The sequence below is a fragment of the Pituophis catenifer genome, unplaced genomic scaffold, assembly GCF_029215685.1.
Source record: "Pituophis catenifer annectens isolate HBS135680 unplaced genomic scaffold, rPitCat1.0.hap2 SCAF_2, whole genome shotgun sequence".
Lineage (NCBI taxonomy): Eukaryota > Metazoa > Chordata > Lepidosauria > Squamata > Colubridae > Pituophis > Pituophis catenifer.
Window position 1 is genome coordinate 121,970,464 of NW_027256882.1, and position 125,059 is coordinate 122,095,522.

Here is a 125,059-nt window from a genome sequence, read left to right on the forward strand (position 1 = left end):
GTATTTTAACTATATCGAGAATTGTAAAGCATGTTTTAATTTATATTAAAGTATTGGGATTTAGCTTTTTCTAAGCCATCCTTAAGCCCCCTAGATAAAATTCTAACTACTGTTTTCTTCTACTATCTTTGCCTCTTCTTTCAAAGTTCTTACCTTTATCCAAGTCCACTGATAATTTCCATGAAATAACTCCAATATGTCTCTTGTATTTCAATTTAAAAAGGTAGTCCACATCATTATTTTGATACATTGTTTGTCCTTTTGTATTTTTAAATGGTCACCCAATTCCATTAGTAAATTCAGTATTTCTATCACTTTCTTGTCAGTTGTAGTTTCTAAGTCCACCTTAAAGTCCATTTGGGTTATCTTCAAAGGAGTTTGTTCACCCTTAGTAACAACTTTTGGTTCCAGTAGAGTTAAAAAGCTCAAGCACTTCACAAACTCCGGATCAACTGTTTTTTTTTTAAGTAGCAATCATATGCTTTGGTAATCATCCTGTTTTGCATCTGAAATGTAAACAAGACAGATTTTTCCCACAAAAGATGGTATTTCTAATTAATTTTCAAAGTCTTTCTTCAAAGTGATATCAATTTCACTTTTAGCATTTTGCCTGAAACAAATCTAAAGCCATTCCTTTGCTGCATATGGCAAAAAAGTGGCAAAAAAATAAAGATCGCACAAAGCTGAAAAGATGTAATTTTTGAAATGGATTGAAGGGAAACTCTCCCAGAGACTGGTAGGTTTGTGGTTCGAAAGGTTTTTCAATCTTAAATAGGCAATTTTTGAAAAAATAAAACAAAGTCATTAAAAAGAGGTTTGGTCAAGCCTTGCGACCATGAAAGGCTGCATTCATAACTGAGAGTATGATGGAACCCACAACTCCCAGCTTATTGCAAGCAGCTACAAAAACTTTTGATTTCTTCTGTCAGCTTACAAAAATCAGCTGTTCAGACTACATACAGTAGATTTAAAAAGTCTACATATACATGTTAAAATGCCAATGTTCTGAGGTGTTAGAAAAAAAATCAGACCAAGATAAATCACTTCAGATTCCCTCCCCCCTTTAATATAACATATATGCTACACAATTCAATTGAAAAACGAACTGAAATCTTTTGGGGGGAAAATAACAATAAAAAACATACAACGTGGTTACATAAGTGTGCCCACCCTTAAATTAATACTTTGTTGAAGCACCTTTTGATGTTTATGACAACATTCAGTCTTTTGGGGTAGGAGCCTATCAGTATGGCATATCCTGCCTTGGGAATCTTTGCCCTGTCTTCCCTGAAAAAGCGCTCCAAATCTGTCAGATTGCATCTCCTACCCACAGCCCACTTCAGGTCACCCCCACTGATTTTCAATTGGATTCAGGTCCAAGATCTGGCTGGGCCATTTCAAAACTTTGAGCTACCTTTGGTGAAGACATTACTTTGTTTATTTGGATGTATCCTTTGGGTTATTTTTGTGTTGAAAAGTGAAAATCTTCTTCATCTTCAGCATTTTACTAGAGGCCTGAAGATTTTGTGCCAAAACTGACTGATATTTGGAACCGTTCACAATTCCCCTTCCATCTTGACTAAAGCTCCAGTTCCATCTGAAGGAAAAGAGATCCAATGCATGCCACCATCCTGCTTCTCTGTGGACATGGTGTACTTTTGGTGGTGCACAAAGTTGGAATTATGGCCAAAAAATTCATCCTTGGTCTCATTGGATCATAACACATTTTCTCATATGCTTTTGTCAGACTCGATGTACGTTTCTACGAAATGTAGCCAGGCTTGGATGTTTTTCTTTGTAAGAAAAGGCTTTCATCTTGCCACCCTATCCCACAGCCCAGATAAATGAAGAATGTGGGAGATTGTTATCACATGTAGTTCAAAACCAGAACTTGCCAGGAATTCCTGCAGCTTCTTTAATATTGCCTGGGCCTCTTGGCAGGCTCTCCAACCAGTTTTCTTCTTGTTTTTCATCAATTTGAAATATCCAGTTCTTGCTAATGTCACTGGCATGCCATATTTTCCCACTTGATGGCTGTCTTCACTGTGTTCCATGGCAGCGGTCACCAACTGGTGGTCCACGGACCACTGGTGGTCCGTGAGAAAATTTTGGTGGTCCGCAGAAAAATTATTTGCATATTTTATATTGCACTAAATCAGGGGTCCTCAAACTGCAGCCCCTGGGACAGATACGTGCAATGAATGTTTGTGTTGCTGCAGAATCTCCCTCTTTGGGGTCTTTTCAGAGGGTGAATTCCGACTTGGGATCTGCTTCAGCCTCCTGGTGTGTGACTTTGGACGAAGGCCGGAGGGAAGTGCTGCTGGTGGCAAAGAACCAGAGGGCCTCATTCCAGTGGGACTGCATCATGGCCTGGAACTGGCTGACCATCTCAGCCCGCTGAGCCTCTAGGCGCCAGTACCTGGTCTTGCACTCCCGCAGGTCTTCCCTCTGCTTGGAAAACCTATGCTCATAGTCCTCAGTGAGGTGCTTCTGCTGAGCTTCCCTCTCGGTCAGATCTAATTTGAACTGAACTGTTTTGCCAACTCTTTCTAGTAGTGGCTGCTTACCTCCAACAACGGCTTCCTGTTCGGGCCCTAAGGAGCAGCTGAGGAGTGGCTGGCAGGAGAGGGGTGAGTAGAGGCTGGTGAGGCACCCCTCGATGCGACTGACATCGAGTTGGCCACACCGAGTCACATGTCTACCTACCCAGCTGGTCATTAGGCAGATCATATTAGTGGTCCGCGGGATTTAAAATTATGAATTTAGTGGTCCCTGAGGTCCGAAAGGTTGGGGACCCCTGTTCCATCGTATACCCAATACCTTGGAAAATTCTTTGCACCCTTCTCCTGACTGATATCTTCCAACAATGCCCTTTTGATGGTTTGCAAGCTCTTTGCAGATTGAGGCTTTTGCTGTTACAGGAAACTGAGGAAATGTCAGAAAAATCCTACCAGAACAACTGAACTTTAGATGGACTTGATCAGAGTTATTTTAATTAATGGTAGTTGTGTAGTGACTGCTACATATCATTATGAATGTGATTGGTTAATTCTGAACACAGCCACATCCCTATTTAAAAGGTGTGCACATTTATTTTATATGTTTTCTATTGTTTCCCCCCTAAAAGATTTCAGTTTATTTTTCAATTGAATTGCACAGCTTATATGTTATATTAAATATGGGGAAAATTCCAAGATGTGGCCTTATTTTTTCTTACATCTCAAAACCTGGCATTTTAGCAGGAATGTGTAATTTTTTAAAATATATCCACTGTATGGGCAGTGTCCAGATCTTTGTTCTACAGAGAATTTCAGCAATCTGGATTTGACATCCAGCTGCTTTTTTGGCTGTAATACCCCTGCATCTGTGGAACAGAGAAAAATGTGGGCATTGGTTTGTCTTGACTCACTGGAAGCTCTTAAAGTATTAGGATTTAGATCTGAAGAAGCTGTATTTCACCCAGGTTAGCATACTCTTCATTTCTGACTTTTGTGTAAGAGCATGATTCAGTCTTACAGCAACAGTCTTTGAGTGAAAATATTATCTGCTCTTGCAGTTGTAACAAGGATAAAATATATATGTTTATATTCTATAAATAAATTGGATCAGAGTGAATTGATCCAGTTATTGATAGTATTCTATCATGTAGTTCCATAGCACAAAGCATTCTGAAAATTCTTACTTTAAAAAAAAACCTCTTATAAATCAACTTGTAGGATGAGCAGCTTGAAAAGGCACAAGAGGCAGTGACCCTTCCGACTGAGCACAACATAAAGAGGAACTGGGTTTATGGTGACTTGTTGGATGAAGTCGGGAGACTTAGAGCCGATCTCCAAACTAGAGGATTAGATATAGACTGGTGGTCCTATGCGAAAATTCAAACTAGATTTGCTAGGGATAAACAGGAACATGGTATTTCTCTTCATCTACAAACTTTTGACAAGCTTCTCCTAGGTGGCCGAAGGAAATTTATTTCTAACGTTTACAATCTTCTTCTGTCCAATTTTATGGTGGAGGAGATTGTAAAGGACACGATGATTGCCTGGGGGAGAAATATTGGAACAACAATTCAGCTTGATGCATGGCAAAATGTATGGAACAAAACCCTTTCTTCCCCGTTCAAAGAAAACTTTTATAAAATGATCTACCGTTGGTATCTCCCCCCTGCCAGAATCGCTAAGATGTTCCCAGGATCCTCTGATAGATGTTGGAAATGTGGGTCGGCCAAGGGTTCTTTCTTCCATCAGTGGTGGATTTGTCCGTCAGCTAGACGCTATTGGGGGAAAATACAGCAGTGGCTGCTGGAAATAACAGGTGTGAGCTTTCCCCTTCACCCAGACCTTTACTTACTCGGAATAAGATCGGACCACATTGACAACAAAGATTGGTATATATTTGTCCATGTCTTAACAGCGGCGAGAATGGCATTTGCCCAAGTGTGGAAAGATGCAGATACGCCCCCTGACCATCTGATAATAAATAAGATTCTTCGATGTGCTGAGATGGACAGACTAACGTATATCTTAAAAGACAAGAAGGATTCAATATATAATAGAAGTTGGGACAGATGCTTTGCCTGGCTTAAAAGAAGGTTAAATCTAGGAGAAGGGTGATAAGATCGTTTAATTAGATCAACCAAATATTTACTAGGCTAGTCTTCATAATTCTGATTAAAACAGGCCAATTGTTTTGTAGATAGTTAAAAGAACTTGATTGTATTGAAATGTTTGGCTAGGATGATACTAGTTAATATTAATTGGAGAGTGAGCTTAACTCTCGGTTAGTCATGTTTGTTGTTTCGTTTTAGTCTTGTGTTTATGTGTTTTTTACATCTCACTTCTTATAACGTTTTTCCAATCAATATTGTGTGTTAATTTTACTGTAAATATTTAATAAAGATATTAAAAAAAAAAAAAGAAAAGGCACAAGAGAACTTAGGTACTAGTCAAAGTGAACTATTTCATCCTTTGATGTTTATCCATGGCACTAAACTTGTGCTGATATGCACAGAACAAGAACTAGCAATCAGTATAATACTTGTCAGGTCACAGAGGGCTTTGAAGTTCTGTATTTCTTCCTCAAAGAGTTATAGGTGGTTGGTTTCTAACTTGTTTTCTTCCCCTCCTTCTGCCAAACTGACTTTGACAAGACTTCTGGCTTCTCATCCAGCAGGACATGCCAAAAAAATATGTAAGAAGGAATATCCAGCTTTTTGTCTATATAGTACTGCTCTATTTGAGTTTAACCAAGAGCTCAAATGACAACGGAAAATTGTGGTTTGAGTTCTTGGTGCTGTGCCCTTTTTTTCTGAAATGCAGAAATTGTATACAATATCAATAAACCTAGAAATAAATAATCTCATATTCTATATTTCTAGAACATCTAGAATTCAGGCATGGGCCTGAAATAGCAGATTGTTCTGGTTGATTATATCAGGACTTGCCTGGAGCCAGTGTGCTCCTCCTAGTCTTTTAGACTGTTTTTTGGCCTTCAGCATCATCAGCCATGGCATCCCCATCAACCATCTTCAAGGGCTAGAGGGGCAACACCAGGGGTGAAATGCTCCAGGTTCAGACCGGATTGCCCGATCTGGTAGCGATGGAGGCAGGTGGTTTGGAGAACCAGTTGCAAAAATTCCTGTCCCCCCACCCCCCATGCCCAGCTGAGCTGCACAATCATCAGAGGCTTTTTTTTTTACTTTTAAAAGCATTTTTTCTGCCGAAGAGGTTGTAGAAAAACTGCTTTTAAAAGTAAAAAAAAAGCCTCTGATGATCGCGCGGCTCAGCTGGGATCGTCAAAGGCTTTTAAAAGAAAAAAACCCTTTTTTTCTTTTAAATGCCTCTGATGATACAAGCTGAGTTGCCTGATCGGCAGAGGCTTTTTAAAAAACTCAGCTTGGATCGTCAGAGGCATTTAAAAGAAAAAAAAACCCTTTTTTTCTTTTAAATGCCTCTGACGATCCAAGCTGAGTTGCCTGATCGGCAGAGGCTCTGCCGATCAGGCAACTCAGCTGGGATCATCAGAGCCTTTTGAAAGCATTTTTTTACAATCTCTTCGCTGAAGAGGTTGTAGAAAAATGGTTTTAAAAGTAAAAAAAAAAATTGACCACGTCCACCCAGTCACATTACCCCACCACCACCAAGCCACGCCCACAGAACCGGTAGTAACAAATTTTAGATTTCACCACTGGGCAACACCATCTCCCACCCAAGTATAGGTAGACCTCAACTTACAACAGTTCATTTAGTGACTGTTCAAAGTTACATCGGCACTGAAAAAGGTGACTTATGATGGTTTTTCACACTTACGACCATTGCAGCATTCCATGGCCACATGATTTACATTCGGATGCTTGACAACTGACTCACATTTATGACGGGTGCAGTGTCCTGTGGTCACGCCGTCCCTTTTTGCAACCTTCTGACCAGCAAAGTCAATGGGGGAAACCAGATTCACTTGACCATGTTACTAATTTAACAACTGCAGCTATTCACTTAACAAATGCGGCACGAAAAGTTGTAAAATGGGGCAAAACTCACCTAACAAATTTCTCACTTAGCAACATAAATTTTGGGCTCCATTGTGGTCATAACTTGAGAACTACCTGTAGATAATATCAATCAGCATACAAGAACAAAAGGTAACCCCCCTGGATCCTTCAGTCTGAGATGCCACAGTGCTTGTCTTTCTCCCCAATACTTTTTAGCTTCTATCTAGAACTTCTGGGAGAGATTATCTGCTAGATTGGGGTGAGGTATCATCAGTACCCTAACGATATTGAATAATATATTGTCACCTTAGGCTGGGCTGGAAGTGCTATGAAGACCCTGACTCAGCTTTGGAAGGCTACACAGAACCAGGTGAGACTAAACCACTCAGATTAAATATCTGCAAGACTGTGTAGCTGTTTGATCAATTTGGCTTGATTCCAATGACCAGTTTGGCTTTGGGCTTCCCTAAAAAAGCAGGTTGATGATTTGGGGTTCTCTTGGTCCAGGGGTATCAAACTCGCATTGTCACGTCGTCACATGATGTATTGTGACTTTCCCCCCTTCACTAAATCGTGGGTGGGGGTGGCCAGTGCGTGATGCATCTGGCCCGTGGGCCGCGAGTTTGATACCCCTGTCCTGGTCTCATGACTACTGCTCAAGCAGTAGATAGAAGGCATAATCATGGGGGCCTTGTCCAATTTTGGATGATAAGTGAAACGCCTTCAGAGAAAAACCAGAAAGTTCATTTGCCTCTTGAAAAAGCACCTTTAGGACAACGATGTCCTGGATGACTGACAATCTCCAAAGACATTTGGATGGTGTGCCAGTTGTGGGTCTTTGGAGATCAGGACTCTTTTGCAGCAGTGACATATGTCGTCATCACCTCATGGCTAGACTACTGCAACATTCTGAACATTGAACTGCCCTTGAAGGCAACTCAGAAGCTATTGGTTAAAAATGCAGCCCCCAAATTTCATACAAGGAGAATTAACATTTGCTGATGTCACTTCATTGGTTCCTAAAGGCCACTTAGACCCAATTGAAGGTGCTGGTTTTGATCTTAAAAGCCCTACAGAGTTTGCTTGTTCATCTGTTCGTTCATTCATGCACTCATTACACACCCATCTCACCTAATTGATTCTTGGGCATCTTGGACCTGAGCTTGGCATTCATATACTTGTAGGATCATTTCTCCCAAGCACAATCAGCCTAATTTGTGTGTTCATTTCAAGAGGTCTGTCCAGGTCTTCACCCCTTGTAAAAGTGGGCTGGAATTCAGTGACACACTCTCACTGGCAGCTCACACAACACGCAATCTGGAAAGATTTCCTCCATGTGTATGGGAAGGCCTCATCTTCCTTGCAATCTTGCTATGAAACCCAATCTCTTCCAATGGTATAGCTCTTGGTGTGGGCAACAGACCCCCGGCCTGCATTTTAATTTTTCCTCTGTGAATTAAGTTTTATTTTTCTTTATACACATTATTCTGGAGTAGTGGGAAGTATGGTAGTGCTATTAAATTCCTGCAAAAAGTGGAAATTGGGGGGGGGGGGAGGGGAACCCCCAGGTTTAGGGAAGAATCCTGTTCCTCACCACTTTAAATGTGACTGCGATTCCAGAAATGTGGCGCAGTGCCATGAATCCGAATCTTCTCAGCATCAGAAAAGTTGACTAAAGTCGAGAGCCAGAAATAACAGTGCAGTTACGGAATTGCAGCGTTGGAAGGGGCCTTAGAGGTCACCTAGCCCAACCTCCTGCTCAAGCAGGAGGCCCTTCCCCCCCAAAAAAAAATTCCTTCAAACCTCTGTCGAAGGTTTTTGTTAGTGGCGGGTTCACAAAGCGGCCTTCCTTCCTTGGCGATACAAAGACCCGAATCTGGATTTCGAGCGTTAAAAGTCAGATGTCGGGAGTCCTCGCACCTCTGCTGAGGCAAAACCACACCACACCCCAAGATACGTCAGACTTCGAAAGGGCGAGGAGAAAGGATCTGGGCCGTTGCCAACAAACGCTCCCACTCTCGGCCACCGGCCCTCCTTTCTTTGGGCGGATCTGACTAAGAGGGGCCGCCCCGCCTCTCCCATCCACCCCCATGAACTTCTGACTGGGGCGCCACTGGCTTTGGAGCTCTGAGCACCTGAGTCTTCGCCCGTTTTAGCAGCATGGCTAAGCTCACCCCCTGGCAGCTTCTGGCTACGGGTAAGTAAGTGCCTCCCTCTGTGCTACTACTTGGCGCTTCTTCCCATCTCAGCTGGGATCCACGCCGCTTGGGGATTTGTAAATTTCCCGAAAGCCCCTCTTGCTTTTTCCACGAGAAGTTGGCGGTTAGGCGCAAAATCTCAATAGCTAAAGCGGAGGTTCCGGGGTGCCTTCCCGTCTTCGGCATGGGAAAACGTTGGGTTCAAATCAGACTTGATTATTATTATTATTATTTTTCCAATGCTAAACCCTGCGTTGGAGTGGACGGTGGGGAGCTACTGTTCATTAGTAAGAGAAACCAAGTGCTCCCTGCCCGATCACGCTAGATCGACATTCTCCGAAATGGATTTTAAAACTTTTCCTTCGCGCTTTTTCTTTCTTTCTTTCTTTTTTTCAATCCATCGGGACAGACAGAAGGCATTGCCTGTTCTGTTCCAGGCCGTTTAACTCTTTCTCTACCGGCCCTTTGTTTTCTCCAAAAAAAACCACTCTCGCCACGCCCCAAAGTTAGGGAGAAACGGCGGAGAAGCGTGAATGGAAATCGTTTTTCATACCTCTTTAAAAGTTGATACAATATCCCGGGAGAAAAGTAAGGAAGCTGTGGAAATAGCTAGGAATACGCCGGGCAATATTTATTCATCTGGAGCATTCTCCTCTAGGGACTAACGCTGGTGTACATCGTAATTCTCCCCACTTTACCCTCATAGCAACCTTATAAAACGGATTGTTGTAAACTGAGAGAGGGTAAACTGGTCGAAATCGTTCGTAAAATGTTAGGGCTGAATGCTCAAGGGACCTGAATCTGTCTGGTCTTTAATTAACTGGTATTATTATTCAGAGTCACAAAATTCCAGGTTTAAAGTTCTTCTCCAAGCAAGGTGATAAATGCCACCACCAAAAGAGAAGAAAAACATATTACTTAGCTGTGAGTTTTGAGAAGGGCAAATGGTTAATTACTTCCTTAAGAGTATCAAGCACTACTTGCCCTTTGGAAAAAAAAAAAGAAGAAGAAGGAAGGAAGAGAAGGAAGGAGACACAAATTCTGTAGCAACAACAAACTGTAGCACCAGCTCATCCTGGAAAGTGTGCCCATATGTGCAATCTATCCGAATCGGAAAAATCTGAGACCACAGACTTAACGCTGAAGTAGCCGAGTGAAAGAACAAGGGAAGGAAATCTATGAGAAATAAAATCACACCTTAAATTGAGGATTTACTAGATCAAAAGAAAGAGAATGGTACATAAATGTAATAAATATGGATGGAATATGTCATTTTTAGCAGGTATCTATACATCTGGCTGTCGTTGGAAATAGGAGTTGAAGACATTGCGTGTCCAAGAACTGTCCAGGTTTTGAGAAGATGTGAGAAAAAGGAAACTAAAAGCAGATTGGAAAAACTTTTAAAAGGGAGGAGAAACTTGTGCAGTCTTTAGGAGGGTTGCAGATGTTCAGTTTCTCATAAAAAGTTGGGTGGGGGTGTTGAAAAGAATTGGTTTATGGACCAAGTAATAATAGTACCATGCATTTCTGTCCTGTCTACTACAGTAGCTTAGTTGTGACAAAAACTGGCTTAGCTTCTGAAGAGAGAATGGAAAGAAAGTTGAGAAACAGCTATGACAGAATGGGGTGGGATAGGAGGCTGTTTAGTGGGGCAGCAAACGTGATACTTCCTTTTGAAATAGGATGGGAGGAATGCTTTTTAAACCATTTTACGAACAAATTTAGTGAATTAAAACAATAAAACCAAGTTTTCCCTTCAGGGTGAAGGCTGCTTTTCCTTCTCCCGGGCTAAGGGGAGTGGAAACAATGAGATTTTTCAGCTTGCAGTTTGGCAAGTTTCTGTGAAAAGCTCTTTCATGATTATTTATGTTATTTATATCCTGCCTTTTCTTACAGGAGCTCAAGGCAACATAAAAAACACAAAAACAGTGTTTATCCAAAACGCTGAACCACAGCCAACCATACTTCAGTCTAACATATTGTGTGAACTTTAGTATGTGATGTGAACACAGAAAAATTGGGTCAATAGAGAAAGGCACGGTTTATTTAACTGATTTATTTAACCGTGGATATGCGTGTCATGTGAACGTAGCCTGTGAAAGAGAGGACTCTTGATGTCATGCCAAAGACTTCTTTCAGGGAAAAAAAAATGGAAAATGAGCGGCTCTTCTTTCTTTCTCAAATCGTATCAATCACATGAGGTTACAATCCTAAACATACTTGATAGTGGGATTTACTTTGTAGGGGCTTTATATAGGAATATACTATTATTCCTGGCATAGCTCAGGACTTACTTGTGTGTGTGTTATTCTTACAAAATATTCTCCCACCTTCTTCCAATCTGTTTGGAGGTGCTGCTTTGTGCATTCTCTTTAGAGCTGCAAAAACACACTGTCAGGATTTCTGGAGCTGGTTCACAGACATTTGACCAGCTGGCTTCTCAGTCTTGTCTTGATGTCATAAGGTCAAGCTATGGGCCTTTTGTGTTTTAACCTACGGTGGCTGAGTCAGTGCTAACTTTGGCTCCCTCTTTTTTAACATTTATATTTTTAGACTGGATATTGTCTAAAATATTGTGCCTTTAAATCATACAGGCTTCTGTGGGCAAAAGCACAGATAGTCCTCGACTTGTAACCATTCGTTTAGTGACCATTCAAACAACACTAAAGAAAGTGACATGACTGTTTTTCATACTTATTACAACTGTTGCAGCATCCCAGGGATGGGTTCTACTTACCTTTATTACCGGTTCACAGTGGGGCTGCGCGCTCTTCTGTGCAGAAGCATTTTGGTGACGTCGGGGTCGGGCGGGGCCTCCCGCCGGTTTTACTACCGGTTCTATAGAACCGGTGCGTACTGGGGGCAACCCACCACTGCAGCATCCTCATTGTCATGTGATCAAAATTCAAATGCTTGGCAACTGATTCATTATTATGGTTGCAGTGTCCTCAGAGTCATGTGATCACCTTTTGCAACCTTCTGACAAGTAAAGTCAAAGGGAAGCCAGTTTTACTTAACAACTGTTACTGATTTAACAACTGCAGTGATTCACTTAACAACTGTGGCAAAAAAAGGTCGTAAAACGGGACAAAACTCACTTAACTGTTTGCTTAGCAACAGAAAATTTGGTGGTGGTGGTAAGTTGAGGACTACCTGTATAGAACTTGGTCAGTTATAAATACCATATGTTTTAGGGGAGTAGGTAGTACTGTTTTTGATTGAATTTATTTAGTTACATTTAAGATGATGGGGAGCCAGTTTGGTGTAGTGGTTAAGACACCAGGCTAAAAACTGCAGACCAGTTTCTTAGACACAAAGCCAGCTAGATGAGTTTGGGCCAGTCATGCTCTCCAGCCCTAGAAAGAATGCAATGGCAAACTCTGAAATCTTAGCAAGAAAACTGTGGGGACTTGTTGAGGCAATTGCCAGGAGTCAACACAGGGAGGGAGGGAGGGAGGGAGGAAGGAAGGAAAAAACATATAATCTTGACTAGCATTGAAAGAATTTTTATGCGAGTTTGTATATACAATTAACGACTAGTCAATAACAATTAGGTTCCAAGGAGAATTCAGAATGAATTCAGAGTGCTCAGTGGGACCCAGATCGCCGATTGGAAGACTCTTGTATGAACAAATCTCTTCCTAAACAATCCTGAGCAAAGACATGTTTAGTTTAATGTGTCTGAAGAGGTGCTGTCTGTGTACAGTAAGGATCACATTTTGTTCAGATTCTTGTTCAGCCGTAATAACAACAGCAGTAATAAAAAGAGTAAAGTTTCCATAGCACTTCATTTTTAACTTTTTATCAGTTAAAACTTTTTAACTGATGACTGTTTTACACATCACCATGTATAAAGCAGGATTTTTCCATATAGTAATGTTTGCGCCAAACTCTAGATTTAGTTTTGGACTCAGATACCGTGTATAATCCATATATAATCCAATCTGGAGCTAAGTTTGATTTAATTCAAGACAGTTAATACTAAAATACTGTTTGCCAGGTTAAGATTTACAATTCAGAGAAAACTTTTCAAATGACTTTGGGGGCCATATATGTGGGTTTATAGTGAAAGGACATCAAAGGCTACAAATAATATGCCACTCAGGTACATTAGGACACCCGGGATCTTAGCAAAAAAATTAAGTAATGGCCTTATCTATAGTCCACACTAAGAGACATGGTGGCTCAGAGGCTAAGATGCTGAGCTTGTCGATCGAAAGGTAGGCAGTTCAGCAGTTCAAATCCCTAGTGCCATGTAACAGGGTGAGCTCCCGTTACTTGTCCCAGCTTCTGCCAACCTAGCAGTTCGAAAGCACGTAAAAAATGCAAGTAGAAAAATAGGGACCACTTTGGTGGGAAGGTAACGGCGTTCCATGCGCCTTTGACATTTAGTTATGCCGGCCACATGACCACAGAGATGTCTTTGGACTGTGCTGGCTCTTTGGCTTTGAAACGGAGATGAGCACTGCCCCCTAGAGTCAGAAACGACTAACACATATGTGCGAGGGGAACCTTTACCTTTACCTATAGTCCACACTAATCCTTTACTTTGTTCTCATTGGTTCCATCATAGTTTTCTGGTTACTACTCTTCTTTGAGAAGAACTTGTAGTCTTGGAAACAGTTGAAGGAGCCACGATATAAGGCAGAAAGATTATATTTTTAACTTTAAGACATATTTTAATATTTGTCATGTTGACAACTTCCTGGAATTATACATTCTTTGACCCTAGTTCCACTTCTTAAGGGACTTTTCAAGGGAGGTAGGGATGACATCAGTGTAATTTAGCAATATACTGTTTTTCAGTTGCAAAACACATAGATGGCAAATTCTAAATCTTAAGTGCTTATAGAGACTGAATGTCTAGGCCTGTTGCTTAGTTGAAGCTCTTTTGCTCTCGATAGAGTAAGCATCCATCCATCTTCATGCGTCTTGCTAGAAAAATTCACGAAAGGAGATTAAATCAAATTGGTGTTAAGTTTATTTATTTACCATTCCCTTAAAATATCTATGGGTTATTTTTTTGAAAAAAAGTTAAACTTTTTTTTCATATGCAGCTTTTCCCAATAAGCACATGTGACCAAGACTTCCCCTAATACACTGTAAAGGTAGTCCTTGACCTACAACAGTTCATTTAATGACCATTCAAAGTTACAATGGCACTGAGAAAAGTCATTTATGACAATTTTTCACACTTATGACCATTGCAGCATCCCCATGGTCACATGATTTACATTTGGATGCTTGAAAACTGGTTGATAATTTATGATGGTTGTCCTGGTGCCATAGGATCATCTTTTGTGACCTTCTGTCAAGCGAAGTGAATGGGGAAGCCAGACTCACTTAACAACTGTCTTACTAATTTAAAAACTGCTGTGATTCTCTTAACAAATGTAGCAGGAAAAGTCGTAAAACAGGGCAAAACTGACTTAACAAATTTCTCACTTAGCGACATAAATTCTGGGCTCAATGATGGTAATAAGTTGAGGACTATCTGTATATAACGTATTAAATGTTCTACAATATATGTACATGTGAGATTTGAAGAGATGGACTGATCCTCATATGTCAAACTTTCCTTAACTTGTAATGATGGGGTAGCTGAGTTAGACAAATATAGCCTGATTTAATAAACTGAGAGGTGACTAAACCTTTTGTCCATGCATATAGATTTCTTGCATCAGTTTCTAATGCAGAGAAATGAAAAAGTTATCTTCAGTTAATCAAAGTTTCTCATATCCTCTGAACAGTAAAATAGTGCTTGTTATTTCTTAGGAAAAAACTAAGATTTACAATTGACTTAATGTTTTGATTTGGTTTTTTTTTTAAAAAAAAAAAAAAGATTAGATATTGCTTTTTAGCTTAATTACAGTTATTGCAAAAGGACCAGTTATATGGGAGATGAGTTTTTAACACATTTTTTTCAATGAGATATAATAATCCAATTTAATCCTTGTGCTCACTGATCTGATAAGAATTGCCTTTTCTTATGAAAATAATGGACTGGTGAAATGGTGAAATCCCATTGGTATTGACTGTAAAAGCTCCCCACCCCCACTCTGGGGAATAAATAAATGACATTATCCTGCCAAGATCTCCTTTTCCTATCTGAGGAAAACAATATTTATTTTAAAAACCAATATTTACTTTATAACCTTTTCTTTCAAACAAGAAAATTTTGAAATTGCAATTTTTAAAAATGTGGATAGTATGTGGGAGTTTAAGGATGGTGCAGTCAAAATAGAATTTAGAAGATTCAAATATACAAAGCCGAGGCCAGAGAGAAGTACAGAAGTAAGAGCAATTGATATTTATATATGTTTGCTTAGTCAGTACCGAGGAAGAGAGCAAGATTGATTAGAAACCTATTCTGATTTCTTTTCAGGACTCTCTGTGGAATTGTCTATCAAATTTCTCCCCCAAAGCCAAATGATTTTCTTTTGTTGTCATAGTTACCTAGGCTTATATTTGCTAAATGACTGGATTTGAACAGACCTCTGATTGAGCCAGTTCACTTCTGACAGATATTGTAGTTTGTTTCCATGTCAATTTCTTCCCTGCTCTGATGACAGCCACACCAGAGGTTCATCTGCCTCATCCCCTCTAATTTCTAACCTTGTAAACTCTGATGAAACTTTATCAGCTTTCCTAGCCATGGCTTCCCTTGTGCCATTGGATATACAGTAGACTTCCGCACACTTTCTTTCCCTCAGGACTTTTTTTTTTCAGCTTCTGCCCCTAGTTGAATACATAAGTGAACTTGTATTAAATATATTCCTCAAGCTAATATATTCTGCCTTAGCCCAGTCTCTTTCATATGGTTGACATATATATATCAAAGTTTCTATCAAAATTCAGGCAGCACTGCCTTTCACAGAATGTGAAAAAATCTATACTATAGTATGCATCTTAATTCTATACTGTAATAGCAACCAATTAAAATTTTCACATTGGTCTCTCCCTTCATTCTGAAACATTGTACTATACAGTATTGTTTTCCTTTGATTATTTTTCCTTCGTTTCTGAATTGGTGCTAAAGTGTTAGATCGAAGAGGTACAATGCGAATTAAAAACCAAGGAGATTGAGAATATTTCAGATCCAGTATTACCCCATTAGGAACTTATTCCTAGACAACGTTGTCCAGGGTTTCAGATGACCTATAAATAGAAAGCAGAATAGATTTTGTTACTTATCCTAGAAAGAAAAAGAGTGGGAAACTATTTCATATTATGTCAGGATGCTGCCATTTGATTCAAATGAAACCTTTTATAAAACATGTTTTATTCTTGTACCACAATACAAACCAGATGATATCCAAGTTAGTTTGAGTCAAATCAGGCTGGTTTCTGAATCACCAATTTAGGGAGAGAACTGCACCTTGTATTTAATATATATCTGAGCCACAGTTGTTCTTTAGTTGCATATCTTGCAGATATGCAAGATATGTAAAATGTGAAGAATCTAGACTAATTCTTCCTTCTATTTATAAGACCAGGGAACTCCCACTCAAGGCCAGCGTAGGGGAGCCCTCCAGAAAGCTATATCCAGTGCCAAAAATGATGACTTATTGCTAAACCTGCTCGTATGGAATGTGTAGGTCCTGGAATAGCAACTTCTAAAGAACATCCATGCAGCCAAGAATGGAAGAGTGATCTTGACTTCACAAAACAGAGTCTTTGTCTTGTAGTCATTCAGAGAGGAGAGACAAAAACTGCTGGGTATTTCCAGGGCATCATAGTAAAAAACAAATTGTTTTGTTCTGATTGTATTACACTCTCTTAATGAGCTTTCCCATCTGAGTTTAGGTGTCGATGTATTCATAGTGTTACTTCAAATAATTTTCTGGTCATTCATAATAGAATGGCTACAAGGAGCCAGAAAACAGGATATTATGGAAATTTCCATCAATTCAGAATATTGATACTGAACGTTAATTTAGATTTCTATAAAGTGCAAAGGTCTAGACCAGCGGTGGGCAAATGTGGCTCTTTTACAACCTGTGGACTTTAACTCCCAGAATTCCTGAGCCAGCTTGGCTGTCTCAGGTTGTAAAAGAGCCACATTTGCCCACCCCTGGTCTAGGGGACAGGTTATCTTAGATGCTGATGTAGATAGTTATTTTTTGTATATTGACTCTCCTGGAAGAAGTACTCCATGTAAGAGAGGGGAAAGGAGGTTAGCGGTGATAGATCCTTAGCTGATATGAACTGGAGTAAAGACTCATAGGAAGGAACATTATAATCCACTTCTGATATCTCATATATTTTTCATATAACCTATGCAATGCTTTGTTGTGTCTTACTCAGATTTGACCTTCCATTGTCATGTATGAATATAAAGCAGTTTAATGGAAATCTTTAGAAATTCTGTGTTGTGGTCCTGTGATCATATGATACTTAGTTTGCCCTGGTGGCAACATTTGTTTATGCTTTGTGGATGTGGAAAAAGACCTTGGTGATTTCTTCACATTTTATTCAGGAAACAAAGCGCCTTTCTAACTTGTTTTCACATAGTAATTCTGCAACTACCACAACTTCCTTTACTGTTCCCTCTATTTGTTGTTCCTTAGATAGAAAGGGTAATTTCGAAATGGTATGAAGTCTGTACTTTTCTGCAATCAAGCAACGAGACAGATGGAGATTCAGCCGTTCACATTAAGGTTTAATGTAATTTATGAAGCCAGTCCTAGAAAAAAAAATTCTTGGTATGGAGATAAGTCATGAAAACAAGTTTCATCTGCTACAGTTCAGCCTGCTATTAAAATTAAAACAGATTGCCCCCTTTATTTGTTTTATCTCTGCTGCTAAGGATGTGATGAATCCTTTTTAAAGGAATAATTTAGTAGGCAATTATTAGTAAAGAAAACTTTCCCTGGAAAAATCCATGCCATCCATGCCAGTTGTGTGGGTCCTCTTGTGAGAAGCCCATTCCATACCTGTTATTTTGGTCTTAAGACACTAGCAAATACTGATCCCCCAATTATTGGACTTCCCTAAGAGTTTGGCCTTAGCATTAGCATGTGAGGGAATTGCCTCTGGCAATTTTGTATGTCCCAAAAAGGGCATAAATGGTTATTTATTCAATATAGTATTGCATTTCAGTTACAGAAAGAAGAACGACTGGCATTTTCTGTAACTTGGCCAATCATGGGTGCTATTTAATGATTGACTTCACATACCAAAATAATCTCCCAGCCATATTTCAGAATAGCAGACTTGAGGTCACAATACTGAATTTTGCTTTCCTGATTTGGCTTACTTGGATCTCATTGTGTCACACAAGTGTTGAAGGCACCAGAGCTTTGTGAAAACTCTCAGCCACTCCAAACTAAGCATAATTGGTGAGGTTTACAGTAATAAAATAGGCTCATGTTTCCGTAGAGATGAATAGAGACAACTCAAAAATAGCTTAAGGCTGATCAGTGTGGCTAGACTGCTATGTTTTCTAGTAGTCTGGATGAGTTCAGTATATCTATTGTATATTTGTCTGACTATGTACACCGTCCTACGTGTACCTACTTGTCATCTCATTGCACTATAATGCTGATTGCAGTGTGTTACATCAGTATCAATATGTAGTATGTGTTGTAATTGTGTATCAAGAATTCTCACTCTACGTAGTCATGGGCTTTCTGCTTGTCCTGATTAGTATATACCGGTAGTATTACTTAGTGTCTTGCTGTACTCTGTCTAGTTTGCTCAACTTAGTTGCCATTTTGGATTTTCTACTACTTTTTACATGCCCCACATACATAGGTATATTCAGTATTGGGTTCAGACAGCATATTAAATCATGATGCATCTTATTTGGTTTGGGCTTAAAGTGTCTTGTGAATGTAACCAATATGCTTGGTATGCTATGTTCTACATAGTTTAGTTTACAATTAAGTTTATTCATTTTTAACTATGGCTTAATTAGCAAGGTCCACATGACTATAACTTCAGTTTTCAGAATTTCCCGGATGGAAAGATAACTTATGTATGTGATAGAGACATACCTAGAAGATGCAGAGAATTGATAGGATTGTTTTGTTCTAAAATTTAAACTCTACATTAACTCCAAAAGTGACATGTCTTTCTAACCGAAATGCCAGAGTTCAAGGCTGAAACCTGTAGGCAGAACTGAACCACATCATCTTATCACTTCCTGCTTAAATTTTCCTATCTTCTCAGCACACAGAGAGTTTAATGCCCTCAGTGATGTTACTGGTAACTGCTATTATCTAGGTCAAATCGATAGCCTTTCACTATGGTGGAGAGACCCTTCTCTCCCACTTTGTCCTGCCTGCGTTATCTGTACCTAGCCAATATCAGGAATAGTCTTCAAGAAAATTAAGAAGAAGGAGCTAGGGGAAAAAATGCATGTTTTCAAAATCCATAAATCTCAATAAATCCATAAACCCCTATCAGTGAAGTAAATCATACACTTTTATTTTAAGTGCCAAATGGCCAAGATATCACAACTGGCCCAAACTAGCAAATGAAAGACATCTATTATAGTAGGAAGGAATCTGGAGAGGAGCAGATGAAGAAAGGAAGAATCAGAATGAGTTTATGCTCCCTGCTGATCTTGGCTTAACTGACAAGGTTTCCTGCTAACTGCACCATTTTGAGAGTAGCCTGTATATTTCTGCCCTGCCAGAAACCAACTAACTAACCCCAAACCCATTGGTACATAGTGCCTGAACAATTATATGAACCCTGGTGGCGCTGTGGTTAGAATGCAGTATTGCAGGCTAACTCTGCCCACTGCCAGAAGTTCGATCCTGACCGAACTCCTTCCAAATTTATTTATTTATTTATTTATTAAATTTCTATACCGCCCTTCTCCAAATAGGACTCAGGCCGGTGCACAGCCAAGGTAAAAACAGAGCATACAAAATTTAAAAACAGTATTAAAATAATTAAATATTTGGCCGTAAATTAAAACAACCCAATTTAAAATCGATTTAAAATTTAACTCAAGCCAGCCCAGCTAGTTGAAATAAATAGGTTTTCAGGGCCCGACGAAAAATCCAGAGGTCTGTTATTGTACATAACTCTGGGGGAAGGTTGTTCCAGAGGGTGGGCGCCGTCACAGAGAAGGCTCTCCCCCTGGGGGTCACCAGCCGACATTGTCTGGCGGATGGCACCCTGAGGAGGCCCACTCTGTGCGAGCGTACTGGCCGGTGGGAGGCTATTGGTGGCAGAAGGCGGTCTCGTAAGTAAATGAGGATGAGGATCCAAATACCTGGGGGCAATATGCTGACATTTGTAAACCGCTCAGAGAATGCTGTAAAGCACTATGGAGTGATATATAAGTGCTATTGCTATTTCAAATTTCAAATTCCAAACATTACTCTCTAATGGAATTGGTGACTATGAAAGATGGAGTCACTCATACTTCCTCTTCCTTCATTTCTTGCTCTCATCACTGCTTACCATATAGAAGTAACTTTTTTCACCTTTTCTGTGGAAGGTGTGTAGCAATCCAAAGAACCTTAACTACACTGTCAGTGTTGTCATAAAAAGAGCTTGCCAAGAAAGCATCCTATTTCTTGCTCATTTAAAATGGCCAAAATAAATTACTGAGGAAAATGGCAGTGATCTATTGCCTAGGTTTACTTCTGTTTGAGAAATTTCAACAGACAACATGCACCAAAAGGTCAAGCAGTATTACTCAAGCACTTACTAAGAAAGGAACAAGTGAGGTGCCAGCAATATGCTGATTTTTTTACTCAGCCTTATTGGGCATTTATAGTTTAAGCTCAGCTTCATTGTCTATCAAGCCAAGAATTACCCTCAGCCATTTTCTTGTAAAAGCCATGGATATCCAAGAACAAGTTGGATTCCAAGGCAGGCCAAAGCATTGGGATTGTTGTGCACTGTCTCAAAGTGCCAATTTAGTATTGGTAAGTTTGGGTGAAACGAGGGTGGAGCGTAGGCTGAGATGCCTTCAGCAGAGAAAAGGAAACTGGGAGCAGAGACTAGAATGTGGAATAAAATAGTCCATTTCAGTAGCTGGAGTCAAGTCCCAGCTTCTCCCTAGCAAGCACATGTCCTCCCACCCTTTGGTCCTTTATCAAGGAGAAGAAAAATGACATCTGCTGGTTCTTGTTTGGATATTATAAAATACAATATTTTTGTGCTACCCCTTCAAGATAGAAGAAATTGAGCAGTGTAATCTGCTATATTTTAAGTTATCAACATTCAGCTCTAGCCAAATTCAGCAGTATAGAATAGAATAACATGAGTTGGAAGGGACCTTGGAGGTCTCCTAGTCCAAACCCCTGTCCAGGCAGGAAATCCTATACCCGTGATGGCGAACTTATGGCACACGTGCCACAGGTGGCACGCGGAGCCATATCTGTGGGCATGCGAGCGTTGCCCTAGCTCAGCTCCAGCGTGCATGCATATGCCAGCCAGCTGATTTTCGGGCCTTTCAGGCCCACCTGAAATCAGGAAATGGGCCATTTCTGGCTCCGGGGGGGTTGGGGAAGGCTGTTTTTTGCCCTCCCCAGGCTCCTAGAAAGGAGCTCTGGAGCCTGGGGAGGGCAAAAAAACAGGCCTACCGGGCCCACTGGGCCAAAAGCGGCGGGAGCGCAGGGGGTCGTGCCTGCATGCATGGGCGGCAGGGCACATGGAATTATGGATGTGGGCATGCACATGCTCAACCCTCCGCACTCCCCCCCCACCGCTTTTGGCACACGATGGCAAAAAGGTTAGCCATCACTGCCCTATACCATTTCCAACAAATGGTTATCCAATCTCTTCTTAAAAACTTCCAGTGTTAGAGCATTCACAACTTATGTAGGCAAGTTGTTCCATTGGTTAATTGTTCTAACTGTGAGGAAATTTCTCCTTAGTTCTAGGTTGCTTCTCTCCTTGATTAGTTTCCATCCATTACTTTTTGCCCTGCCCTCAGGTGCTTTGGAGAATAGCTTGACTCCTTCTTCTTTGTGGCAAGTAGTTCCTTGTGTCAATCAACCAGCACCCCAAGCAACAGGCATGCTTCAAAGCATGCGAGGAAGCAATTTGTATAGCTCCTGCCACTGGAAGAATAACCAGAGAATAAAGATAATACTTCCTCATTCTCAGACCATTAAAATCCACCAACTGTCCAACTTCCATCTATATGCCCATTTAGCAAAACATTAAAAAAAGAAAGATGGTGAGGCCCGATATACAAATGTATTGTTGTTTGTAAATTCTTTCTTTGGAGTCTTTAGGGTTCAGGTTTTATAATGTAATGTGGTGATCCCAGTATGTTCTCTGCATGTGTGAATGTTTTATTTTCAGGTGGACAATCAAATAGGCTATGGTGATTTGTTTGCTGAGTTAAGCAGGCAGACTGCCAAATGAAAAAGAGTGCAGTGTGCGAATATATTAGAGACTCAAGCCAATAGCCAGACTAATGTGCTTTTGTGTTATTATATTGTTAAAGGGCTGATTGAAGTGAATTTATTGCTAATACTGGCTTTTTTTGTTGGATTAGTTCTGAGACTATTTGCAAACCAGGCTACAAAAAATGCATTTAACTGTTGCTTTTATCATTTAGCATAAGATTTTTTAAATGTTTATTTATTTTTAAATTAGTCCCATGGCTGATTTTATATAATGCTCAGAGGTATATGTGAAAAACAAAAGAGGAAGGTGCATTATACCTTAAAGTAGAATGCTGAATTTTACTCTGCTGGAACTTTCAATTTTGTGTTTTGTTCCAGTGGAATTTGAAAAAATTGAGTCTTATTGACATAATGCTTGAAAGCGGTAATTTATTTCAAGCTTGGAACTAAATATTTTTCTGCTTCATGCAGATCAGTGGTGCTATTATCAATTTTATAAGATTCAGCAAATTTGGTTCTTTTATTAGGAGACAGGGATTATTATACTGTTAGAAGTCAAGTCAGGAGCCTTTAAACTCCCAGAACAATGAAAGTGGGAATTCTCATAAGGAGGTCTTTAGATATTGACAAACAGGACTGACTAAGCTGCTACACGCAAGAAGAAAATAGTCTGACAGCTCATAGAAATGCTCAAGGAAGAAGAGCGGCTAACTGAAACATTGTACCTCTGAAGGAGATGTTAAAAAAAAAATCTTGTTTTGTAAAAAAAAAAAACGTGGTAAATGTGTCTTTATTGTTTCAGATATTATTTGGAGGAAACTCTCAGCTGTTGCAACTTTTGTGTAAACAACCACCTAACATATTTAAGAACTCTGTTCCCAAATCACTGAATTTCTCAGAACAATGAGAGAGACAGAGACAGAGAACTGTTCTCCATAGTGTAGAAATGGGAGGTGCCAGTCTGGGTATTCCTTGCTCTAGCTCTATGTCCTGAGCTGAAAACTTCTGAAGATCCGCCTCCCTGGTGACGTCTCTTCAGTTTTTTTCAGCTCAGCACAGCTCTGGCTGCAATTTTTAGCTCCTGAGCTTTGAGCTAGTTTAAATTGTGATATTATTTCCCTGGATTTTCTTTGTTTTTTTTTCTTTAATTTGGAATTGGTTTCTGTTTTCTTCTCAGCTTCTCTTTTACTGGATTTGCAGGTATTGGTAAAAGGGGCGCTCTCCGGTTCTGGATCGAGCGTGGGGGGGGTGGCTGTTGTTCTCCCCCAACCTCCCCTATCTTGTGGGCGGCTGTGAGGGGCTAGCCGGCTGGCTTTCGCCCCGGTCCCTCCAAGTCCTCTTCGGAAGCCTCTCAGGCTTCCCAAACAGCCGCGGGAGCCGCGCGCGCCATTTTGGTTGCCGCGGCGTCCCTTTTGATCACCGCTCATCAGCTGTGAAGCGGAGTGGCGTTTTTCTTGCTTTCTTTGCCTGCTGAAGCTTGCTGCAGCTCTGCAAGCCGGAATTTGAGACTGGGTGCTGGCGACTTGAAAGCAGTTTCAATGGAAGTGGCGATGGCTGAAGGGTCTGTGCATGGCACTAGGGCCACGCTGCGCCTTTGTTAGTAATGGCGGCTTGTAAGTCGCGGCGGCCTTCGTCCCCGCGCATTTTTGGCGCTACTTAGTCCAGGCGGCTTCCTCCCCTGGCAACTTTGAGCACAGCGCTGCTGCCTCTCCCTTGTGAAGCAGAGAAGAGCGTGGATCCCTAACCAGAGTATTTTATATCTGCGGGTTTGCTGGCCGGCCTGACCTGATACTGATTCTAATTTTCAGAGAGGGCCTTTATTTAAACTGTGGCAGTTGAAGAGCGGCCATTTTGAGACCTGGGAGCCATTTTGTTTTCCATTCAAAGCCTGTATAATTATATTTCTATCTATCTATCTATCTATCTATATATATATATGTATATATATATATATATATATATATATTTTCTTTCTCTTTTGTTGTCTATTACAGAGTCTTTGGATTTGGTTTCCCTGTGATTGACAACTGACTTAATATCATGGGGGATGCTGTCAGGCAATCTTCCTTCTCTGCTGAGGGCTCCTGCTCTACCTGATAGGGGCAGGGCTTCTAGGCCTCGAACTGCCAGCATTGCTGCAGCTAATAAGATTAAGGCCAAGGCTAGAGCTCGCCCCGGGCGTTCCAAGGCTGAGGAAAAGACAGCTCAAGTTAGACAGCGTGCCTTGGACAGAGAATTTGCAAGGGCTGCTGCCATTAATATGGCTGCTGACACCCCTCAAGATACTGTGCCTGCGCTTCAGACTTCAGTTCAGACTGCGGAAGATCCTGTCCCTCAGACTGTCCATTCTCCTACTTTGGCTGGGCCTTCCAGGGCATGGTCTCCAGAGATGCAGGACGAGCCCCTACAGCGTCCTGGGCCTTCTGGGGCCATTAATCGCCCTGAAGCCACATTTACCCCCACGGCGGCTGGTCTTCGTCAGGAAGGGGGGGGGAACTGGATGCCCAGAATTCCATGAAGTCCTGGATGGAGCAGGCAATTAGGCAGGGTATCGCAGAAGGGATGCAGCTTCAGTCACAGATGTTTGCACAAATGTATGCCCTTAGACCCGAGGTGGAGTCCCAGGGCTTCATTGCCCCTTCTGAGGATTTCCATGGGCAGGTTTCCCCTTCTTCCTCTGAATTAGTTGACTATGCAGAAGACTGTTTGGAAGAGGGAGAGATTTCGGATGGGGATCAGGTGCAACCACCCAGGCCAGCCTTCAAGGGCTTATTTAACCCCGCCCTTTTGAAGCCACTTCTGACTAAAGCCAGGGCCACTGCTCGGTTGGGCCCTGACCCAGCACTCTCTGGTACCTCGGGTACTGGAGAGCAGGATGATTATCTTTTCACAGAGCAGGCGGTGGAGGCAGATACCATTCCCATTCCGGGAATGTTTCTGGACATGATCCGTAGACAGTGGGCGGCCCCAGCTCTACCCTCCCGGGCCTCAGGGCTGGACATCCAGTTGTTTACGGTAGATGCAGACATGCTTGCCTTGTTGGAGGTTCCAAAGGTGGATGCTCCGGTTGCGGCTCTCACCTCTTCTTCTGTTTTACCACCTGATGCAGAGGACGCCTTAAAGGCAGAAGATAGGCGAGAGGAGACGGCACTTCGCCGCGCGCACCAGGCGGATGCCTGGGCTGTAAGAGCCTCTTCGGCAGCATCCTTCCTCACCAGAGCGTCGGTCAGATGGCTCCGCCAGCTACAAGGCCATTTGGCACCAGATGATGTTCGGGCACACCAGGACCTTTCTAAGATTTTAGCTGCAGCGGAATACACGGCGGATGCTACTTTGGCCGCTGCCAGGTTCTCCGCCAGAGCCATGGCTTCGTCTGTCACCGCTAGACGTATGCTTTGGCTGCGTCATTGGCGAATGGACGGGAAGAATAAGTGGAAGTTAGCTTCAGCTCCCTTTGAGGGGGGGTTTCTCTTTGGCCGAGCCTTAGATCCTCTACTCATAGAAACGAGGGATAAGAGGAAGGTCCTCCCGTCCCAGAGCAGGCGATCGGATTTCCGTTCCTCCCCTTACTATAGGCGGCCCTCCTTCCGTCAGGGGGGAGCCGGGCCAAGCTTTCCCCGTCAGCAACGGCCCTTTCACTTCTCTAGACCTACTTACCAGGCAGATAGATCAGCCTTCCCCCGGGGTCGCCAACAGGCGTCCAACAAGCCCTTCAGGGGCTCTGGGGGCAGAGGGGCCAGGAGATCTAAGTGACTGTCCGTCTTTGGACCCTCTTGGAGGCAGGCTCAGTCTGTTTGCAGACCGCTGGGACGACCTAACAACAGACAATTGGGTGAGGGAGACAGTAAGAGCAGGGCTCTCCCTCGAATTCCTTTCACCTCCTCCGAGGCGTTTCCTCTCCTGCCCCGTTTCTGGAGACCCGTTCAGGCGGGGACTCATGGAATCGGCTATCCAGCATTTGCTGGATATTCGGGCCATTCAGCCAGTTCCACTGGGGCAGAGGGGGTGCGGGTTCTATTCCATCCTATTTGTCATCCCAAAGGCCTCGGGGGGGTGGAGGGCAATTCTAAATTTAAGAGGTTTGAACGAGTTCCTCATTTACCGGAGGTTCAAAATGCACTCCCTGCATTCCATCTTGGCGGGAATCAGGGAGGGAGACTTTCTAGCCTCCATCGATTTGACCGAAGCATACCTCCACATACCAATTCGGCCGGAGCATCGTCAATACCTGAGGTTTTGCTATTCAGGCCGTCACTACCAATATCTTGCCCTGCCGTTCGGGCTGGCTTCCGCCCCCCCGGACGTTTACCAAGGTTCTTTCTGTCTTGGCGGCGTATCTCAGGTCTCTTCCCATCAGAATTCAATGCTACCTCGACGATCTGCTCCTACAAGCGTCCTCCCAGCAGCGAGCGGAACAGGATTTGGCCACTACCATACAGGTATTGAGGGACCACGGGTTCTCGGTGAATCTGGCAAAGTGTCATCTGATACCTTCCACAAGGTTAGTGCACCTAGGAGCCCTTATAGACACGCAAGCGGGGCAGGTTTTCCTGTCCCCGGACAGACAGGACAGTATAAGGGCACTAATTCTATCACTTCAGGGGTCCCAGACAGTTCGAGTAGACCAACTATCCCACCTGCTGGGGAAAATGATATCTTGTCTGAACATTGTTCCCTGGGCCAGGTTCCATGCAAGACCACTACAGTGGTTCTTGCTTCCCTTTCAGAAGGCAGGGACGAGCTCATCCAAGATCAGAGTTCAGGTTCCGTTACGGGTTCTGCGTTCCCTGACCTGGTGGACGTCAGAGGCCATCCAGAAGGGGTGTTACTTCAGGGAGCCTCACAGGGTGGTAGTAACATCAGATGCCAGTCTTTTGGGCTGGGGGGGTCATTGCGGAGCCCAGGTGGCCCAGGGCCGCTGGTCACGCCTCGAGATGTCTCACCAGATCAATTGGCTGGAACTCCGAGCTGCCCGTCCGTCTCTCCAGACCTTTCTACCGCAGGTGAGGGGGCAGCATGTGCTCCTTCTCACGGACAATACAACAACGAAAGCCCATATCAACAGGCAAGGGGGAACTCGTTCCCAGACTCTCATGCGAGAGGCGGAGGCCCTTTGCCTTTGGGCAGAGACTCACCTTTTGTCTCTGTCAGCGGACCACATCGCCGGGACGGACAATGTCGAGGCCGACTGGCTGAGCCGAGCTACTGTGGACCCCTCGGAATGGAGGCTCCATCCCGACCTCTTTGCGGAGATAGTCGACCGGTTCAGTCGCCCGGTAGTGGACCTCTTCGCCTCTCCAGCGAACTCACAACTTCCTCTTTTCTTCTCCCGCTTTCCAGCCCTGGGAGCGGCGGGGGTGGACGCTCTGCGGACCCCGTGGCCCAGGGGCCTCCTATATGCCTTTCCTCCCCTACCCTTGATCCCAGCCGTCATTCGGAAGTTGTTGTTGGAGGGGGCAGAGATGGTGTTAGTGGCCCCGCACTGGCCCAGGCGGCCTTGGTTCGCCGACCTCGTCGATCTGTCGGTCGCCAGGCCCTGGCGGATTCCCCCGGACAGAGTCATCCTCAGCCAAGGTCCGGTGCAGCACCCGGACCCACAGAGACTACAGTTAGCCGTGTGGAGGTTGAGCGGGGGCTCTTGAGGAGGGAGAACTTTCCGGCCAGGGTCATCAGGACGATGCAGGCGGCCAGGCGGCCCTCCACCACGCGCATTTACGAGGCCACATGGAACAGGTTTGCGGTGTGGTGTGCCTCTAGACATTTGAGTCCAACTTCAGCATCCGTGGTGGAGGTGATCGAGTTCCTTCAGGACGGGTTGGACATGGGACTTTCCACTAACACTCTACGGCGACAGGTGGCTGCGCTAGGCACTGTCTTGACACTTGGGAAGTGGGGTTCCCTCGCTAACCATCCAAGGGTGAAGTTTTTTCTGCGTGGGGCGGCTAATTTAAAACCACCGCCTATTCACCGTTTTCCCACTTGGGACCTCGCTAAGGTCCTTCAGGCGTTAACAAAGGCACCTTTCGAACCGTTGAGGGAGGCTAGTCTCCGTCTCCTATCGTGTAAAGTAGCTTTCCTTGTGGCCGTCACGTCTGCCCGACGGATCTCGGAGTTGGCGGCTTTATCGGTGCGGAAAGACCTGTGTATTTTTCACTCCAACAGGGTGGTTCTGCGGCTGGACCCTGCCTTTCTTCCTAAGGTCAACTCCTTGTTTCACCGAGCACAGGAGTTGGTCCTGCCAGACTTCTGTCCTCGGCCTAGGCACGCCTTGGAGCAGACCTGGCACACCTTGGATGTGAGGAGGGCCCTCCGTATTTACATTTTTAGGACCTCTTCTTTCCGAAAGACGGAGGCTCTTTTTGTATCTTTTCAGCCGTCGACTCTTGGCCACAGGGTGACCTCTTCCACGGTGTGGCGCTGGCTTAGGACGTGCATCTCATCAGCCTATGAGCTTCAGGCTCTCCCGGTGCCTCAGGGGATAACGGCCCACTCCACCCGCAGTGCTGCCACAACTGCGGCCTGGTCTACTCAGGCGTCAGTGGAGGACATATGTAGAGCGGCCACGTGGACTTCTCCCACTCCCTTCATCCGTCACTATAGACTTGACTCCTTCGCTTCGGCGGAAGCAGCTTTTGGGAGAAGAGTACTGCAGCGGGTTCATGAAGATCCGGGGTCGTCGGCCCAGGACAGCTCCCACCCTTAGGGCTGGCCAGTCTTTGGTATATCCCAGACTGGCACCTCCCATTTCTACACTATGGAGAAGGGACGTTGGTCTTACCGTGATACGTTCCTTCTCGTAGTGTGAAATGGGAGGTGCCAGCCCCACCCTGTCTGGCTGCCTGGCCCGGCTCCCCTGGTGGAGCATGTTGTTTCTATCTTTCAGACTGCGTACCATTCGCTTTGGCTTCGCTGGCAAAAACTGAAGAGACGTCACCAGGGAGGCGGATCTTCAGAAGTTTTCAGCTCAGGACATAGAGCTAGAGCAAGGAATACCCAGACTGGCACCTCCCATTTCACACTACGAGAAGGAACGTATCACGGTAAGACCAACGTCCCTTTCGTAGAGACGAAGGGTAGAGCATTCTGGACCAAATTTACCTTTCTTACATGCATGTGACAGATTACTGTGTAAATAGGCATCAGACTGTACATCTGAAGCATTGTAATTTGGTTCCTGACTCTCCTTTTCCTTAGACGTTTCTGTAGAAAAAATTACTGCAGTTGCCACTACAACTTCCTCTGGTTATACTTTCACAATAAGTCCCCTGAGGCAGCAGCCCCCATCTTTTTGGGACCAGAGACTGGTTTCGTGGTGAGAGGTTTTTCTGAGGAACACAGGGGATGTGGTTTCACATGCTTCCTCTACATCCCATGGATGGGGCTTTTCTTGGTTGCACGGTCCGGTTTCTGGCATGCCGTGGCCTGATGCCGATACGCAGACCAGGGGTTGGGGACCCCTGCCCTGAGGGAGGCCATGAGGTTAGTGGTAAAATAGTTGAGATATTATTTCAGAGCCAAAAGACAAAGGCAAAAACCCAGGTTTCTACATGTCCAGAAAATGCCCAGTTAAATAAATTGCAAAAGAACAGCACATTATTATTATTATTATTTATTAAATTTGTATACCGCCCTACTCCCGAAGGACTCAGGGTGGTGAACAGCCAAATAAAATACATATATTACAAATGTTAAAAAACTATTAAAATACAATTAAATAATTGGGCCGAAAAAAAAATAAATTTAAAACACCCCAAAAACAAAGACAAATTTAAAATTTAAAAATTTTAAAATTATAAAACAGTTTAAAAGAGAGGTTAGGCCAGGCCAACCTGCTGGAAGAGAAATGTTTTGATGGCACAGCGGAAAGCGCGCAAGTCCGGGATCCTCCGTATCTCCGGGGGGAGCTCGTTCCAGATGGCGGGTGTCCCCACAGAGAAGGCTCTCCCCCTGGGGGCCACCAGTCGACATTGTTTGGCCGACGGCACCCTGAGGAGCCCCTCTCTATGGGAGGGTACTGGTCGGTGAGAGGCCACTGGTGGCAGAAGGTGGTCTCGTAGATACCCCGGTCCTAAGCCATGGAGCGCTCTAAAGGTGGTAACCAAAACCTTGAAGCGCACCCAGAAGACAACCGGGAGCCAATGCAGCTCGCGCAGGAGGGGGGTCACATGGGAGCGCCCCGTCGCTCCCATAACCACCCGCATGGCTGCATTCTGGACCAGCTGGAGCCTCCGGGTGGTCCTCAAGGGGAGCCCCATGTAGAGAGCATTGCAGTAGTCCAGGCGGGAAGTGACGAAGGCATGAGTGACCGTATTTAACGAGTCACATTGAGAGATAGCATCTCTCTCTCTCACACACATGCTATTAATCTTGTGATTTTGTGCCTTGGGGCTTGCAACCGCAGGCATTTTTGCCGTATCCCATTACTGGTGCTTCAGAAATGGCAATGTGTTTAAAATAAAGTAGTCTTGTGTTGGAAGGATAGTTCTGGCTTCCCACTGAAAGGAATTTGAGCTTTGCCAGCTTCCCAGCTTCTGGGAACACAGACAGAGTGAGCTGGCATGATCAGGGTAAAATAGACTTGTCATCCTATCAATGTTGGGCATTTTGAAAATAACAGAAGCCTGTCACCATGGCAAACACAAAAACAGAGGGAAATGATTTTGATTTTGGTCAAAAGAGGAAACAGTGGCTCTCTGCAAACTCAAGGCACACAAATGTATAAGAAACATCTACATTCATGTTTTCCATTCAGTCAAATCTGAAAATAGAGCAGCCTGGGTCAATCTCCACTGCATTTTTAAAAACTTCAGAGGGCTTTGCAGGCAAATGGGTGAATCATATAAAAGTGCCCTGAGATACTGAGGCTATTTCATATGAGCCTGAATCATGTTAGCCCTGCTTTTAAAACTCCATATTTTTCAGGGAAGTATTTCAGATGTTGTTGAAGGGCAGTCAGGTAGATTTGGGAAAGCTTAACTTTATCATCTGTTCAGCATATAATATTTGGAACGTTGTAAATGTGTTTTGATATGGCTGGTGTGGGCCACTCACAAAAAAAATCCAGTTGACAGAAGGAAAGCTAGTGAAGCAAAGAACTCTCCCTGATTTTGGGGAAGAGGAACTCTAAATAGAATCTAAGTAGCTAAGAAAATTTCATAGTTGCTGAAAACAGGGTAGCATATTGTCCATTTGAATCAAGACACAGGGAGGATGACTATGAAGATTGCCTGTCCAATCGGAGTAACTTTGGTTAATGATTCTTGAACATTTCTTGGTTCATAATTGGCTTAGAGTCCTGAACCCCATCTCTCACTATTGAGTATAACAAGTCAGAAGCATTGTAAGCAGGGTGTGATCTGAGAATGCCTAGCCAAATACCGTAAGCAAATTCCAAACCAGAGAGGCAGAGAGGCAAATGCTGAGGTTTTGAGCCAGAAAAGGACCCATTGGCGGATAACTGTCGAGTACTGGACTGCTCTATACTATTAATCTGCGATATAATACTTCATAGCATGCAGTATTTATTCCCACCAAGAACAGCTTATGTGAGTGGGGGCTAACAGCCATCCTTCCTGCCATGATGGAGAAAAAATTAGAGTACAATATTGCTTTGGTTTTCACATCCCCTGTGGCTACCATGGCTGTGAAAAGGAGGTAGAAAAGGTGGAGTGACTAAACACAGTTTTTGTTTTTTATTTTAATTTAAAATGGTCTTTTGAAAATTGTCAGAAGAAAAAAATACAGGAAATTATCCCTTTGGGGTAGCTGGGAGGGGATCATATTAGGCAATTTATAACTGTCTTAGTTATTCCAAATTGTGTGCTGCTAGTTCATAGATATAAGTGAGTTGACTGAGGAAGAAGATGGTCTGGTATTTTGGATTAAGAACAGCAATAACATAATTAAAGTACATTTTTTATTTTGATTGTTTTATTCTTGGGTCAGTGTTTACCACCCAGAGTCTTTCTTCATTAGGGAAATTTACAAATATTGCAAATAGAGCCATATGTACTCAGCTTTGAGAGGGTGCTCAAACCTTTTGCACACTTAAAAACTGAGTAACCGAACTTGGGAAATATTAAAGAAGAAAGTATCTCTGAGAATATGCAGGAAGCATTTTGCAAGCCTTGGTGTGCTCTAAATCATTGTACACCCAAGTGAAAAAAATGTGCCTTGCTGGCTGAGATGAGAAAATGCTTCTTAGAAACAGAACAATCTGGATACACATGAATTAAAGAAATTATGTATATAGGTGCTTGGTTGACTGAATTATTGAAGAAATGTATGATAGATACAGGGAAATGAAAACATCTTAGTAAACCCTTTATAAACATTAAAGTCCAAATGGTAAATACAAGAAGAAACAGATTGCCACCAACCCAAATAAAATCATAGCTTCCTTTTAATATTTTTGCTTATTCTTTGTTAATGTACACAAATATAACTTACTTTTTCTTCATCTGCTGCTTTCCAGTTGTGCTGGACTGCAATTCCCAGTATTCCAAGCCAGTTGTATTCCATCATGAGGGCAACATATTGCCGATGGCAGGAATGTAGTAATGAGGTTTCCTAACACAAAGGCTTGGAAGATGGACAGTCCTGATGCAGAGCACACCTGTGCAAATACAAAATATTATCCTTAATAGATTTTCTCTCTAAAAAGAAATGTGGTATTAAAAATGATGGGAAATGGTAGAAAGATTATATAGGGAGAAGGAAGTTGCCTGGACATCCAAGTAAGGCAATTGCCCATATAATAGAACATCATCAGAATTGGAAGGGACCTTGGAGGTCTTCTTGTCCAACACACAGCTCTGGGAAGATACTCTATACCGTTTCAGACAAATGACTGCCCTCCTCTTAAAAAACCCCCAGTGATGAAGCACTCACAACTTCTGAAGCTGTTCTACTGGTTGATTGTTCTCAATGTCAGGAAATTTCTCCTTATTTCCAGGCTGCTTCTCTCCTTTATTAGCTTCCATCCATTCTTTCTTGTCTTGCCTTCTGGTGCTTTAAAGAACAGGTTGACCCCCTTGTCTTTCTAGCAGCCCCTCAAATATTGGAAGACTGCTATCATGTCATCCCTAGTCCTTCTTTTCACTAGACTAGACATACCCAATTCCTGCAACCGTTCTTCATATTATTTCTTCATACCCAGATAAAGCTGTGCCCTAAACCTTCCACAAAGACTATACAGATAGTCCTTGACTTACAACCACAATTGAGCCCAACATTTCTGTTGTTAAGTGAGATATTTGTTAAGTGAGTTTTGCCCTATTTTATGACATTTCTTGCCACAGTTGTTAAATGAATCACTGTAGTTGATAAGTTAGTACCATGGTTAAGTGAATCTGGCTTCCCCGTTGATTTTGCTTATCAAAAGGTTGCCAAAGGTGATCATGTGACCTTGGGACATTGCAACAGTCATAAGTATGAACCAGTTGCCAAGCATCTAAATTTTGATCACATGATCATGGGGCTGCTACAAAGGTCGTAAGTGTGAAAAATGTCATAAGTCACGTTTTTCAGTGCTGTTGTAAATTTGGACAGTTACTACCGTGTTACCCCGAAAATAAGACCCTGTCTTATATTTTTTTGAACCCTGAAATAAGCGCTTGGCCTTATTGCCATGTGTCAAAAGCCTGATTGGGCTTATTATCAAGGGGTGTCTTTTTGGGGGGGAAACAGGGTAAATGAACCATTGTAAGTTGAGGACTACCTGTAGTAACTTTTCCAATACTTGAACATTGTGCCAGGAGGAACTAACACACACCAGCCCCCAATGTTGTTTTACCTACCTCAAAAATATTTGGGTTTCAAGTAGCAGAATATTTGAGCTCCTTCCTAATATAAGGCAACCCTGCCCACCCACCTACCCCTGTTAAAATTGAGAGGATTCTTTTAGGGGGGAAAAAACGCTACTACAATACATAAGGCCCATACGAGTAACTTTTTGGATCCCACATTATTCATAACCTCCTAATGTGGATAAATGCTCTGATATCTGTGAAATCCCCATTTCTGTCATCTGTTTGGTATTGAAGACAAAGAGCTGATATTTCCCAGCAACAATAAACTTGTGGCAATTGGCCAATTTCCAACAAAGTGATGTGAGAGCTTCTAGGTGGAACTTAATAGCTTTCCTAGAGCCCTGGAAGTGAAGAACTTCAGTCAGGATGTAAGAGCTAGGGCACCGTGGATAAAGACTGTTGATGCCTTTGGAGGAAAGATTAGTGTGCAGTCTAGTGCCTCTCCATCTTTACTTTTGCAAATTGGAGATGAAGGATGAAGTAGTCTAACATATCTGAAGGGGGCCAAATTGGGAACGGTCAGTTCGTGGAATAAGATATTCCCTGACTCTATATTCTCTCTCTTTCTTTTCAGGCCTCCTCGTTTTTCTTTTCCAGTCAGTTCTGCTCCAAAATCAAGGTAAGCTTCTCTCGGGTCAAGAAATTGTTGGAAACGTTAGAATGCTCATTTAAATCCACTGTCATTAAACAAATTTGATTTCTCTTGAGTAGGTATATCAAAACGGGACTGCAAAAGTATTGATTACTAAATAACATCAGGGTGGAGAAGACTCTTAATTCTTTAGGTCCAAATATTGGTAGACCTACTCTTGAGTAGTGTAAACTATGCTGAAATTCCAAAAGCAAGAGCTATTCAGTCACATTCAGGGAAAAAAAATCATCTTATTCAGACCAAGAGATGCTGAAAGCAAAAAACAGTAAGAACATGTCTTATAAAAGCATGGTTTTTCAAATGAATTCATGTAATTATACACCGTTGGAATTTAGTTTTAGTTTTAGACATTTAAAATGGATATCTGTCATTCTTAAGTATCACAATGAGCCTAAGCATGACACATCTTCAAGAGAGAAAACCATGGACTTCTGCAGGCAGTTGGGATGGAACTGGTTATCTCCATTTAGAGCGACAGGAAAGGAGAAGATGGGGAACCAGGGTGGAAACTGACTAGTGATATGTCAGGTAAAGTTGATAACTCAGAACCAGAGATGAAGCCTTGTGCAGAAGCGGCAACACAAATAATAAATTCAGAGGTTATCAAGACTTCTTGGTTAAATTGTTTGTAAAAAGCTATATAGGACTATCAGTAAAAACAGATGGGACTGTAAATCTGTCTACTCTGCTTTTGCAATACATTCAAAATTGCAACTTCTTGGCTCAAAAGTTTTAATTCTGAAGCAAGAAATGTTGTCTTGCCAACATTTAGTTTGCTATTCACATAGTTAAAGAAATCCAGACATCCTGTTTATGCACAGGTAACTAATTGCAGTACCCCGCTGTATTCTATGTATATCCTACATCTTATAAATTAACAATACCTTGTGCAAGTAAGTTTGGAACATGCCTAAAATCACTTAAAGATGGGAAGGTAGCATAAATCAATATAAAATAATAAGAGCTAAATACAATTACAATGTTGTGTTTAAATCTTAACAGTTAATGCAGAAATTGCAACAAAATTGTTGATAGTGAGGGCAGATATATGCTAGGCTATTTGGAAATATACTTTTGAAACCAATTTGCTTTTAAGGGAAGACTTAGATAAACGGATCTCTTTACTCTAGAACTATGAACCATGTCCTTTCAAATGACTAAGGGATTTTTTTTACACACTATAAATTCTACTTCTGTTGCCCCAAAACACATTTTCGAGATCTGCCAGACATTTTAGGCATTTGTGAAGCATTGAATGCCAAGACAGTCCATTTATTTCACATGGCATAGGGCCTAGCTATCTTCGAGACCGCCTGCTGCTACCGACGACCTCCCATCGACCCGTGCGCTCCCACAGAGAGGGCCTCCTCAGGGTGCCATCAGCCAAACAATGTAGGCTGGTGGCCCCCAGGGGGAGGGCCTTCTCTGTGGGGGCTCCCACCCTCTGGAATCAGTTGCCCCCGGAGATAAGAAGAATCCATGACCTCAATGCCTTCCGTCGTTCCCTGAAAACCTATCTTTTTCAGCAAGCCGGGTTGGCTTAGAACAAATTTTTAAATTCTTTTAATTAGTTTGTGATTCTTAACCTCGGGCCAAAATTTATATATATTTTAAATGTTTTTAATATTTGTATTCTATGTTTTTTATCTTGGCTGTACACCGCCCTGAGTCCTCAGGGAGAAGGGCGGTATATAAATTGGAAATTAAAATTAAATTAAATTATATCACTCAAGAAAATTGGGGTTATCAGAAAATCCTAAACAACAGAAATAAATTTACAGAATTGTGGCTCCTGTCATAATGTCTTCTGTCCAAGACGACTGAGATGAAAGGCAACAGCATGTTCTCATGGGTTGAAATATAATTGAAATCTATTTATGCCAAATAATAATATAAGGTACTTGGAATGGAATAAACAGGATACTATCTACCTTGATGTGTGTGGGGGGGGAGGGGTTTGGATCCAGTTTGGAGGATGTACACTACAGCACAGCCAATAGCAAGGACTTCTTGCTAATGGTGCTCTTATCTCTGTATTTATTTATTTATTTATTTATTTATTTATTTATTTATTTATTTATTTATTTTGTATACCGCCCTTCTCCAACAGGACTCAGGGCGGTGAACAGCCACGGTAAAACATAACATATAAAATTTAAAAGCAGTTTAAAAGACATCAAATAATTTTGGCCATCAGTTTAAAACAAAACAATTTGTATATTTTAAACAAATTGCAACTATTAGAGCAAATATGATGTAGGCATTGATGACTATGACTCAGGATATCAGGTTTGGCTGGGCAGTGATGGGAAAACATTGCAGGCATGGGACATCTTACTATCTATAAGATTTCTTCAACTAACCAGGGAGGTTGGGTACGGTGAGTATGGAAAAAAATATCATTAGAGAGAGCAGCAGCAGCAAAAAATGAAAATAAATAAAATAAATAAAAAGGTTGACCTATTAGAATAAGGCAATGGTACCTTAGGTTTAATTTCTAAGATTCCTTTTGTCAGCTGAAAATAGCTGACAAACCTTAAAATGCAATACACAATTGTGCCCAAAATTTCCATTGCTATGTGAGGCAGTTGTTAAGTGAATTTTTCCCCATTTTATGACTTTTCTTGCCACATTTGTTAAGTGAATCACTGCAGTTGTTCAGTTAGTGACACGGTTGTTAAATGAATCTGGCTTCCCCATTGACTTGGCTAGTCAGAAGGTCACAAAAAGTAATCACATGACCCAGGGACACTACAACTGTCATAAATATGAACCAGTTGCCAAGCGTCTGAATTTTGATCATGTGTCCATGGGGATGCTGCAACAGTCATAAGTGTGAAAATCACACTGCAATGGTCATAAGTCACTTTTTTCAGTACCATTGTAACTTTGAACAAGGACTACCTGAAATCAGTCTTTTTATTTCGACGTTTGGAAAAGCACTGTATGACAAGAAAAACAGGATAATATTTCCCCATCCCAGCTATCCTACAGGCCACCATGGTTGCATCCTGAATTGATCAGCAGCTACGTACATGGAGTGATGGGAAAATTTTCATCCAAATTTCTTCTTGGTTTGACTCTGCAGACTACATGATTTCAGTATCAAGGCACACTTTTTCCCCCTTTACTTCTCCTCTCTACAGATTGGCCATTGGGAAAAAAAACTTTGAAAATAATCTGATTCCCCGTCACCAATGTTTTTCTGTTCTTCTTATAGTTGACAATAAATGTCGAAATATGGAATGTGGAGAGAATGCTTTGTGTATGAATGTCTCTGGGAATTTCAGCTGCTCTTGCAAAATAGGATATTGGAAAAAATCAAATCAAAAGAAAACTTTCCTGAATTCCAGTGAAAATGACTGCGAGCGTGAGTGCCTTTCTTTCTTTAAACATGGCAAATAAGCTTCCTTTATATGCTGACAGCACATAAACAAAAAGAGTTACTATATGTATTAAACCAATTAAGTCTCTGAAAGCCTGTTTGTTAATGTTTATTTCTGACTATTAGTGACTCCTTGAGGCCTTGCAATGGATATATCCATTTTAGGAAACAATTTGCCCACTGGGCTTTTGCTTTGCTGAGGTTTGCACTCCAAAGGGTAGATAAAGCTAGAAGAAAATCTAAATTTGATTTAATTGCAATTGATTAGAAGTAAATTAATTGGCGTATACTGATGTAATGTCCTATGTATCTACTGATTAATCTGTATTCCCTTTTAAAAATTACAATTGGATGGAATACAGTTCGGGAATCTGCCAGAAATATTAGTTATTACTAAAGAAAGAATCTAGTTTGGAGGAAGTGTGATATAGCATGGCCTAGAGCATGTATGTGTTCTAACGAATGCCTTTCTTCCCTCTGTATATTCTAAAAAGTTTGTGACATATACGAAACAGAAACCAGAAGCTGTAAGAAAGGATATAAGACGTGCAGTGGTGATCCTGACAGTTGTTGTGGTAATTGAACATCTTGCTTTCCATAAGGGAGTAGCTAAAGTTGGGGGGAGGGGAGCAATGGCAAACTGTTGCCAGCTCATGGGTTACAATCGGCAAATTGTTTATCACCCCGTCCACCTAGCTTGTAGTTTTTTGAGACTCTGAGCTTAAGATGTTCCCTGCACAGGGATTAGAATTAGAAATGGCATTGTTTTTCCTATTGTCTCTCATCAGCTTTCCGCGGGTTTTGATCAGGGGTGAAATGCTCCCAGTTCGGACCGGATCGCCTGATCCGGTAGTGATGGAAGCGGGTGGTTCGGAGAACCGGTAGCAAAAATCCCTGCCCCCCATGCCCAGCTGAGCCACGCGATCATCCGAGGCTTTTTTTTTTAACTTTTAAAAGCATTTTTTCTTCAGTCAAAAAATGCTTTTAAAAGTAAAAAAAAAAGCCTCTGATGATCGCGCGGCTCAGCCGAAGAGGTTGTAGAAAAAATGGTCTTAAAAGGATCTGATGATCCCAACTGAGTTGCCTGATCATCAAAGGCTTTTAAAAGCATTTTTTTTACAATCTCTTTGGCCGAAGAGGTTGTAAAAAAATGCTTTTAAAAGCCTCTGACAATCAGGCAACTCAGCTGGGATCCTCAGAGCCTTTTAAAAGCATTTTTTAAAGAAAAAATGTAGAAAAAAATGCTTTTAAAAGGAAAAAAAAGTTGGCCATGCCCATTCAGTCACATTATCCCCCCCCCCCACCAAGCCACGCCCACAGAACCGGTAATAACAAATTTTACATTTCACCACTGGTTTTGATAGGATAGGATGGAGGCAAAAACAGTTCTTTAGAATATGGAGATGGTACCTTAACCTTGGTCTCTAACACTCAACCTTAAAATAGGAACTGGCCAATGTTAGTTCTGCTTCTACATAATCCAAACATTTCACAATTTCATAACACTGTATAATAAAGATTTTGCTTCCTGAACACTTTTGGTGCATCTTATAGAATTTTGGCTGCTAATCATGAAAATAATCTGTAATTTGACGTATCGTGTACTGTTTTATAGAATTAATCCATTTTTATACAGTGGCAATGTACACCCTTCAGTACCTGTTTGCCATGTTACACGCATGAAAGAAACATACGAAAACATACGGATTTGTTGCTGAAGCACATCCAGTATACTGTATAATTGGAATAGCTGTGGGGATGTAAAAGTAGTGGCTCTGCTGCTTGGAATGCACCCCTGATATACCAAATACAGGTAATCCTCCAGTTATGACAATTCACTTAGCGACTGTTTGAAGTTGCAACATAGCCTATCCCAAGTACTTACAACACAGTCCCGAGGTTACGAATGTTGCAGCACCATGGCAGTTGTTCACTCTTACAAACAACAGCAGGTGCACTGCAACATTCACCATGCCTACCGGGTTGCAAAGATCTAGCGAGCTGTCTCCTCTCTGTCGTGGTTTCTTTCCCTGCTTTGTTCAGTGGTGGGTTTCAAATTTTTTTACTACCGGTTCTGTGGGTGTGGCTCGGTGGGCGTGGCATGGCTTGGTGGGCATGGCAGGGGAAGGATACTGTAAAATCTCCATTCCCTCCCCACTCCAGGGGAAGGTTACTGCAAAATCCCCATTTCCTCCCAATCAGTTGGGACTCAGGAGGCAGAGAATAGATGGGGGCGGGGCCAGTCAGAATTTTTACTACCGGTTCTCAGAACTACTCAAAATTTCCGCTACCGGTTCTCCATAACTGGTCAGAACCTGCTGAAACCCACCTCTGGCTTTGTTGCTTCAAGTCTTCGGTACATTCGCAGAGAACAGAGGCCTAAAGTACCGAGAGATCATACAACATCATTAGTGTGAGATCTTGTGCTACTGATCTCATATGGTCTTGCACTGCTTTAGGACTCTGTTCTCTGTGAATTGATCTGCAGCAAAAGATCTGCAGCAAAAGGCTTTGAAACTGAGGGAAGGCTTTGGTGCTTCAGGCCTTCTGTCTGTTTGCTGTTTCCTTGTCAAAGCCTGCAAGGAGATTGCGTCCCTGTAGGCTCCAATTGTCTTTGCAAAAAGCCTTTGCCAGCAAGAATGGAGCCTGGGAGGGGCTGGTTTATTCTTGCTGGCAAAGGCTTTTTGCAAAAGCTTGCCAAAGTGTTTGCAAGCCAATGGGACACTTTGAGGCAGCACGATTTTGCTGCCCCAAAGCCTCCCGTCGACGTGCAAATGTTTTGCGCACTGAGACTGGAAGCTTCTGGGGGCCAAGATCCTGTGCAGCAGAGAGGCTGGAGAGGAGACAGCTCACTAGGTATTCTCAAGATAAGTGACCCAGCATGGCAGGATGGGAAGGGAAGCAATTTTGGGGAGCATGAGGTATCTCAGTGAGTTGGGAGAGGCCTTGAGTGGTCGTAGTTAGATGGCCTGTTCCATCACTAGGCCCCCTACTGCCTTCCCCATCCTGAGATACCTCATGTGTACTTAACAACCTGCTAATTTGATTAGCGAATGCATGGGCAAAAGCAGGGAGTTTTCACTTTCATTTTACATGATTCACTCCAATGAATCCTCGGATTACGAATGTAATTGGCAGGCTCCATTACGTTCGTAACTCAAGGACTACCTGTGCTGTTGTTACATATCCATATGGAACATAATGCAAGAAAGTTGCATTATATTAGAAAGAAATGGCCACTTTGAAAGAATTTGGTTCTAGGACAGAAAAATGTGGGAAATGAACCACTTGGTGAAAGTTTTTGTTATTTGAGACAGATATTTCCAAGAATAATTGATGCTAAGATTAAAGAAGGCATTCTTTTTAGTCCACAGTTCAGACACATCATCAATGACAGGTGATTTGAAGATCTGTTAGTGGAGCCATAGAAAATTGCCTGGAAGGCCTTCAAGGATGTTGTTGAGAATTTTCTTGGCAACTATAGAGCACTAAATTAAATCCAGCTCATTGCCAAACTTCTTCCAGCATACAAGACCATGAAGATTCATTTTTTGCATTCACACTTGGACTTCTTTTCCAAAAGTCTAGGTGACATCAGGGTGAATGATTACAATGGAAAATACATTATTACAATGGAAAAACAGTATTTAGGGCAACTGGAATTGATCAGTGCTGGCTGACTATTGTTGGAAACTATAGCGAGATACATTGGACACTGAGTACAAGTGAAGTTGAGCTCATGCAGCATGTCAGAAACATTATACGATTAAACACATTATAGTCATTAAAAGATAATTTCATATTTCTCAAGATTCCTAGGGTATGTGATATCATTCTGAAATTATATTTGTGTCCAATTTGAAGTGATCTGTATGTGTTACCTATTATAATCACCAAAAGGTTTTCAGGAAGCAAACCCTTTAGAAAAAATATATTGCCTGGGCAACAGGCAAACGGCTCATAATGCAAGAACAACTTTCATATGGCAAAGATCAAACTCTTTTATTTCCAATTTGGAAAAGATGTAATATAAAAACAAAAATGAGATTTCCCCACCCCCCCATTCCGGCAATGTAGATGCACCCTGTATTAATGGGAAGGTCTCCGTCAAATTTTTTCTCAGTCTGATTCTACAAATAGATTAGATTCCCTTCCTTTCCTGGCTCTTGAGATAGGTCTCTATTTATTTAAACCCAGTAAAGAAATATATTTCTGATGTCAAATTATTTCTTTTCCTGAATGGTCTTCTTCTAGTTGATTCCTGTCAACATGAAAAGTGTGGAAAATATGCTTTGTGTATAAAAGACTGTGGGGACGTCCTTTGCGAATGCAAACCAGGATTTCACTTACCTAATGGAGGAAGGGAGTTCAAAAGTATAAATGAAAATAATTGTGAAGGTAAGTGCTTTCTGGAGCTCTTGTTTATGCATGGCACACGTGCTTATTCCAGGCAATGCACTGATAGCACATGAGCAGAAAGTTAATGCAGAGGCAGAAGTCTGTAATGTTACACTGTTATGGAACTGGAAATGGCTATGGCACTCTCAATAAATTTGTCCTTTCACCCAAGACTGAAAGGAAAGAGTTTCTTGCATCTATAGCTAAAGATAATTCAGTTCACTTGCTGTCCTGCCATCTGTATTTTTTCAACACTTTTTTTTTTTTGCATTGCTTTAAACATTTGGGGTTAGCATGTTTTTGTACCCATGTAACCAAACTTGTCAATGTCTGTTTCTGACCATCAGTGACTGCTTGTGATCTGGTAATGGGCCCAACCAATTGTCCACTAAGCTTTTAGTCTGCTGTGGATTGCACTCCCAAAAGTACACAAAGACAAAATCTAAATCTGATTTAATTGATCTTCAACTAATTAAAATAAGTGTTACAAATTAACACAATACCTTACAAATTAACACAATACTTTGCATGCAATGTGTTTCCCCGAAAATAAGACCCAACCATAAAATAAGCCCTAGCATAATTTTTAACCTGTGCCTAATATAAGCCTTACTCCTCAAATAAGCTCCAATTAAGATCGTCAGCCGTGAGGGTGGGCATGGCCAGCATGGGGGCTTAATTTAATGCTTTTAATTTACAAATGGAAAACCTGGTTCCTCCTCCTCCTCCTCCTCCTCCTCCTCCTCCTCCTCCTCCTCCTCCTCCTCCTCCTCCTCCTCCTCCTCCTCCTCCTCCTCCTCCTCCTCCTCCTCCTCCTCCTCTTCTTCTTCTTCTTCTTCTTCTTCTTCTTCTTCTTCTTCTTCTTCTTCTTCTTCTTCTTCTTCTTCTTCTTCTTCTTCTTCTTTTTTCTTGGCCTCCCTTTTTTCCTTCTTATTTTCCTTGTCATCTTTCCTCTCCTCCTTCCTCTCTTTCTCCTACCTCTTCTTCTTGGCATCTCTGTTGGCAATCTTGTTGTGCAGCATTACCACTGAATGGATCACACGAGGCTGGGGGCGGGGTGGGGATGGCACCACATTGTGACCCCTGCACACTCTGCCTCTGCAGTCCAATGTCACCCTCCAGTGCCCCTGTAGCTTTGGCCATCCATGCTTGTTCGCTTTACTCCTGCAGCAGGAAAGAGACAAGAAACCCACTCGAGGCTCCAAGGCTCTGTCCATTGCTGTGTCAATACGCCAACTTGAAGAGAGCGGATTGATTTGTCTGCAGACAGTTTCAGGAGGGTGTGCTGAATGCACTCAGGGCAGTGAATTGCTGCAGTGTTACCACCAAACAGATCAGGTGAGACATGGGGTGGGGCAGGGATGGCACCACACCGTGGCCCTGCGTGCTTGGCCCCCACATCAGCACTGGAGGACAATGTTGGACGGTGGGGACTGAGCACACAGGGGCCATGGTGTGGTGCCACCCCCACCCTGCCTCATGCTTTGTCTGATCCATTCGGTGGTAGCGCTGCAGCAATTTATCGCCCTGAGTGGATTCAGCACACCTTCCTGAAACTATCTGCAAAAAAATCAATCCGCTCTCTTCAAATTGCCATTTTGACGCAGCAATAGACAGAGCCTTGGAGCCTCGAGTGAGTTTCTTGCCTCTTTCCTGCTGCAGGAGCAAAGCGAACAAGTGTGAATGTGCAAAGCTACAGGGGCACTGGAGGATGACATTGGACTGCAGAGGCAGAGTGCGCAGGGGCTGCGATGTAGCACCATCCCCACCCTGCCCCCTGCCTCGCCTGATCCATTCACTGGTAGCCCTGCACAACAAGATTGCCAACAGAGATGCCGAGAAGGAAGGGAAGAAGAAGAAGAGGAAATATGACAAGAAAAAGGAGAAGGAAAAAATGAGGCAAAGAAAGAAGAAAAGTAGTATTAGTAACCAGGTTTTCCATTTGTAAATTAAAAGCATTAAATTAAGCCCCCCCCCCCCGCTTGCTTGAAGCCCCACATTCTGAGCACACCCACCCCCTCCACCAGGGCTGACAGGATGAGGTGGCTGTTGTACAGCAGCAGCAGTGACAGGAAGAATACCAGCCCCTGCCACAGCAACTGGCGGAGAAATGGGAGCAGTGGCAGGAGGTGCCCCACTGGATGCCGCCATCAGCATCAGGGCTCTGCAGGCACCACCACCCCAAGTATCCTTGGCCACCTGGGGCTCATGCAGAAGGGCTACGACTAAAGGAAGAATGAAAAGGATCCCACGGGAGGCAGCTGTCTCCTTCCTGGTGGGGGAGGCCATGCAAGGCTGGGTGGCGCTCCACAGGGCAAGCTGCCTGTATGCCCCACTCTACACTCCACCCCAGAAGCAGGATCAAAACTTTGGGTTCTCTCTGGAAGGGTGAAGTGACCCAGCGGGCAGAAGCATGTGAATTTTTGCCTGCCTCTTTCTGCCTTTCTGTTTCTTTTTCCTGGACAGACCTTTTCCCACACCCATCCAATTTTTCTTTCCCTTTGTCTTACTTTTTCACATAGGAGGGGGCGAGCACAGGGGAGGGGCGTAGTATGGTGCCAATCTCTGCCCTGCCTCGCCTCGCCTCATCTCACCTCGTGGCGTTGGCACTGGCCTGCTGGGCGTGAAAAAATAAGACATCACCCGAAAATAAGCCCTAATGGGTCTTTTGTAACAAAAATTAATATAAGACCCAGTCTTATTTTCAGGGAAACAGAGGTACTGACTCATTTCCTCTTTTAGTTTTGTTAAAAATTATAATTTGATGGCAGTTTATAAAACAGCCAAAAAAAAATTGTGAGCTGTGTCACCCCTTAGGGCCTACGGTTTATGTGCCCTTATTTTGGAGGTACTCTCCAAACTCAGCTATCTTTTCCTAGCATTTCCCACTGACTTCCTATATGTAGAAGTGTGGATGTCTTGACCTCCAAGAGTTACTTCTTGGAATCGACCAAACAGAGCCAAGCGATCCATGAAAATGGACCATTCTAGGAATATATTAAGAAAGGAACTCTTTAATACGTTAAATGTAATTGGAGTAAACACAGTGCCAATATTGAGCTACTATGCTACTTTTTTATTTTAATGCTACTAAACTGCACATTTGGAGAAAACGTCAGAATATTATTTTTATGATTGACTCCCAGCAGTTGAATATGTTTTTTTTTTCCCTGCAGCTGAACATGTTGTATATTTTAAACTTAAAACGAATATTTGCTTGTTCCTTTGCCTTTCCATTTGGGGAGGGAATAGTTTTAAGTTTGTTGAGAATACTCTAAATTAGGCTTACATATTTTTTTCTTCTCTTTTGTGAGGGCGTGGTTTTAAATTCAGGAACTTTTTCTTTTTAGGAAAAGAATGTGTATCTTGCTATCACAGATAGGATCATTATCTGTTTCACTCTGCTAGAACATTATTCCTGCAAAATGAAAAAGAGAACTCAATTTCTCCAAAGGGACCTGTTCTCCTTTCACTTTTCTGCTGTCTTAGTATCCATGGCATCTTTGACTCTAATTAAATAATTGGGACTGAGGATTTACTAAGAATCTCACTGGTTATTCATGGCAAAATGACCAGAATGTCATTCCAATGCTTAGCATTTGCAGTCATCTGTTTTGTTTGGGCTTGCAGTGAATGGCATAAAAAGTAGTAGTTATTGTACAGGAAAGGGAAATATAGTCACGGGCTCATTGGGCATTATCTCCATCCTTTTACTTTCATTTTATATACCATGCCTGATGATGAGGGAATGGTTTCAGCTTTGCCTATTCTTCATTTCCTTCTTATCTGTTGCTGCCATGACTGGAAATGAGCTTCTGTTTACTTGGAAAATTGGACTTGCTCGTTTATTTGGGCAATCTCTATTTCACTCTTTTAAACAGGAGATTTCTCAGTTACTTAAAATAGTGACATTCAAAATAAATTTATTTGACAACCTTCAGATCTAGTCCTCTTTGTCATCTAATTGCAAAACAAAAAACAAAGTGGTCAGTTCCCTTCACCAGTGCCTGAGTGTAAGGACAAACTGGATACAAATGAACAAGCTGAAAATAAGCTCAGACAAGACAGAAGTGCTATCGTTTGATAGGAAACCAGACTTTGGGGTTAGTGTTCATGTATACTAGACAAATCTGTATTTGTCTAGAATACATGAACATTCTTTAAGCCCTCTAAAGAGAAATCCCCTTTTCAGAGCCCATCGGTTAATCAAGGGAGAAGAGGGTATTGGGTTTCTCCCACCCTACTCTGAAGCTTGGGAATGTACTCACTTAAGAGTACTTTTCAAGAGTTGAAAATTGTCTTCTTCAACCAGGCCTCTTGGGTTGTAATAAAAAACAAAAACTTTAGATTGTCCCATGGATAAAACGGTAGGCTTTAAATCAAATGAATAAAGTAGGAGGCTATTTTCTCTGTTCATAATATGGTACCCCAGCCACAATGCCCATGCAGTTCACCACTTCAGAGTTTTTGTCCCAAGCACATACGTTACAGCATGTTGCTTTGCAGAGTTTGCATGGGAAATGGCTTGGCCTTTTGCAGTTATAAACAGTTTCTTCTTTGCTACAACACAGCTTTTCCAATCTGGGCCTTCTCCAGTTTATGTGGACTCAGCTCCTATAATTCTAAGTGGCCATGCTGATGGGGAATTCCGAGAGCCGAAGTCCATTCTCCTCTGGGGAATACCTGGTTTGGAAGATGCTGGCATAATCGGTTGTGGCGTTCTGCCATGTTTCATTTAGCCCTACTTTCTTCTTGCAGACATTGATGAGTGCAAGAGGAATGTTTCCATCTGTGGTCCCAAAGGGAGCTGCATTAACACTCAAGGGGATTACCACTGTAAATGCAAGCAAGGATATGGGAAGAGCTTTAAAGATGATAGAAAGCTATGCAGAGGTACTGTCATGTGTAAATGCCTCATTCTTAAATGAAGGAAATATATATTCAGGAATGTCAAGAGTTAACTCATTCTCCTCTTTCTAATGTATTCCTATATAACCACTCCTCACTTCTAACCCCGCCTCCTTGGTATAAAAGATGATGCACACTCATTCCTCTTGCTTCTTTCTACAATCACTCTGTGAATAAAGAATGCCTTTTGTAAATAAACTATTTTCTGTTTGAATACAAGAAGTCTGAACTAATTATTGAGTCTGATCCTCGAATTACGGTAACAATCTGGTAGCAGAGGATGGTTGGACTGACTCAATAAGAAACAGAAATGCCAGAGAAAGAAAACTCCAGAAACAAAAGAAAAAGACCCAATACCAGGGCACACCCCAAAGGCAGCCGATCAAACTACAAAGAAAAAGCAAACTGCACGATCTAAAAACGAAGACACAGAAACAGACACACAAGCGTCCCAGCCTCAAATAAGATCCACTCCGATTCGACCAACAAGAACTTTAACGCCTGAACCCAGGGGGTCTTGCAAGTACTCGCCCACACCGCAGACATTTCCGGGAGCCAGAAACCTCAGTGGAGATGACCACGACAAAAAGAAACAAACCCCGATCCACACCTGGACACCAAAAGTCGAACCAGAGAGCGATTCTTCGGAGGAGGAGTTCTGCGAGGGAGCCGCAGCGCCGAGACCCTTCCCCGACAGCTTCAGAAACGAAATGATCAACGCCCATGCGCAAATACGTCCAGACAAACTTAGAGACAATAAAAGACAGAGAGAACCATTCAGACTAGTCGCGAGTATCCCTACACCATTCTGCAATTATCAGCATATACAGGACCATGGACAGCCACCAGCTGTAAGTAATGCAACAAATAACATTGAAAATTTGCCTAGTGATTTTCCAAAATTGAGAATAGACGGTGTTAACTTACAGGAATGGAGTCAGCAACTCCAGGTTGTTTTCTTAAAAGAAAATTTATTGTTTTTCATAACTAACCCTCCTAAAAAGCCATGGACACTAAAATTGGACTGCCTACATCACAGAGCATTTTATTTACTAATCTCTAGTATATCACCTGCTATTTATCATAGTATTAAGCATAACTTAACTGTTTCAGAAATAATTCATTATATGTTTAAACTGTTTCATAGTGAAAGTGTGACAACCACAACTAGAATGTCTAAAAACTTTTTCTCAGCCAGGATAAAACCTGGGACTACCATAAGTGAACATCTACTATTACTAAATACAACCAGAGCAGAACTACATTTAAGGGGAGAAATAATATCAGACCAGACAATGAAAAGCGTTATTATTAATTCATTAGACTCATCATGGGACAACTTCATCAACTACATCTAGATACAATTAACTTAGGCTATCTATCTATAGAGAGTTTATCAAACAGATTAATTGCTGAAGACAATTTAAGAAAAAGTCACTACAATGTACATAAAGAGCATAGACAGATCAAAAGGGTGGTATTCCAAGACAGGCATCAGGACACAATAGAGTGTTATAACTGTGGATCAAAAGAACATTATAGGAGAGACTGTCCAAAACCTCCTAGAGAGAGACAAAGATATGACACAAGAAACAGATATCATGATAGACAATCATCCATTGATAGATATAGACACAGAAGTTCACCAAACTTTAGAGAACATAAAGGGGGCAGAGACAGCTCAAGGGACAGGGAGTCCAGATCATTGTACGGAATAGATAAACACACAAAAATCAAAAATCAAGACTCAAAAGACAGTGCTTGGCTCATTGATTCCGGGGCAACAAATCATACAACACATGATAAGAAAATATTATCTTCCTTCATCGAAGATAAGTTTTTAATTAAAGTAGCAAATCAAGAGGAAGTCCAAGTTGTTGGGAGAGGAAATGTAGAATTACCAGGCCTAGGGAAAATAGAGGGGGTACTATTAATACCCAAGATACCTCATAACATTCTCAGTGCTATAAAGTTAAGCAGGGACTCTAACATAAATATAATATTCTCAAAGGGAAAAGTAACACTAGAGAAAAACAAAAGAAACATAGATAATATAATTATCAAAGGAGATCTACCATATTTAATTACAGAAGAAAAATGGTTACACAACATAAATACAAACATAGAATCTAACACTAACACAGAGACAGAAAATGATATAGATAGTGACAATGAAGAACATGAAACAGAACATGATGATGAAACTACAACTGGGAACAATACGCACACAAACAGAAAACCCATAATTGGAAAACCAATTCATGATGAATGTGCACACATATTACATAGAAAATTAGGACACGCCAGTTTTCCTGTAATACAAAAAATGAGTGAACATGCTGAAGGTGTTAAAATAAAAGACTGTAAAAATTACCTGGAATGTTCAGTATGTAAATCTTCAAAACTGAAAACTAAGCCTAGACCCAAAAAGGCAACAAGATCATCAAATCATATTTTTAATCTAGTGCATATGGATCTAGTTGGTCCATTAACCCCATCAATTACATACAAAAAGCGGTATTTTCTCACTATTGTAGACGACTTCAGTCGTTATGGCTTTGTCTACACCTTAAGACATAAGGATGAAGCATTCCAAAAGTTTAAAGAGTTTTATAAACGTGTAGAGACACAACACCATATACAAATCAAAAAAATCATGACAGACAGAGGGTCTGAATTCATGTCAAGAGAATTCTCTCATTGGCTAAAATCAAAGGGAATGTTACATTTCACCTCTAGCCCTTTCTCTGCTTTTCAAAATGGAGTGGTAGAACGACGAAACTCGACACTACAAACCATGATTAGATGTACATTAGAGGATGCAGAATTAGGCAAACATTTCTGGTCAGAGGCCCTGTTATATTCCAACTATACACTCAACCGACTTTGGTCTAGCATCATAAACAAAACGCCATATGAATTGATGTATAATAAAAAACCTCAGATAGCACACATGCATGTATTTGGAGTTACAGCAGATGTACATATACCGAAACAATTGAGGCATAAGGGGGACAAAGTGTCCAGAAGGCTTAGATTCATGGGTTATGAAACAGGTACAAAAGGATATCGATTTATTGACAGTAACAACAAATTCATAATCTCTAGGACCGCTGTATTTCACGAACAGACCAATTGGTCCAAAATACATCTCAATGAAATACTTCCAATAACAGGGCCCAATACTAAAACACAAAGTAAAACAAAACAAGAAAATCAAACTTGTAACACACAAAAGGACAATACCAAAATGTGGGTAGGAAATTGTCCCAAAATCAAAATAGACTCATTAACACAAAAGGGGGCAAGATACTTACATGATAATAATAATAGGCCAGAAAGAACAATTAAATGTAACAGAAATCAAGTACCTGAACGATTTAAAGACTATATAATGCACATACATAATGAAACATCAACACCTAACACTTATGAAGATGTATTAAAACTCCCTTTAGAAAGAAACAAATGGGAATTAGCCATGGCCAAAGAAATGGACAGCTTACGAGAACTTAACATATTCACTCCAGCACCAGTCCCAAAGGATAAAACAGTTATAGGCACTAGGTGGATATTTAAGATTAAAAATTTAGAAGAAAGTAACACACTATATAAAGCACGATTAGTAGCACAGGGCTTTGCTCAGAAATACCCTGAGGATTATACCGACACATATTCTCCCACGGTGAGAACAGAAAGTGTTAAAACAGCTTTAGTGATAGCCTCAGCTCTTAATCTTGAAGTCTTTCAATATGATATACAAACTGCATATCTACATGCCAAACTTGATAAAGAAATTTATGTAAGAGCTCCACACAGCAAAAACACAAATAGAAATGACACATGGTTGCTGAACAAAAGTTTGTATGGGTTAAAACAATCCGGCAAACGTTGGTATGAATGCTTAGTCAATGTACTCAAGATCATGAACTTCAATGCCACAACAGCAGATAATTGTTTTTTCATTAGGAGAGAAGGTGAATCGTTAGAATTTGTATTAATTTATGTGGATGACATTTTGTATATTGGCAAACATAAAGACAAGAGAGATACTTTTGTAACAAAACTAGGAGAACATTTCTCATTAAAATCATTAGGGAAAGTGAATAAGTACCTTGGGGTACAAATTAACAAGACCAAAAGAGGATTTAGCTTATCACAAAAGGATAAAATAATTGAGCTCTTGAACAAATGTAATATGAATAATGCAAAACCTTGTGACACCCCAATGCAGACTGATTTCATAAGAAACATGAATGAATCATCTCCTGAATTCAAAGACAATACGCTTTATAGATCAATTATTGGTTCCCTTTTGTATATTGCTAATTGGACCAGACCTGATATTGCTCTACCCCTTAATTTGTTGTCTAGATATGTCAGTAAACCTCTAATTTACCATTGGGAAGCAGTTAAGAGAATATTAAGATATTTGAAACACAGTTTAGATTTCTGTTTATTATTAGAACCAAACAATATTAAAGAGCCTATTCTCACTTGTTATACTGGCGCTGACTGGGCAGGTGACACTAAGAGTAGGAAGAGTACTTCCGGCTATGTATTCTTCCTCAACAACTGCCCAGTCTACTGGTGTATTGGAAAACAGAATTTGGTAGCCACTTCAACTACTGAAGCAGAGTATATTTGTCTGTCAAAAGCAGCTAATAATCTCATCTGGTTCAATGATTTATTGACTAATGTTTGGAAGAGCCCATCACAACCCATTATAATATATGAAGATAATAAAGCCGCAATAGAGATATCAAGAGCAGACGCTATTGGGCAAAGATCTAGACATATAGATATCAAATACAAACATGTAAGACAATTATCTGAAAATGGGTTCATCAAAGCTATTCATTGTGACACTACAGAACAAGTAGCTGATATATTGACTAAACCTTTACAATCTAAACAACATAAATATCTGACCTCAAAATTATGCGTTCAATATTATCCTAATTCAGAATGTAATTATTGTTGTGTGTCAAATCGGCATTTAGAGGGGGATTTGTCATGTGTAAATGCCTCATTCTTAAATGAAGGAAATATATATTCAGGAATGTCAAGAGTTAACTCATTCTCCTCTTTCTAATGTATTCCTATATAACCACTCCTCACTTCTAACCCCGCCTCCTTGGTATAAAAGATGATGCACACTCATTCCCCTTGCTTCTTTCTACAATCACTCTGTGAATAAAGAATGCCTTCTGTAAATAAACTATCTTCTGTTTGAATACAAGAAGTCTGAACTAATTATTGAGTCTGATCCTCGAATTACGGTAACAGGTACAGCTGAGTGAGAACACAATTTACATGTTATGCAACCAAAATAATACATTGGAGGGTTGCAAGTCACTACTGTAGTTAACTATTTTTGCTGACTGATTTTGAAGTGATGATAGAATCAGATGGCCAAAATGCACAAGAAAGTTACCAATAAAGGAGAATGTTTGTAGCTAAGGATGGATATGAGGTGCCCTTGGTGCTCTCTGAGCTTGTTTGTTTTCTTGCAGACATTTCATTATCCAAAAATTAGGTAACATCAGCAGTGCTCACTGATGATGCAGTGCACTGATGATTTTATCTAGCTTGGGTGATGAAACACCCAAGCTAGAAGTTGCCAGACAAAACAGACTGTATGAAAAAACTATTTACCTTTAAAATAACCATGGTTGTGGGCAATTATTTGAAACATTTTTAGAAACTGGTATGTTTGGGGCATGAATTACTATGGCGAATCAGTTCCTTTCAATCATATATGTTTGGGGGTTTTATGTGTTATTTACTTCAGAACATGTTCGTGCTAGTTGAAGTCACCAGTGTTTCTCTTTCTAGTGAGATCTTGGCAGTGCTTGGTTTTCTTATATAACCTTTGCCAGCTGGCATCCTCCAGATGTGCTGTGTCTAGAACTCCTAGAATGCCATAGAGTGGCTGGGATTCGAATTACAGAAGTTACATAGTCACAAGTCTGGAGATTAAATCAGGGGAACATATATCTGATAGCGTCATTTGTCTCCATTCATAGGGTTAAAATGGAAGAAAATCAATTTCTGTTGTTTAGTCAGTAAAAGTTACATTAAACAGCTGAAAATTGTCAAAAGTCATTTGCTCTTTTATTTTTTAATGGATCAAAAAGACGTTGGGAAAGGTCTTTCATGGTGGAAACAGGTATATGACAATCATCCATGACACACTTTCTGATATACATTGTCCATGCGCTGTGCTCTTGGGATCCAAGCAACTGTGCCTAAGGGATGGAGAAGTGAATAGTTCCTCAATAGTGCTGAGGAATTAGGAGAGTTGTTTATGATCTCAGGCTGAGTGACTTGCCAGCTAATTTCCTCAGCATCAGTGGAGGACAACTGTTCCATCTGCAATGCTGAAATAAGATGCAATTGCCAATTAAGTTAGTTTGGAATATCCAGAATCAAGTGTGGTGAGAAGACGTCATTGTTTTAACTTGGGCAGCAAAGTATCTTGGTTTAGTCCTGGGCATTTATTAATCCCATGTTTGGCTCTGGGACTAATTACCCTGGTTTAGAGGAGATGAATCGAGGCTTATCCTTGTTTGCAATATTCCGAAAAGAAACGCGAGGAAGGTTTCTAATAAAACTCATTTATTTGTTATAAAGAAAATAAAACACCTCACTAACTAAGAAAAGTTAATTGTTACATTTTGGAAGTAATTTGGGCCAGCTGCCTTTCAGCAACCGGCACCCGTGGCAAGAGAACAAAGGAAAAAGTGTGAAGGAATGGAATGTGGGTGGATGGACATGCGTAGTAGCTTCTGATAACAATTCTTGGCGAGGTACGGAAAGTCAGATAGTCCAGAAAATAATGAGCTCAGCTGGTAAATAAAATAACGCAGTGACATTCCCCTTCTTTTGCCAGTTGAGCGAATATCAGTACATCATCAAATAAGGCACATCTTCTCACGCAGATACTCGTGTTGAGCTGCTGGAAGTGGTTTGTTGAGCATATCAGCAATTTGATCATGTGTAGATACATATTGCATTTTGACAAAACCTTTTTTCACTAAATGCTTTATATTTTGATAACGAATGTCAATGTGTCTGGACCTAGAACTTGTAAAATGTGATTCAGAAATATAAACCACCGATTCATTGTCTTCCATCACGGTGATCGGTCGGATCGGGTGTGTCCAGATATCTGTGACTAAGGCATCAAACCAAGTTAGAGAATTACATGCATCTGAAACACAAGCATATTCAGCTTCAGTAGATGAACAAGAAACAAAATTCTGTTTACGTACTTGCCAATAAACAGGAAATCCATTTAAGAACATCATATAACCTGAAGTACTTTTACGTGATTTCTTATCACTTGCCCAATCAGAATCTGCATAACAACATAATTCTGCATAATCAGTATGTGTTGGTTCTAACAATAATTTCATGTGTTTAGTGTATTTTAGGTATCTCAGTAATTTCTTAATACATGTCCAATGAAACTGTTTAGCCTTACCTACGTGTCGAGATAAGAGATTAACACTAAGTGCAATGTCGGGTCTGGTCCAACTACTAATGTACAATAGTGACCCTTTGACTGAACGATAAAATGTTTGATCCTCGAACTCAGGACTTTCTTCTTGTGTCAAGTTGTGAAAATCTGTTTGCATGGGTGTCTTTGTTGTGTTAGCATCTTTCATGTTGCAATGATGCAAAATTTGTTCAATTTTATCTTCTTGTGAAAGACTAAACCCCTTCTGTGTTTTTTCAATCTGAACACCTAAATAAGTGCTAATGTGACCTAATGATTTCAATGTGAAGTATCTCTGCAAAGCTTTGGCAAAAATTTCACTCATTTGCTTATTTGGACCAATATAAACAATATCATCAACATAAACAAGAACTATCTCATATGCATTGTTAGATCTTTTTGTGAACACGCACTCATCAGTTTCGGACTTAATAAAGCCCACTGAATTTAGTTTGTCAGTAAGACATAAATACCACATTAAACCAGATTGTTTCAGACCATAAAGACTTTTGTTTAGGAACCAGGTATCCCCTTCTTGCTGTCGGAATCCTGGAGGACTTCTCACGTAGATCTCTTTGTCTAGGTCTGCATGTAGATAAGCCGTGTCAACATCAAACTGGAAAACTTCTAAACCAAGGATAGTTGCAGTTGCTAAAGCAATTTTTACACTCTCAGTTCTGACTGTCGGTGAGTAAGTATTTGTGTAGTCCTCAGGATAACGTTGAGCGAAACCCTGAGCTACAAGTCTGGCCTTGTACAGTGACTCACCATTTGGTTTCTTTTTGATTCTGTAGACCCATCGAGTGCCAATGACCTTTTTGTTTGCTGGAGGTTTTGCAGGTGTAAATACTTTAAGTTTCTTTAGACTGTCCATTTCAACCTGCATTGCTTCATACCATTTGTCTTGCTCTGAATCAGAGAGCTGCTTGATTTGTGTGAAATTATCAGGTGGAAGTGTAACATTGCAAATCAAAGGCAAGGGTGCTTTTGTCAGTTGCCAAGAATATCGTTGTGGAGGGATCCCTTTTGTGACCCTCTTGGAACGTCTCGGGACAACTGTCCAGTCTTCTTCTTCGTCCTCGTCCTCACTTTCGTCGCTAGCGTCAGCATCCGCGGCTTGTGAAGACGGAACATCGGGTTGAGAAGAATCAGTGGAATCTTGATCATCAATCTGCGTAGCATCAGCGGTATCATCTCTAGGAAAATAAACTCCAGGATCATTGGAATGAATCCTGGACCAGTCAATATCTTCCTCAAAATTAGCAGATTGGGAAATCACAATTGCATGTTTAGAGTCAATAAATCTGCTCCATTTTGAGTTATCATCAATACCCATAAATCTCAGTCTCTTTGTTGCTGGACTTCCTTTTCTTCTTTGAGCTAAGGGAATGTTCACCATAGCATATGAACCAAAAATATGAATGTTTTTAAGATCGGGCTTGTAACCATACAACATGAAGAAAGGAGTCTGACTTGTTACACTGCTCCAAGTACGATTTACAATGTAATTTGCGTACTTGATAGCTTCACCCCAGTATATCTTACCAAGGTTGGCGTCTTCTAGGAGACAACGCATCATGGTTTGCAGTACCCCTTGTCTTCGTTCTGCGACTCCATTATGAGCCGGTGTGTAAGGGGCCGAAGTCTGATGAATAATTCCATTCTTACGCATCCAGTCCTGGAAACGCTGAGACATGAACTCGGCACCACGATCACTCTGGATTCTGGTGATGCGAACTTGGTGTTGGGTAGAAACAAGGGTTGCAAAGTCTTTAAAGATCTGAAAAGTCTCTGATTTTTCTTTCATAGGATATACATATCCATATCTAGAGTAATTATCAACAATTGTTAGAAAATATTTTCTACCACCAAATGATGGCGGGAAAGGACCAACTATGTCAATGTGAACCAAATCAAAAATGCGTGTTGACAGGCGTGTAGCGCGTTTGGGAATGACTGCTGCTTTGGATTTGGCCTTTTTGCAGACAGCACAATCCAAAAACACCTTACACCCTTTTAGATCCAAACCTTTTGCGAACTCCGGCATCTTCCTAAGAACATGGAAACTGGCATGCCCCAATCTTCTATGCCATTTGTGGATACACCTGGAATGCAAAGGTTTACCAGTTAGTGAATTCTCAACATTAACATTTTTATGTGGAACCTCAGGCTTGCTCTGAGCAACCTGTTTACCAATTCTCTTTTTGTTGGCTTTAGGAGCCTTAGGGGTAGCAACAGGATCTCTCTCTGGAGCATCTCTATCTGGGCCTGTGCCTTCCCTTTTTGGAGTTTGCATACTTGCCTGTGTTTGTGTTTTAGGCTTTGGCTTTAAGTAATAAACACCACCAATTAATATGGTTTCAGCAACAATATCGCCATCTTTAACTATGTAACTTGCTTTTTCAAGGTGGTGAACTTGGAACTTTAACATTCTAGTCAAGTGACACTGACTAAGCAAATTACAGGTTGCTGTTGGTATGTAATAAACATCAGGAATGAATGCATCGAGCTCTTCAACATAAACAGTTCCTTTTCCTTTGACCTGACAAGGATGATTTGAAAAAGAATAAAGTTCACGTAGTTCTGGTTCAGGCTCGTGCATTTCTGTGAAAAGTTCTTTTCTATAGGTAACATGCAATGCTGCACCACTGTCCAAAGTCCACAGGAGTCGTCTGTCGTACTCTGGTTGAGGTTGTGGATCATTGGTTAAAGCCAATGTGGCGAGTGGAGTTTGTGGATCACGCCGGGGACCACGATGACCTTGTCTACCGCCTCTGCCTCTGCCTCTGGAATCTGTTCCTCTGGGCTGGTGCGTGACGGGAGCTGGAACTCGTTGGGGACAATCCCGGGTGGCATGTCCCACATGATTGCAGGTGTTGCATCTTGGCATACTTGGAGCGTAGGTCCTTCCTCGGAAGGGGTGCTTAGCTGGAGCTTTTGATGCGGGTGGTCCTCTCAGGTGTGGCGTGGCCAACATGAATGCCTCTTCTTCAATTAAAAGTCTACAAACATTGTCCACTGTGCGTTGAGCAATTGGGACTTGGTTAATTTTTGTAACAGCATCTTTCCATTCATAATTCAAAGAGTTAATAATGATGCTGATCATTTGAATATCTTCAATGTTATGGCCTCTTTCTCTCAATTCTGTTCTCAGACATTTCAGTTTGGTCAAATGTCCTCCAATTTGTTCACCAGGTTTCAATCTCGAACCGTGGAGTTCAGACATGAGTAAACATGAAGATTCAATTGAGATAGGCCTGTAGCAATTTTCCAATTCAGCCCAAATTTGACGGGCTGTTGTATTTGGTGGAAAAGTGACCTGCAGTTCAGTATCCATGGACATCAATAATGTTGTGCGAGCCCTTATCTCTAAATCTCTTATTGCATAAGTCCAAGGTGGAGCAGGTGGGTTAAATACCATACAGTGCGTGCCTTCTCTAAGAAGCAATAGTGTAATCTCACTGACCCAGGCTTTGTAATTGTGTCCTGACATTTTTAATTTTGACTCACCAGTTAGTGGAGAGACAGAAAATGCCTGGTAAGGAGCCTGCACTTGGTATGCTGGCTGTGCTGGCAGAAATGCCTGTGGTATTTGCTGTGCCTGTTGTGGACCTAAAAATGGTCTTGGTTGTGCCATTGGAGGCAGGCCAGGAGGTGGCCCTATTTGCACTTGTGGCTGGGGCACATATGCAGGCATTTGTAGCTGCTGTGGCTGATGCACTGGAATCTGCTGTATTCCAGTTGCCATTTGTGCTTGATCTGCAATATTGGCATGACCTGCTGGAGATGCAGTCATTTGCCTTTGCTGTGTTCCATCTAAAAGGACACCAACACCGCCAGGGGGTGTTTGAGTTTGGGCCTGTGGAAACACTTGTGGCATTTCAGCTTCCTGTAGTAAATTACTTTTGCCAGCAGATGGTGCTGCACCTTTGGGCAGCTTTGCATACGGGGCATTGTATGCTTTAGAGTAGAAGTGGTTATGTAAGACATGTGTAACTTGATCAGGGAGACTTTCATGTGACGTATGCAGTGCTCTTTGCCTTAATTGGCCTGACACAGGATCCACCAGGGGGAGTGTCTTTGGCTCTGAGCAAGAAGACAATATGGCGCTTTTTGAAAAATTTAAGTTATCTCCCTTATCTTGCTCAAGCATAGATATAGCCATTTTTGCCTGGAATAGCTGCTGTTCATAGAGTTTTATACGGTCATGAAAGGCTTTCATAGCCTGCTCATCCAGGGTGAGCTTAGAGCTTCGAGGAGAATAATGAATTGTTTCTCTCTCTGCGTGGGAGGAATTTTGCTCCGCAGTGTGCTTTAGCCTTGCATCGAGCATTACAAATTCAGAAGGTTCTGGGAAGACTTTTTCAGAGCTTGGAAGATCAGAAGAAAATGTTACTGACCTCAGTCGTAAATCATCATCTTCAAAAACAGCTTCTGTCTTATCTCCCTCCATTTCTGTTCCCACGGCTTCTTCTTGTTCCAGGCGTGTGGCTGTAGTAAGGGGCTGGAAATCTGGAAACCTCCTTTCTGCCACCTTCTCAGCAAAATACATTTTGTATTTGTTTTACTTCTGTTTCGGCATCTCAGCAATATAATTAGCGTACCTCAGTAGCTAAAAACTAATTGCCTATGCGCTCTTATCAGAAGTAACAAAAACAAGGAAAAAAAGCCATAAATCAAACCGTCCTCGTGCTATCAGATGTCAGGGCATTTATTAATCCCATGTTTGGCTCTGGGACTAATTACCCTGGTTTAGAGGAGATGAATCGAGGCTTATCCTTGTTTGCAATATTCCGAAAAGAAACGCGAGGAAGGTTTCTAATAAAACTCATTTATTTGTTATAAAGAAAATAAAACACCTCACTAACTAAGAAAAGTTAATTGTTACATTTTGGAAGTAATTTGGGCCAGCTGCCTTTCAGCAACCGGCACCCGTGGCAAGAGAATAAAGGAAAAAGTGTGAAGGAATGGAATGTGGGTGGATGGACATGCGTAGTAGCTTCTGATAACAATTCTTGGCGAGGTACGGAAAGTCAGATAGTCCAGAAAATAATGAGCTCAGCTGGTAAATAAAATAACGCAGTCACATGGTTGCCATCTGGTCACAGTCTGGCTGGAAACCACATTCTGTTATTCCACTGATAAAGAGATGACTATATTTGAGGGGCTTGTGTATCATAAAAGAGAAGAGGCTGAGAAAAATCAAATTATTTAAAAATTATTTGGTAATTGTACAGATGAGACTTCAAGCTGAGGTATTCCTTGACGCAGTGGAGCAAAGTAACATTTCAGCCACTTTGACTTTCAACACCAATAGTAGCAGATGACCCTTAGCAACCCTTGGACAATGAAGGCCATGATGCTTAAAAATCCTGAGGGCATGGAACTGTAGAATTCGTTATCTCATTTGCATTGTCTTATAATTCTCATGATCTTTACCAATGATTATTGAATATGTTCCATGTGTGTGTGTGCATTCTCAAAAAAGTACAAATTAAAGGATAAACATAAAAAAAGATTTGAAAAAAGCAAAAATTCTGAGAAAAAAAATTGAAGGTGCAAGAAAGAAAATGAAAGGAAAAGAAGGAAAAAAAGACAATGATTTCTAATTTTCTTTAGTATAGATATGAGTAAAAAAATATATCAAACTTTTATTCTAAGCCTTACATTTCTATACCTTATTTCCATAATCCAATTCTAATCATCAGATGCCAAAATCAACTTTTAATTTCTTTTAGTTTCTTATAAAAAGTCCCAAAGTTGTTTCCAAGTAGAAATAAAATTTGTCAAAGTATTTTCTTTCAGCAAAGCTATCAATTTTACTATCTCCACCAATTCTATCAGCTTCATCATCCATTTTTTCATTGTAGGTATTTATAAATCCTTCCCCTTTATATATATATACACAAGTTTCACTGCTGGATATCATGTATAAGAACAAAGTTCCATAAGACGTTTCCATTTGTTTGTCCATTAAACCCAAAAGAACACCTCTGGTTTCAGTTGTACGTTCATTTTTGAAATCCTCTGCATCAAAATAAATACTTGATCCCCAATATTTTCTAGCTTTGTTACCTGCCCTCCAAAGATGGAAAAAAATGGCATCTAAATCCTTCCAATTACAATTTTTGTTGTTTTTAAGTTAAACTCTCCTTTGGAAAAAATCAGCAGGTCAGCATAAGTTAACAATTTTGGTTTAACTCTCATTTCCTGTCTAAAAATGGCTTCTCAGGGTGACAGCCATAAATTTTAGGAGACAATTTTGCTATATACCTAGACCAAATTTTCAATGTGGCATGTCAAATTATTTTTGAACTCTACATTCACCTTAACTTTGGCATCACCTTGGCATCCAAATCTTAAATCCTTTTCTTTCCAATTCCAGGAACCTCCTGTTTCTTAAAGTTACTCGGTCTTTTATCTAAACTGAACAAGAAGCTGCAAAATACAATTTCAAATTTGGTAATCCTAACACACACACACACACACACACACACACACACACACACACACACACTTACTTCAGCATTCTACATGAATTTGTATTTGATATTCATTTTTCTGCCCTGCCAAAAAAATTTAGAAATATCTTCTTGCCATTACTTAAATGGTACATAAATCATCAGGATGGGCATTGTCTGGGATAGAAATAACGTTCTAGGTAAAACATTCCCTTTAATCATCGAAACTCTTCCCGAAAATGACACTTTTAATTTTCCCATGCCAGTAGACCTTTTCTAACTTCATTAGTTATTTTGAAACAACATACAATTCATATTAGTCAAGATAACTCTGAAATATTTAACCTTTTTCTCAATTTTAAAATCAGATTTTTTTTTTAATCAGATTGTCTTGATTTTGTCTAGTTATACTTTTTACCAACCTATTCGTTTACCAATCCTAAAATCTGCTAATCTACTAAAATCTTTCAATTTTTTTTCCATCAAAAACTCAGTCCTTTTCAGGGGGTCTTCTGAAATCAAAACCAAATCACCTGCAAAACCTCTCATTGCTCAATGAATAGGTTCTGGATATGTGAGTATGGTTAGTCTTTGACTCACGATCACAATGGAGCCCAAAATTTTCATTGCTAAGCAAAGCATTTGTTACATGAGTTTTGTCCCTTTTTACGACCTTTTGTGCTACAGTTGTTAAGTGAATCACTGAAGTTGTTAAATTAGTAACACGGTTGTTAAGTGAATCTGGCTTCCCCATTGACTGGTTGTCAGAAGGTCACAAAAGGGGAATCACATGAACCCAGGACACTGCAATTGTCATAAATATGAGTCAGCGGTCAAGCATCTGAATTTTGATCATGTGACCATGGGGATGTTACAACGGTTGTAAGAATGTGAAAAATGGTCATAAGTCGCTTTCTTCAGTGCTGTTGTAACTTTGAATGGTCACTAAACGAACTGTTGTAAGTTGAGGACTACCTGTAAATCTTTAATGGCACATTTTAAAATACCTCTACAAAATTGTCAAAACTAAGTGTCCTGTGATTCTAATCTATACATCAATATTTGCACATACTGAGGCTTACAGTTTCACTTCTATAACTAGGAAAATATTTGGGACACATGACGGACATTGCTATATGATCATTGAGCAATTTCCCATTCCTTTTCAGAGGCTTGTCCTAGAGAGAAGTTATCTCTAGGACAAGATAGAGATCTTGTCTATCTTGTTAAGATAGACCAATTTAAATTTAAACTGAGCTAGCTGCTCCAATTTTTATATATATATATATATATATATATATATATATATATATATATATATATATATATATATATATATATATAAACATAAACATATAGGTTTTTGGTTATTCGGGTTTTCTCCCATGTAAAATTGGAAGTGTCTTGGCAATTTTATGCGGGAGAAAACCCAAATAACCAAAGACCTACATACAAACACCCGCGAAAACCTCAGAAAACAAACATAAACATAAACATAAACATATACATATACATATACATATACATATACATATACATATACATATACATATACATATACATATACATACATACATACATACATACATACATACATACATACATACATACATATATATATATATATATATATATATATATATATATATATATATATGTTTAGTCTCCCAATGGGCAGCAGGGTGCTTACTGGCTGCCTGAAAAAAAGCCTAGAAACTAGTGGATTGTGATTTCACTGAACTAGGGCTGCATAAAAATCTTGTAGGAAGAACCTGGCTAAAGAGAAATACATACATATATACATACATACATACATACATACATACATACTGTACATACACATACAGATACACATACACACTGGTCTATTGCAATCCATGTGAAGGTGTTATGTAGGTTTACAGAAGCATGATTAGTCACAGGGGGAATACTTGTAACAAATCTGAACTTTTTTGGGGGGGGGTGTTCCTTTTTGCATTATGTAGTCTTACATTGGTTTTAGATTCATCCCTCTTTTGTTTTTAAAAGATATTGATGAGTGTAATGGAAGTTATTGTGATGCAACTGCCCACTGCTACAACTCTGAAGGAAATTATTCGTGTTACTGCCCGGAAGGATATTTCCAATATTCCAATGCTGTCCAGGAGGATAAAACAAAGATAAAATGCAAAGGTAAGGAGAAGATGGAGAAAAGAAATTAAGGGCAGAAGCAGCCTTTTTAGAGAGAACAGCCCCACAATGACTCAGACCACACAGGAGCTTGTTGTCGGGCAACAAGCTAGAGACAGGTCTGGAACCACTTAGGTAAGTTCCCTTACATAAAAACGGTCCAAGAACTGAGTAGAAATAAGATTTATTGAAGGAACTTGGAAGCTATTATCAAAAGTATTTCAGCAATTAAAGTAAAACAAAAAGTAGCTTTTTTTAAATAAAGGCAAGGTTCAAATCTTCTTTGGCTTAGTTTTTCATCCGACCTTATCTAATAAAGTAGTTGGCCTCCTATTTTGTTAAATCTCTTCTTCTGTTTTGCAATGACCAGTTTTGTTCTTTCCTTGGTTTTTTTTTAACAGACAGTATGAGAAGTGACTTTCATGTTAACTTGTATTTCAAGATCATTATTGTCTTAAATTTCAAAAATTGCATACTTATTGTGTTTGCTTTAAAATAGCATTACAATTTGGTTTGCATTTATTATAATAAAATTAAATTCACGCAAGAGAAAAATCATTTAACAAGATACCTTGATTGTCTCAATAAACGAAAGTCCTTTCCTTGCTCAGCTTGTTTTACTGGCTCCCTGCATATAAAAACAATTTGATTCTAGACCTGTTAAGAGTGATCGTTTTCTGTTCAGGCCACATCTAAGTAGGCTACCTGGGCGCATTATTTTCTTACAGCTTTCACTGATGGCTCATCTCTGCGGGGGTGACAAGTTTCCACTCCCCTGGAACTCTGGTTTGACAGCTTTATCTTCCAGCCTAAGTGATTGGCAACAATTAGCCCCCCTCTGCTCTTCAGTTCTGGCTCATTAAGGCTGTTCTGGGGTTAGGAGCATTGCTCGCCAGAACCCAGCAGTTCAGATGGGAAAATCTATGGGGCCAATATGATTTGGACGAACAGGCTTCATGCAGTTAGAATATCTTAAAATATATTCCAGCATAGTCCTGGTTAGATATGGATTACCAGATTTAGCAACTCAGCAAGTCGTCATCAGAGAAAAATTTCTCAAATTGCGCAGTTCCCAGTCTCATGTTTAAAAATATTTTATGCTGCTCCTAGTATTCAGGCTTTTACATTTTTGGACCAAGAGCCAAAGGTAGGGTCACATTCAGAAAACAAAGCATGCACAAATGTGTCGCTGTACCACTCTAGAAAGCTAAATAAAGGTGCCTTTTCTATCCTTTCCAACCTTGGGCCTTCTCTACACAGAACAACCATCTTCTTATTCCTTTTTCGCTTCCATCGTGCAGTTTCTGTGCCATGCTGGTTCTTTGGATTAAATGTTGCTGGACAGCTTTTGCCCTTAATTGGCATGGTAACTTTTGGCAAATCTTGTTCAGCTTCTTTTTCTTTCTTTCTTTCTTTTTTTTTGATAGACTAATAGCGATCTGCCTTGTGGCACCGTTAAGAGCAATAAAAAGCATTTAATATGGGAAAAGTACCAAGCATAGTTTCTCTTCAATTGAATTATTAGGCCAAAGCAAGATCTTTTTTCACTGCACCCTGAGGCTTGGCCCTGTTAGTGTCCATAAACAGATAGATAGAGGTAAAGTGATCTGGTCAATACAAAGTATAATTTCACATGCTTAGGAAAAGAAGTAAAATGAAGAGATTTTTAGACATGAAAAACAATATTTTTCCATAAATTGTTTGTTCTGTCCTCAGAATTCAACTATCCCATGCCTTCATGGAACGACTGTTCAGATGAACAGGTGAGTCCTAAATGCTTATTTTTATTTTTATTTTTTATTTTATTGAATTTCTATACCGCCCTACTCCCGAAGGACTCAGGGCGGTGAACAGCCACGAAATAAAACACATACATATAAAAATTTAAAATCGAATAAAATGAATTAAATAAATTTGGCTGAATTAATACCCATAATTTAAAATACCCATATTTTAAAACACATTAAAATTTAAAATTTGCACTTAAAAGGGAGAAGATATAGGCGAGGCCAGCTTGATGAAATAAAAGAGTCTTCAGCTCGCGGCGGAAGGTGCGCAGATCCGGAATCCTCCGTATCTCTGGGGGGAGCTCGTTCCAGCTCATCGGTGCCCCCACAGAGAAGGCTGTCCCCCTAGGGGCCGACAGCCGACATTGTTTGGCCGATGGCACCTGGAGGAGCCCCTCTCTGTGGGAGCATACTGGTCGGTGGGAGGCTATTGATGGTAGTAGGCGGTCCCGTAAGTAACCAGGTCCTAAGCCATGGAGCGCTTTAAAGGTGGTAACCAGAACCTTGAAGCGCACCCGGAAGACCACCGGGAGCCAGTGCAGCTCGCGCAGGAGAGGTGTTACATGGGAGCTCCATGCCGCTCCCATAACCACCCGCGCGGCCGCACTCTGCGCCAGTTGGAGCCTCCAAATGCACCTCAAGGGGAGCCCCATGTAGCTTAGACTTGAAGTCAGGATTAAATTTACGGTATGCGTAGGATAATCCTAAATTTCCTTTGGGGTGGGATGACAGTAAGATATTGTGTAAGTGCTGCTCCACTGACAAAGAGGAGGTTGTCATTGTATCCTGGAGGCTCTCAACATTATGAGAATATCCCTGCTCCACCTGTGGAGTTCCTGCTTGTGGAGGGAGGCACATAAATGCAGCATGATTAACAAGATTAACAGTAACAGAGTTGGAAGGGACCTTGGAGGTCATCTAGTCCATCCCCTGCTCATGCAGGAGACCTGTACTAGGGATTTGAACCTCTGAACTGCCGACCTTTCTGATCGACAAGCTCAGTGTCTTAGCCACTGAGCCACCTAGTCAGGGCTGCATATGTAGACTTGCAGGCCACATACTGTATCCCTTTCATTCCCTTTGGCCTGACACACTCATTAGCTGGATCTAAAAGGCATTCTCACTGGAGATAGCTTGAATTCCTTCTCATTGTAATTCATGTGAAGAGGCACAGCAGAAAAGAGGCATCTGTTTCACCTCTCTTTGGCCCCAGTGGGTCACCACATCTCTGGATGTGACGGTATTTCCACCATGGATCTCTAGACTTAGTTTGCTTTCTAACTTGGCAAACCATTGCCTCCTGAGCAACAGTCTAATGGCTTTTGAAATAAACAGCAACAATACCTAACATTACAATACAATTTAATGATATAATTTGCCTCAGTTAAGCAAATTGTGAAAAGTTGCACGTAGGTAGTTATCTCATTGAACTGCCTCAACCTAGTAATTACTAAGAGTTTGCCTGTGTTTTACCTTGTAATCTTAAGGATCAGAAGATTTTGGTTTTTTTAAGTAAACACAGTAGGATTTTTCAGGATACAGAATTAAATGGCATACAGTATATGGTTTCTACATTTATGTTGTGCAGGGATAAAATATATTAGATCTCTGCAGGATTGGACTCAAGAATGTGATATTGGGAAAAGATGCTGTTGTTTTAAGGCATCATACTATGGTCATGCTCCCATGTTCTCTCAAGATTATTTGGAGCTTGAATCCAAACCGCTGAGAGCCTTACGTATACCTATTGCTGATTTATTTGTTCACTAAGAGAGACAAGGGCAGATAATAGCACTTGTGAAAATTATTCTCCTGGAATTTTATTCTTGAAATGTATTTATTGGTTAATAGGGCTTTCTATCCAGTGTACTCCTGTGTGCGTGTGCATGTGTGCATGTGCATGCGTGCACGCACACACACCTATACATACCGTGTTTCCCCGAAAATAAGACCTCCCCCAAAAATAAGACCTCCCTGAAAATATTTAAGCGCATGTGCAAGCAGTCCCCACCATTTCCTCCAGTTAGGGTTAGGGAAACAGAACTGGAAATCAGGTAAGATGGCAAGAGGAGCCCCGTCTTGCTCCATGCGCCCCAAAATAATAAGACCTTCCCGAAAATAAGGCCGCACGTTTATTTCGGGGTTCAAAACAATATAAGACAGGGTCTTATTTTCAGGGAAACACGGTACATATATTTTTTTGGGGGGAGGACTTATTTTCAGGGGGGGCTTATTTTAGTGCATGCGCTCAAAAACCCGATTGGGCTTATTATAGGGAATGTCTTATTTTAGGGGAAACAGGGTGTGTTTCACACATATACATATACATATATATGCAGTGAATTAAAGGCTCTTTTTTGATTTCATATTTCTTCATCATGGTTCTCCCCCTCTTCCTTGTCCCCTAATGATGTTTGCCGGGTGTTGCTTTGCAGAGTTTCCTTTGCAACATTACTACTCAGCTGGGAAACCTCTTCGGTTCACTGCCAAATGTGAGCAGCCAAATGGATTCGAAGAAGCATTTGAGGGTATGTTTTCAGTTTGGTTCTTGGCTTAAAGGAAAAGGCAACTTGGGAAAATATTTAAGAAGACAAGCTGACAGGAGATGCCTTGAAGGCAGCTCCCTGCCCTGCTTACCCTGCATCCATCACGTATTAAGACCTAAAGCAGTTCATATCTTTGGCATTTTTCACATTGCACATGATTGCACAACGTCCGAATCTAAAAGGGTAGCCAGTTATCACACGCTAGTCAAATAACAATGGTTCTTTTATGAACATGTGTATGTATTTCTTTCCACTCTCCAATAAATCCAGGCATATCTGGCGATCCAGATATGATGTAAAAGAAGCAGCAATCGGGTTCACATCTTTTATGCACTCTGCAAGCCTTTAATTTCTCCCAATGCCGAGAGACTTCTGCTTCCTACTGGTCCATTGCTGCAGAGCCTGCCTTAGCCTTCTTCATTTGCATCCCTGCCTCCCAACCTCTCTTCTCTCTGAAGGCTCCCTGAGCCATCCATCCCTTCCCCATCACTTAACACAAACAAGGATTGCTCAATGCTGGCAGATCAGCTTAGTTTAGAGGCTGTTTAAGACTAAACCCAGCTGTGAGCTTCATGTGGAAGATGGACAGGGAGTGGGAGCGACAGAGAAAGAAAAGTATAGATGGGGTGGTAGACAAAACTTTTATTCTGGAACTACGAAGGCTCCATGCAAATCTAGTGGTAAGTAAGAAGTTAACAAATAGGTAACTTCTTACTTACCATGTCACCAGCAATTAACTCTGAGAAAGATATTGTAATATCTTGAAAGATATTGTAATATATTGTAATAATGTAAAATAACACTCTTACATGAATTTCTTTAAAAAGTAAACAACAACTAAAACTATGTCTATTCCAGTCACATGTACTATTTTATATGACTTCTAAAAAGTAAGGGGAAAACATTTGAGTTGGAGTAAAAATAACAGGCATAAAACAATTCAAGTGAGTATCTGCAGTATATAGAAACAGGTACTGTATAACAGTATTACCATCTTTTTTATTGACAGACTCTTGGATGGGCTGTGCTTATAGATCCTTTACTTGTGAATTTCTAAATAGATCCCAGCCAGCTCATTTACGAGGAAGGAAAAGTTTTCATATCACCAAAATGCCTGTTTCGTAAAGAATGCAGGAGGATGAAGCTCACTGTGCTGTTCTTATGGTGATTATTTATGTAGTGCAAGAGGACAAATCAGTATCCTCAGTCAAATGATCAAAATTTGGGCACTTGACAAATGGCATGTATGGATGACAATTTCACTGTCCTGGGATCATGTGATCACCATTTTTAATCTTCCTAGCCATTTTCTGGCAAGTATAAACTGATATATTTAATTTGTCTCAAATAATAAAGGTGGATATAATATATATGCATATACCTACACACACACACACACACACACACACACACACATATATATATATATCTCAAAAGTAAAATAAATCAATGGACTTCCTCTTGAGCAGTTGTGCTTTGAATAAGGAATTCATGTGCAGACTATCTCCCTTCACTCAATATCAATTAATCAAGAGTTGTTTTCTAAGAAATTTGGAAAAGCTGAATAATTTTACTGAAAAAATGGGGAGATTATAGTCGATTTGGAGGACACATCAATCTTGTTTCAGTTTTTTGTTTGTTTGTTGTTTCTTTTCTTTTTTCTTTGGCTATGTCACTCAAGTACTTTCTAGGTGTGTAGGAGGAGGAAAGCTGATGATGTAACACATTAGCTCATACTCTCATCCAGGAATCATCAACCACATGGGGTCAAAATGTGGCATTTTGAACATGTGCCGTAGGCTCCAATTGAGGCATTGGCCACTCATAGTTCCTACAGACCAGGAAAGACTCTTTTTCCATCTCAGCATTTGTTCTTTGGGGGAGTAGAAGGGCACCCCTCCAATAAAGCACTTTTGTACTTTTGTCTGAAAAATGTACATTCTAGGTAGGACCCAGAGGCATTCATGCACACAAACTCAGTGCTCGATACCAGTGCTCTGCTTTATAGCATCCTAGGTTTTAATTAAAAGAATATTTTTTAAAAAATTTGATTTATATGCCGCCCTTCTCTGGAGACTCAGGGTGGCTTACAATGCGTTAAGCAATAGCCTTCATACTTTTGTATATTGATACAAAGTCAGTTTATTGCCCCCATAATCTGGGTCCTCATTTTACCTACCTTAGAAAGGATGGAAGGCTGAGTCAACCTTGAGCCTGGTGAGATTTGAACTTGCAGTAATTGCAGGCAGCAAATCTAAGTGGATGTTAATAACAGTGCTTTAGTCTGCTGAGCCACCATTTTAATGCAATAACAATGGAGACATCACCAGGCATATTCGGTTGTCTGCTGGTAAAGAGGCAGATTATTTCTTAGATCTTATATGCTCAAAAATCCCACTGAAATTATCCATTCCTGTGCCTATCTATGCATGGTGGACTTAACAATGAGCCGGAGTGTGTCCCTGAGGGCCAGTTTTTTCCCATAAACACAAATTTCATCATGTTTTAGGAAACACTGGACACACTGGATAATCTGTTGAACTTGATGGAGGCTGAGAATAAGGAGCAGAGTCACCAGATGGCCTCTAAGGTAATGCAAGTGATGGAGGCCTGGCTCAGGATGTTTGCGTTTGCTCTACCCAATGGAACCACCACCATCAAGTCCAAAGCAGGCACAGGTTAGTATACAGAGTTGGGGTGATTTGAGATTTCTCTCGTGGCCGACCTTGCCCAGGAATTCTCTCCTTCCTCCATTGCAATGGCACCTCCTTTGTGTGTTAGCTACCCCTAATGACCTTCCACCTTCCAGATGAATTAGACTGTGGCTGATTGGGAATATTGGGAGTTATTCTACAGCAGGGGTGGGGAACCATGGCCCTTTTATGACTTGTGGACCTCAACTCCCAGAATTTCTGAGGCATCTGGCTCAGAAATTCTGGGAGTTGAAGTCCACAAGTCATAAAACGACCATGGTCCCCCACCCCTGTCCTACAGCATATTTAAGGAGGATATGGAGGATAATTTTGAAATATGAAATCAGCTCTCCTTCCCCAGTTTCATTCTGCTTTATGGTAGATCCCCCTCCCTTGCTGGGTAAATATGTTGCTTGAATAATTGGAATATTTGGAGGAAAGTGATGTTTACTTCAGAGACCCTGCCGCTTGCCCTTTTCTGTTCCCTGCTAACCTTGTCAATTTCCTTCCCTTTCGTAATAGAGCTGGCAATGGAAATCAGAACAGCAGACAACACAAGCCAAGACCTGGCGAAACTGTGGCTGAACGAAACAGAGATGGAAGTAAGCTGGGAAGCAGCAAGCAAGAAGGAAGAAGGTAAAAAACTGCATCATCATAACAAAGTATGTGGGTGATGCTGTGAATATGAACAGAATATGCCTGTAAAAGCCTGGAAAAGCTGAAGGGAAGGCAGCAGAAGGGAAAAGCTCTTCTTGGGGGTCAAAGCTTCTGGGCCACACTTTGGGCATGAGAGAGAGGTTCTCTTCTCTTTGGAGAGCCACATTGTCTTGGGAGTAATTAGCTGAGAAACATGTGTCAGTGGAGGGTGGAACTTGCTCTCTTTCAGCAGGCTGATGCAGAAGAGTTCTTGCCAGATATATAAGTCACTGAAGAGGGTTTCCTTTCTTACTGTCTCAGGCCTTCCTTCTTCTTGCCTTCTTTTTCATTTTCATTTTATTTGATTTATATACAGCCCTACTCCCGAAGGACTCAGGGCGGTGAACAGGCACAAGATAAAACACATAGAATACAAAAATTTAAGAGCAGAAGTAAAATCTAATAAACCAATTTAGCCCAAGACAAATTTAAAACCCCAGGTTAAGAACAAATTAAAATTTACATTAAAAAGAGAATAGAGAGGTGAGGCCAGAACAGCCTGGTGAAATAAAAAGGTCTTGAGAGCACGGCGGAAGGTGCGTAGATCCGGGATCCTCCGTATCTCCAGGGGGAGCTCGTTCCAGATAGTAGGTGCCTCCACAGAGAAGGTTCTCCCCCTGGGGACTGCCAGCCGACATTGTTTGGCCGACGGCAAGTCCCTCTCTGTGAGAGCGTACCAGCTGGTGGGAGGCCATTTGCGGCAGCAGGCGGTCCGGTAAATAACCAGGCCCTAAGCCATGGAGCGCTCTAAAGGTGGTAACCAAAACCTTGAAGCGCACCCGGAAGACCACCGGGAGCCAATGCAGCTCGCGCAGGAGAGGTGTTACGTGGGAGCGCCACGTCGCTCCCATAACCACCGCACGGCCGCACTCTGCACCAGTTGGAGCCTCCGGGTGCTCCTCAAGGGGAGCCCCATGTAGAGAGTGTTACAGTAGTCCAGGCGGGAAGTGACGAGGACATGAGTGACCGTGTTTAAGGACCATGTTTTTCTTTATAGACCAGTGAATCTGTCCCTCTTCTGCTCCACCAAGCATCACTTAGGCAGACAAATAGATTTATTTGAGCCATAGGTTGCCTCACCAAGGGAATGGGCAGAGAAATAGAATTAAAGAAGCAGCGTGGGCCAGGAGAGGGGAAAACGTGGTAGTGTTTCCTTCGTAGCCCTTCTGAACATTTATTAAGAGAAATGAAGTACTGGAAAACAACTGATTGTGAAGACATGTTAATGTTTTATTTAAAAAATAATAAGAAAGGTTGTTAGTTTTTTTCTTACTTTATTAGATGAGAGGGTTGCTCAAAGGAGTTTAATTAGGAAAATATTCAGGACACAATGTTGGATTTAATGTATGAAATTCCTTACCACTATTAGTGAAGACCTTGTGTAGGTTTTAAAAATTATTTGACAGAATGAAGAATAGAGCATTCAATTTCTGAAGTATTTCTAAATAATGTTTTGGGTTAGAGAATTTAAGGGAAAGATTGTCTCTGCATGTTTTTCCCAGAATCATCTGTGTATTCATTTTTATCGATAGAATACTAAATTGGATGGGGTTTCAGTCTGATGAAAGACAATTCTTATATTTTGAAGAAATGACAGGCAGTTTTTTGTGTTGATAAGTTTCTTAAAACTAAATGATACATGACCACAATAAATTTTTAATATACATTTTTATTGAAACGGGGAAAATATATACACAGAAGGAAAAGGCACAAAAGAGGCAAAGGAATAGAGTCAGGTGAATAAACAAGGAATATATTGTTTAATATTGTTTGTATTATATAAATTATAATTTGCTATTATTCCAATAAGCAATTGAATATGCTATATTCTTTAAATTCCTAAAAATGATAGTTAAATTCTATATAGAATACAAATATCTGGAACACTAGAATAAATTATTAACACCAAAAAAATGGTTACCTGGGAATTGTACAATGAGACTATGGAGAGAGAGGAGTATTAACATATTTTATATGAATCTCTTTCAAATATTATCCAAGAGAAAATTCCCTGCTGTGCTAGTTCTCTTCTTGCAAAGATTATTTTCCTACATAGACCTGAATTTGCACATACTATTTCTCTCCATTGCTAGTTTAAAGAGAGAGAATCCACTCACTCCATTCTCCTGCTTATGTAGATCAGCATTGGATTGTCTCATCCCAGTAACTTCTGCATCCTCACATTTGAATTGCTCTTCCCGTTTCAGGCCCCAGTGTTGTTGGCCTCCTCTCTTACCAGAATCTAGGGTGCATCCTGACGAATGCAGATATTGAAGGAAGTGACTGGGAACAAATAGGAAAATCCAAACAATTGATGGAAGAGCCCGGCAAGCCCAACTATAAAGTGTTGTCCAAGGTGGCCTCAGCTTTTGTAGGCCATAATGAGACTGCTGCCCTGAGCAGTAACGTCACAGTCACCTTTAACCATCCAAAACCAGTGAGTATCCATGTCTTCTTTGTCTTCTCTTGGTCTACAGAATGGCAATAATATATCCTTCCATTACTCTCATAATAGCCAATTACCCAAGGAAAACGACCTTTCCTGAAGAGAAGGTTCTGTATAATGTACTTGTCTTCTACTTAGCCAGACACAAAGCTAGATCAGATTTTGACACTGGTTCACATGAAAGATCAGGAAGCCCAGCTTGTCTACTTTCCATGCTTTCTGCTTGCGTAGTGGCATGTGGGAAAGATCTTGGTAGACATGTGAAGAGATGCTGCCTTTGGCATGATTAGATAAGGGGGGAAATAAATCCCCAACTTACAAACCCGACTTAGGCCAGGCTTTCAGTCACTAAGAGATGCAGTCATTAAGTGAGTCGTCTCATGGCACACCCAATTTTATGGCCGTTTTTACCATGGTCATTAAGCAAATCATGAGGTTGTTAAGTGAAACATATAGTCATTAAGCAAATACAGCTTCCTCAATTGACTTCGCTTGTCAGAAGCTGGTTGGGAAGGTTGCCAATCAAGATCCCAAACACTGTAGCAATAGCAATAGCACTTTGACTTATATACTGCTTATTAGGAAATGGCTATTGTCTAACTAGTTGGTCAGGCAATATATAACTATCAATACATGTTTGTCAAAAGGTATTATATTGCTTTAAGACTGTATTGCATCATCCTGTATCCTGATTGGCTAAGCTCTGTAGCCAATGTACTTAAGGGGAAGCCTGAATCATGGCTTGTGGACACTACACCATTTTATCTGCTTATTTGCTGTTATTCTCTACCTGTTCTCTCTGCATGATCACTGTTTGATCATTGCTACTTGTTGTTTTCTACTATTTATTGAATGTTTTAATATTGAACTTGTTCCTGTTTGAAACTCAAGAAGAACTGTTTTATTGTGTAATGACAACAACTGGTAAGAAGACTTTGTACTTGGAATATCCCTGAATTGATATTTTAACTATCGCCTTATCTGTGTATGACTTGGATTGTTATTGGGCTTTGCTTTACTTTTTTTCTAAAAAGTAAAAGACTACCACAACTCAGTGTGTCAGTATATTAACTGTGGTTATTCACTCTCAGCCGCTTTCATGTGCATACTCAAGGGGTACTCTGCTCAATAACCCATAACATCGGTTATGAACCAAGAATATCCTTAACACTGCTTGACAGTGCTTTACAGCCCACTCTAAGCAGTTTACAGAGTCAGCATAAATGCAAGCCAAGCACCTGAACTGCAATCATGTGAGCATTGGGGTTGGTGCAACAGTCATAACTTCGAGCAGAGGGTGTAAGTCACTTTTTCCAAGGCCTGTTGTATCTTTGAATCATTTTTTTAAATGAGTTGTCATTAAGTCAAGCGAGTGTACTTGTAGCGAGTGGAGCAGAAGGCTCAAAAAAAAAAAAAACCCCTTCCTAATATCTCAGGCTGCAAAGAAGTCCGCAGGAGATTTTTACTTATATAGACTTGCAAGATTCTGTTAAATACAGCCTTACAGTAAAGTAGGATTAGCTCATCTGGTCATGTTTCCCGTCTGGTCTCTCTGGAAAGGCCGACAATATATGCAGATTTCAAATGTGTGTATTTGACAATGTTGGCTCATTTCATCCTGTCCCCATATTCCTATATTTTCATTCTAGGAATTAAAGCCTGACTTGAAGGTGATTTGTGCTTTCTGGAAGCCCACCAACAGAGGCGGACATTGGTCTCAAGAAGGCTGTGTACGTCTGGACTCCAGTACTGCCAACAGGACATATTGCCGCTGCAAACACATGACCAGCTTTGCAGTCCTCATGGCCTTCTATGATATAGAGGCAAGTCCCAACAAGAAAGTAGACCAGTTAGGGATGGGTTTAAGACAGGGAAGAGAAGTAAAAGAAATGGGTGTAGGATTGATTTGTTACTCATAATTGGAGTTCCTTGTATAACAGAGAAGAAATATGCATTTCTAATACAAGTATTAATACTCAGTGGTGGGTTCCTGCTGGTTTAACAACCGGTTCGGTGATTGTGAGCTTTGCACGTGTGCTGGTGCTTTGCACGCATGCTGGCACTTTGCGTGTGTGTGCGTCTGACGCACAGTTTTATGAAAACTTACCTTCCGCGTTACTGCTGGGGAGTAACACAGCTGAGGTGCGGCAATCCACTCTGCCACACGAATCAATTGAGAAGATACAAGTGCAGGGGCAGGTGGGTGGGTCCACCAGATCATCAGAGTGAACCGGTTTGCTCCCAGCTGATTGTCAGAGCTACCAGTTCACCCGAATTGGTCCAAATCAATATAATCCCACCCCTGTTAATACTCGTATCTTTTATCTATGAAATTGCAACATTTCTTTTAAGATGCTGTGTTAGACATGGAAAAATTATATATTAGGTATCCAAGTTGTTTGAACTAATTATAAAATTGCTTATTAAAAACTAACAAGAGAGGAAGGCAACTTAAGGCAATGGCAGAGGGTTTTTTTTAACAGGAGAGAGCAGGCGTCTCAGGCTATTCAGTTTCTGTGGTGTCCAATTCACTATGGCCTACTTACCATCCTGGTTTTTATATTGTGAACCATTCAGAGTCAACCTGGAGTTGGGTGGCATCAAAGTCGCAATAAATACATTTTTGCACTTCCACCCATTGCTCCACTCTCACCATCATCTTGTCTCTCCTTGGCTGACCAGTTTGCTCACTCATTTGGAGCACCTCCACTAGAAGAACAATCAAACACCTGAGACTCAGACAAAATATGTCCTGAGATAAGGTCGAAGCAAGCCCGAGATGACAAGAAAAAGGAGACTTTTTTTTTTGCAGATGGCCAACTCAGTTGGTTGGCTGGTGAAAGACTGGCCTGTTCTCCCTTCAGCGGAATATTGGGGAAATGGTGCCTGCAGGTCATTCACTGCCCAGGGAACAACAAAAATAGTAGCAAGATCATGGGAGTAATGAAGAGGATGGCCTCCTAAAGTAAAAGCATTGAGACAAAATTAGAACCGAGATCTTGATCAGATTATTGGAATTAACTGCTTTAAGGAGAATTAGGTTCCTGGTATTTAAGGAGGCATGAAGGAGGCTGTCCAGAAAGCAAAAAAACCCAAAACACTTCAGCCAGAGATCTGGGCTGGTCAACTACTTTTCAGTCTGATTTTTGAGCCCTTCTTCTTATTGTCTTCTCCTGAAGCATTAAAGAATTGTCACTAGATATTGGTAATTTAAGTTTAAGTCGTTAGCTTCTGTGAGGTTCTTTCAAGTAGAGTTGACAAGACCTGACTTCTACTGCATTGCCTTAATTAATTAATTGCCTATACTGGTTTTTACTCCAGGATTGGACCTTGTCTGTCATCACAAAGGTTGGGCTGGTTGTATCTCTGATCTGCCTATTCTTCTCCATCCTCACCTTCCTGTTCTGCCGTGCCATCCAAGGTATCCGCACCACCATCCACTTCCACCTTTGCCTGTCCCTCTTTGCTGCCCATGTCATCTTCTTGTGCACTGGGATATCTAGCAATACTGTAAGTAACTGGTAAGGATTTTGATTACATACTTGGGGGAGGCATTCTGAGCAAAACAGCTGAGAGAAATAAGTGGAAAATCCTCCACTTAATGGAAAAGGCTGGGTGTGGCCAATCTCTTATAATGTGCATTTAAAAAATGAGCCCATACCTTACACTTTTAAAATATCATCGAAAATGCATCTCCCCCTCCTTTAATAGAGAACTTGGGAGAGATTGGAATTCTAGCCCAGGAATTGACAGTGAGATGCTAACTCTTCTCCTTCCCACTATCTAAGTTAAATGCCATTGACTTGCACAGGGGAAAGTTGCCTAAACATGGTTTGCCAGCTCCTTCTATAGTCAATAAGTCCAGTCCAGTTCCTAACCTTTTGAAGGTCTGTGCTTGTTCCTTCAAGATCGAAGTATCTAATAGACCAAACAGTGAAGATGCCAAGAGGCACAAGTATTAAGGGGTGCTGTTAGACCTTAAAGGAGTAGGAACAAAGAGTGCATCACATTTCTGCTTGAAGAGAATTTTCCTGAATATGAATGATGTCCTCCTCTGGGAAGAAGGATATTTGAAGACTGGACTGGATTTTGAAACTGCTGCCAGAACAGCTTAGTCTAATTTTTGTTTCCCTTTTTAGACGGCATGTGTTGTAATTGCTGGATTGCTCCATTATTCCTTTCTCTGCGTCTTCTGTTGGATGCTACTGGAGGGTGTGCAGCTCTACGTGATGGTAGTTCAGGTCTTCAACACACATAGCCTTAAACACTGGCATATCTTCCTTGTGGGATATGGGTTCCCAGCTGTCTTGGTGGGCATCTCCGCTGCCATCAACAGCAAAGGATACAGCAGCAGAAAGTGAGTCCTGAATTTGTGTTCCCATCCACCCCACCCCACCCCCCACCCAGCCAAGGGCTAAAAGAGTTCCTGTGCATTGTGCACTGAAGGTCAGGTGACAGGATCTTGAATATGAATGTGTCCCTGGGTCCTCTGGTGCAGGAGTCTCCAACCTTGGCAACTTTAAGGGACTTAAACTCCCAGAGATTTGTTGGCTGAGGAACTCTGGGAGTTGAAGTCCACAAGTCTTAAAGTTGCCAAGGTTGGAGACCCCTGCTCTGGTGCATGTCATCCTGGAATTGCTTGTGAAGTAAAAGGGCTGAGCAGGCAAGTAGAGGAACCTACTCTGGACAGCCTTAAGCCCCTGTGACATAGACTTCCCTCCCTTCTACACATTCCTGCATGACTTGTAGTGAGCTTTCTTAGGAAAGTGAATTTCTAAAGAGGCAGAGGAACAGATCTAAGTGAAAAGTCCAAAAAGAACTATATAGGTCCAATTACCTACAAAACAAGTCACCCTTTGTCTTTTCACACAGCTGCTGGCTTTCCAGGGAACGTGGGTTCTTGTGGAGCTTCCTGGGACCTGTCTCCTTTATCATCATGGTAATGCTGAATGCATATTCAAGTCTTCTTTCTTCCTTCTAATCTCTGCCTTGGGAGTCACTTAAAATGTTAATCTCTGAACAGTATCCCAGTTTCTGTCTATTATAACTTTTTTGAAGGCATCATTATTTGGATGTAACTTTGGATGTAGTCGTCTAGTTCCTGTTATACATCCCTTGATCCATCTCTGTTAGGGACAACTTTTGCCTCTCCTTTAGAAAAGCATTCACCCCAGTTCTCACATACATTATCTGATGTCAAATTAAAATGCTTCTCCCCACCCCCACCCCATATCTGATATAAATAAACTGACGAAACTGAAATGACTCCTGGTGGCTATACAGCTTGGATTTAATTTGTCGAAGCAGAATTCTCTAATTCTAACACTGTCCAGCTTTCAAAAGCTTAATACTCTATCTTTAAGCTTCCATTAAGGAAGCTGGAAAAGCTGCGATATTTACGCTAGTGCTCATCTCAAAGCCTGATTATCCTTATCCAATCTTTTCTGCACAGGTCAACGCTGTTGTCTTTCTTATTACTGTCTGGAGGCTTTCCGAGAAGTTTGCTGACATTAACCCTGATTTGACTAAATTGAAAAAGCAGAGGTAAGTAGCCAAGAAAAAGTGATCATCTGTGTCTTAAAAGATCAGGAATTAATAACTGGTGAGATTATAATAATCCCCTTGGATAATAAATGATTTATTTAATAAAATGATTTTCAAAAACTCCATCTAATATAATCCTAGTGGAGAATTAGGGCATAGGCTGTTACCTAGCCCTGTTTGATGTAATAGATGCCCTCCACATTCTGTTTCAAGGCTAGTTCTCATTACATAAGGTCAAGGACCATAGCAACAGGTGTTAAGTTGTGTTCTAAATCTCTTTTCCTACAGGGTACTCACAATCACAGCCATTGCACAGCTCTGTATTCTAGGCATTACTTGGATCTTTGGCTTGTTTCAGTTCAGCAATCAAACCCTCGTCCTGTCTTACCTCTTCACCATCTTGAACAGCCTACAGGGTCTCTTTATCTTCATCCTGCACTGTGTACTCAAAAAACAGGTACCTGCGTTTGTAGAAAGGCAAATACCAGCTCAGAGACTGAAATCTTCTGGTCATTTATCTGGGAGTAAAGCACATTGAATATGATAGGATATACTTCTCAGCAGACAAGTATAGCACTACACTGTAAATTGAGCATATAATGTTGGGTGTTGGCAAAAAAAAAAAGACTCAAAGACTAACAAGTATCAAGGTGTGTATGTGTGCAAAGCAGGGGAAAGACCCAGATACAAAGACTAGAATTTCCTAAAGTTGTTGTTTGTGTCTAGGTGCGTGACGACTATTACCGCTGGTTGTGCCAGGGCAGACGTGGCAAGACCCAGAGTTCTGACAAGTACTCAGAGTTCAGTTCCACATCCGGTTCCAACACGTTAAGGGTAAGAGCTGATCCTCCAGATTCCCCCTCTGAGTGTGGAGCTGCCCTGCAATACTGTTTTGACTTTGAGCCTGGCCATAATGTTCCTCCACTTGGCCCTTTTAAAAACAATCAAGAATCAGACTAAACCTGAATCAAAACCTGGAACCTGTCATCCTGTTTTTAGAAGCCATACAAATCAATCACCAATAATGACTGCTTCTTCTAATGAGGTGCAAGTGGGTGTATTTGATATCTCTTCGGTCATTTTATATGAATATTTGAGAGCGTATGTCAATGTGAAATGAGGGGAAAACATTTGACATAAGGATTAATCTGACCAGGAACCTAGGCTAAGAAAATAGGAAAAAACACACTAAGATTCATGAAAAGGGATATTCAGATGACCTAGTCCTAGTGTGAACACAGAGTAAAACTGACCAATCACACAATATAAGTAGGAATAGAGAGAGAGCATGATCCCCAAGCATTGCTATATCTCAGTAGTTTCTGTAGATTACTGACAGGTTAGTTATTCAGAGCTTCTAAATCAAGCAGAATCCAGACCACTTAACCAAGGATTATTAAATCATATGCTTCACATTTAAATTGAAGTGATTGGCTGTGTAGTTTGGATTTAAAATTGATTCCCTGACTGTAGTGCTACAGACTTCGTATTATTTGCTTTAACATGTAGATAAAGGTTGCATTGTCCTATAAATAACTAAGTTAATTGACAGGAAAATGTCCTTCCTTAAAACAGAAAGATTTACAAATCTATTGAAATTCTTGTCTGTTATCAAGATCTAATGAAATATTTACTCCAGTGGAGGCAAACAATTAATAGATAATTCTAAAGGCTGTCTTTTCTTTTCTTCCAGTCTCCCAAAACTTTGAAAGAATCTGGAATGTAACAACAGTTTTCAGAAATAATGAATTCCAAGAGTGCTGCTTTGCATATAAACTTTTCCAGGGAAAAGATGGGTTGGAAAACAGAACTATTGCCTGCTGATTCAGACCTACTGCAATAAGGACAGTCAAATTGCCAGAAACCTACGCATGGATCCATCTAGCAAGCTCCGGAACTGGGCCCACCTTCATCTTATATTGGTACAGGACTTCATCACATGTTCCCTTTTCTTTCATGCTAAGGCTCTTCTCTGTCAAAGAGAGGATCATTTCTTTTTAAAAGGTACTCCTACATATGACACTTTCATAAAAGGTCTTTTCCATGGACACTGGTTAGCCTTCTGCCTGGCTATTTATGCATCAAAAAGTTGAAGTGAATTTTGCGTAACAGGCATGATCTTTTTCATCCAGTCTATGGACTGATCTGATAGCATTTTCCTTAGTGTTTATTAAGTTATTTTCAAGTATAAACCTGTGATTGTCTGCAGTACTTATTAAGACAATAGAAACAGAGATGGTAAATATGCTATGTCAAGCATGTTTAAGGAGTTAGGCAAGGCAAAGGACTGTCAAGGATGCTGTAATTTAGGACTGGACAAAGAATTTCACATTATTTTGCTTTGTGGTTACATTTGTCCAAAAGGTAATATAAATTTTGAATTCTGCCCATCAGTGAGATGATAAAGCCAGATCTAGAGGTAGCTAAAAAGTTGTCCTGGTTTGAATAGTCCTGCACATAAAAATGTATCTAAATGTAGAAACATAGCATGTGTAGGCAAAATACAGACCTTTTAGAGAGTGATCTAATTTTTAATGTACAAGGCCTTTTATTTATTTTTAATAGAAAATTAAGCTTTCATTTGCAACCTTGCACACTGAGCCAGGCTTAATTAGGTATAAGTAACCCTGTGCTATAAATCTGTTTAAATTGTAGTTTGTTTCTCTTGCCGAAAGATTTTATGGTTGATCTTGGTGCATTAAATGTCTGCCACGCTCAAAATTCAGATTCAGCTCAAAAGGCAGATCTAAATAATCTAGCATCTCATGGGCTGCTTCATATCTGACACATTTGAGTGGAAGCACAGAAATAGAGAAAGAGTTTTCATTTGATGTTGTTTTACTGCTGTTCCCTGGAGTTCTGCGTGCGGTAACAAGATGCAATGACAAAAAGGGGGTATAGGGTATAGAGCAATCTCAGTTACAAGAATGCAGGTAATGCTGTTTATTCAGACAAGTAACAACAATTATAAACTTGAGGCAGTGAAAAGGAAGAAGTTTTGGTGGTGTTTTTTTTTTATTACTTCGATGAAACACCTCCAGGGAACAGCAGAGTTTTGGTTAGATTAGAAAGTTAAAAGCAGTATCTCAAAAGGCAGTGATGGAAAAACTCTTCCATATTCTTATAAGAGAACAGTACAAATACAAAATCTTCAGGAGTCAAGGATTACTTCAGTTTTCCTCTTTTTTTAATGAAGTTAATGATTTTTTTCTACAGTGGCCATTCCCAGAAAATATTGAAGAACTTCCTGTTTAGACCAATTAGGCTTGAACTGTTTTCAGTATTCCTAACTTTTTTTGTAAAGTGCTTGGTATTTTTATTTTATGTGTATCTCAAGTTCCAGGTGTGCCTTATTTGCATGTAAATAGCAAAACACCAGAGTTCACAGCTGATATTTTTCTACTGAATTTTGCTGTCAAAATTATTCACAAGTTAGACCTAGTCTTTGCATGTACATTTTATAGTATTAGAATGTGTAAATTTGTACTCGAGGGAAAAATTGGAGGGATTCATTTTACTGATACTTTTACTATTGTCTTTCAGTTTCAGTAACTGCTCTGTCTTGAAATATATTCACTCTAAGAGTGCCTTTAAAGATGTACAATTTTTTTAAAAAAAAATGTTTCTGTCCAATTACCTACCTACTTTCTTAAAGCATTTTTCCCTCAATTTATGTCTATGTCATCTTTGTCAAAATTGAACAGCCCTCCCCCAACCGGGGGGGTATGACATCATCTATCTTCAGCCTACAATGCAATCCTTTCAACAGTTCCAAGAAGGCTCCACACCCATTTGCACCACTCAGGTAACCCTGACAACACAAATAAACCTTGAAGTGGCCTATATCCGTGAGAAATTTTTGGTGGTCCACAGAAAAAATATTTGCATTTTTTATATTGCACTAAATACTATTTATCTTTTTAAAAAAATCATTTTAGTGGTCCACGGGATTTAAAATTATGAATTTAGTGGTCCCTGAGGTCCGAAAGGTTCTTGACCCCTGGCCGATATGACTCTCTAAAAGGATGCAAATGACCAACTGTCTGAAAGGAACATAAATCCTTCCATTCCCCACCATCCAGTCAGAGCTGAAGAAGCTTCTTGGATGAGAAGAAAACCAGAAAGTCCAATTGCCTCTTGAAAAGCACCTCTGGGACAACCATGACCTAGATGACTGAGAATCTCCATAGACTCTCTGAATCACACAAGTACAAAGACTGCAGCAATCCAAGAATACTAGAAAAAGGAAATAGACCACGTATACAAATATTCCAATAAAATGGATATCCATATCAAAAGTGCCTGACCACTCAATCCACCACAGCACAATCAACACAAACTATGAAAAGGATAATGCTGCCTTACATCAGAAACATCTGAGAAACAATAAACTATTACAAGCACTTGGCATTAGTGTAGCACACAAACCTACTAAAGCGGTCCAAAACATAAAGTAAACCAAAAGACCCAGGAGCCCAAGAAGAAGAAAAAACCAGAGAAATCATCTATATCATACAATTCAAGTACTGTAACAACCATTATGCCTGTCCATCCTACCACTATGTAGGATGGACAGGCAGAAGACTGCAGAGCAAACATCCATGAGCACCAATTAGCAGTCAGAGAACAGAAAATTCCTTACTCTCACACAACATAAACAGACTTAACCATAGTTTAACTGAGAAATTATGAACATTCTGGACCAAGCTAAACCAAAAATGCTAGGCAATTCAGACAAATCATCCATTAATAGATGCGGGGGAAAAAAAACATATTTACACACAACTCAAAAGAGACAATTAAAAAAAGCTAAGAAGGAAACAAAAAGATCAGGATACATACTTTCCAGCAGCCGAAACCCAGATAAGCAGGGATTAACACCAGGCAAACAAGCAGAAAATAATACTCTAATCAAGGGAGTACCAAGGAATCGCACCCTCACCAAAACTGATAGGGCAAGCTAGTGCATAGGCCAGGGTTGTCAAACTGGATTTCTTCGAGGGCCGGGTCAGCATTGTAGTTCTCTGTGGGCCGGGGGTGGGGGGGAGACGGGACGGATGCCTCCTGCAGAATTTTACCAGCCAAAATGGGGTGCAGGGGTGCACGCACAGCCCCCATGTACCTCGTTTTTGCCCTCCCCAGCCTCCAGTAGCACTCTGCCAGGCCAAAAAGGGCCATGCAGAGGCCTCCCAAAGCCTCTGTGCGGTCTGTTTTTGGCCGGCAGAGTGTTGCAGGAGGCTGGGGAGGGTGAAAATGGACTGCAGAGGCCCCCACATGCATCCCATTTTGGCCGGTAGAGACACTGTAGGCCGGTCCTTTGATAGGCTAGCCCCACAGGCCCGGTTTAAGAACCCGGCCCACAGGCCTTGAGTTTGATACCCCTAGTATAGACCATCCCCAAGTATGCTGCCTATTACTAAAAAGAGCAGACAGCATTGTCCTTCCTAATTCTGATGAAGCAATGAAACCATGTGTTTTTGATATATAGTGGTTTTCATCTGTTTTCAATAGTTCCTAAAAACATTGCATGGTTTTAGTGCTCTGTTGGTTTGACAAAGGACAATATAGTCTGTCATTTTTAGTAATAGGCAGTCCATTTGTAAATACGAGTTCCAACTTAAATACAAATCCAAGTTAAAGACAGTGAACAGAACTTGTTCTTAACCTGGCGGTGCCTATATATAAATAGGGAACAAATCACACATTCACTCTCTGATGACGTTAACCTGGTAATGAAATGACTGCAAGCAAACCACCAAGCTCAGACAGGACCAAGGATTTAATAACACATTTTATTAAAAGGCTTAAGCTTTCATGGATGCACGGAGTGGCTAAATTGACAGAATTCAAATTGGGATGAGGTGGGTCAGAAGGGATGGGAAGACCGGGTAGTTATGCAGGTGCAAATTATATATGAGACAGATTACAAGCACCATATCAATTAACAATTGTAATACATTAAAATCCCATGGCATTTATTAGCTAGCCTGAAACTTTTGACTGTGAGTTGAGCAATCTCACTCGTTTCTTCTTCCTCCCACTCCCCAAAAACGGCTATTTTGAAATCTGTAATGGAGTGTCCTGCCAGGTTCAAATGCTCCAGGATTATTTTGCCATTACTTTAAATCCAGATGTCAAACTTGCATCCATTAATTCTTTTTGCAATGTTTGGCATGTTTGGCCTACATAGAATCCAGAGATAATAGCATCTCTTACAGTATATGCCTCTGATGTGTATGAAGTTGTTGGCCTGTGATGGTGCTATTGATGTAAATGTGGGGAGTTGGTTGGGATTATCCACTTCCTTAGCATCATAACCCTGTTATTTCTTGTCATCTACTTCAGATTGGATGGTTTTCTATATGCAAGTATGGACCTGCCACCCTTAAAAAATGCAGTATTTCAATATAGGCTACAATTTACTGAGTAGCTTGAACTGCACATAGCCAGTGATGTGTTTTTGGTGGTATTTTAATAAATCCTCCCTGATCTAGCTCTGCTGTCTACTACATTTAGGTGGGTTATTTATAGAATGTCCACTTTAATCCATCAGTTGCACATCACTGCAGGTTGGCCAGAACAAATGCAGTTGTAGTGTAGATTCTATAGATCAGGAGTCCCCAATCCCTGATCCCTGCATGCCAGCAACTACCCACGCAAAAAAGCGAAGCCCCATCCATGGGATGGAGGCAGATGCAAAACTATACCCCTGCTGGTCCGTGGAAAAACTTTTCTCCATGGAACCAATCCCTGGTGCCCAAAAATTGGGGGGGAGGGGGCGGCACACTGCTAGATATATTCAATACTATATTCTGGGTGGAAGTAATTGGTAGGGTTCCTGAATACTGTTTATGTTTATTGTGTTGTTTTACCATGACATCAAAGTGGACTTTGTTTTTTTTAGATGGGGTAATTTGATTATTCGTTTCCAGGGGTCCAGATGTTTAAATGTCATCAATGAATCTCAAGTAAAAAGAGCAGTTGTACTAGGTCAGACATGAAGATGTTCACAAACTTGGAGCCATGGGCATAATATACCTTCAAATATTGCTGATTTATTTATTTATTTATTTATTTATTATATTTCTATACCGCCTTTCTCCCGCAGGACTCAAGGCGGTGTACAGTCAAGAAAAATATAGACACACAAACATCATAAAATTGCTAATTAAAATTATTACTTAGTTTGGTCAATTAAATAAAACCCAGAATTAGATCACATTTAAAAAAATCATTCACATGTTCATATGTTTAGCCCCGCCTGTTGGAACATCAGGGTCTTAAGGGCACGGCGGAAAGCACGGAGATCAGGGATATTCCGTATCTCCGGGGGTAGTTCATTCCAAAGGGTTGGAGCCCTCACAGAGAAGGCCCTCCCCCTGGGAGTCGCCAGTCGACATAATTTGACTGACGGTACCCTGAGTAGTCCCTCCCTGTGAGAACGAACTGGTTGGTGGGAGGCTATTGGTGGCAAAAGACGGTCTCGTAGGTACCCAGGTCCTAAGCCATGGAGCGCTTTAAAGGTGATAAATAACACCTTGAATCGCACCCGGAAGACCACCGGGAGCCAGTGCAGCTCGCATAGGAGAGGTGTTACATGGGCGTAACGAGCTGCGCCCATAATCACCCGCGCGGCTACATTCTGGACCAGTTGGAGCTTCCGGGTGCTTTTCAAGGGGAGCCCCATGTAGAGAGCATTACAGTAGTCCATACGGGAGGTAACTAGGGCATGAGTGACCGTGCGCAAGGCGTCCCGATCCAGAAAGGGACGCAACTGGCGGATCAGGCGAACCTGATAAAAGGCAACCCTGGCCACGGCCGTCAAATGATCTTCTAAAGATAGCCGTGAATCCAGGAGGACACCCAAGTTGCGGGCCCTCTCTGTGGGGAGCAAGATCTCATCCCCTATTGTCAGTGATGGTACCAGCTGACTATACTGGATGAATCGTCGTATCTGGATCCGTTCCAGTCGGGCTTCAGGCCTGGGTACAGCACGGAAACGGCATTGGTCACGTTGGTTGATGATCTCTGGAGGGCTCGGGACAGGGGTTGTTCCTCTGTCCTGGTCCTATTAGACCTCTCAGCGGCTTTTGATACCATCGACCATGGTATCATGCTGCACCGGCTAGAGGAGTTAGGGGTGGGGGGCACCGTCCTACGGTGGTTCTCCTCCTTTCTCTCTGACCGGTCGCAGTCTGTGTTGACAGGGGGGCCGAGGTCGACCCCGAGGCCCCTTGTATGTGGGGTGCCACAAGGGTCGGTCCTCTCGCCCCTTCTGTTCAACATTTATGTGAAGCCGCTGGGTGAGATCATCCGTGGTTTCGGGGTGAAGTACCACCAGTACGCTGACGATACTCAGCTGTACATCTCCACCCCGGACCACCCCAATGATGCCCTTGAAGTGATGTCCCGGTGCCTGGAGGCCGTGCGGATCTGGATGGGGAGGAACAGGCTCAGGCTCAACCCATCCAAGACCGAGTGGCTGTGGTTTCCGACATCCCGATATAGTCAGTTGGCGCCATCACTGACTATTGGGGGCGAGTCATTGCCCCCCACGGAGAGGGCTCGCAACTTGGGTGTCCTCCTGGACTCACGGCTGTCTTTAGAAGAGCATATGACGGCCGTGGCCAGGGGGACTTTTTATCAGGTCCGCCTGATTCGCCAGTTGCGTCCCTTTCTGGATCGGGACTCGTTAAATATGGTCACTCATGCTCTTGTTACTTCCCGCTTGGACTACTGCAATGCTCTCTACATGGGGCTCCCCTTGAGGAGAACCCGGAGGCTCCAGCTGGTCCAGAATGCGGCCGCGCGGGTGGTTATGGGAGCGACGTGGCGCTCCCATGTGACCCCCCTCCTGCGCGAGCTGCACTGGCTCCCGGTGGTCTTCCGGGTGCGCTTCAAGGTTTTGGTTACCACCTTTAGAGCGCTCCATGGCATTGGACCGGGGTATCTACGAGACCGCCTTCTGCTACCAATAGCCTCTCACCGACCAGTACGCTCCCATAGAGAGGGGCTCCTCAGGGTGCCGTCGGCCAAACAGTGTCGACTGGCGGCCCCCAGGGGGAGAGCCTTCTCTGTGGGGGCACCTACCATCTGGAACGAGCTCCCCCCAGAGATACGGAAGATTCCGGACCTGCGCACGTTTCGCCGTGCTCTCAAAACTTTTCTATTTCAGCAAGCTGGCCTGGCCTAACTCCCCTCTTTTAAATTCTTAAATTTTAAATTTTTTAATTCGTGATTTTATAAATTGGGTGTTTTAATCTGTGTTTCGGCCGAAATATTTAATAATTTTAAGGGATTTTTAATATTTGTATTGTCTGTATTTTATCTTGGCTGTTCACCGCCCTGAGTCCTTCGGGAGTAGGGCGGTATAGAAATTTGATTAATAAATAAATAAATAAATAAATAAAATACCGGGACGCCGGAAGCCACAGCCACTCGGTCTTGGAGGGGTTGAGTCTGAGCTTGTTTCTCCCCATCCAGATCCGCACGGCCTCCAGGCAACGGGACATCACAGCAAGGGCATCATTGGGGTGGTCTGGGGTGGAGATGTATAGCTGTGTGTCATCAGCATACTGATGAACACTCACCCCGAAACCACGGAATCTCGCAGTGCAAGGAGCTCCGCAGTTGAATACATCAAAGATAGGAGCGAGTTGAAGGAGATGAAGGATCATTTTCTTCTAAGAGTGTTAGAGATGGTTAAGACAGGTAATTTAAAATAAGGGAGGAAATAGATGTTAAAGGAAGACCAGTATGTTACAAATGTAAATACATCGGAACATCATCGCCCTCTCACGACGATGGGAAGTCTTGTGGTTGTAGTAAGTCCATCCAAAGGAGGTGGGGGTAGAGGTCTCAAAGGGTCGTCCTCTCACAGCGACCAAAGCATTTGAAACAAACAAAGAGAAGGTGGTCTATCTCCCCATAATCCAAGACTCTCGATGTCTGTATCTCCTCCAGTCCTGATACCAGCGATGGCCGAGGATTAGATCAAAAAAGTAAGGCAGAGCCACTGGACAAAGTATTTAGGGTTAAATAATCAGGGTAATCTTGGGGAATAGGTGGTAAATAAAGCTGCAGATTGATCTAAGATTGCAAGTTAACGCTAAGTGGTCGTAATAGACCTAGATCTGATAAAGGAGAGAGGGACAGTTGAGGGGGAGAGTAAGTCATCATCTCCAGTTTGTAATCCTCAGTCCCTATCCATCACCTTGCTCAGGCTACTTAGTTCAATTAGTTTAATAAGTCCTCAGAGTTTCAAGAAAGAGGAGTGCAACAGATCCCTAGAGGTTGAAGGGATCCTAACATTTATAGCCTTTGCAGCATTGCCCTCTCCTCTATTAACAATGAGGGCTTCCTTGCAGCCTCCTGGTGTTGCCATCGCTGCCATTAGCGCCATTCCCCTCGCCATTGTGGTAACCCCCCTTGCCGTAGACATCATCGCCGGGTTGCTACATGCAGCACCAATTAGCCCAGGCATCATTATCAACACCCTATCCTGAGTTGATGTTGCCACCGTCTCGCCAACCATTTCATCAGCTGTATTAGACTCAGTGGTTGACCCGGTCGTGACAGCCAGGCTTTGATGTTGACATCCTTCGCACCGCCCTCAGTCTTTTTACCAACAAACAGCTGATCTTCAGGCTCGGCTTGGGTTTTATCCTTGGGCTCCATCCACAGCTCTATTGAGCCGAAAATACCTCAGCTTGCTGGGAGGGGGGTCTGTGGATGGTTAATTGACCCCCACTCTCTTGAAAATGTCGAAACATCTCCCTCCTAGCCTCGGAGTTTCAGCTCTGAGCTGCCATTTTGTTTTGCAACTGTCAACGGAAATTTGATTGAAGGTATGTTATTGTCAAAGGTGAAGAAGTCATGTAGCACAGGGACCTGCACCAGTCCATGGCATGCCAGAAACTGGGTCATGCAAACATGCGAAGCCCCATCCGCAGGATGCAGGCAGCACACAAAACTACGTCCAGAGTACGTGGAAAAACCTCTCTCCACGGAACTGGCCCCTGGTGCCCAAAAGATTGGGGGCCGCTGATGTAGCAGCATAGAGTCAGTCGGGTGGCAAGACATGATAGCTTGATGTTCAAATTTGTGGAAGATGTTAGTGTAGTGTCTCAACATCCATGGTTAAAATGTTGGTGAAATTTCCAATGGATTTTATTTATCTTAGTAAATCTATGGTGTTTTCTATATACCTGGTATTGCTGGTGGCATAAGATCTGAATGAGGAGTCCATGAAACCTGACATTCTAATTGATAAGGTGCATGTCATCTGACTCGCATATAATCTGCATAAACATGGTTTTTCTTTCCTGTTCCCCTTATCCAAATTTAAATCATATACATCAGTTAACCACTTCATGCATCCGATAAGTGGGCTATAGCTAAAAAAAAAACGTATGCCTTTCAACATTCTTTAAAAAGGTGTTATTAAACTCCTGACTTGGTGCTACCATACAGCTGTCCTCCTACATCTTTTTATTATTTTGAAATTGCAAGTCATGCTATTTTTCCGAAAAAGTAAATAGGTATCCCAAACATGCTTTTTCAGGAGGCAACTGGACTTTGTTTTTTCTTTTGAAAATGTTTCGCTTCTCATCCAAGAAGCTTCTTCAGCTCTGACAGGATAGTGGGAAATGGAAGGATTTATATTCCTTGCACACAGCTGGTAATTTGCATCCTTTTACATGGCTGTTGAAGCACTTGGAGGTTTATCTTCAAGGACCCTCTAAAAAGATGCAAATTACCAGCTGTGTGCAAGGAATATACATCCTTCCATTCCCCTATCCTGTCAGAGCTGAAGAAGCTCCTTGGATGAGAAGCAAAACATCTTTAAAAGAAAAAAAAACCAGGAAGTCCAGTTGCCTCCTGAAAAAGCACTTTTGGGACAACCACTACGTGGATGACTGAGAATCTCTAGACTTTTAAATTTGGATATTCCATCTAGATTGGATAATGGAAGGTCTAGGTAGATGTAAGTAAAGAGAGATCATATACTAAGACAGTGCTCCTGAATGTACCTCTTTCTTAAGACTGGCAACCTCTTGAGGACTTCCATTCCCATCTTGGTTTATTTAGTAAAAAGTAGCCTCAAGCAAACCTGAAACCAACTGAAGACTAGACAAAGGTATATTTTAGAGAGAAGTCCAACACACACAAGGTAAATTGATTATCCTGAAAGCACTCCAAGTAGGTCAAGGGAATGAAGGTTGGAGACCGCAGAAAGTGGAAGAAGCAAGCAAGAATGTGTATCAGTGTGTTTTCTGTAACCAGTAGATTCATTATGCATTAAGACAACCAGAAAAAGTTATTTTAAATTTTTATTTATGAAACATAGCCTCAGGGGCTGACTATTCAGAAAATAGAAACATCTAATTAAAAAAGCCCCCAGGCTTGAGCTGAGGCAAAAATACCATCTGGGCACTTTGTAAAGACTTCACGTTAACAACCAACATCCTTACATATTGCATAGCGTATCTTTTCAAGAAGATATTCCTCTGAGTTCAGGAGATGATGTGCTCAACCTCCTGTTCCACTCTGGGCTCAGAAAAGCGGCTCCGTGAACTCAGGCTACCGGCTTTGTTCTACTGCAAGAGACCAGATGGAAAAAAGCAGTCAGTTACTCAGTCATCCTCAGTAGCCAAATTAGCTGAATGCAGCCTCTATGTTGCTGCAGGCTTTCCTAGAGTCCAGTTTCAACTTTCCAAGGCTAGGAGGGCTGTTCTATTGGCAGTTTAAAGCTGTCCTCTTGTGCAATTCAGCAGGCACTGTTATCAGTGCTTTGCTTCGCCATTAGTTAGGTCCACTTTTGAAGAAGTATACATGGAAACTTTACCAGTCATATCCTGTCCTTAACAGCCTTCCTTATTGGTAAAACAGCCGCCTCTGCCCCCTCCCCCAACAGTCCCACTTCATGGTTTCCTTTTGCCCATTCCTATCATCTGGCCTCTTAAACAAACTGAAGATTTAACTGAGAAAAATATTCATCTTACATATTTATACAAACACATTTTTCCATATTTCCATTATAAAACATGTAGAACAGAGTTTACAGATGATGCCAGAGTCTTTACTTTCAAACCAGCAACTGATACCTATTCCACCCATGGCTGCTACTGGCTATTTATTTTGGCTAATCATTGTTTCCATCATTCGGTTGCACAGGTCTAGCACCCCTAAGTAGGACACAAGTAGCAACACAATTATTCTTCTATAGTAGAGTTTCCTAAACTATTTTCTCTCAGGATCTCTTTCCACTTTTAAGAATTATTGAGGCCCCCCCCAAAAAAGTTTTTCTATGTCTGTATTTACTGTATTGAAGATTTAAAGTGTACTGCTACCTCTTCTCACAATTGGGGATTTAATATATTATTTTTAAAAATATTCATTTTTAAGCTGGCAAATAATTTTGGTTTTACAGGCCACTGACAGGGTCTTGGGGGACGCTCCTAGGGATCCTAGAACCAACTTTAAGAAAACTGGTCTATAGGATGCCCAGAAACAGAAATGGGTTAATTATCCTGCATGGGCTACACTTATAATTTTCTATCTCTGATCTGCAAAACAACAACAAAATCCTCTGGTAACAATGGCTCAGTACAATACAGGTAGTCCTCAATTTACGAATACATAAAGAGTCCAAAATTTCCGTTGCTAAGCAAGGCAGCTGCTAAGTGAATTTTGACCCATTTCACAACTTTTTTTTGCCCCAGTTAAGTGAATCACTGCAGATGTTAAGTCAATCATGCGGCCATTAAGTGAATCCAGCTTCCCCCATTGACTTTTCCTTATCAAAAGCTGACTGGGAAGGATACAAATGGTGATCATATGTCCCTGGGACAGTGCAACTGTCATAAACACATACTGGCTTCCAAGCACCCAAATTTTGATCATGTGACCATGGGGATGCTGCAATGGTCATAAGTGTGAAAAACAGTCACAAGTCACTTTTTTCAGTGCTATTGTAACTTCTGTCACTAAACAAATGGTTGTAAGTTGAGTATTTGTACACCTGGGTTACTGTAATGTACTCTGCTTGGTGTGGCCTTTGAAGATGATTCAGAAAATACAACTAGTCCTAAATGTCATATATTGGAGCAGCCGTATTCCTATAAAGCAGGGCTCTCCAAACTTGGCAACTTTAAGACTTGTGGAGCATGGCTGTCTGAGCAATTCTGGGAATTGAAGTCCAAAAGTCTTAAAGTTGCCAAGTTTGGAGAGCCCTGCTATAAAGTCTATATTGCACAGGTTTATCAAGAGGTTTTAGGGTGCAGTTCAAATGTTTAACTTGCATTCCCTATACGCCTGGACCCTTACAGGGTCACTTCCTCTCTGATCTATCTTCTTAATCAGGTACGCAGATCCTTGCAAAATTGTCTGACAGTCACCCTATTGTGAGGTGATTCCAAATGCTATTTGTGTCACAGTTTCTTTTTTGTGGAACAATCTCCCTCTTAAAGTCAGGTTAGTGTTCTCCCTGCTGACTTTCCAGAAAATAGTAAAAAGGAAACTGTCCTGGGAGGTATTTGGGGGTTGGGGAGAGTCACCACTGCACTTTTTAAACTCTTATTTTATGCTATTTTTATTTTGCGTTGGTTATATATTGGGAATCAACATAAGATTTATGGCAGGATAAAATGCAATGAAGAAAGGTTTAAATCAATCAATACATACTATAAGAGGAGATGTCTATCTCTTCTGGGAGCTCAGCCACGTTGACCTCAAAGCGATCCTGTACTTCATTGAGGATTTTGGCATCACCTTCATCTGACACAAAGGTAATCGCCAAGCCTTTCGTACCAAAACGCCCAGCCCGGGCCACCTGCGAGAAGGTTGTATCAAGGATTAAAAGAAGTTCCTTCCCAAACTGAATCCATTATTTCCGTCAGTTATCCGTCAGAGGGATAAATCAGTTAGATGCTCAATTAAAATCAGGCAAACTTCATTTAAGAATTTTCATCAGCAACATCAAATCCAAAAAGAGGCTGGGAATCCACGAAAAAGAGTGGTTAGAAGCCATCCAGACTTTGCAAGCCACCAGCTCCTTATCGCAAGTGGCAAGGTATTAGAACAGAAGGCAACTCTGATTTCCACACACACTCACCCTGTGTAAGTAGGTATCGGAATCCTCAGGCATATCATAGTTGAAAACTATGTTGACTCGCTCTATGTCCATCCCACGGCCAAACAGATTAGTGGCCACCAAGATACGACGCTGGAAGTCTTTGAATTGTTGATACCGAGAGAGCCTAGGGGAAAAAAAGTTACTTCCTTGAACTACATGATTCCTCTCCAGAGCTGAGTCTGATTCTTAGACCCAAAGAACTTAGAACTTGTTACAGTGTTTCCCCGAAAATAAGACTGGCCCTTAGATTAATTTTTGCTCCAAAAGACGCATTAGCTCTTATTTTCGGGAAAATACTGTACTAAATGAGTCTATTTGGATGACGATCTTGGGGCTTCTTTTTGGGGTAGGACTTATATTATGAGCATCCTGAAAAATGCTAGGGCTTATTTTCTGGTTGAGTCTTATTTTCAGAGAAACACGGTAGTACAACGCTTGATTTTTTTACCATCAAGACATTGTCCCCCATATTCCATTCTCAAAAGCATAGATACTCCATTCGATGTTCAGGATTCATAGTCTGATGCTGCTCACCTCTCTTCCTGAGACATGCCTCTGTGTATAGCAATAGCTGGGAAGTTCTGTTCAACCAGAAGTTGGGCTAATGCCATGCAGCGCTGCACAGACTTTACAAATATCACAACCTGCAGGGATGGGGAGAGCAAAAAAGAATTGATCTGGAAGCCCTACAGATCTCCATCAGCCTTCAGCTCCCATTGTGACCATATTCCACTTCCAACCCCAAAAGGTGGAATATCACTTACAAGCCATGGTTGCCAATCCTTTCATACAGACCTGATTGAACTCCAGTACATCCAGCAGGTCAAAAAGTTTGCGGTTTTTCTCTGTGTCCTTCAGCTTTACATAGTATTGCTGCAGACCATGTAGAGTCAGCTTTGTCTCGTCATCTACAAATACCTCCATGGGCTGAAAGTAGTGAACAAATGATTAAAGCAAAATCCTCTTGTGTGCATACATATACACATACATTCATGATTAAATATTAAAGTCAAAATACAAAAATTCTGAAATCTACAAAAATAACTTTTGTTCCTACATCTGGCATGTATGATGAAGTAAGCCCTAACTCACAAAAGCTTATGCCTTTTAATAAAATGTGTTAGTTGAAGAGGGAACTACTGGACATCTTCTGATTTTTGCCACCATAGAAAAATGGCCCTCCTCTATTTTATTCCTAGGACTACTATGAACAGCGGTCCCCAATCTTTGCAGTTTAGGGAGGGGGAGGAGAGGGGAACTGGGTCGTTCAAGTGGCTGACTGGCACACATATGCAGCTCAACTTACAAAAGTGGTAGGCTGGCACGTGCATGTGTGCATGCCGGCCCACCACTCATGCGGCCTGGTTTTGAATAAGCCATGGCTTATTTCTTAAACTGCACCTGAATCTGTGCTAGTGGCAGGATAGTTACAAGAATATGTCCTCACTTTTCCTACGCCTTAAGCAGCTAGCCACTTTCTCTTTACCTGGCTGTGGCTCTGTGACTGTAACCCTCAGGGCAAAGCCTGCCCTATGATTTTATTGAATTGTAAACTGCTGTGTGTTCTTTCACTTAAACAGCACAGTACATTCTTCCAACTGAGGACTTCTTTCTAGTGTATCTGTAATGTTGCTAGGAGAGCATACGTGATGACAAATGTATAACAATATAATTATGTAAATTCTGCAATTTACTTACTTCAATCAGATGCCCTGATTTATAATTGTGGGTATTTGCATGATTAAGCCACTGACATTTGCTGCTTTCAAGTACCCGCAATCTGCTCCAACCCTCCCCACATCACCCCAAACAGGATGTTGAGAGGGAACACAAAATTGCCTCAGTGGATTCTATTTTGTCTACTTTGTGTATACGTTGCATGCATTACCCCCACTGGGAGCAAAAGATGGGACTTAGTGCTTACATCCTGCATGAACTTCCTGCAGACAGGCCGGATCTCCTTACTCAAGGTGGCACTAAACATCATGCACTGCTTTTCAGGGGGAGTCAATCGAAAGATTTCCTGTACATCACGGCGCATGTCTAAAAGAAACACGGATAAGAATAAGAGTTCCCAATAAAGGCAGATTTGAAGTTCGAAAATTCATTAGCTCAACCACTCCTTTCACTATTTCTCACCCTCAATATTTTATTGTAATGGCTGAGAGAACAGAGACACATTAGCGCTCTAACCATTTCTACAGAGAGCTTTCTCAACTCATCTTGCCTCTTCTGATTACAACTTGTAAAACCAAGTGACTTTTTACTTTGTACCCTTCCATACAAAATTATCAGCCATAGTACAAAAATAAGCAAAACGGTACCAAAAATAATTCCCCATCCACCTTTGACATAGTCTGCTCATAGTTGTGATTTTTACAAAAGCATTTCAAACAACAAGCACTTGACATCTTTATTCTCCAAAATGCTACTGGGCTGCATGTAATTAGTCATAATAATGTAATTAGAGGCTAATGCTCAGCTTTCATGTGCTCCCAACTATTCTTTCTTCTCAAAGAAATAAAGGAACAGATGCAAAAAGAGAACAAGAAGGAGATGAGCTGGGTTGGGGCTGCAATAGAAAACCATGGAGACCTTTAGCTGATCAGTAGGAAGGTTTGAAAGAAGAGTAGGTAGAAGTTGAGTCGCAAGTGATCTGCCAAGTAAGAAAAGGAAGTAGGGAAGTCTACAAAAAGTATAGTAGAAAGGAAAGGCAGCTCAGTGAAGGAAAGCACAGAATGGATGTGGAAATAAATCTCAGGAGGAAGTGAGAAAGAAAGGCAAACTCTTGGATAATGGAAGTCTTGGAGGAAAGCATCTGGGGAGAATGAGCCCAATCACAAGGACAGTTGAAACAAACAGTTTCTTTTCTAAGGCTTTATATTCTACCTCTTGGATAGGCCATCTGTCTTTCAGATAGGCCATCTGTCTTTCAGAAATGTTTTAGCAAACATTTCTGTGAAAGTTTGTGAGTAGCTATGTGCACCATAGTAGACATCTTGTGAATGGGCATCTCTTTTCTTTTATTACTATATAGCCGATAAAGATTTCCCTTCAGGTATGTTTAAATGCCATATAGATCATCTCGAATTTTCATCTCAGCATATATGAGACTGGCATCTTTTTGTACATTTTGGATTACAACTTTTTGAGAATTGCATTACAAATGCTAACTTTAATGCTTGTCATGTTTAGCAATGTAATTCAAATCTTGAAGGACATCTGATTGCACAGATGATTTATGGCTTGTACCTGCACACAAAGCTGTCTGTTCCTAGGTTACACAAAAGAATTAAGCCATTGTTTGTCTGCTTGGACAAACTGGCTGATTGCATTTTGTAGATAAGGAGATTCTGACAGCACAGCAAAAAGAGAGCTGTAAGTTTGCAATAGTAATATGAAAAACGTTTCCAGTTTGAAGAGTTTTGAATTGAAAACAACCCCTTTTCTAAGTTTGATGGAACATAACTTTGCCCAATGTGTTGGGTGCTGCTCAGACCATTGCGGAAGAATTCCAAGCCCAAGGCATTCCAAACGTTGTATGTTTTGTATGCTTTTATGTTATGTCAAAGTGAGGACAACTTTGCACGCGTTTCTATTTCACTGCTACCTTGTCATAAGGCCCTCTCTTCAGGGCAAGTGATAAGTTTCTTTTTGAAAGGTTTCTAATATATCAGAAAAAGCTGAGTAATTCAGAAATATCGCCAACCTCTTTTTTTTCCCCTCAGTCTTTGCACTTTAATTCCATCCCAACTCATTTTAAGCTGTAGTTTTTAGGTTTTGTCTCATGATTTGCACCCTCACTAACAGCCACTCGTCTATCTGAAAAGTGATAGGAGTTACTGACACACTCCTTTAAAATAGCTTTACTTTACTACTAGCAGGCAATGCACTCTTCCAAGATAATTTGGAAGACATACTTCAGACTTCATGCAAGCATAGCAACTTGCATTTTTTAAAAAGCAGCTCACTTCTATGAACACCTGAAAATAGCTGGTTAAATGTTGCATTAAATAGACTCATTAAAAACCTTTTTCAGGTTTTCCTAATGTCTGAAAAGGTTTGATTGTTTACTGAATAATAAATAGGTGCTCTGCTCAAATGAAGTTTGAATCATGCACACCAAATCTCTATCTCAGTGTCTTGTCCTTTAATTTGGGCATCAGGCTATTTTCTTACAATGGATCAAGAATTCTACACTCCATAAACAATTCCACTTTTATTTGGACTTCTCCAGCCTACACTCCCCTCCCTTTCCCCAGGTTCTCTTACCTAGCTGCTCAAGCATCTTGTCACACTCATCCAACACAAAATGCTTCACATTGCGCAGGTTGAGTGTCTTGTTGCGTACCAATGCTAGAGTACGGCCTGGGGTTCCCACAACAATATGCGGACAGTTTTTCCTAAGTACCTCTTCATCTTTCTTGATAGAAAGCCCCCCAAAGAAAACTGATACCTGCAGGAGAATCAGAAATCACTCAATGACTCTGCAACACATTCTTTATACAATGCAGTAAATAACATTCAAACACAGCCACTTGGGTGTAGCAATAAGGTAATAGGCTAGAAACCAGGTAACCATGAATTCTAGTCCCATCCTACGCACAAAGCCAGCTGGGTGACTTTAGGCTAGTCAATCAGCTGTGGAAAAGAAGCAACAGCAAACCACTTCTGAAGAATTTAGTTAATAAAAATGCAGGGACTAATTTAGGCAGTCACCAGGGATCAACAATAAGTGAAAGGTACAGATGCACACACACACAAACAAAGAAAGAAAGCTCTTGAAAGCTACGATTCATACTAGTTATCTTCTTTCAAAATTTTTGGTCACTTTGAAACAATAAACGGGCACAAGGAGGCCAAGATAAGCTTTTATACAATACTAGACTACCCTGTGACCTGTTAGATCACTCTTTTGATAGAATGGTAATACAACCAGAGCCTTGGTACTACAGTGGTTTAAAGCACCCTGTTATTAACACAGCTGCCTGCAATTTACTGCTGGTTCGAATCTCTCCAAGGCTCAAGGTTGACTCAGCCTTCCATCCTTTCTAAGGTAGGTTAAATGAGGACCCAGTTTGTGGGGGCAATAAGCTGACTTTGTATAAAATATACAAAAGTATGAAGGCTATTGCTGAGCACATTGTAAGCCGCCCTGAGTCTCCGGAGAAGGGCGGCATATAAATCAAATTAAAAAAAAAAAAAAAGATGTGAATTCCCAGAGATTAAAAAGATATTAAAGATTCTAAATATTTTGAAACCCAAAGCAATACTTGCCCCTCACCTTGACACTGGTCATATACTTTGAGAAACGTTCATATTCTTTACTGATCTGGAATGCCAATTCCCGGGTATGACACATCACTAGCACTGAGACCTAGCAGAATTAAAAGAAATATTGATACAAAGGCATCAAAAGGAGGGTTCTTTAGTTGTTTGGATGGGGAGGAGCGATCCCCAACTCAGTCCTATACCCAGAGAGAGTGGTTATGGGTGTCTGAATTACCCAGGCCTGAAGATATTCCATCTTCGACCTTGGATGGAATTGCACTTCTCCCTTCAAGGTTGGCACAGATTTGAGGTCTTTCTGGATTCACAGTCCCTGCTGTGGCAGCTATAGCCAGGAAAGCCTTCACAAAATTCATCTAGTGAGACTGTTGTGTTTTTTCCTAGATCAAAGGGGCCCTTTAGACAGTTGCTCATGCCCATGTCACCTCATGGCTTGAGTACTACAGTGCTCTCTACGTAGGTCTCCCCTTGAAGACCAGCCAGAAGCTTCAGATTGTTGTAACAAAAGCAATACTGCATGCTCAAGGCATGTCAATGTGACATCTCTGCCTCTCAAACTGCACTGGTTGATAATTTACTTCAAGGTGTGTTTCAAGACACTGGTTGCTACCTACAAGTTCCTACATGACATAGTGCCTGGTTATTTGAAGGACCGCCTATCTCTTATAACATCTACCTGGCAGATTACATCCTCCAGGTTGGCATGCTCCAGTTCCTTTTATGTTTTATTGTAATTTCTTTTGACTATAGTGAGCCATCAAAAGCCATTGAGAGTCCGGCAAAATACAAATTTAATAAATTATTATTACATGAATCAAAAAGTCTCTGCGTGACTATGAAATAACATTTTGCAATAGCAGACATGTGGTTGAAAGCATCTGGAAGTCTAATAGTGTAATTAAAGTCTTATTCCCTTTAAATATGCAAGAAATTCGTGTTAAGAGGTAGAGGTTCAATAGAACCGCCTCACACACACACCTCAGAGATAAAACTACTAAAACACCTCAAATGGAATCTGATTCTTTATGAATTGGAATTGCTAAGAAAGGGCACACTGAAGCTAATTCAACTGCTTGTCAGGAAACCAAAAGCAGCATCTCCATTAATTTTTGTTCCTTTTGGTGTCCATGCCCAGAATCATTGCTAAAGAAATCATTCATGGAAGCAGCTGAATCACATTTACAAGATTCCTACCACCTTCTTTTGGTATTTAGCTTTCTGTTAACAAACTCTTTCCCAACATCCTTTACATACCTGCCCATCCAGTGGCTCAATCTGCTGCAGAGTAGCCAATACAAAAACAGCAGTTTTGCCCATGCCCGATTTGGCTTGACATAGTACATCCATGCCTAGAATTGCCTGAGGAATGCATTCATGTTGTACTGATAGGGGAAGAAGAAAAAAGAATTACACAAGAGTCACTGGGGATATGAAAATATTTCATTTCTATGTAGAACTCCAGAAAGCCTTGATCCCAGCTTCTCTTCTTTCCTATTATATCCTTGGAGATTTAAGTATCCTACATACATATCCCATAAGAAAATAATACTGTTTTCAGACCACTGGCATTTAATCCATGCATCACTTTGAATTACAAGACAAATATAACAGATCATAAAGAACTTTGATGTGGATTAGCCATTCCATAATAGACTTTTACTGCAAATCCCTAACCTTTTCCCTTAGATATAAGATCCTACTCCATATCATAAAGGGAGCTCAGGTGCTAACAGGATTTCAGTTAGTTGGCTGAAAAATTGTGTCTCTTGTGCCAGATTGAATTTAGATCTTGCATCAAAGATGATATAGTTTTGTGAAATTTATTTGATCTCTTTCAGAATTCCTAAACCGTGTGATTGCTTTTTTCACATATATTGAATAACATGTAAAATATGTTAATAAGAAGTAAAAGAAACAAGCACCAGACTTGTTATTTGTTCACTTATACTCTTTTTATATATTGGTGGGTCCAACAATTAAGTTCCGGTAATGTTCTAAGATATGCAAATTTTAAAAAATTAAAAAATACTTTCTCACAGAATTGTAATAATCTCCAATATGATTTTTTTTAAAAAATTTGATTTATATGCCGCCCTTCTCCAGAGACTCAGGGCGGCTTACAATGTGCTAAGCAATATTTGCAGAGCTCCCCACCAGATCATCATCATAGTGGCTGCGCTAGACTCAACATTGATAACAATTAAAACCAAAACATCCCACCCCTGCTCCCTGCAGCCCCCAGCTCTCACCCTGCACCGCGTAGCACCACTGGCAGTTGCTTCCCGGTGGGTGAACTGGGCTGATTGATGAGGGAGGCCAAGGGCCTTGGCTCAGCTCCTACCTTCTGATGGATGTTCAAAGCCACAATCCACAATGGCACGAAGTAATTCTGGCTTCAGCAGGAAATCTCGGAAGCCAGAACTGTGAATGGAGACATAAGAGCCCTTCACATCCTTTTTAGCAGGGGGAGGAGTTGCATCTGTCACTCCTTGAGGCTCTTCATCATCTTCATAATCCAGCAACTCATTCTCCACATCCTGCTCAGCCATATCCTTCAGGGAAAGCAAAAAGCACAGGACGTCTGCAATATATTGATGGATGACAGCTAAATCCAGGATGAGGGAAACCAAAACTAAAATGGAACTACAGATATACTTGAAGGGAACAATTAATAGACTCTAGCTTGAAGTTGTTTATATCCATCAATTCTGAGCAAATCCTACTGATAGAGCTTAACTAACTTTCCAATATCTCAAAGTTGAAATTTTTCAAACAACTTGTGAGCCTAAGATCAGTATCACTCATTTTTCCATCCTCAGCTATTATTTTTCAAGTCAGATGCCATTTTTAAAAAAGCTACATGCAATATCGTAGGTCTTTTTCACATACATGCTACCAAAACCATGTTACCATATAGTAGATATGTAGTAGACATTATAGTAGATATGTCCTTTCCCCCTTAATACAAACTTTTCATGTCGAAGTTGTTGTAAAAATAATCTAAAATAGAGGACAAGAAATTGACAACATTCTGACTAAGTGGTCTGACCGTCTCATCAGGCCACAGAACATATTAACAACGCATCGTATCTTATCTTTCAAACAAGTCTTCAATGATCAATGACAAAATTATAGTGCTGTAGTTGTAAATCTCATTCCTGCTATTCTAACTGTATTTATAAAGGTAGACATCAATTTCTTTTCTATATACTTTTATCCATCATTCTTCATGGATTTTCAAAGAATGCTATGCAGACATTGCTTGTTTTAGAACAGTCTGACTTTAAATCAAGAATAAAAATATTGTCCTCCTGCATGTTTCTCATTAACCTTAGGAAAACTCATTTTCAGTGTTAATTCTTCTAATTAATATTTCATCTGCCAAGGAACAGAAAAGATAAGTCACAGATTAATCATAATGAGGCTTCCATCAATCTTATAGAGAAAGGGCTAGGTAATTTGCTCATCATTCAAGGATTTTTGCTTAAAGTCTCCATTAAGAAATACAAACGTTGACTGACAGCCAATCTTAATGGCTGGTACCCAATTTTAACCAACTCTTTCACATGGAGCCAAGACAGCCTATCGGCTAATTTTCATAGGCTTTATTTACAGTTACGTATCCATTAATGCAGAGCCATTTTGGTGTAGTGATTAAAGCCATCAGACTAAAAACTAGGAGATTGTGTATTCTAGTACAATATTGGGCAGAAAGCCAGCTGGGTGACATTGGGCTAGATTCTCCCTCAGCCCTAGAAGAAAGACAATGGAAAACTACTTCCAAAAATGCTGCCAAGAGAACTTCATGGACTTGTTCATCTACTAAGAGTTGACATTACTCAGGTGTGCACCCACACACACAAACTGAAGTAGACAGGATTAAACAAAATTGCGTTTTAAAAAATGGTTCACAATATGGTAATATATCCTGCCCTCGAGAAGGAGCATCTCCTAGAGATTCAAGTGGCTCCTTCCTTTAAGTTCTTTCGGAAATTGCCAAAAACCTTGTTCTCCCAGGCTATTGGAACAGGGGGACCACAGACTCCTTTTTGTTTTGTTTTGCTGATTTGTTTGGGTATCTTGCTCTTCCAGTCAATTATATTTTCTGTATGTTGGTTTTTTAGTTGTAAACCACCCAGAATAATTTGGGAGTTAGGTAGCCTATAAAGATACATCTGATTTCCCTAACCCAAAGACCTCCTGATATACTGGACATTAATATCACATCTCCCTGTTGGTAGAGTGGGACTTGGCATTGAGAAGACAAACCAAGAGGTTCAAAGCATAAGGTGACTGCATTATATGAAACTGCCTTTTGTTTGTTTGGGGCAAAAAAGCGTAGTGGTTGAGATGCAGCATTAGGAGAACCTAGGTCCAAATTCACCACCACCATTTATGAGTCTAGGCCACTCATTTATCTCTCAGGGTTATTCTTGTGAGAAATAATTGAACGCTGTATCCCCCCTTGAGAAGAAAAGGTGAGGTGAACATCTAATAAATAAGGTTTGGTATTAAGTAAACAGAAAAATGAAGGAAATTAGCAAAGATGAAATATTATTTCCAGAACCAATGAAAACACTGCTAACAACCCAGAAGTGTATGTACATACTGTACGCATATTTAAATAGCACGACATCACCCTGCCAACAAAAGTGCGTATAGTCAAGGCTATGGTTTTCCCAGTTGCAATATATGGCTGTGAAAGTTGGACCATAAGGAAGGCTGAACGCTGAAGAATTGAGGCCTTTGAACTCTGGTGCTGGAGAAGACTCCTGAGAGTCCCTTGGACTGCAAGGCAATCAAACCAGTCAGTCCTACAGGAGATCAACCCTGACTGCTCTTCAGAAGGCCAGATTCTGAAGATGTAAGTCAAATATTTTGGCCACCTAATGAGAAGGAAGGGCTCACTGGAGAAGAGCCTAATGCTGGGAAAGATTGAGGGCAAACGAAGAAGGGGACGACAGAGAATGAGGTGGCTGGATGTGATCACTGGGCTCTGGGGGATGGTAGAGGACAGGAAGGCCTGAAGGAATGTTGTCCACTGGGTCACGATGGGTGGGACATGACTTCGCAACTAACAACAACTCAATAAAGTAAACAGAAAAATGAAGAAAATTAGCAAAGATGAAATATTATTTCCAGAACTACTGAAAAATTAACACTGCAAACAACCCAGTGTTGGTTGCAGTGTTGTGTGTGTGTGTATATGTATTTATGTGTGTGTATATATGCATATTTAAATAGCACGTTACCTTTCGCTTATAGGGAAACTTCCAACAGAAACTTAATAATTCCCTGTCTATTTTTAATTCACCTTGATTAGGTGAATTACTTCGTCGAAGGGCCCTAGGGAAGGGGCTGCTGAAAAGGAAGGGAAGCGCAGGCTTCAGGGACTTGGACGGCGGCGGAAGATGGAGCCGAGGGCTGAAAGCGGACCGTCGCCACGAGTTCGCCCAGCCGCGGGGCTCCTACCTGACCGACGACCTCCGAAACCGAGAGGCGGCTTCAAGCTTACGGCGCCCAGCGTCCACCTCTCCTACCGCGCCGCTTTCCTTGGGGAGGCGGACAGGCAGGCCGAGCCTTTTACTTCCCATGATAAAAAGGGAGGGGGAGGAGGAGGGTTGTGCCCGGACACCAGCAGGGTAAAGTAAATCGTTTGAACGGCCCAGTTACGGAGTGTGCAGCCCAGACCGCGAACACCAAGCCGGCGCCTCTTCCGCCACCGGCCGCTGGAACGGCGGCCGAAAGCCGAGCAGCCCCACGCCTGGCTCTCTCCTGCCCGTAGGAGCTTCCACGCCGCTTCCCTCCCGCCTCACGGTGTGGCTCACCTGCCCACGTCCAGCTCGCGAGCTCCTGCTTTGACCGCCGAACGCTCGCCCCACGCCAATTGGAACAGGGCGGATTGGGGAAGGACGTTCTTTCCCTTCTAATTGGCCATCGTCAAATAAAGTCCCGCCTCCCCACCAAAGGGGGAAGGAAACCGTTGTCTCTTAGGCCTGCCAATCCAATGCCCTTGGTTAATGATTGCATTGGAAGGATGCGTGCCGGCTTCTTCCGGTATTTCAAGTCCCGCGGCTTACAGAGAAAGAAAAATGGCTGCCGAGAGTGGGAAAGGGAAGTCGGGGCACCTGAAGTTTCTCTACCGAGTGTATGGTGGTGGAAAGGAAGGAGGAACTGATCGCCATTTTGGGTGAGGGCAGATGTGTCCTCGAGTGCTTTTATGTTTAGGAATAAGAATTTTTTTTTTAATTTGATTTATATGCCGCCCTTCTCCGGAGACTCAGGGCGGCTTACAGTGCGTTAAGCAATAACGCACTGTACTAAAGAAATTGGTTTTCTTTAGTATTATTATTCGTAAATAATAATTACTAATGTAACTATGTAACTATGCAAGAACCCGAACTGTTTCGAGGAAGATGGGATTTTAAAAGAGGCAATCATAAGGAACGGAATGCGTTTGAATGGCTTTCTGTTAATTGCGATTGATGGAAGAGAGTGGGCTGGGTTTGAGATAAATTAAAACCTGGAATTGTAATGCTTACTTTTTAAATAAAGTGGAAGTATTTCAGAATTATAACCCTAAACTCCTCAAGCCCTCCAGAATAATGCAGAACTTCCTGGAGCATCTATTTCTCCACCAGACAAACTCACAAGTCTTGCACAGGACCGGAATATTTGGGTTGCCCGCAGATTACGGACGTCCACGGGAACTGATTCTATTTCTGTAGCTGTTCGAGGCTAAGATTTTTAAAACAGCCCCATTCAGCCAAATGAATTAAATACCCTTGCCAGGTGTCCACTATTTGAGTGGACAGTCCGCTTTTTTCACATTATATTCACTATTTTTTTCACAAAATAGTGGACATTTTTTTTATTCAAAAGCTTTATGATGAAATGGTACATAATCTAAAGCTGTACAGTCTAAGAGAATAAGGATAGGAGAATCACGTTTTGTCTTTTTTTTCATAAGTTAGAATGAGACAAAGATCGAATATCCATTGAACTCGATTCTCCGAAAAAATTAATGATGAGATTAAAATAAAAATATATTATAAAATTATGTACAGTTCACATTTTTAAAATGTATTGTAGCTTGTGTCGACTGACCTAAAATGGCGTCGAGTAATGAGAGTGACAGTGGCGAGATTTTGAATTCTTTAAAACGAAAGAGAGGAGTGTGCAAATACACCAAAGACTGGGAAGCTACTTTTGCATGGATTACCAACAACGAAACCGACAGAACAAATACGACGGCCTACTGTAAATTGTGTCAGAAATCGTTCACAATTGAATATAATGGTATAAAAGCTGTCACACAGCATGCAAGCACAAAAAATCATTTAGATAAGGAGAAAATAGCTTCCAGCAACAAGCAAATCAATTCGTTTTTCATTGTTAAAGACTCCTCTTTCAGTGAGAAAGTGACTGTAGCTGAAATGGCTGAAACTTACCATGGGATCAAACACCATATTTCTTTCCTGGCTCAAGATTGCGGTATTAAATTAATGAAGCAAATTTTTGATGATTCAGAAATTGTAAAAAAGATGTCTTGTGGAAGAACCAAATCATCAGCTATTGTCAATGAGGTTTTGTATCCTTTTTCTATTGAGTTGGTTCTCAATGATCTTAAAACTGGAATTCCATTTTCTCTCTCCACTGACGCATCAAACAAGGGAAATCGCAAAATGTATCCCGTTGTTGCACAATATTTTACTTGTGAAGAAGGACTGTGTGTGAAAATTTTAGACTTTTATGAAGATTCTTTCGAAGATTCTACATCAATAAAAAATCAGCTGTGTCGAGTTCTTAGTGATAATGAATTGGAAATAAATAATGTTTCAGCAGATAATGCATCAGTCAATTATGGAGTGAACAAATCTGTTTACCAAAAATTATTGCTGGAAAATGACAATATTGTAGGTGCTCATTGCAATAATCACATTTTACACAACAGCGCAAAAAATGCATTAAAGCAGTTATCTTTTGATATCGAAAATGTAGTGCTGAAGGTTTTTGCTGAATTTTCAAATTCTGCGAAGAAACGAGAAGAGTTGAAATCATTTTTTGAGTTTTGCGAGTCAGAATTCCATGAAGTTTTGCACCATGTTCCAACACGTTGGTTAAGTTTGTTTAAAGCAGTCGAAAGACTTCTTTTAAACTGGATATCTCTAAAATCGTATTTTATTTCTCTTGCATCTGATGAGTGCCATAAGGTTATCTGGAACCTTATTTCGGATCAGGAAAATGAACTCGCAAAAGACGATGAACCAACAATTTCAGAATTGTATTTATATTTCACGCACTTCTTCATGTCAATAATGCAAGACACCCTACTGAAGCTGGAAAGCAAGAAAATTCTTGCATGTGATCTTCTTATCATGTGTAAGCTGCGTGATTCTTTGCAAAAAAATACGATGAGCAGTTTTTTGGAATGAAAGTTTTATTTGCCTTACGTAAAAAACATTTGCCTGAGAATGCCATGCAAAAGTTCAAGAAAGAAGCCATCAACGTGTATCAAAGAGCCATTGCGTACCTAGAAAAGTGGTATAATTTCACCGATTCAATATATGAGACGCTAAGTTGTTTCAATCTAATTGATCGCAATAATCCTCCAACTTTAGAAGAAATGACGAACATCTGGTTATTATCACCATGGCGAGAAGAACTTCCACCCAACACTCTCTTCGATTAAATTTCTGCCTTAGAAGAAGTTTATGTTCATCTGCAGGGCGATTCATCCCTTGATAAGTGGACATACTTTTTCAAGAAAGAGCCAGCTTCGAGTTTACTGAAACTGTTCCAGTATTGTGCATCAATTCCAGTATCAAATGCAAACGTTGAACAAGTTTTCAGCGTCATGGGAAATTTGTGGACTGACGAACGTAACCGACTGCTTGTACCATCAGTTCGAAGTGAACTTTGTATATTTTTTAATATTTCTCAATGTTGTACTGAAATTAAAGAATTATTCCTTAAACACAAAGAATTGATCAAAGCTGCGCAGTCAAATAAAAAATACACACGACAGCAAAGGAAAATGTAATTTAATATTTTACATATTATAATATATTTGATGTTTTGAATTTTAAGTAAAGTTTTGAAATGATTATTTTAATACGTGTTAAAATGTAAGAAAATATATAATTTAATTGTAATTTTTTTTTTATTTTTTTACTACTTAACCCCCACCCACCCACCCCCCGCTTGTCCGCTATTTTTTGGAAGCAGACCTGGCAACCCTAGAATTAAATACATCTCAGTTATATAAACTAAAAGACTTTGAGGTAGGAAGACTCACAACTTTGATGGACAGGCAAAAACAGCTATATTTAGAATATAGTCCAGATAGCCACATCTTGACCAGAGCCAAACTTGCCTGATTCACCAGCCATATAGACAGCTAGACAATATAGATTACTAGTATGTCTGCTGTATTGTTTTGGATAAAAACACATGTGTTTTTGAAAATGGCAAACACCCACTTCTCAACCAGCCAATTTGTACAAACATAGACCGATGCTATCGGATTCAATCTTCTAGCTGTTCCCAGTGAAATGTGGTAATGGGTAGCATTTTTTAAAGAGCCGGATCATCCAGCTCACTAATCATGCAGAAGAGTACCTTGCTTCAATAAGACTCAAAATGTCCTTGAGTACCTTGTCCTGCTGCTCCTTAAGGAAAATTGATGTGTGGTGTTTTCAATGGACCAAAATGTGTTGCTATTGAATGGTTTGGATCTTACTGCATTGAGACAATCTCTTCTGTAAGTGGGATGTTTGCAGAGTTTGGCTAGTTGACCACTTAAGACATTTTTCAAAAATATGCATTTTCCCCCAAAATGGCAAAAAGAATATGGATTTATGGAACGTTTGTATTCCATCAAAACCCTCTAGTTTTGTGCCATCATTGAATGTGTTCTGCTTGATGAATTAGAAAATCATGGGTGGTGTCTTCTGTGGAATTATTGTGGTCAACAACTTGCAATTTGTATCTTTGTGTATTCACATTCTGTTCAAACAAATTAATATAACATATAAAGTTCTGTTCTCAGAAGGTTGCTTAACTCAGCTTTCTATAACAGTGCTTATTATAAGTAGTTTAGAAATCTATCTTAAGAGTCAATATGATGCTGAAAAGTACTGTTACTTCAAGAGTTCTTATCCTTTTTTCTGCCATGGGCCACTTAGAGTTTGGTAAAACCTACAAACACCAATTATGTTCAAGTACAGTTATCAAAGTATAAAAATAGATATAATATTGGAAGAAACAAAAAACAAAATACTGGGTGGGACTATATCCAGAACAGACAGTTACAATGCATGTGAGGAGATAGCCACACCTTGGGGAAGGAATGGGGTCCTTTTTATACCCTCAGAGGCATTAGCTTAGTATCCATTTCTGGCCCCCTGGCCCATCCCTTCCTTTGGCAGTGCAGCAAGGAAGGGGTGTATGTGGGTGCTTAGCAACCCCAGTTCTTGAACTATCCACCAGGTACACAATGATACCGAAAAACGTAACATAGAAGTGAGATCACTGGTAGAAACAAATGGCAGAGGTAGTTCTAATTCTTAGCAAAACAATTCTTACAGAAGCAAAACAGCAAGTCAAACCAATTCTATTGACTCCATTATTATTTCCCACCAATTCTACTTGTTCTATTATTATTATTATGTCCCTTCAATATAGTAATACAAGTGAAAATAAAGTGATAATTTTTCCCATCTGAATTCTTTTTTTAAAAAAAAAAATATTAAGGTTTTATAAATTAAACAAGAACACCAAACAAAGATACATACAGACATGAATAAAGTTTTCCCCTTTTTAAATGGAAATTTTAAATTTGGTTTTAAATTATTGGGGTTTTAAATTTGTTCAGCCAAATTATTTAATTCGTTTTATTTTATTTTAAATTTTGTATTTATATGTTTTATTCTATGGCTGTTCACCGCCCTGAGTCCTTCGGGAGTAGAGCAGTATACAAATTCAATAAAATATAAATATAAAGACATTAAGACATTAAGACATTACAAAAAAAAAAAAAAAAAAAAACCAAACCAACACTAACTCAGTCCACTGACTGACTTCTAGAGGCTGTTGCATCGGTGGTTGTTTTCTGTTTCACCTATTTCTCTCTGTACATATCTATTTTACATATTTACTTATTTACACATTTATGCATATCCAAGTCTTAGATTTATACTCTATTTTTAGGCTTTCTTTTGTATAAAAATATCAATTACATTTATATGACTTTCTAGAAATCATTCTAACTATTTATCCATACAACCAATCTATCCTTCCTCATGCGTAATTGTCTGTGTTTCTTCGTTAGATTCTCAAAAAGTATTATTTTATTAGTCCTATCTTTCCCTCTAACCAGGAGTACCATCTCTGCCAGACTAAATAGTAATCAGTATCGTCTTTCTCTTGTAATTCCTTTGTAAATCTGTCCATTTCTGCACATTCTGTTATTTTCGCAATTATTTTTTCTTCTGTTGGTAATAGTTCGGATTTCCAGTTTTGAGCGTACGCTAACCGTGCCACTGTTAAGATATGAATAGTAAGATATTTTATCTCTTTGGTATATTGTGGTGTAGTCATTCCAAATAAGAAAAACTCCGGTTTTATTTCAACCTTCTGTTTGGTTATTTCTTCAATCATTTTCTTGATTTCTTGCCAGTATTCCCATCTAAATTCATAGATCCCCTGAAATCTATCCACAGACCCTCTCCAAGGGTTTGTGGGCCCAGGTTAAGAACCCTACACTCCTTGATGTGAATGAAATACATGTCCTATATGGGAAAGAGTGTGACAGCACATGCTTACCACTTAAAACTCTGGAAACGTTTTAGTATTCCTTGACTTTAAAATGCTTGAAAGAACGTGGGCAAATATATAACACTTGACTTTTTACCATGTCTAGGTACTTGTAATAGCATTCAATATCTCAATGCAATTTCAGTTTCTAAAGATAAATTCAAGTATGAATTTTTTTTTATAGAAACTTTATTGAGATTTTTTACAAAACAAAAAAGAAGTAAAAAAAGGAGAAAAAGGAAAAACAAACATTCAAACAGAAACATAAAACACATAAGTATAATAAACATTTTCAATTTGCAATTACTGATACTAGCTTTATAATTTTTAACAGCGTAGGATGTCGTGTTCCAGAGCTCAATTTCAATTTGAAATTCAAGTATGAATTTATCTTTAGAGTTACTAACTGAAAAATGAAAAGATGCTCCTTACTTTTACTGATACTAGCTTTATAATTTTTAACAGCTCTGGAACACGACATCCTACAGCATTTCAGGAGCTTATTGCTTATTTGAAGAGTATAAAAACACATAAAAACACAACATTTGTTCAGTCTAACAAATGAAAGTTCTCCGTTTCAAAAACTTCTAAAATTCTTCCAGCAATCCAGCCTTGATGCTTCAAAAAGAAAAGCTATAGAAAAACTATCATGACCTTGTCTCTTACTGATGCATGTTTTGTATTCCCTCAGGCAGTGTTGTGGCTCCGACCCCCGAGGCCAACTTATCGGAGGGAGAAGGCTCCGAACATGAAGGAGAGGAGTTGGCCAGGCCTCCCTCTCCAGGACCCTCCTCTCTGGCAATGCCTCAGATGTCTCCCGTAGGAGAAGAGATTGGCCAGGAGCCAGATATCTCCTCACAGTCGGACAGTGAAGGAGATAAGTCTTGGCTGGATCCACGCCAGCATCGGAGACAAGCGCAGCTAACAGAAAAGGAGGTGTGCCAGAGATTAAGCTGAGTCACTGGACCACACCCCACAGGGGATATTAGGGGGTGAGGTGGCCATTCAGACTCTGTGACGGACAAAACTAACTACTATCGAGTCACATTGCATCTTTGGAAACAACATTATCTGCCTTGGATTTAATTACGGACTGGACTTGACAATTCTTGAACTCTGTGTATTTTGTTAAATAAAGTTCTTGGCAAGCAGCTACTGGGTTGCTGCCAATCCTCTTATCGAAAGAATTGGTTGTCTGCCAGTTTATTTAACCCCCGGCTGTCTGTTTGTGTGCGTGTGTGAGACTGGGACAGAACAGGCAGTGAATAATTCTGCCAGTTTTAATATATCCAACTCTTTTCAAATCAATATTCAAGTTTGGAGAAACTGGAAACTTTTGGCTCCTGACTTCCTCTCTCATTTTTAATCACTGTAGGTTAAGCATACAAGGCATGGCAAGACAGAAGATTTTATAGAATTGTATGAATTGTAAACCCGAATATATTTTGAAAAAGAGCTGCAAAGAAGCACCAACCTGGTTTCAATTGAATAAAGTATATGATACAAATTGTATCAATAAAGGTTATTAGTAATATTTTAAATATATATAACTATACTAGCTGAATACCCATGTTCCGCTATGAAACTATGTGATCGGGCTTGATAAATCAACACTTAAGAGTTTGAAAATTAATGAGTAGTTACGATCGGCCTCTCCTCTCCCCTTCTCTCCCTCAGGTTTGCCCCACAGAAGCCTCTCCTCTCTATCCCCTTCTCTCCCTCAGGCTGGCCCCATAGATCCTCTCCTCTCCCCTTCTCTCCCTCAGGCTGGCCCCATAGATCCTCTCCTCTCCCTCAGCCATGCCCCACAGAAACGTCTCCTATCCTATCCCCTTCTCTTCCTCAGGCTTTCTAGCCCCTTCTCTCCATGAGGATTGCCCCACAGAAGCCTGTCCTATGCTATCCCATTCTCTCCAGAGTTATTTTCAAGTTGGGAGGGGGAGTAGACCGTCTAACTAATTAGCATCAGAGCGTGTTATAATAATATAGGAAATACTAATGCTCTGATAGTCGTTTTGAAAAATCCTTTCTTAGTGAGCACCTAGAAGCCAAGAGGAACATATGTGGCAAATTTAAAGTTTGCAGGCTTTGCAGTTCTGGAGATTTCGTGATTAAAGTGTGACTGGTTTTCGCTTTTATATATATAGATTTAATAATAAAGAACTGTCAAAAATGTAATATACAAATTTTAGGCTGCTTTTGAGAATCTAAAGCAGAGGTGTCAAACTCACGTCGTCATGGCGGTGACAAGTGACATACCAGGACTCTTTTTCCCTTTGCTAAACCAGGCATGGGCGTGGCTAGTACGTGACATATCTGACCCGGAGGCCGGGAGTTTGACAGCCCTGGTCTAAAATATGCAGGATAATTTGGGTACTAAACCTAATGAATCTCATCAGATTTTCTTGTGGCAAGCAATTTCTTTTTACAGTAAATTATTTCAGCAAGTGAAATATATGAATCTATATATTATTTAAACTGTGTGTGACCTTTACCTGGCTGAAATGTTGTATCATAGGGCCAAAATTTTTGAAGGTACCTCAAATGGGCTAACTTACAAATGCATGCAAAATCTGGAACCCATGTCTCCCATGAAATTGAAATTTGGTAAATTTTATAAAACATTTTATGACATAAACATCATAAAAAATGTATGACAATACAGAATTTGTTGTGGTTAATTGCTGATGTTTATTTGTGCTAAAGAGTTCAACATGGGCTATTTTACAGACAGATATATCTCTGAGTATCTCTCTGAATTTTTAAGAATTTTTCCAATGAAGGCAGTACATTAGAAGCTCTGCCAATGTTGAAGGCATTGAAAAATCTGATAAGAAATATATCTGAAATGAAAATCAAGGGATCATAGGTTGTTTATTTTACTATAAAAATAATCTGTAGGTGATATTATATACCTCGCTAACATTGCATTATTATCCTGTTAGTCAATGTTTTGGGTTGAAAGATTTGGAAGAAATAAATAAGTCAATTATCTTCAATACTAAATCCTGAGATTGGTTTACTATCTATATTTTATAATGTATGTAAATCAATCCACCTAAGATATTAATTCATTATTTCTTATTACCTGCTTGATTTTTATTGTAGGATGTAGAGATACTGATATCTTTTATTGGAACAATAATATTGAAAACCATGGGACATTGTTTTGCTGAAAAATTATTGCAATGAATCATTTTGGAAAATTATAGTGGAAAAATTCAAGTAATTTGATTATCATTTATTATCTCTATTGACATTTTCTTAATAGATTAGTTTTGATAATGCAAATGTCATTATATACAGCTGTATTGAACATGAATGTTTAAAATGTTTGTATTTTTTAAATGAATGTCATTTTTCAATATATTTGCCTTTTGTTGGACTTTTTAAAAGTATTATTTTTATTCTGTGATGCAAAATAAAAAACACATCTTTTCTTATATGTGTTTACCATAATTCTTTATTTTCATTTCTGTTATTTACATTTGTCTACTTTTTGTTGCATAGTTTCACAAAGCAAAAACGTTGCAATTTTTGTGTACATCCTGTTCCACAGACTTGCAAAAACAATACACCAGTATGGCTGACCTTTGAAATAAATATTTAGGCCACTAGATGGCAGGGTTCCTTTTTTGATTTCGGTTTTGCTTTATAACAGGTGTCCTTCCAATTCTGCATTCTTGCTTAACTTTCTTCTTCATGTTTTAACTCTGGTCTATGTTTTAAAGGCAGCAGTTTCTTCACCCATAACAGGACACAAGCTATCTCTATTATGTACCCTGTGAAAAATTATACCATATGTGCAGGCCTATTATTTCTCATAGAAGGGTTCCTTTGGTTGCAGTAATTTCAAGCTGCATTTCTGAGTTCCAAATTTCTTATGAACGAACATAAAATTCTTCCAAATGAATTCCAGCCATTATTACTGCAGGTAGAGTAAAACAAGACTATATCCACCCTAGTTTTGCAAAGCCGGCCACTACATTTCCAAAATACATGGTGTTAGCATCTGCTTTTTTTTTTTTTTTTTTAATAATAACTGCTGAACATTCCTTTTATTTCCTTGCATTGTTTTATTTTTTTTTTCTAAACTAAATTATTTGTTCTTGAACAAAGTGATTTTTTTAAAAAAAAGTGAAATGTAGTATAATGTTTAGCACTGTAACATTTAGAATAATTACCATAGTGAACCCATGGAAATATACAGCTTGTCACAATTTCAAAATAGTCAAGATATCCCATTCACAATCCCATTAATGCAAGAAGTAATGTCACACAAGATAGGAAAGCTTTTCATGGCCAGTCAAATGTTTTGTCTAGTAGAAGACCAAACTTCTGTACTGCCAATCTTACTGCTTCATTTGTTTACTAAATTTAATAGCTCATGTTATGTTGTTTTTAAGTGGGATTTTAAAATTTTATGTTTAGATGTTTCAGTTTTGTTATTTGTGTGTTATCTTAAACATTGGAAAATGAGTCAATAAATAAATAATTAGAACTGAAACTGAAGTATACCTTTTCACAGCCTGATCTCCCAGGTATATTATATATCAGTTCTTAACAAGCCTTAAATAGTATGTAGGAATAGCCTCAAATAGTATGTAGGAATAGCCTCAAAATACATTGGAAATGGTATGAGTTGCTATATTAAAGAAACTATTATAAATTAAAACAAATTCTCTCAAATCTTTCCTAGACAGTTTCAGAAATATATCTAAGGCAATTAAAATGGGATGTGAAATAAAAGTAATGTTTTTTTTCTACGTCAAAGTTGCCAAAATCTAAAATTTTCATACTTGTAATACAAAACACTTACACTCTTTTGACTGTGGTGTCAAAACACTGGCATCTGGAATAGTGCTCTTGATAATGTGCTATCGGTGATGCTGATGGTGCAGTCCTGGTGATGTTGTGCAGCAAGCATATACATGAATTACACATTGTGGTATACACGAAGGTGATGTACATTTTACTGCACCTGTTCTCCTGGGCCCATCCAGCAGGATGATTCACGATTAAGAAGACCAGAACTCTGAGCGTTTAGCATCTGCACTAAGAGGTCTGTAGCTAAGGTGTGGGAAGGTTCCTCAAATCCAATTGTTAGGAGCTGCTGGTAATCACCTGTGGGTTGGTGACACAACACCCTGTGTGAAGAAAAAGGGAGAAGTCAGAGATGATCATTATAGCCTCTATCCTACCCAGGTAAGTGCTCTGGAGATCATGTTCCTTTGTTTAATAATTAGGCATTCTTAGGGCATTCCTGTAGAATACTTTAGAAGTACATGGCAAGTATACTTGCATAAATGTATTATCTGGCACTAAGTTATGTTGCATATTTGTCTTCTCAAAAGGTGAATATATTCAGATGAAAATCAGTTTACATTGTATTTTCAAGCATACATTTGTTCTGTTCTATTTTCTCATTTTTTTTCTAATACAAGATATTTTGGATGAGCAGACTGTCTTATTTTTGTATTTATGTTTAAAACACGATGCCTCAAAATTCAAAGAAATTGGAAAAGCAAGAGACAGGGCAAATGAACTGAAACGAATGTGTGAATTTCTTCCATATCAGTATTTTCAGATGGCTGGCTGTTCTTGACAGTTGTACTAACACAATATTCCCGTTTTTTTTATTTTTAAGTAAGTGGAATAATAATGGAAAAATAAGATAGAAAGCATGGGCGGTTTACACTTGGAAGATTACCATCATTTTGGAGGCAACAGAATATCTATAGAATAAAAGTGTTGTCTGGAAACATCAGGTATCTATTATAAAACTATCTTTTCCCAGAGATAGGTATATAGTCAGTATTTTTCTTTTTACATTTTGCGTTTGAATCTTCAGAAGTGCTTCTTTGTATATATTTTTCAGAAAGGGCATATTGTTGACTATCAGTCACCAGTCCCAGTATTGAATTCAATCATAATATTGAATCAAGCAGATGGCATCATCTACATTTGTTTTTACCACAATAAAAATGAGTGGGAAGTTACAGCACACACTCATACACAGAATCAATTTTATCCCACGCACTTCAACTACATCCCACATTATATAAATAGGAAACTGTTTTAGATAAAATTGCAATAGTGTTGTGATGTGCAATACTCTAAATTTCCAGTGTGGAATTCTTATTCATAATTTCCCATTAGAATGTTTATTGATGCCAAAGATAATGCAAACTGTTTCAAGTATCATTTTAATACGTATAAATCACAGATAAATATATATGTGTGTTCCTTTAACAAATTTGGAAGCAGTAATAAATATACAGTTAAATACTGTTTCTGAACATAATCTTGGTAGGAATATAGCTACCAAGGGCAAGTAGCAATGATGGAGCATTCCAATGATGGAATGATGGTCTGTCTATTCTACTTTCAAGTGCGGTTCACGAATACATGAGTGACTAGTGTACAGTATTATGTAGTTTTATCAAATGTATCCTTTAAGAAAATTATTGGAGATTGGAAATAATGTATTTGAATACCTAAGGAAAGTTTTATGTGAATTAAGTTAGTGATAGAAGTGATGATGCTGCAGCATCACAATTACTTTAGAGGATACAAAACTTTATTTTTCCATCAATGATTAGGACCTCAATTATTTCAGTGCAAATGCATAGCAGTCTTTGGATATCTCTGCAAAAGAAGAGGTCATTGTTCATATAGGTAGTCTTCAACTTACAACTGGTCAATCAGTGACCATTTGAAGTTATGCTGGATCTCCCTTGAGATACTTACAACCTAATGGCCACCCGAACACACATTTATGTAACCACATTTCCAGCACTTGGCAACCTGACCACATTTATGGCCATTTGCAGTGTCCCATAGTCATATGACTGTGTTTTATGAAGTGGTTGCCAAAAACCAGCATTTACTTCTGGTTTTCAACAAAAACTCATCCATAGCGAACAACTGGTTTACTTAACAACTACAGCATTCACTAATAACCACTGCAAAAAGTGTTCTAAAATCAGGTTAGTCACATGGATGGCTAACTTTATGATAGTCACAAATTATGACCATAATGGAGTTTGGACCACCAAACTCCATTATTGTCATAGGGTATGAACTACATGCAGAACACCTTTAATTCAATCCCAGTTGAACCAACCTTCCCAAGTTGATAGGATCTGTTCCCATCATTGTGATGAACACTGATATTCAAAAGAAAACAATGCTAGATTAAAGAACAAAATAATTCAACCTAAGACAGAGCAAGTGTATAATATACATAGAGATACACAACAAAATTATTGATCTGTTATCTAGATAAAACTTTCATCTTAATAAGAAATGAACAATTGGAGAAGCTACGTGAGACAATTAACAACACATTCAAAGGAATAAAAATCACAAGAGAAGAAGAAAATAATAACACATTACCCTTCCTGGCTGTCCTCATCAGCATAGAAAATGATGGCAAATTAGAAACCTAAGTCTGTCAGGCCTGCCATCTCCAGCTTCTTAGCTTTGCTGGCATCCTGCCATAAATTGCAAGGGAGGGGGAAGGAATTTGGGATAGTAAAATATGGGCTGGGAAGGAGAAGCAGGAGGGGAGACACATTGACAAAAACCAGAGGTGCCAAACCGGAATAAACCATCCTCCAAGGACACCTGGCCTGGGAAGCGAATGTGAAAGTACACAGAGAGGCACCAAGCTCCAAGCCATTCCCAAAACATCATAAAGGCATCTTATTGGACACTGATGGACTGGTCAAGGGGGGGAGGGCCATGGAAAGGGGAAAAGGTGTAGCCTTTTTGTGGGAATATTTAGATCTAGTTTTACTTTTGCTGTAACCACTTAACTTTAGTAAAAGAACCTATCACTTCAATCAAATGAAGTCCAGGGTCTTTCTTTCCTAAATGTCTATGTTGGGGCAGGTCTAACAAAGTCTTTTGAAACACTACCAATAATAACCAACTATTCTTCTACCAAAGCAACAACCCAAAGCAATTATCTCTTATTTAAATAAGTATAAATACACTGCAGCTACCCAGTATGCCAGTAAGAGGAGGCAGATCACCTAGACAACATCTTCTAACAGACTGAAGACTCAGGCAATTTTGTCAAAAAGTCCCTGACCAGACAACCTGTTGCAGCATAATTTATGAAAACAAGAATCATCTACAAAATACAATGTAAGGACTGTAACAGCCACTATGTAGGACATACTGGCAGATTAGCAGAGCACATCCATGAACATCAACTAGCAGTCAGAAGGCATGATAAAAATTCCTTAATCTCACATCACATGAACAAATTCAACCACAGTTTCAACTAAGAAACTATTTGCATTTTTTCCTTCCATTTAATCAGATCAGATTTTTGGAGATTGCCTGGACAAGTTCCTGCAGTTTTCTTGGCAAGGTTTTCCAGAAATAATTTGCCATTGCTTCCTTCCTAGGGCTAGAGAAAGTGACTGACCCAGATCATCCAGTTGCTCAAAGTGGGACTAGAATTCACAATGTCCCAGTTTCTAGCCTGATGCCTTAACCATTACACCATTACATTAAGTCAGTCTGTATAAGTATTACGTCAATGACCTATGTCTAGTTCTGCACACCTACCAGGATAGCACATCAGAACTGTGTTCATTGTCAGGATCTATAGGCACCCAGCGTCCTATGGACCAAAGCTTCTGCATTTTCACAGTTGTTTCATCTCCTGTATCACGGAAGCATAGGAAGTAGCTACAACACAAAGATTGCATGGAAGCAGTGAAGTGGTTGGCTGATCAAACAGCCTCTGGCAAACTCAAGAAATAAACATTAGTTAAGACCAAAGAAAGAATTACATTGATATAACATGGAGTAGCTTTCAAATGACACCATTCTTTCGTCACCAGAAGTATGGAAAGGAAGATGGATTGTTAAATGATCTGTCTAGCCAGGTCACATCCACTCTCCCCATATAGCTCACTGCTGGATGAGATCATCCAAAATTATGCGATATCAGCATGCAGATGATAACTCAGCTCTGCATCTCCATTCCCAATTATCCAAGTGATGCTGTGGCTTCCCTTTTGCAGTGCATGGAGGCTGTGGGAGTCTGAACGAGGGACAACAGGCTATACCGCTGAACTCTGGTAAGATGGAGTGCTATGGATTCAAGAACCCTTGGGATCTGGTTGTTTATCATTGTTAGTTTTGGATAGGATTGCATTCTCCCAGATAGACCTGGTGTACAATCTGGGTATTCCTCCTAGACTCATGACTTCTGCTCAAAGAGCACATGGCAGTCATGGCTAGAAGGACCCTTGCACAACTTCATATTGTGCATCAGTCACGCCTTTATCTGGATTATGAGGCCCTGTGCAAGTCACTCATGCTTGGCCACCTCTCGGTTGGATTGCTGTAATGCATTCCACATGAGGCTACCCTTAAAGACTATTTGGAAGCTACAGCTAGTCTGGAATGCAGCAGTGCAGATAGCTCTGGGGGCCCTAGAGTGGCACCTATAATACCACTGTTGCATCAGCTGCAGTTTGCTTCTAGGTCCAATTCAAAGTATTAGTTTTTAACCTTTAAAGCATGGGTCCAGAGTATCTGAGGAGCTACCTTGCCCCAATGGGACTTGCCTACCCTATTCACTCCAGCAGAAGGAGCCTATTGCTGACACCCACCTGCTAAAGAATCCCAGCTGGTGGACTCAAGAGTCTTTTCTGCTATGACCCCCACATTCTACCATTGGAGGCAAGAACTGCTCCCACCCTTTAAGCCTTCCAGAAGGGGATCAAAACCTGGTTTTGCCAGTTGGCTTGGGGCTTTGAGGTGTTCACCACTGGAGATAGTTAATGGGGTAAGATGCAGATCTCATCCTTGGCTGTCCATCGTCTTAGTTCTAGCTTTTTATATAGCTTTTTAAAACTTTAATTGCTTATATATTTATCTTTTTACTGTTTGCAAGCCACCCAAAGTGGCCCTATCAGTGAGACGGGTAGCATATAAACTTAATAAATAAAATTAAATAAAATAAATATCCTCAGTATATCCAGCAACTCACTATTCTGTCCGGAGTGTTTGATTCCGAGCAGCAGACCCCTCCAAGATGTCCAGATTCCAGCGCATCTTCTTATAAAGATTGTGGGGAATATGAGCAGCTGTGTATGGTGCTGAGATGCAGTATCGAAAGATGGAAACTTGCCGAGTCTCATTCATCCAAAATTTCCCACAGAAGAAACATGATACACTGGTTGAGATTTTGAGACAAATACAGAGTGACAGATACATTTGTGCATGCAAGTAAGAAGAAAGTTGAGACAACAGGGCAGATTCGAAACCAAGAGCAATTTCCTCTTGCTTGCACAAAAATAAATATATCAGTAACTTTTGAAGAAAAATTATCAATGTGAACCTAAGTTATCAAAACAGAATGGAACCTTAGGCTTCCTTTCAGTATTCCTGGAAATGGGATAGGATCATCCTAGATTTAGACATTTTTTAAAGGCTCTTTAGGCAAACTTTAAAAAGCTACTCAATTTTCTGTCTGTTAACAGTCTAGGTCTAGGAGTACTTGAGAGAGCAAAAATACACCATAAATGTGTGCTTTGTGGCACATGCCGAATCTTGGCTATATTTGGAAGAATATTTTCTCCAATTCTACACATTTGAATGATTAGCAAAGATCACTTCTGAAACATTTTTGTCTAACCTTGCATCATCTTGCATTGGCTAATTTGTTTTAAAGTTTTTATTTGTTTTAATTTTTATTTATATGAATGTTTGTTGTTGCTGTTTTGACTTCTATGCTGCCCAGAATCACATAAGTGAAATGGACAGTAATACAAATTGAAATAAATAAATAAATCACACTAAGTACATAGAGCTAACCTTTCCCTAATTAGTGCTTTGTACCTGAATGGGTCTGTGTCTTCAAGAGATACAAAGCTGAAGGAAGCGTACATCAGCACCAGTTGCTCAAGCTGGCAAGCCAATTGCTGAGAAATTTCCAGAAGCTGTGGCAAATGGAAGAACAAATGTTTTGAGATTGGAAGCTAAAAACTAAGGTCTTGAACAATGTCAGGCAAATTCTGGAGACCAGGCTAATCCCCTATATTTGCTCTGCTAACTCAGTTCTGTTCTTCCATTAGCTAAAATGTGGTTTGAGGCTCATGGGGATGGTGGTGGTGTTACAGCCAAATTCCTCATATGTGAAATCTAAGAGAAACACTAAGGCTGGGTTATTTCTTACTGCCTCCTTTCCTCTCAGCAAGAGGAAAAAGCACAGCTTTCAACCAACAATCAGTTCACTACTGACAAAAAAAAAGGGGGGGGAAGTGAGGAAGAAATGTATCTCCTCCTTTTTCTGTTCTGCCACAGAGCTTCCATTGCTTACCTTGAATTAGGTGGCAAGGTCTGAGTATTGTGAGAGTGGACAGCTTTCCAACAAAAAGACATTGTGCAGTTGTTCTGTCTTATCTTCCCAACCATTAATTTTGTAGTGAAAAAAAAAGTGGTGGGAGAAAGGAGGCGGGTTACAAGTGGAGGATATCATGATCCAAATACCCAGTCTGTGAATAAAAGCCTATTTTTTGCAGCATCCTACTGCTTATAGAGGAACAAATGACATTGGATTAGTATAGGGATGTCTACTCTTGTCATCCTATAGGCATGTTGCTAAATTCTGTGTCCAGCTGTAGGTGGAGAAACCTAGAGCATTTCCTGTTAAAAAAAAATGACAGGAAACTTACTTATCGGAATGTGCCATGGTAAGTGTGGACAATAAAGATGTATAAAATTATGGATAAAATATGGAAAAATTTGTAAATAAGCTAATGTAAGTAGAAATTTAGTTGAAGTTTTCTTTTCTTTTCCATTTTTTTGGGGTTGTATTATTTGCATTGTTATCTTGACATGGCACTGTCTTTTCCATAATTTTTTTTTTTTTAAATGATAGGAAACACGTGCCATGGTTTAGGGTTTGTAAATCCAAACTCCTCTTTCACCTCTCTTTCAGAAAGGATGATAATCCTTTATAGTGGTTTCTTTCTTTCTTTCTTTCTTTCTTTCTTTCTTTCTTTCTTTCTTTCTTTCTTTCTTTCTTTCTCTTTCTTTCTTTCTCTCTCCCTCTCTCTCTCTCTCTCCTCTCTCTCTCTCTCTTTCTCTCTCTCTTTTGCTGCTCAAGAACCTGGCCAAGTATTTCAAAGTTGTCCTCTGAAAGGGAAGAAGCAGGGAACCTAGATAGGCATTGTCAAGCAGTACTTTGAATAAGGAAGCACCCTTTGCAAGTGTTTCCATACTGTAGACTCCCTGCAGCCCAGAAATGATAAGAGGAAGGCTTGCTGGGGCATGGGGGAAAAGCAACAATGGGAGGGATGAAGAAATGGTAAGAAAATACTCCTCTAGAAAAGAAAAGACAGAAAGATCAGCTTTAAGGACAACTGAAGCATTGCAAAACCCTGAGTGATGATGTGAATGATGTGAGAAATCTAGCAGGTTTCAGAGGAAACTGTAGACTTCCTGCATCAAGAAAATGATGAAGGAGGACACCTAAATATTAGGCTATTTGCTGAATAATAACTAAGAGCAAACAATCAGTGCATTTTGTGGGAATGTTATTCTGTGGTCATCTGAGTATATCGTCCTTTTATAGATTTGGGAATCTAACACCCCCATACTGAGAGACACGTGTAACCTTCTCCATCTAACCTAGAGCATTTTCACACAGTGTTTGAGCTGATTCAGAACCAGCTCCAAATTTGTACCATTGAACAGTAATGTTTGGTTTTGAGAGAGAAGTCCCACCCCTGCTCCACTATAGGTTTGTTTTTGTTTTCTGTTTAGAAACTCAAAGAAAAGCTGCAGCTCTGAATAGTCAGTGGGAACTTGAGATTTACCCTTTCCTGTATTCCCCATATAAATTTGCTATCATTCCATCTTTGGAGACTTTTGTCAAATGTAAAAAAGAATTATTTGATGTGTACGTGTATGTGGATATTTACAAATCACCTTCCTTAAATACTGCTTTCCCTCATAGTAAACATGGATTTGGGGAGGGATGGTAGCAAATTATTTCCTTTTTCAGTTGCAGTGGATAGGGCAGGATTCTTGTTAGTCCAAGGCCCATAGCGATGTAAGGGATGGGGCATTTATTGAACAATGCTCTTTATACTTGCCTACTGATTGGCTGAAAAGAGCACTAAATGGTAATCTCTGCACATTTTCAGCACTTGGAGGTTGGGAGATATGAACATGATTGCAGGTATCCGTGAAATAACTTTCGAAATATTGGAAACTGGGGAAGAAGTGACACATTAGGTTTATCAACTATCCTGTTACATCCACCTACTCGGTTTAGTGTCACTTTCTTTGTTTTATCCAATTTATCTCAAAATGTTCCCTTCTAATATATTTATATAGTTTCCTTAAGATAGAGATTGTGTCTCTTTTACTTGTAAGAGATATTTTTGTGAAAGTCAAATGTAGAACAATGATAAAAATGATAATACTTTGATAGATAAGAGTTGAAATGACATTGTAATTTTGGTCCTGCACACAAGAAGCATCTGATTATAGCCACAGTATAACTAAAATGTCTGGAATGAATCTCAATTACCCTCCACAAGCTAAAGAAATAAGAATTTCTTTAGAAAGAAATTTCAAAGAAAACTTCGAAGAGTTTTTCTATTCTGGAACCTATTTCTCCTCCCCTCTTATCATTCTCGAGTTAGTTCCATGAAGATGCAAACAGAGTAGTTCTCTTTGCTCCACCACCCCCCAATCTAACTGGATGGAATAGGACCAGTGGAAACACTCACTCTTTTCCGGACTGGCTCCTGTGGAGGTCTTAA

At 40.6% G+C, this 125,059-nt stretch overlaps 3 protein-coding genes across 5 annotated transcripts in view; 1 reads left to right on the forward strand and 2 right to left on the reverse strand.

Moving 5' to 3' along the window:
• The first annotated feature begins 8,650 nt into the window (after positions 1 to 8,650).
• ADGRE5 (adhesion G protein-coupled receptor E5) lies at positions 8,651 to 81,095 on the forward strand. Its single transcript, XM_070934402.1, has 20 exons — positions 8,651 to 8,687; positions 34,398 to 34,442; positions 37,696 to 37,845; positions 38,355 to 38,435; positions 42,115 to 42,258; positions 47,017 to 47,151; positions 63,160 to 63,303; positions 65,017 to 65,063; positions 67,523 to 67,615; positions 70,143 to 70,311; positions 70,849 to 70,962; positions 73,230 to 73,459; positions 75,118 to 75,291; positions 76,790 to 76,978; positions 77,608 to 77,825; positions 78,341 to 78,407; positions 78,921 to 79,012; positions 79,301 to 79,469; positions 79,739 to 79,846; positions 80,706 to 81,095. Exons 1-20 carry the CDS (start codon positions 8,651 to 8,653, stop codon positions 80,736 to 80,738), a joined length of 2,439 nt encoding a protein of 812 aa, XP_070790503.1. The 3' UTR covers positions 80,739 to 81,095.
• A 10,236-nt stretch (positions 81,096 to 91,331) lies between these two features.
• DDX39A (DExD-box helicase 39A) lies at positions 91,332 to 105,346 on the reverse strand. Of its 3 annotated transcripts, none has more exons than XM_070934404.1 (11): positions 105,266 to 105,346; positions 101,779 to 101,989; positions 100,692 to 100,819; positions 99,433 to 99,525; positions 98,421 to 98,604; positions 96,073 to 96,191; positions 94,944 to 95,075; positions 94,683 to 94,792; positions 94,128 to 94,272; positions 93,698 to 93,845; positions 91,332 to 91,611 (listed from the first exon to the last, which is right to left on the reverse strand). In XM_070934404.1, exons 2-11 carry the CDS (start codon positions 101,984 to 101,986, stop codon positions 91,595 to 91,597), a joined length of 1,284 nt encoding a protein of 427 aa, XP_070790505.1. In that variant the 5' UTR covers positions 101,987 to 101,989; positions 105,266 to 105,346; the 3' UTR covers positions 91,332 to 91,594. The 3 variants fall into 3 exon arrangements, with proteins under 3 accessions (XP_070790505.1, XP_070790506.1, XP_070790507.1); XM_070934405.1 differs by having other exon boundaries at positions 101,779 to 102,018; positions 105,266 to 105,305; XM_070934406.1 differs by lacking the exons at positions 101,779 to 101,989; positions 105,266 to 105,346 and adding an exon at positions 101,687 to 101,767.
• A 10,880-nt stretch (positions 105,347 to 116,226) lies between these two features.
• The window catches only part of CUNH19orf67 (chromosome unknown C19orf67 homolog), a 12,152-nt gene continuing 3,319 nt past the window's right edge, over positions 116,227 to 125,059 (reverse strand). Inside the window, exons 2-6 of the mRNA XM_070934407.1 lie at positions 125,027 to 125,059; positions 122,124 to 122,224; positions 121,273 to 121,458; positions 119,838 to 119,960; positions 116,227 to 116,401 (exon numbers count right to left, since the gene is read on the reverse strand). The exon at positions 125,027 to 125,059 is cut by the window's right edge and continues 112 nt beyond it. Coding sequence (XP_070790508.1) covers positions 116,227 to 116,401; positions 119,838 to 119,960; positions 121,273 to 121,458; positions 122,124 to 122,224; positions 125,027 to 125,059 — 618 coding nt within the window. The remainder of the gene's footprint in view (positions 116,402 to 119,837; positions 119,961 to 121,272; positions 121,459 to 122,123; positions 122,225 to 125,026) is intronic.

What these genes read in the sequence shown, in the direction of transcription:
- DDX39A (XM_070934404.1), bottom strand. Translation starts at nt 101,986, where the DNA reads ATGGCTGAGCAGGATGTGGAGAATGAGTTGCTGGATTATGAAGATGAT. An exon ending in AGTATATGACCAGTGTCAAG is followed by an intron (nt 98,605 to 99,432) that starts GTGAGGGGCAAG and finishes ATTCTCCTGCAG; the next exon opens with GTATCAGTTTTCTTTGGGGG. An exon ending in CAAGATGCTTGAGCAGCTAG is followed by an intron (nt 96,192 to 98,420) that starts GTAAGAGAACCT and finishes TGTTTCTTTTAG; the next exon opens with ACATGCGCCGTGATGTACAG.
- ADGRE5 (XM_070934402.1), top strand. Translation starts at nt 8,651, where the DNA reads ATGGCTAAGCTCACCCCCTGGCAGCTTCTGGCTACGG. An exon ending in TGATCCTGACAGTTGTTGTG is followed by an intron (nt 38,436 to 42,114) that starts GTAATTGAACAT and finishes GTCTTCTTCTAG; the next exon opens with TTGATTCCTGTCAACATGAA. An exon ending in AAAGGATACAGCAGCAGAAA is followed by an intron (nt 77,826 to 78,340) that starts GTGAGTCCTGAA and finishes CTTTTCACACAG; the next exon opens with CTGCTGGCTTTCCAGGGAAC.